The sequence below is a fragment of the Simochromis diagramma genome, unplaced genomic scaffold, assembly GCF_900408965.1.
Source record: "Simochromis diagramma unplaced genomic scaffold, fSimDia1.1 OVJJ01000205.1, whole genome shotgun sequence".
Lineage (NCBI taxonomy): Eukaryota > Metazoa > Chordata > Actinopteri > Cichliformes > Cichlidae > Simochromis > Simochromis diagramma.
In genome coordinates this window covers 18,155,781-18,283,190 of record NW_024386782.1, presented here as the reverse complement: position 1 = coordinate 18,283,190, position 127,410 = coordinate 18,155,781, and the positions used below count along the sequence as shown (strand labels likewise).

Sequence of the window (127,410 nt, the reverse complement as noted above, 5' to 3'; positions counted from 1 at the left end):
CATGTCCAGTTCAGCCAAAAGGTTGTGCCCACTGGTGATTTCGGGGATACAGACCTCTGACCAATTCCACGCCCCGGTTACTATTGCCAGTGTCTTCTAGTTTGAATCAAATTTACTTACCCGCTTCACTTTGTCATTTATTCCAGTGCCAAACGGAACTTAATCGACACCAGGCTGTTTAAACTAATAAACCTGCTGGTTATTCCCACTTGAATCACCCGTACCAGCCACTGCACTCAAATAGATTTTCACCTTAATCACTCACCAAAACAAACCTGTTTGCCTGGTCACCAGGTAATCACTGGCAGACTCTCTGGTTCTTCGCCTCCACAGATACGCCCTTAATCCTTGCCACCCATGGTTAAAGAAACACAATCCTCACCTCAGCTATACCCTCAGGAACTCAACAATCATAACCCACCGTCTCTCCACCACCAGATCTCTCTCCAGTTCCCACAGAATACCATGATCTGCAGGAGGTTTTCAGTAAGGACAAGGCGCTGTCTCTTCCACCTCACAGGCCCTATGACTGCGCTATTCACCTCCTTCCCTGAGCCCAGCTGCGCTGTAGCAGACTCTGCAACCTGTCACAGTCCAAGATGAGGCCATTGAGAAATACATCCGTAAGTCCAGGGCAGCTGTCATCATCCACTCGTCCTCCTCCCTGGTAGGTGCTGGTGTTTTCTTTGTTGTCAAAAAAGACGAGACACTCTGTCCCTGTAATAACTTTAGAGGTCTAAATTAAATCACAGTTAAAAACAAGTACCCACTACCCCTGATCAACTCTGCCTTTGCACTCATTCACGGGGCCACTATCTTCACAAAACTTGACTTATGCAACACCTACCATCTAGTTCGCATCTGGCAGTATGATGAATGGAACACAGCTTTCAACACACCCCTAGGACATTTTGAATATCTGGTTATGCCATTCGCCTCACCAATGCTCCAGCAGCTTTCCAGGCCTTAGTTAACAAAGTTTTAAGGGATTTTCTGAATATCTTTGTGTTCGTGTATCTAGACGATATCCTCACTTTCGCCAAGACTCTGGAGTAGCACTAAATTCATGTCCACACCGTCCTGCACCAACTCCTTGAGAACGAGTACATGTGAAAGCCGAGAAATGTGAGTTATACTCCTCATCTGTCACATTTCTCACTTATATTTTGGCAGGAGGACAGGTGAAGACCGACCCGACTAAGATACAAGCTGTGAAAAAATGGCCCACTCCCTTATCATGCAAACACCTTTAACGGTTCCTCTGTTTCATCAATCTCTACCGGAATTTTATTCGGAATTACAGCCAGGTATCCACACCACTTACTCGCCTCACCTCCACCAAGATTCCAATATGTCTGGTCCTTGAAGATGAAGCAGCTTTTGTTAAGTTTAAAACAGTTGTTCACCTCACACCTCATAGCCATTCATTGGAGAGATAAACACTTCTGATTCTGAAGTTGGAGCCATGCTCTTTCAGCATCCAGGGCCCCAACGTAAACCGCAACCCTGTGCCCTCTTCCTGCGTCACCTCACTCCTGCGGTGAGGAGTTATGATGTGGGTCAAGTTGGCCCTAGAAAAATGACGGCAACTGCTAAAAGGTGCTAAGCAACCTTTCATCATTTGGACAGACCACAAAAATTTAACCTATATAAGAATCGCTAAAAGACTTAATGCTCACCAAGCCCACTGGCCTCTCTTCTTTGGTCGCTTTAAATTCTCAATCTCATATTGTCCAGGTTCCAGGAATATCAAGCCTGATGCCTTGTCCCACCAGTTTTCCACCAACACTGATCAACCAGAGCCTGCAAATATCCTTCCTGCCACCTGCAAGGTGGAAGCCATCACCTGGGACATGGAAGACACCATGCATCAGGCTCATTAAGACGAGCTCGACCCAGGTACCGGTCCACCAAATCGCCACTGTGTTCCCACTTCCGCCCGTGCAGCTGTTATTCACTGGATACACTGGATACATAATTTGGTATGCTATTTGTTACCATGCTTTCATGTTACTCCGTTAAATAGCTGAATCACACTGTCTCATAATCACCATTTAACAATATAAACCTGAGGCTACAACCCCACACACAAACACAAATCCCTAATGAGGACACACATCTCTAATACAAAGCTGACCGCACAAGGCAAAGATGAAAACCAGCACAAAAAAGCGATTGCCACAGTGATTCTGCTTTAGAAACCTGGACAGGTAGAAAGGATGCTGCAGCCTGACTGCTTATCTGCTTGTTACCTGTTGATTTTACGGTCCTGTAAATGCTGGGGTCAGCATTCACTCAGCTCTCACTCTGGGTTCTTGACTAGCTTAGCGTTAACATGCTGTCTTGGCAGATGCTTGCAAAGAACCAAAGTTGTATTAGCAGCATAATGCAGTTCTTTCTGTCCTGGATGCAGTTATTTATCTTGTCCTTTTGTACAGTAAAAATAATGTCCATATCCATGCTGTAGACCCCAATTCTATTTCCTCTTCTGACACGGAAACTAAAATCAGCAAATTGTAGTGCGAATGCAAGAACCGATAAACAGGATCGATATCCACGGAAGACTACTGGGAATCAGTTTTCTACAAGAACCAGTTCTTGATCCCCATTCCTAGACATCTATTTGTTTTGCTTTTGTCAGGCTAAGCTAACTGCCTAGCTGAAGGTTCATATTTAATCGGCTAGTGTGAGGGATGTCTTTAGTCTTTTGTCACATTGATAGATTATAAAGCAAACAAATCCACAAACATCTCCATGTCTTGGAAGAAGCATTCTCCCAAATCATTCAAATCAAATGTAGCATTTTATTATTAAAGCTTGTTCAACAATCGTGTGAAAATGATAGTTAACTTAGCTTAACATGAAATAATAATAATAATAATAATCCAAAGGCATGTTTAGACATTTATTTTGAACATCTGTCACAACTTGGAAAAATATCACCTCCACTTATACAGGTCTGACAGATGTTCTGGATTGACCTCCACACTCATCAGTAACTACTTTGCTCATCCCTCCAATTTTGTATACACGGGCTAAACTTTTGATGAGTTTCAAACTGCAGCCACTCTTCTCTTGTTTAGTGTTTAGTGAGTCGCAACAGACATTACATCAGCTGACTTCCATGTTGTCAACTCAGCAGAGCCAGTCAGCACAACCACGCAGGACATGCTGGCACTGCATCAAGCCACCAGTAGGTGGAGATGTTGAGTGGCTGGAGGCCCAGTGGCAGTGCTGAGGTAATGGCTCTTTGGTCTATTGTTCCCTGTAATCATCTTCACCCTCCACCCTCTCCCTCTGCCTTCCAGTCCAAACTCCCCCTCATGGACTTCAAAGGAAAGGAAGGAACTAGAAAATAAGGTGAATTAATTTGCCCCTCTACCCCATGCCTACATGTTGCAGCGGATATGCTTTTTAATTGCTTGTGCTAAATACATAACCCATTTTTGTATCTTTTACAAAAGGCGAAATGATGATGTGAGTAGAATCTATGCAAATGCTAGAAGCCCTCATGAAACATTAAAATTACCTCATGTAAGCAAGGCACTTTAAAAAAACGAAAACAAAAAAAAACAAGTTACTGTAAAAGCTCAGCCCGGCCACCTCATGGTTTAATAAGGTCTGGCACCCTGTGCTGCACACTCTGACAGACATTCCTCTGCATCTTTTAACCCTCAACCCAGAAGCCTCAGTGCAGACTGAACTCTGTGAAGTAGATCAATGGGAGGATTATCGCAGGACCAAGATGCCAGTTATAGAGCAGCTCTGTGCTGCCTCAGTGAGGGGAGAAGATTGAGAGGCTTTCCTTTGATCTTGTGCTGGCGCATCTGAGAGGCCCGCTGCTGATGATAATGATGCTGAGGCCCATTGCAGAGAGCCTGGCTGGGGCTCGGCCCCGCTCTTGCTCCCATTCCTATACTGGTGATATAAAAGGCTGGTCTGCGGAGGTTTTGAATGGCACAAATGGATTTAGCCGGACGGATTGCAGATTCATGTGAATTTATCCCAACAAATGTTTTTTTTTTCTTTTTTTCCTGGAAAGGAATGTGATTGATGCAACAGTGGTGTGTGTGTGTGTGTGTGTATATACGTGAGCGAGTATGTATGTGCTCCAGTTGTTTCCTCACATTAGATCCAGCTGAACACCTCTGTCCTCTTTCAAGGACGCCCCTCCCTCCTGCATGTTTCCATTCCTCAGCTTCTCAGGCTGTCTCTCCCACACACACAAACACACAACACACACACACACACACACACACACACTGGCTTCACACACTCTCCCTGTATGTGACAGGCAGCGGTGCTGGAGATAGCTGCTGACATTCTGGACAGTAAAAGGCTTAAGGTGAAGAGCGTGTGTGTAAGTGTGTGTTTGTGTGTGTCCAAAAGGCAGACAGAGGAACCTCGTATTTCTTCCTCCGCTGTATCTCTGCTTCTTATCTGAGTGAGCGCTGTTGTCACACACACAATCTCTAACTCCACACCGATGTCTCATTCCTGACTGCTGCTGTCATTTTATTGACTCTGTTTTGCCACAGTCTGACTGTTTGCCAGAGCTCGATGATTATGATAATAGGATATGCGGTCAGTAATCTCTTAATTGGTGCTAAGTGGGAATTAGATTATGCTTTTGTTAATTTCACAAACCGCTCTAGTTAACCAGATTAGCACAGTGCGGATTAGGCCCAGGATAACGACCGAGCGGCAAAGGTTAGCGACTGGTGTCGGCCTCCGGTCACGTCCACGCTGACCGGGAACGCATTATCTGATTGGCTGTCAGTCAGATTTGGCAAAATCAAAGGTGCGAGGAGGGCCGATCGGCTGGCGAGCAGGGACAACCTAGTGTGACTAGCTGGAGGCGAGACAGTTTGATGAGTTTGTGAGGACAACTTTTAATTGCTTCTGTGTGTGTTATGATCTCAAACTAACTCCAGACTCCAGAGCCCATCTAACACCGCCTTCACACATAGTCGTGCTCTCCTCTCTCCAGCAGTGTTCTGTTATTTCTTTACTCTCCCGTCTCTCTCTCATCCCTTTGCTCCTAAAGAGCTTTTCTGTTCAACTGACCTCCTATCCACTTCATTTGATGGGCCCCCGCTAAGAGGACTCCATCCTCTCTCTCTCTCTCTCTCTCTCTCTCTCTCTCTCCCTCTCTTTTCTTTTTCCTCATCCCCCTCCCTCTTTTTCTCACCATCTTTGCTCTCTCTCTTTCTGTCTCTCATCATCGTCCTCCCCGCCTTGCTTCCCTCGCTACCCCCCGTTTATGCTGTGGCCCAGCGTGGGTGGCTGAGTTTAATGAATTCTCTTTTCTCTCTGCAGCCAGGCACTGATTTCTGATTGTGAAGAGGTGTGTGCATGGGAATGTGTGTGTGTGTGTGTGTGTGTGTGTGTGTGTGTGTGTGTGTGTGTGTGTGTGTGTGTGTGTGTGTGTGTGTGTGAGCAAGTAAAGCACTTATGCACATTTTTTTTCTCCACTGGCTTTCACTGATCATTTCATAAGTCTAAATAAATCTCGGCCTTTGTCCTGATCAAGGCTTCAGGTTGCACTTCCGCTGTCTTAAAGGAGAAAGTCGCCGGCTGTCAGCTTTAAAATAGATTTGCCCCGGGATGTGTCTGTTGTTGTGAACGCTACCTGCTGTCTCTTGCAGCCAGAAACATGAGTCAAGAGTCTGTTTTGTCCTCCGTCTGTGATGCCTAACTAATGCACAGGGGATCAAAGATGCAGTAAATGACTCCGAAAGGTATCTTAGACAAGACACAAATAATGAATTTTAGCTGACTGCGTTCAGTTTTTTTGCTGTACATACACTATACCCCCAGACTGAGTGCACCCCTGTGCAACATCATTCAAATGTGAGTATCACCTTACTAACTATATTTCTTAAGTTTAAGTGCGTGGTGTTTGATCTCAGATGTGATTAAAATTGAACAGGCCAGACAGACGACAGTGAACATACGCATTTAATGCAAGCAAGCACACCCCTGCAACCAGTGCAATGTAAATGATACACATGTAATTTCCAATTAAGGCAAACTGCCTGAAAGAGGCTATGAAAGAGCCTTTGAACACCACAGCTTTCTCAGTTTCGGCCCAGCTTGTGAATAATGCAACACGGCTCCACACGGTAAAGAAGCGTCTGAACAAGTAAGAAACTAGAACGTAAAACTTTATAAAGAAGAGAGAGCATCAGCAGGCTACTGAAAACGCAGCTGCTGCAGCGGTTAGGAGGTACAGGACGAGTCATGATGCAGAGGTCATCCTCGAAAAATGATGTCATGCAATTCATAGATTGTATGCATGTTTCGATATGAAATGATGACACCCAAGTTCACGACATAGTGACTGCAACCCCGCCCCCCCCAAAAAAAAAAAACCCCACGAGTTTTTAAGAAGTGAAAACGCTGACCTGCTCAAGTCTGCCGCTAAAATTGAAACCAAAGCAGCCTTTCCCCTCAAGCTAAGAGAAAAATATCAGGTTAGGAATCACTGAGCATCACTCGAGAGATTTCTGAGAATCATCCAAACCCAGGAGGATTGAATCTGACATCAAAAATGAAGACAGGAATATTAAATGCTACATAGTATGTATACAGTATAATGAACGATGTACTGACTTTTGTTGCATTTAGGCTGTACTTTGATCACAGTACAGGGCGTATCAAAAAGAATCATCCCATTTCAGTGTGTTTTAACTCCACAGCCTTTGACTGGTTTACGATACCTTTGTTCAGGATGATCAGCTTCAAACTCGTAGCCTCTTTTTTGATTTGTAAAACAAATGACACGATGAGTTCTGTAGGCTCATTTAGCCTCTTGTTAACACACCTTCTTCTCTGAGACTTTTCTGGAACAGGAGTCGGGTATGTCCCAGAAATAAGGAAAAGATCTATAAACCAAGATCTAGTGGAGATCAAAGCCTGGCTTTGATTAGTTAAACAAGTGACACTTTGTCAGTTACGCTGGGCTCATCACGTGTTTGCTAAGGGTCCATAGAGTGGATAAATGAATTGTGTTACTACTTACAGGGCAAATGTTGAATCTATTTTCTGTTGTGGCATTACTTCATGGTTCAGTAACTTTTCTGCCAAGTTTAGATCCCAAATTCAAAATTTGATTGAAAGGGCTGGAAGGATTTTTTGGATGCAACTTTTATTTTCCTTCCAGGACATATTTGAAGAGTTGGTGATAAAACAGGGTCTGAAAATCACTAAGGATATAATTCACCTCCTTTTAAAAGACGGTGAGTTGATGCCCTCAGGAAAAAGGGTACAGGGTACCAAACTACAGTAAAACCCATCCAAAACACCAAACTCACCTCAAGACAAGAAAACTGGAACTGTTTGATATTAACTCATGACAGCATTTCACACACTTAGCCAAGGTAAAATAATGAACTTCCCCATGACATACAGCCTCTTCTACATATTCACATTCCATATTTCACATTTGAGATACTGAATTGATGATACTAATCTTGGGTGTCCACCTACAGTTTCAGCATTAACACAGTATATCAGATTTCAGTTATTCCAAGAGTCCATGTTCAAAATGTAACCTCTGTTATTAACCGCATCAACACTGACACTAAAGTAATTATATTTGTGCTGTAATCATAATGTGAAGTCTGCATATTATGGGAAAAAATATGTTGCAATTAAAGTGGAATATGTGGCACATTCCTGTCTTTATATATCAAGATGTCTTGTCTTCCTCCACAGTTACATAATTGTACCAGGTAATTATATTGGGAGGCCATAGCTAAAGATAATTATATCATAACTTCGAACTTAAGTTTTATCTAAATTAATAAGTGTGCCCAAAAGCTGTAAGCAGTATCCATCCGTTAGGGTCGCAGGGACAACACTCCCAGCAAAGATGCCCAGACCTTCCTCTGCCTAGCCACCTACTCCAGAGGAGTTCCCAAGCCAGCTGACAGATATAATATGCTGCAGGGTGATTCCACCTCCTTTTGAAGTAGTAGAGTAGCAGCTCTAACCTGAAAGCCTCCTGAATGACCGGGCTCTTCAGCCTGTCTCTAAGCTAGAGTCCAGGCAGAGTGTCCATTGCTTTCAGCTTTATTTGAATGAATACTGAAGAAATTTGTTAGACCTCCAAAGACTGACTCTGGGGAGCCAAAAGTGCATGGATCGATTCGATGCACTGGTCTGGACAGATATCGAAGAAACACTACTTAAAACTATAAAGTAGCCCTGAATGTGGATATGGCACTACAGTACCACAGACTGAAAACAACGTATGAAAATGAGGCAAAACTTTGCCTCTCATGTAAGTGAAATTTTGTAAACTGGGTTGCATCCCCCTTTTTATGCCAAATGCGAGACTTCAAAAGGATGGAACAATCCTCCCCCAGAATCCACGCAGAGACTCTGAAAGTGGATCACCTCCGCATCTCCACATCTGTCTGAGGTGAGCAGGTGTTGCTGCCGCTGTCCTCCCTGCTGATTGGACAGATGGATTAGCTGCTTAACGAGGTGAATTTGTTTAATCTGATGATTGTCTCTGCAATGAAAACATATTCAGTAATTCTCTGTGGCCTCTGTTTTTCTGTCCTCCTGATTAAAGACACTTTCACTCTGGCACGCGCGAACAAATAATGGAACAGTTGTTGTTATGACCAGAAGACAATGCTCTGAGGTACACTGGCGCACACACACACAGACACTACACCATCACACACACACAGAAATACACAGTCCCCTGTGTGTAGCCCCCCTGTGGTATGGTAATGAGCTGCTAATCTCTCTGGTTTACACAGCCAGAATGTGTGTGTGTGTTTGTGTGTGTGTAATAAGGTGCAGTGTAGAAAAGCCGGAGGAATTCTCTTAGGCCGTCAACCTTCTGCTCTCACTTGGGCGCAGGCTGTCAACACATTAAATAGTGGAATCTAAGTGTGTGTGTGTGTGTGTGTGTGTGTGCGTGTGTGTGCGTGTGTGTGTGTGTGTGAGAGAGAGAGAGAGAGTGACCGAGTGAAAGAAATGCAAAGTGAAAACTCAACAATAACACACTGGAAAGGGGAAAGAGAGAGGAAAGGAAGAAATTAGGGGAGAGACAGAAAGCATCAGTGTGGATCAGGCAGCATCCACACATTTGTTTGTTCCCCTTGTAAATGTAGGCTTTCTTCATCTCATCTGTAAATCCCGACTCTAACGCTCTCTTCTGTGTTCCTTTTTTTATGTTTATTTTTTTCTTTTTTTTGCGTTTTGATGCCGTATTGGTGTGTGTGTGCTCGTGTGCGCGCGTGTTTATTTATCGTGCTGAAGTCACATCGTTAATTAGTCCCTGGGAGAAGCCCGAGGCCATTTGCAAAATCCCACTGATTAAAAACAAATCCAAATCCAACCTTGTGTCGCATATGCACTTACACACACACACACACGGGCAGATAGAGAGGCACGTATATAATTTGCACTTGCACGTCCACACAGGCATGTTTGCTGAGGAAAGCTACTTACTGTCACGGCTGGAACACGTGTGGGCGAGTGTTTGAGAAACAGAGCATGCATGTTGAACGGGTGTTAGAGAGCTGTCACTTGTTAAGGCCAGTTTAATATTTAAACTCGCCGTCTACAGTTATCATACTCCAGGGTGGCTCCTGTCACACTGGAAACACACACACACATTTGGACGCACACGCTCAAAGCCTTCAGGAGCCTCAACTTGTCACAAATCACACTCAAGATGTCAAGGGCATCGCGCATTAGCGATTGTGACAGACGGAGGCAGAGAGACAGACACTTTACAAGATGGAACAGAAAAGAGAGAGAGAGGGAGCGTCGCTGTGCAATATTTCTCTTTCCACGTTACACCTTGCACAACCTGCTTCAGCCAGCGAATTAAAACCATACCGATTAATCCCATTTGAATTTTAATTTGAGCAAAAGAGGAAGGAGCGAATGGATGTGATGGATGGAAACGGAGGGATGAGACTGGAAGGAGGAGGAGAAGAGAAGGAGGAGATAGTGACAGCATGGAGAGAAGGAGGAGGCAGTGAGGGATGATGGGAGAGGATGCGGTGAGGAGGAGGAGGAGGAGGGAGATGGTGATAAATTGCTTTGAACTTTAATGGACGTCTCAGATGCTCCTCTAGTGATGTGTTCGGACAATACACAACATTACTGGCACACGTGAGGGCTGATTGTAGCTGACAGCCAAAGAGGCCTGTCCCCATCGACCTAGAACACACGCACACACACACACATGCAGCAAGATGGCTCTCCAAAAAGTCAGCTAAAGGAAGGAGGCAGGGAGGCAACTTTGAAGCAGAAAAGCACAGATGAGATGGATTGAACAGATGAACTGTGGGTGAAGGAGGAGGAGGAGGAAGGGAAGAGGAATGTGTAAAGTCCAGAGGGAGAACCAGGGAAGGAGGCGATCTGAGAGGAGACGTGAAGGGGAGGAAAGAGAAGCGAGCAGGGGAAGGTGCAGCCATATGGTCAGGGTTGGGTTCAGACGAATAAAATGTTGCCTTCTCTCCACAATGGTTAACTACACACAAATGAATCACTAATGGAGCCCTCATTCACAGGGACAAACCCATAGACACACACACGAGCACATGCACACAGTGTCACACACACACACACACAATAGCTGACATGAGAATGAAACTCGAAGATATTCACACAGAAGGAGCAATAAATGTCGACGGAGGTGGGCGGGCAGGCGGACGGGGTGGGAAGTATGCAGGGTTGTTTGTGAGGCTGGAGCTGTGTGTGTCTGTGTCTGTGTGTGTGTGTGCGTGACAGTGTGTCGCTGGAACCGCCCTGCTTCCATTCCACCCGGCTGCCTCTCTGTGAGTGCGTTGCTGTGTGTGCGCAGGCCTGTCTTTGTGTGCCTTTGAATGGGGGGTTTGTCCCTCAATCTGTGCCCCTCTACTTCGCCAGATTTCTAATGATTTTCCAATGATGATTTAGTTTGTGTGTGTGAGAGAGAAAGTGTTTGCGAGTGTGTGTCCAAGGGCTAATTCAGCCCCTCTCTTTTCTCTCCATTCTCCGCCCGGCTATTCTTCACGGTACCGCTTTGTGCTTCTTTTCTGAGTGTGAGTGTCTTTACAACCGCTATACGATTTTAATCTGAACACAATAGTTTCTCCATTTTGAGCTCGCTATAAAGTGACAGCAGTCCACACTGGATCTTGAAAGCTTAAGACCACCAACTACAAATTGTGTATACAGCGCTTTGTGTTCCTGCTGATCGTTTCACAGAGTTTACCATACGATTTAAGTTTAATTTTGTAGCTTTGAGACAGCTGTTGTTTGCCATTCATTTCAGATCAAATTCCTCTCACCAAGGCTTACCTCTACAGATTGTAATAGGTAAGTCACCACAAACACAATGTTGTCAACCTTTTATTTCGGAATATTCTAAAAATGTTTTGTGAAGCATCTTCAAGGCTGTGCTGATATTCAGAATTCAAAATCTTCCAAACATTACAAAGCCTTGGCCCTTCTCACAGGTCAAACTGTTTGTTGAATTAAAGAGACGAGCAACTTTAACATGAGCAACTGTGTGTATAGGGATCCCAATATCAGAATGTTGGTCCACCATACTGAACTATAAGAGACATCTAGTGCACTTGAATTAAATTTTGATTCACGATGCCAAGAAGGCCATTGGTGGTGATCGTCATCATCAGCACGCCATCAGGAGGTGAGATTTTGAATATTTCTTCTTCAGTCACCTTTTGCACTTAATATGTGTTAAAAGAGCTCTCTTCACTGAATCATACTTGTTATTAACCTCTGTCTCTCTTCCACAGCATGTCTTTTATCCCGTCTTCCTTCTCTCACCCCAACCGGTCGCAGCAGATGGCCCCGCCCCTCTCTGAGCCTGGTTCTGCCAGAGGTTTCTTCCTGTTAAAAGGGAGTTTTTCCTTCCCACCGTCACCAAAGTGCTTGCTCATAGGGGGTCATGTGATTGTTGGGTTTTTCTCTTTATGTATTATTGTAGGGTCTACCTTACAATATAAAGTGTCTTGAGGCGACTGTTGCTGTGATTTGAGGCTTTATACATAAAATTGAATTGAATTGAATTGAATTGCATTTTTTGTAAGTTATGTTGTATTTGTATTTATAATATATCAGGGTGTGGAACAACATTTCAAGGATACTCAAGTTTCCCAAATGATTTCTATTAATGGCGTCATCCTCGACCAAACAACACCAAAACAACTTGGTTTCAAATTAAAATCTTTCCAAAATTGATGGAAATGACAACGGCAGTAATATGGGGAGCACTATGTCAGGGTCGACCAAGAAAAATCATCTTTGCTGTAAAATGGGTAAAATGGGTATTCCTCAAGGACTAATCCCTGGCCCACTGCTTTTCGGTGTGTTTGTCAATAGTCTGACTGCCAGTTGCCGATAGGCTGGCTGCCATCTTTGTGCAGATGTAGTTAAATATGTACCAGCTAAGTCTTCTACTAAGGCAGCAGCAACCCTAACAGCACATTTGAATGATGTCCATCAGTGGCTGAGATATAACAGAATTTGGGGGAAAAGGCTGTTTCTACGTGTGTCTCTTTTAGAAAACGTGATTCACTTGAAGAATTAAAACTTGAACTAGAGGAGGTTGGTTTTTGTTGTTGTTGTTGTTGTTTTTATGAATAATTCTAGATCCACAGTTCAAATCTTAACATTAACACATTTACACTGCATGCCCACTCAGGTAACATTGTATGATATTTTCCATTTTACTTAATAATACTATAATTTAATAGATATTAATAATGAATGCATCATGTTTTAATAAATATATCTTTTTATGTGTTTTATTTAGCTTTTTTCTCTTTTTTCTTCAACTTAATGGGTTTTTATTGTAGTTTTCTATCTTCTGTGTGTTGTGGTTTTATATAATGATGTAAAATTGTATTTGTGTATTGTGGATGCAAAAACCTTACTAGGGACAAGATTTGGAAATTAGCATTAGCTATAAACTGTCTGTGCAACACATCGGTTTCATGCTCTTTACTAAAACCATGTGAACTATGTAAACCTGCATTATCCCTGTTAAGTGAGAAAAGAAAGAAGACATGTTATCATTGTAAATGGAAACATGTTATGATTGCTGGCACTAGCACCATGCAAAGCACTGCACTGCTTTTGAGCCTCACAGAAATGCTAAGATGGATGTTGTTATTCTAATGAAATGAAGTCTCTAGTGCCCAGTGGGCTTGCAGTGTAACAATGCTGTGAGCCGAGCAGAAGCCTATGTCTGAAAAATATAGATGCACCAGACACTGCAGTTCTCCACATGCTCACTGTGGATGGCTGGAATATTTGGTCAGAAAACTTAAAGTCTCATTTGGATAAACGGTCAGCAGCGATGAAAGTTCCAAACATTTGCAGTTACCAAAATAAAACCACCAGTGCATCCCTTTACTTGGATGCATGGAGTGACAGCAGAAAGGTCTGCGAGTCTCTTATGTAGGTCAGAACACCAAGGTTTTTCACCTAAAAGCAGATGAGAGAAATTGGGGAACAAACAAGACATTTGTGTTGGAAGGTGGCAGACGAGCCCCCGGAGCGAATGTTTAGTCCATGTGAATAGTGGATGAGCATGGAGAGCATGTATCAGTCTGAAAAAGAACATAAATGTTTTATAGTAAGACAAGAGGGATGTATTTGTGTTAATGTTTCATAACTGTAAGGTTTAGCAAGGTGTGTGTCCCCCCCATGTGTGTCTCCGTGTTTCCGTGTGTGTGTTAATGCAGGTGTGAGCACACCCATTGTGAGTTTAATATTTGATGAAGGTTTGAGGAAGGAGGTGTTGTGTGGTTGTTTATGCCTCGATGCATCCTCTTTGGGTTTATTCACAGGAGGATGACCTGTGAGCTCTAACGTGTGGCATCTGTGTGTGTGTGTGTGTGTGTGTGCCACAGTGTATGTTAGTGGGCTTTTGAGCGGGTGGGAGGTGGTGGTGTATGGGTTTGGGGGGGGGGGCTAAGGGAGCCATAAAAGATTTAGCTCCTCTGGCTGTATTGTTGTGGAGATAACAAATGTTTCCATTTAGTGATCATGCATGAGTTATAACTCCCAGGACATAGCGTGTGTGTGTGTGTGTGTGTGTGTGTGTGTGTGTGTGTGTGTGTGTGTGTGTGCGTGCGTGCGTGCGTGCGTGCGCGTGCGTGTGTGTGTGTGTGTGTGTGTGCGCGTGTGTGCGTGTGTGTGTGTGTGTGTGTGTGTGTATGTTTGTCCTTTCACATTTTCAGCCTCCGTATGGCTAACGAGTGGTCAGACCCTGACGAAATGGGAGTTAAGGCATGGTGTAGCACGGGCACAGAAGGAGCCCTGCACGCCGTGATTCGATTTTGGCGCCTCAGGTAAACACAAAGACGAATTTCTGCCGGACACATCTGTACGATTCTTCATATTCAGCTCAATTCTTCGCACACAGATGGACACACGCACAGAAAGGCAGATAAAACACAGAAACACACACACGCATACACAGCAGCTCTATTATGCAGCGGACCTTTCCATAAAATTTATCATAGCCATGAATTTCAGAACAAAAGGGAAATATTCTACCTCAGAGAGCAGAGGATTTCTAACAGAATGCCTGAACGCAGCGCACTGCCCTCACCGTACACTTCTAAAGCCTTTGTAACACTGAATGACTTATAAAGATTGTGTGAAACTGTGTGTGTGTGTGTGTGTGTGTGTGTGTGTGTGTGTGTGTGTGTGTGTGTGTGTGTGTGTGTGTGTGTGTGTGTCACTGCATCCAGGGTAAGCTGCTGAGTACTTTAAACCAAGGGCCTAATCAGCAACCCATAGCCCACCCACACAGCCTCTCTCAGTATCTCCCTCTTCTGCTCATCTTATTTTCATTCCCTCTCCCCCACTCCCACAGACTACCTTATGCATACTTCCACTTTCCCCTCCTTCCGGCCCTCTTTTTATCCCCTTCCCCTCTATCTGCTCTTCCCCCGAGATGACAGCAGCAGTGGTGGCTGTGGGGGACTCCTGGGAATGCTGAGCATGATGGCAGGAGCTCATCCTCCGAGGTCAGCTGAGTGCTTTCCCCGTCCTGGTGGTGATTTTACAAGGTGAGGAGAAGCCGGCTGATCTAGGATCTGAGTCCCCAGGGAGCAGGCGGTGACAAGGCTGCTGGTGAACGCTATGACGCCGCTGAAATATTTACACTAATGGGATTGTGGCACTGCGTGCTTGTGTATGTGTGAACGCCGACATGCGTGTGTGTGCACGTGTGCGGCGTGACCGTGAGTTGCTCGTAAGCCGCAGCCACTTGAAGTGAAGTGGAGTGAACAAAGTGGAATGGAGATGGATAATGCATTACACTCTAAACAATGGCACGGATGAGAGATTTTTTTGGGCCGTAATAGAACAAAACCTGCTCTGAGTGTGAAAAATGGTGGAGGAGAGGAGACAAAGAGAAGAAGAGAGAGGAAAGAGAGGGGAAAGGGACAAAATGATGAGATGAGATACAGGGAGGGAAAGGGGGCATAGGAAGAGATGGGAAGAAAGGATGGGAAACAAGAGGCATGAAGAAAGTAAAACAGGAGAGTAGCATATAAAAATTAGAGAAAATAAGAGACTGTTAAGATCCCTCAGCTGCCAATAAGTAGGCACACGCACACACACATGCACAAACACAGCGGCTTGAAGCTATCATACACATCGCCTGGAGCACAATACAGCTCGTTAGTGGGTACATGCTCAAAATGAGTCCCTCTCCCTTTCGCAACCCCTCCATCTCTCAAGCAGTTGTCAATGTTATTATTTCCAAATGAATACACACAAATGCAGCACATTGTCTGACAGAATATGCTATAAATACTCTCATGGCAAAAACACAGAAAGAGAAAAGAAAGAGGGAGAGTGTCACGCTACAAAAACATCCAACTGTATGCTGCTATATGTTTGGGGGAGTGAAGAACGTGAACAACAATTAAAAATACAGTAGTAGGTTGAGCATGTTTGTATGTGTGTGTTAGGAAACACCCACAGCAGCTCTTGTTCATGTGAGACCTGAGAGGAATGTCTTGAAATCAGTGTTGCTGTGTGAAGCTCGTGGGCATTTGGTTAAATTATGGATTTCAGCCCTCAGTTTCTGTCACTCCCTCACACACACACACACACACACACTCAGAAGGCAGGAGGATGTGTGATTGGGTTGCTGTAAGATATAGACAGAGCGCTGTTTTATGATAACGACTGTGATGTTAATTAAATCCCGACATACACTCGCAAAGAAATAAGTTGAGCCCATTTCCATTTTGTCGGAGAGTGGGAAAGTAGGCCAGGCTTTGGAAGCACGCCACCTTCGCTGTCCTACGGATGAGAAATGACTGACAAGCCAGGAGAGGAGAAGTAGACGCCCCCCATCCCGCTTGTTTGTTATCCCCCCTGACAATCCACACAAACAGCAGACTGCCATGCCAGTGTGTCACGCACTTGGGTTGTCATCAAGTCCCCAAAGGAAAGAAGTGGGCCACAGACTTGACTGCTGCTAATTCTTCCCGGCGCACCTCATCCCCATGCTCAGCGGGGCCCTCTGTGTCGCCCCGCATGAAACCCGTGGACTTGTCTAGCTTGTGAACACCGCTCCTCAGCCCCTGATGGCGCGCCGTGCCTTGTTAGTCCTGGGTAAAACACTGGTAGAGCAGCGCATTAAAACTCCACATGAGACTGTCGCCTGTCCCATGAGTTGGTCACATGAGCTAATTTGCATAAGCTGCCTTTCATTTAAACCACACACACATACACACGTAACCACCTACAGCAAGCGTACATATGCACACGCAAGCCTCCCATCAGCCCTCAGGGAAACACAGACACACACAGAGACACCCACACCCACAAAACCTTCCCCTACATGCCTGGTAAGATGCAAGGATCTAAGGGAATTTGCCTGCCAAAGGGAACCGTGCTCGATTTCATCATTCAAAGATGTTATTCCTACGCCTTAGGATAATTTGCCCTGTATTAGTGAACATTGTTTCCTTTGCCAGAAACGAGATAGAAAAGTTTTCCACTCCCATGCATCGGTAAGTTCACACTGATGTAGGAAAATAAAGTGGAAGGTCACTCTGGCAATATGCAAGAGGAATTTTTCTTTTCTGCAGATAACAGAGTATTTTCTGCTTCACAAGTGATAGATGATGTAAATTTCATTCAGATGAAAAGATACTCCATTATTCCGCCAAGTCAGTATCTCCTGCGCCTCATCAAGGACGTGGCTTCAGGAGGTATGCTGCTCTATTATAATGTAGCAGAAGAACTGCTCCTGAAGTTTCAGGGTTTGGCAGAGAGTTGTACAGATTTAAAATTGATTGATGCTGAGGGCTAATGTGAATTTAGAGATTAAGGTCAAATGTTCCTATTGAGATGGATTTTTGTAGCCGTAACCAGGTTGGACAGCAAATATGAGTGCATATTGAATTATACTAAATAAAATGTGCCGATTTTAAGGTACCTGTGTTTGATTACATGCATTTTTTTTTCTTGTAAACTGACACCCAGTTAGTTTTATTTGTCTGTCGGTTTAACATTTTGGTGATATTTTTAAGTATAATCCAGTGTCATGATTAATCTACCCAAAAGTAGTCAAAGAATTTCAACATTTAAAAAATGATATTCTTCCTGAGAGTTCGGCTTTATGAGGAGACTGTCACTCTCATATCTACAGCCGGGAAACAGCTGGGTTAAGGCAGATTTATGGTCCCCAGTTGGTGTCTGTACAGAGAAAGAAAAGGATTATGGGAATTCCACCAATTCAAAGACTACGAGGATGCATTTTAAATCATGTGCAGCCCTCTCAAGGTCCCAGCATGGCGCTGGGACCTTAGTGCTACATCCTGCTGTTGACGGAGATCTGGCTTATCAAGTCAACAGTGCATCACCTTTGCGCTGTGCGTAGGCTGAATGCTGATGGGTTCAGACGTTGGCTTGAGTGGTAAAGGGAGCCACTATACCAAAGCTGTGAGAAATACAAAAAAAAATACAGCTAATGGCTGGGGAGAGCAGTCATCAGCTCCACAAAGAACCAACCCAGCACCAACGTGGAAGAACTACAGCTACAGACTGGCTTGATCTAAATAGATGGTTAACCTTTGAGGAAAAATTGGTTTCAAAAATGTAATATAAATCAAAAGTAGCTCCATGTTGGTCAGCTTGGTTTCCAGTGAAGTACACAAACTATTCCATATAATAGTGGGCTTTGTTTACAGCTCACAAGAGAACTTTTTCTGCTTTGGGAAACCTTACTTTTCAAACATTTGAGTGAAAGGTTACTGCAGTATGATGAGCCTGGAGCAAAACCTGACTCTTTAAATGATCTTGAATAGATGGAACAGCTGTTTTTTGTAAGATAACATAGTGTATTTTAAATATAAAGTCTATGAGATGGAATATAATGAAATGTAATGAAGTAGGCTATTGTGTCAAACGCCATATGCAGGAAGCCATACTTCTCACATCTTCATTTATTATTTAACTATTACCCCAGTATAGCTCCATACCGCTGTCCCCATCATGGCCTATAGACCCCCACATTATGCTGTGGCCAATAGTAGAGGGTTCATCTGTCTCGTTAGTAAAACTCATAGGACTTGGCTGGTGAGGTATCCTGGGGCAGTCCGCGGGGGTTTTGCGGCTACAATATAACTCCCGCTGTTTGCGCCCATTCTGCACCGTTTAGCGAGGAAAACTCTCTGATGGCTTTTGTCTAGTATGGACTAATGGCAGAATGGCTCAGCACGACGTGTCTTTGATGCTTTTGATGCGCCTCATTAACACTTTAAATTTACACCTGCCTCACGCATTCCTGCGGGATCCTTCCTCACGTGTGAGTGGGAATGTTTGCTTCGAGCATTTTCAGTCTCTGATGTCTTAATGAAGTCGCAGCTTATTGGTTTTTTCAACATTTTTTTGAATATCATATATATGTCGTCGCCGGCTGTCCATTTGGAACACTGTGAGCGCCTTAATAGGAAGACAGGCTGTAATATTCCAGATGTGCTGTGTGTGCTGTGGGTATTTAACAGCCTGCTTTTAGTGCGTTTTCTTTCTTCTTTTTATCCCCTTGACCTGCAGCATCCCCGTTATTATATTGTACGATAATAAGAATGAGCTTTGAAGAGGTAATTGGGTTTGATTGATGTAGATTAGGTCGGCCTGAAGTCTAAACTAATGCAGGAAACTGAAGGTAAATTCAAACTTGTGTAAGAGAAGCCAGCCCGAAGGGAAACCCACACGCAGGCTGCAGGCTCACGCTGGGAGCTATTGTCCTTAGTTAATAAATGCAAACATTTGTTCCTGATGGCTCACTTAACCTCTTAATTTATGTATGACCACCAGAATCCATTCAGGCAAGAGCCATCGGTCAAACAGGCCTTCACCAAAAGGCACTGCTTGGCCCCTCTCCCTCTTTCATCTAAGCTCTAATCGCTGCACCGAGCGCCGCTGCGCAGTCAGAAGTGGCGCTCGAATGCGCCTAATTGTCCCGGGTATTCACTAGTCTGTTCCGGTGTATTACTGATTTTCCACTGCTTCGTGACGGAGCTCTGGCTGGCTTTCGGGACATCTGTGGGGGGGTCAGGGGTGAGGGCGACCCCGGAGCTGCGTCCATCTGCCCAACAAATACCCACGTCTTCAGACACAAGCCTGCTAAACACCTCTAATAGCCTGTATCACATTTGCATTATAACGAGCGAGCCGACGCGGATAGAGGATATTCCTATAACGTTATCAATGAAACACCGCCTGGAATCGCTGCGGGCTGAGATGAAAATAATGACACAGTGCAAATTTCTCTCCATTATCTTGGCCCACAGCTCCACAGCCTGAGTGGCTTTCTGTGCGCAATCAAAGGATATCAAGTTGAATCTAGGACACAGACATGAAACAGCAACTTCGAGATGGTTTCCTAATCCTCTAATCTTTTTTAGAAGGACAACTCTGAGATGTGTCCTTAAACTAAGTAGGTTGTTTGTTTGTTTTTTAAATATACCAACACACAAACACACACAACCCACTTCCTTTAAACAATAAATGCATTTGAAAAATAAACGGATGTGCTGTATAGCCTCTTTTCAACTACACCAATCATGCATTGTTTGCATATAGTTACATTTGTGATTTTAAAGTGCTTAATGAAGGGAGGCTTATTCAAACCCAAGTATTCGACACTGTTTAATTAGAGCAACATGCATATGATGAGAGATCCTGTTATCACAGCCATCACAGATGTAAGATAATGATGCCAGGATAGGAATGCACACACTAACCACTTAATTAGGAAGACTCTCATGCTATCCATCACAACCACCCTGCAATAATTTCAAGTTTTACAAAGCTGCTGTTACATAGTGAGAATATGATTTTATTAGTGAGTGTAATGAGGTCAGAGTGGGTGTGATGACGTCCAGGAGAACATTTAAAATTCTCCCTGCTAATTTGTCTTCCCCATTAACATAAAGCAGGGGCAGAGCTTGGTTAAACTGGTACCACAGGTGTGATATGACGGGCAGTTTATTTGATGGTTAGCTTTAAACTTTGATTTCCTCTTTAACAGCTTTTGTTGTACTTAAGCATCACTGATCAGCTTACTGAGTTGGGTATCAATAACAACATGAAGCACTGTGACGTGTACTTCAGGAAATTTGTAGTGTAGTAAAAGCAAGTGCAAAGTGAGGGCTTTTGTTGACATTGAAGCAGAGGTCAGATGGCCAATGTGACACGATGTTTTAAATCTTTATACAGTGCTTCCTATATGTTGATGACACATACCTCAACTGTTAGAATGATAGTTTCTAAATCAAAAGGCTTTTTGTCTGTTTTTGATGAATAAATCATTAAGTTGACCTCGAAGACCTCAGTGGGTTGTAATGGAGCACTAACGTGACCCCACTTTATACCTGTACAACGTTTTATCAGGATTCATTCAAAACATTTTGAGCTATCGTGTTTACGGGACAGAAAGACAAAAACATGGTGATCATGGTGATCAGAAACAAACTGCAGCAGAAAGTTTGCAATCCTTATATAAGGCAGTTATCAAGCCTGCATTAACTGACTTTTTATAAGTAAACATATACAATGTGGCCAGTTTTCATCATGCAGCAAACAGTCCCCTACAAAGCCATGCTCACTGTTTTGCGCAGCTTCTGCAAATATTCCCTCTGAGGTCTGTTTTGGTCTCCACCTGCAGGAGATTTAAAAAAAATCAGTTGTTTAACGATTTGATATGTGCTGAGCAGCCAGCATGAGGCAGCACGAAGTTTTGCTAAAAATATCTCAGCGCTGCTATGACAGTTGCTAAAACATAAAGATGTCACATTTAAAAGCAAAAATGAGCTAAAAGGTGCCAAATGCGGTGCTCCATGGGAACTGTAGAAAAGGGTGCTAATTCAGTGTGGCCTCCTCACGGCAAGGATGGCTGTGATGCAGTTAACAAAGCTTGTTGTCTACTAAGTGCAGGGTTGGCAGTTTGATTCTCACCTCTTTCCATCAGTGCCAGAGTATCCTCAGGCAAGACACTAGACTCCAAGGGTGTCCCCTGATCCTCCAGTTTGGGAGTTGGAGTAGAATTTGTCACTATATTGCACAGCCATGTTAGTAGTGGAAGCATAAAAATATTAATTGTAGCCTCTTTTGGGTTTATTCGCCTGTTTTATTGATTATGACAAAATGTGCTCAGTAGTTAACTGCCGAGATTTGGAAATGTAGCAATTTGGCTTAACTAAAGAGCAATTTGGCAAGAAATGGGAGTGACTGGACGATCAGACGGATTGTAAACAAACCTCCAGAGTTAGCCGAATAACAGAGAAAGTAAAGCCACGCTGTAAAACGACTACACAAACTGTCTCGCACCCACCACGCTTTACAGACCTCCTGCTCGGCTTTGACAGCTTTTAATGTGCATGTGCGCAGATTTTCTGTCACAACTGACAGAAATAACAGCCCTCTTCATACAAATGAGACCAAATTGAAATAAATGAATGTCTGACCAGTGGACGCTGTTGTGGAGTGGAGTTTTCAAATCACAGCACCTGTGATAAAGACATTATTCATTCAGTCACAGCCAGCACTGTAATTCCTTTGTGGTGCAGTGTGGCAAAAATAACAATGTGACATCTGCATTTCATGCTAGATCAGCCCAGGTCTCTGCAGTGATGTAACCAGCTGGATTAGATCATTTAAGGATGAGCTGTGGAACCTGAAATCCTACAGGCTTTCCAATGTAGACCATTACATACGTTCACCTCCTAATACGTCTGCTCATTTATAAAGAAAATCCAGGTTTTGGAGGGCCGGCCCGGCCCCTGTACCCCAGCCAACCCCACCCACAGAAAGCAGACAAAAAAGGCCGTTGCTCTGGCGGAACGAACCAAGTTTGGCCCACTCATTGCGTTTGTTAGCCCCACAGAGACCCTGAATATAGAACAGCTATTCTATCTAATGAGGCAGAACTTCATGGCTGCCTCTATAAAACTTTGTCAGCCTTCTGTTCTCTGGCAACAAAGACTGAATTTTTTAAAGTTTCACCCCCCCTCTTTTTTTTCTTTCCCAGTGACACACAAACTGTTAAGATGAATCGAACGCGGGCTTTTTCCTCTCTGTGACGCGAGACAAGTGTTGCAAACAAAGATGACTATGTGGAGAAATAGGGCGCTTAGACGGGAGGAGCGATCAAGAATACCGCCTCCGCTGGGAGAGCTTTGACGACACGGGGTTGTAGTTTTATGAAATAGCCTACATTTGGCTTTGTGTCGAGGGCCTGTGAGGAATTGTGAGTGAGGATGTTTTCCCCTGCTTTTTATTTTCTAATCTATGAAGATACTTCCTAGACCCAGTACTCATTTGACTATTCCTCATTTATTGTGAGCAGAGATAATTGGGTGCTGCCTGCTGCGTGTGTTTGTGTGCCTGCAAAGATCTCAGTGTTTACTTTGCTTGGGTTTTTTTCTCCTCTTTGATGGCAGACCCAAAATGCGGCACGCGCTAATAGTGTTTCGTAACTTTATCACTCGAATTTAAAGTCCTGCAGCCATGAGACTTTATTTCAGCTTTTCATGCGTACAAAAATGGGGCTCTCTGAGTAGAGGGCAGATTTAGGAGCAAAGATTTAACAGTACAATTAGGAACCAAACAAAAACTACATTTAGTAGTGAGGCAAGCTTAATTCTGTGTTTTACTATTTAAAGAATCAGTGTAATAAATAAAGATGATGCTGAACTGTTTATTAGTGTGACAGCAGGACTGTAAAACTCAATTTTAATACTTTAAGATTTTTTCCTTGATACAAACCAAGTCCAGACCAATAGATGTACTGGGTGTCACACAAGCTTGATATACTCGTGCTGAGTGGATGTAAAACAATAAGCTCATTCAAATGTAGCTGTTGGCAGCGTTCGATATAAAGCTGCAAACTTATAGAATCAAGATTTGTTTTAGTTAAGTTTAATGGTTTGAAGCTCTTATACAGTAAGCAAAGTTCAACCAACTGTGGATGCTAATTGCACCACAAAAGTATCAAAAATAACACATGCTTTAGGAGTAACATCCACAGCCTAACACTTCAACTAGCAAGTGGAGATTGTACTGCTGCTCTGCTCCTTGAATGAATCTGACGAAGCCCCTGAGACACCCAAGCAGTCTGTGTGGGGCTGTTTGTCAGAAATGGAGAGAGCTAAGAGCAGAAAGAGCAGGTACCAGAACCAGAACAGGTTTAACAGCGAGAATCAGGCAGTCAGCAATGTGAAAACCCAAAGACTAATATGTGGCTCATTTTGGGAGGTTCTGGTGTATATAACCAGCACAAGACATAAATAAATCACCATTCTCAAGGTGCTTTAAATTGTAAATTTAAGACCTTGCTGCAGGGGCGTCAAGTATAACGCCTCAGGGGCCAGAATCGCCCCAGCAAGGACTCCAATCTGCTGAACATATTTGGGAAAACATAAAGGAGGGCATAAAATCTGGACTTTTAATTGTATTTTCATAAATCTTTATAGCTTGTCCTGCTGATAAAGATATCTACCACACCCATTCTTACTAGAGTAATAAAGTAATAGACAAGCAATTAAATGACAAAAAAATTCCTGTTTTTTATCATGTCTGTTTATTTGTTTATTTACAATGTATCCAGGGCAAAACAAACAAATAAATAAAACAGGACATTTGACAGGACATCAATGAAAGAAATCTGATTTCTTTCATTAACTACTGCAGCATTTATTTATCATGTGAAAAAAAGCTGATATGTACTGTTGAAACCATAGTTCTTTTTTTCATACTGAGATATCTCAGGGATCAGTTGTGTAGTTAAAGTTCTTTAAATTGACAGAAAGAGGAGTTTCACTGGTCTGACTCACTTAAGATCAAATTGGGCTGTATGTGGCCCCTGATTTAAAATGAGTTTGGAATCTCTGCTATGCTGTAATTAGAAACAAATAAACAATGATCAGATGATATCTTGTGAGAAGCACTTGGTGACAGTGGGAAGGAAAAACGCCCATAACAGGTAGAAACCTCCCACAGAACCAGGCTCATAGGTGAGCAGACATCTGCTGCGACGGGTTAGAGATGGATTGCAGGAGAATTTGGATCAACTGAAGGCGTATTAGGGAGATTTTAGAACAACCTAATAATAAAGAACCACACTAGTCCAGCCTAGAAGTAATGAATGCATGAACAAAGTGATGTTTTTCCACATCACTCTGAGACAGGATGTTTCTCATTTTAGAGATGTGAATGAAAGCAGTCATGCATATTTGTTTAATGTGTGTATTGAAGGACATATCCTGGTCAAAAATGACACCAAGATTCCTCACAGTGGTCCTAAAGGTGAAGGTGGGTCAAGGTGCCATCCACAGTAGACGCCTGGTTAGACACCATGTTTCTATTTGTTTTAGGGCCAAGTACAAAAATTTAATTTTTTGGGGGGGAATACCTGCTGTTTAACTAATTGATTAGTGTCATCAAGCTTAATAGAAGATAGTTAAAGGCAGCAAGATTGCATGTAACATGGTAGACTAATGTGCCTGTGTTAATTCAGCTCCATATTATTGTGTGAAGTTGCACTGGGCTGGGAGTGGTTTTGTGTGTGTCACATTTTTGGTGAGCCAATGGCTGGAATGGGGTTGGACTAATTAGAGGCAGGTGTACTTGATTGCACTGATACACTGGTCTACTTATAGCCCACACTACAAACACTGCTGTGTCGTTTTGTCTCTCTGTGCAGGCCAGGGCCTATTATATGCCACAGCCTAAAAGCAGCAAAGCAGCAAAGCAGCAGAGGCTGGAGTGACCATTGGTTATATGCTTGCAGGGTGGTGGGTCTCCAAGGACAACTTCTAACCCTGTTACAGGCAACACGTGGAGTGCAACTGGCCGTGTGGCATAGCTGGCTCTGTCCTTGGGACTATGTGTTTTGGGACACTGGACTGTTTTATCTTTTATCTCTTGATATTTTTTTTTGTCAATAAATTATCTTTTAGAATTTTATTGACTGTCATCTTTTTGCCCACGACTGAGACGGTTGGTCAGACCTAGAGTCTTTCTTTGGGTGTGTTACAACTGCATTTTGGGATTTTTCCCCCCTTTTTTTTGTCCTTAGATGGAACATTTACCTGCATGCTGTCAAAGTCTGCCCAGACATGATTGGTCAAAAGGACTCGGAGCAGATCAAAAACCACAAAACCCATCTGTTGCTAAACACGAGATCACAATGGTGCATATGGTTACCTTCTGCAGTCAGTGCATACTGCTCATAACTGGATTTGTACATGCCAGTGAAACTACTCAGCCATTCATTTCTGCCCCAAGCCACAATCACATCTTCGTGGCTAAAGTTAACCAAATCCATAACAGCTCTGTGTTTAGTCATAAAGCCATTTTTTAAAATGAGTTTTAATAGTTTTGAAAGTCTTTGACTGTCACCAAGGCGTGAAATCGGTAAATGCTTCTGTCACTCTGTAGGGTGTGGAAAATGTTTAATTTGGAACTTGTTCATCTTCTGCAAATGACACAGCTATGAATCACACAGCAAGTGACAGCTGTGCCTTTGATAGAACTCTAAATGTCACCGTTACCTAAAGAAAACACATTTAGGAATCTCAAACTGTGTTAGGAGAGCAGGTGAACGAGTTAGAGCACCCCGCAACAACAAATACATCACACTTTTCTTGTCGTCTAACCTTTTTTTTTTTTTTTTTTTTGCACGGCCCCTCACCAAAGCCCTTGTAGGTAATGTTCACATTGTCTTTTTTTTTTTTTTTTGTTTAAACATTCAACCTTGGTTATTTTCGTTCCATGGAGCATCATTTACAGGCACGCCACGTTTCCCATAAAAAAGTACAATTCAAAGTGCGCTGACAACAAACAGCATATGAGGTGTGAGGGCTTTGACACAGCAGATCAGAGTGAACCACATCTGTGCTCGCTCACTCACACAGATATGCCTGCTCATAAGCTGTCAGGCAAGCGCGGGGTCTCGAGTGGTTCACTTCAGTAGCATCTCACCCCAGGCAGAGCGCGAATGATCCCAGGGATCTGAAAGGTAATTTTGTCCTTTAGTAGATAGCCCACGTTGGTGAGCGCATTGTCTTTGCAGCTCTGCCTCATTAGCCCTCTCATGGCCTGCATGAACAATCAGGGCCGGGCTGCTGAAATATTGATTAGTTCTATACTGGGCAAAAAGATATGTCTTCTTCTTCTACTTCTTTTTTTGTGCGTGCATGGTGGGGAGGGGATTGCTGGTGCACAGAGACCATTTGTTGCATATAGTTATTTTTCTTGTGCGGTTGTTTACTCTCAAGGGAAAACAATGCCTTCCCTTCAAAGTTGTGCTGGCACATGCAGAGAGGACACACTGATCACACAACACTGTGGTTGTGTGCACATGCAGAGCAGCCTGCCTTCTTTGTGTGTGTGCGTGCCGTGCATTAGGAGTCTTTCCACTTTATGCGTGGGTGCGTGTTGGTGTCCCCTCATATTTTGTGGTGCTTTTATATGAGCCATGTGCTGTACTGTTCAAAGAGAATTATATAGTATTGTTTATGAAGGGCAACTCCATAAACAGGGGAGCTTTAATGCTCGGTGAGGAGCTGCATCGCTTGAGCGTAGCACCAGCTGGACTTGTGTGTTACCTGTACAATCCTCTTTAGTCACATTAATATAGCTCAGTGCCATGCTCTAAATAGCACTGTGGGGACTTGAAACACCAAGAAGAAGTGGAGGAACGGAGAGGGAGAACTAGGAATGGATAAGATGGAAGAGGAGTGGGAGAAAGGGATAAAAGAGAGGAATTACAATGTAAGTGTATGTGGGAGTTCTGTTGCCTATCAAACAGGCAAATTTAAGAAGCATTTCCACCTTGGCTGCTAATGCACTGCCTGATTGTCTTGTGTGACTCATAGTCCATAAAGTAGGTTAGTGGGTTATTGCTTAAAGTATAAGAGCTAATAAGCCTGAAAAAAATCATGTTATTCTTCATGATGAGAATCATTCTGCAGCAAAGTTAGTATATGATAATGAAAGGAATCATTAAAATTAAATGTTGGAAGTTCACAAATGACTTGTTTGTTAGACCGCGGGTGGAGTTCTTTGATCTCGTACAAAGTAACTGATAATCTGAGCATTTTATGTCTTGGATCAGTATGAAGAAGACACTGGAGCAGAGTGGCGCCCGTGTTATGACAAAAGTAGCAGGTCACAGTCTGTCATGATGAGGGAATCTAACGCATGGGCGGCAAAGCAAGGCGTGAACTCGGAAAACTACCAGCACTGTTATCACGCCAACCTGAGCCAGCTCCACTCCCTGAGCAGAGACTTTAAAATGCAGTTAAAAGCTGGAGGGGGGTACTTTATTTTACATAAAATGTGGCAAAGAAAGAACTTTCCCTCTGAAACACGCTGTTTTTCAAGAAATCTACAGGAACTGCCCGTGTAACACAGCTAAGTGATGCATCAAAACAGCCTCAGACTGCGTTTAAGGCAATATAGCAAGACTAAAGCACGAGCCTGTGTGGACAGCTGGATTGATTCAAATCTGTTCTGTCACACGGACGGCCAAAATCTTTTGTGCTGTGAGGGTGTGCTAAGATTGTGCTAAATGCTAACAAACGCACTCCCAGTGGCAATCCTGAGACACCCACGTTTAGGAAGTATTATTTGCCATACTCATAATCATACAAGAGCTTGTTAACATGCTAACATTGAAACTAAATAACCAAACTGAGTAATGTTAAAGATCTGCAGAGCTTTATAGGAAAGCAAAGGCATTATACTAATCAATCCAAATGTCAATTAGAGAAAAAGCCAACAGTGTTCATCCAAATGCACAGAAATGCAGGCAACTCTATCTTCATTAGATGTTTAAATAGAAAAAAAAACTTTTTCACAGAGGCTATTTTGGCATGAAATGCTCTGTAAACACGGGTGCTACTAATGACAGCATCTTGTAGCTATTATATCTAGCTACAGGATCTTCATCCATCTGATCAGTGTGTCAATGAATAGCTGCACTCTGGTGAGTCTCCCGCAGGAAATTTGAAGCCTCGGACATTTAATTTCCATTTCTGGTGAGTTGTTTTTTATGCACCAGTTTGTACCTCTACCAGCACCAGGCTGTTCTGGCAAGATCTTAGGGAAAACACCAAAGCTCGACCTAAACTTTACACATATCCTGCATTATAATGCACGAGGCTCTCAGGCACACTGCACTGCTTTCAAATAATCACTCACAACCTTTCTCTACAATATTGTTCCTGCTGAGTGAACACACATGCACACACGCAGCTCTTATGTGTTTGATGTGCACGTGAAACATGCTAGAAGGTTTTCTGTTCACATGTAAATAAGAAAACAAAATGTTTATTTTGACCTGGTTGAGACTAAATTTGTTCTCTCTGTCAAAACTTCCAAATAATCCATTCAGCAGTGGGTGAGGTGACGTTGCACATCAGTGTAGCCACGCTGCGTGGACAGAAAGCTGTGAATGCTGCACATTGTCACATGTTGATTTTGTTATTATTTTCAGTGGAGTCTCACACTTGTCAGCTCTAAATAAACACGTGCTGATCTGTCTCTGAAGCAGCTAAAAAAAACTTGTTTTTTCCTTCTTTTTTTCTTTTTCTTTTTTTTTTTTTGAAGCAGTGCTGCCATCCTACAAATATATTCTGCCTCCATAAATTCCAAAATCTCACTACCACTGCTATTTTTTTCGGTCAGCTCATCTGTGTTTTCAGCGCACGTGGACCACGCAATGAGGAGAGAGGTATAGGGGAGTCATAACTTCACTTGAGTGATATCCAGACGCCTGCCATTCCCTCCCTCCATGCTTCTCTTAACTCATCGGCTCCCATCTGTTCCTGTAAAGCACCGCGCAATCTGGCTCCGTGCAGCCATCAGGTGTGCACACACAGAGGCCTCGAGCTTTTCGCGAGCTCCCCCAATCTCTAACTTTTAGCTCCTGTTTGTCTTCAAACGAGACGGGAATGAGGCATTTGAAGAAGTTTTTATTAGCGAAGCGTCTTCAGAGGAGACACACAAACAAGCCTCTAATTCCCCCCACCCCCAGATTCTCCCGCTCTACTAGACTGAGTCAGGGGCCGACCTCGGTCCCATGTAGGCCCCCATATATCGTTCCTTTATTCGAGGCTGATGTGTGAATGTTTATGTGCGCTCCTCCTGACCTCCCCTGAATCCCCTGCCTCAGAATTGCAGAGTGATGGAAAACACTCCGAGACAAAAGCGGATGAAACTGAAAAGCAGTGAAAGGGAGAGGTGGGAGGAGTTTGGAATGGGGGGGGGGAAATTGTGGGGAGTGGTGTGAGCTTTTAAATCATCATTGGAAACTCATTAGAAAGCTGGCGGGACCGGGCGGAGACGGCCGCACAGATTGCGCGCTCCCGAGCACAATACCGGTAATGAAGTGGAAGCGAAGAGGGAGTGTTCGTGGACAGATTTCTTTACACTAGTTACTCCACTGGCCCTAACGTTTCCCCACAATCTGTGTGCGGGGTGTAAAAGCTGTATTCATGAGATGTTAACCGTTTTGTTTCGTCGGGAGGAATTTATTCAAAGTGTTGCAGCTATCAGCGACAGATGGGCTGGAAGGTGATGGATGTGCGCAGAAGTTAACTAAGAGGAAGAAAGAGGAAAGGAAGGGACGGAAAGGGCAGAAATAAGGTTTTATGATACTGGACGTTTTCAATCAGGTGGCGTTCTGGTGCCAGTCTATTACCGCAGCTGTAGTTACATGTAACTCACTGCCTTAACTGTGGCCTGTACAGAAGTTACCAGCGTGTCCATTTAACAGCCTACATTATCGATTATACTGAATCAATTAAGAAAAGGCACAGCCTGTGCGGTTTGTGCACTTAGATCTGACCATCATTAATTAACCATTCACTTAATAACAGGTCTATAAAGTTGGGGCATGGCGAGAAGGATTTTTATTGTCCTACTATTCCAGTGTAAGTGGCGCACACGAGAAGTCCCTTTAAGATCTTAAGGTTTAGATTAAAAAAGGTGGGTTGAGGGCAAAACACTGTTGTGTCATTCTTAATGAACCGGTGAGTCTAAGAGCCCAAAAGATTGGAGGTGCAACTCAATTTTTTTTTTTTTACCAAAAATACCTGTCTGAGCCCCAAACTAAAAACTTACACAGATAGCTCACAATTTCGGAACAAAGAAGCAGCAAAGACGAGCTGAAATACAACCCATTAAGGACCACAATGGCTCCAAATGAACCCGCACGCCCCTTTATCGTGAAAGCATTTCGATAACAGTTCGGGCATCACACATTCACTGGCGACATTTAACTAAAGTGCGCTCCTCAATTTAAGACCCTTCTGCAGGGCCGGTGACACAAGCTCCTCGAGTGCCGCAGACCGGAGCGTGATGGACGCATTCACTCTTAATCATTTTCATCAATAGACAGTGAGGCCATTACCCCGGAGAGCGCCTGGAGTGCGCTACTCTGGTGGAGAGGCGATAATTGGATAATTAGTGCTGGGAACCAATTAGGGCTCCGTGCTTGTGATGGCACGCGAGTTAAGCAAAGGTTAGCACTGAGAGAGGATGGGTGGAAGGGGGGGTCAGAGCTCTGATCGATTATCTCAGACCCCCTCTCCCTCCTGCACACAGGCACGCACATCTTTTCTTTCTCACCTCCTGCTCTCTCACTCTCTCTCTCCTTCCACCGCTTATCTGGTGGACAAAAGCGACCAAATCGCCTATTTCCATCTCAAAGAGTTAAGCCCCAACAAGAGGCACGGATCGGGCGACCGGATTCAGACCCCAAATACCCGGCGATCACTAGAGCAAATGGAAGCACAATGCCGAGGAGAAGAAAGAAGGGACACAGGCAGAGGGAGGGGGGAGGGGAGTGGTCCTCTAAAGACATATTTATATATGTTAAAGAAAATGCTAATGTGTCCCGTGAAGAATGGAGGGGATTTCGGAGACTCAATCTAATACTGCTATTGTTAAACTCGCGTGCAGACGTGTGAGATTGACACGGTGACCACGTGAGAGACTTCTTTGTTTTCATTTCTGTTTTTTTTTCTGGGGTGTGTGTGTGAATCGTTAGTGCGTGAGGATGCATGAGTCTGTCCAACATTGTTTAAAGCAACAACAAAAAAGTATGATGCACGCGCACGTGCAGAGACGTTTAATCCACGAGGCGAGACTCGACATCATTTGATTTCTCTGTCCTTCTGTGTGCGTGAGAAAGAGAGAGAAGTCCTGTGTACTCTAAACAGAGAGAAAGGAGAATAAACAGGACGGTTCCCACACACAGCCCAGCATTACTACGCCTCCCTGCCTTCGGTCTGGGCGGAGCAGACTGTTCACCAAGCTGCACAAAAATATAAATGTTTAAAAAATATATATTAACGCTGCAACATTATTAAAGCTGGGTTAATGCTGTTTTGTCCTACAGTAAATTATCACTAATCTTAATCCATTATCTTTTATCTACCATAATGCTTCTGTTACATTACTGTACAGTTCCCGTACGCTGTACAATCTAATTAGTTCCCGTAACTTAAAGAATTATGTAAGTTAAGCGAACTTAAGATGACCAAGGTTTGACATCTTACTCATTGTATGAACACAGTACTGAAAATAACTTGAGCAAATGTTTATACAAGTTCAACTACATTAAAAAAAATTATGGTCACTTACTGTTTTTAATTTTCCTAACAAATTAAATGCAGCTGAATCACAATATGCTTTATCATCCTTGAGCTTGAGAGATTTCTAATACAACACTTAATCAATATAAACACTGTATGTAAGTGTAATTAAAAAATAATAATTAACAACACTTCCTGCAATGGAGTTAAAATCAGACCAACTTTTATTTTCAAATGCAAAAAAGTACAACAAACAAATATACTGCCACTATTGCAGCTTGTGCTATTTAATAATATTTTTTAATATTATCACATTGAACCTGCAGGTGACCATCTTTACTGACCACACCATGTGTGACAGAGCACTCATCTCTCCTGGTGTCCTACAAAGAAAAACAGTCATATTCTTTGGATTCTTTATATTTGCCCTTCTTAAAACATTTTTTTTCTGCATTTGCTATAGAACAGACTTCAAAATAGACAATCAAGCTGCATTATTACACTGCTGCCCAAAAATATTGTAAATGTGACTTAAACAATTATACCATCCATCCATTTTCTTCCACTTATCTGCAGTTGGGTCACAGGGGTTAAAAGTTTCTAAGCATCTGAAATCTCGTTCTTTCAGTCACTACCCAACGCTCATGACCTCAGGTGAGGGTAGGGACGTAGATCAACTCAGCTCTCTCTTCACCATGATGTACCGGTAGAGCGTCCACATGACTGCAGCTTTGGCACCAATCATCTGTGGATCTCTTGCTCCGCTTCTCACTCACTCATGAACAAGACCCCAAGATACCTAAACTCCTCCAGGGCAGCAACTTGTTCCTGTCCCAGAGTAGGCACTACATCATTTTCCAGCTGAGGACCATGGCTATAGATTTTAAGGTGTTGATTCTCATTCCCACCGCTTCAAACTCGGCTGTGAACTTCTCCATTGCGAGCTGGAGGCCAACACCTGATGGCTAACCAAGCCCAATAAGACTTCTTCAGATTTCAGATTGATGGCTCTCTTCTGGGCTTACCATCACAACAGGCACCAACCACCTTGCACCCGGAGCTCCTTGCAGCAGCCTCAGCCATGGAGGTGCAGACCATTGTCCATTCTAACTCAGTGTCCCATTCCTCAAACTGGGAGTTGAAGATCTCCTGAACTGGGGCCGCCCCAGTCCACCCTCACTATATCTTTAGGTGTGCCAGGAATATCCAGCCAGCCCGTTCTCATCCAGCATGCTCCCCCACCACCTCATCCAACCCACCACAATGTAGTGATCAGCTGATAGCTCAGCTCCTCTCTTCCGCCAGGTTTCCAGAACATACAGCTGCACATACCCAAACTGTTTATTGAGGTCAAACACACTAACACAGGCTCCCTCCCCAATATCCCCCGAGGTAACATTCAATGTCCTGCTCGTCAGCCTTGATAACCCTGATCGCCACCAAACACACAATAATGCCATGAAAGCAAATTTTAAAAACTATGCAAACATGGCCACTAACTTTTCATTCTGAAAGCCTTCACTCTAGATGTAAAACGAAGTCAGTGTTTTATTTTAATTACATGGTATCTGTATACCTTTCATCTCCAGAATAATTTGGGCAGAAAATAAATTTCACTTCAACTTCTAAACTAAGTTTGTGGGATATGATCTTTCAAGAAATGCAGACTAAACTGTTGTTGTTTGTATTTACTTACACAGCATGTCTTGTAGAATTTACTGGAGTCAACACCAAGTACTGCTGGAATTCCTTTGAGGACAACAGCATAGTGCAGTCATATTTCAAGTCTACATGTCCTATGTGTTATGCATAAATGTACATGAGGGAGTTATCGCTGTTCGAAAACCCACAGAAGTTCTTTTAATAAGTTCTCGAGCATCCCTGTGTTCCCTGCAACTAACAGAGGAAAATATGGGAATCTTATCTGAATGTCCCACATGTGCTCTGTGTAATGCTGCAGTGTAAGCGTGACATAACCAAACTGGAACATCTTCATAAAGGGCTCCTTATCACGTGACAAACTTAAACTCATATACCGGCATTCTTATTACTTCCTCAACATAATATTCTTATCAGTGAAGATGTTACCTATTCCACCGTAACTACAAAATAAAACAAAACGGATTGTCCTACAACAAAAATAGACTCATATGATCTTGATAGTGTCATTAATGGGAAAGTTTACTAGATGGCATAAATGTCCTCTTCATAATGTTTTTATGTAACTTCAAAGTAACATACCTGTAATGCCTTCTTAAAATTGCATAGGGAACTAATAGGGAAGTAATTTGCAAAACGTCCCTAATGTTCTGTGAAGGTTCAGGATGTTTGTCATCTATAAAGAACCTTTACAATATAGAAACTGGAACAATATGAGTTATAAAGCTTTGAATAAAACCTTTTTATGGTAGTTAGAAAGGTTGATTATGCACTTATTACACAAAAAAGCGAATGCCTAATTTTGTCCAGACCTTGTATAGAGTCTGATCTGTCCCAGAGGGTTCATGCAGTCAAAGGAATTTAGCACATCCTGGGTGTTGTTGGTGCCTGATTGGAAAGTGTTACCAATATTTCTGTAACAGCCATGTAGCTTTGCAGTAATTCATCAATCACAGAGTGATGTGCGCTTATCTTTTAGGACAGGCCTGACTGTGTCTAACTCTGCAAGCTGCTTGACTGGATGTTGTCCATTCAGGTGTCTTCTATTTGACTTTCTGTGGCAGATGGGTTCTTTATAGAACATGCCAAGTGATATTAGCTTCCACTGCAAGGCAAGTGTTGCCACTGAAAAGGCGTGAGGGGGAGAGGAGGAGGAGTAGGAGGGTGAATGAGGAGAAAAGAGAGCGAGAGAGAGGGAAAGTGAGTCCAGTGGGCGAGAATGAGAAAATCCCCTTAAAGATCCGTGACGGGGCCCGGTCCCTCTCTCTAAATGTATTTTAATAGAAGGGACCCTGATGTCCAGGGCAATTCATCTCCCATCTCCATGTAATGAAAGGAGTCGTGGGGAAAGGGGGGTGGAGGGGAGGGTACAAAGGCTACATGTGGCTTTGCCTCATTATGCTGCAGTTAGGCGAGGGCTGTGTGGAGGTTGCAGGGGGTTAGGGTCCCCACAACCGGCTCAGGGGGCCACAATACCGGCATGGACGCCTGCAAAAGGGAGGCCCTGCCATGCCATTATCCCACCGCTACTAACGAGGGCTTCATGGACCTTTGATATAATCTCACTATTGAAATCCTGATAAATCCCCCCCGCGTTTACAGCCAAATCCCATTTGTAACGGGTGTGTGTGTGTGTGTGTGTGTGTGTGTGTGTGTGTGTGTGTGTGTGTGTGTGTGTGTGTGTGTGTGTGTGTGTCGTCCTCACCTGCGCCTCTCTGTTCTGGCAGCCGAGGCCAAAGAGAGTCGTATATTAAATCGGGACGTTACACTGGCTTTAATTAAAAAAAATCCCCCGCTCTCTCGTACAAGACATCTCGTGAGAAGATCCGAGCTGAGACAGATTTAGAATAAAAATCGATGCTTCAGTGGATATAGTCCGTTTCCCGCCTCAGATATGATCTGATAGGAAAACAATTACTGGATTACAACACACAGGGGGGGATGAGTGAACATAGGGCAGAGGAAATTTAAGGAATTTATTAACCTTAGAACACTATCGCTATAAATAGTAACACGATCACTAATGCCGGGTGATTTTTACCCGATATAATATAACCAATGAAAAGTAATCAAATATATCAAAATATGACAACACATGACAAATTAGAGTGGTCGTCTTTTACTTTCAACTGTGCCATGTCTAACAAAATGAAAAAAAAAAACTCCTAAAACAAAATAATGACTCTGGAAAGCTGGTCTTTGGTCCACCCATTCCTGGGACATTTGAGACTTCCCTGGTGATCGCACAGGCTCCTCGACACGCAAACAGCTGCAGGAGAGAGAAATCATGTAAATGTATTTTCTCGGGTGTAAATCACCCAGCGATAGTGTTCTAGGGTTAATGAGAATTTTTTTTTTTTTAAAAAGAGCCCAAAAAAGGAAAAAAAAAACCCGAGTCTCTTACTTTCAGTTAAGCCACATTTATTTTTGAGTCATTCGGCACGCTGAGCTGTGTCAGCATAATGAGTCTATCAAAAGTAAACTACGTGAAATCCTCTCTATCCATCTGAGCCCCTCAGTGCCAACACAGAACAAACGGTGTCATGTTCCCTGCATGTGTTAAGTTATTGTACTGTATCAGAGATGGAGAGGTCACTGGGGCAGTTCCCCCTCCCCACCACCACCACCAGTGGCTGCTTCCACACTGACACAGGACACGCGTGCCTGATGATCCGAGCAAACAGCGTTTGAACATAAATCCGTTCATACTGAAATAAGGCTTGTAGAGGTAAAGCATCCCGAGCAGACACTCCTATTCAAATGCTTTGTCCTCTAGCTCAGGGACACTGCGCATCTCCGTGGCCCCCCTCCCCGCGTGTCGGTGCGCAGACTCATTTAACAGCCCCAGGAATATAAACAAGCAAAGGAAACTATAGCAGTATTAAATCAAGCCCCGCGTTTAGCCCACATATTGGGAGCCAAGTTTCTCCGCACAGTTCAGGAATCTCTAAACAGGGTATAGAGGTCTTTCTGAAGTCCCCCCTCTCTTTTCCCCCTCTATCTCAAAGCCCGGATTGGTCACAGTGAGGCTCATTTGCATGCCTCGCCGTATAAACCCTCCTGCAGACACTGCAGCCCTCTTGCGCTGAGAGAGCAGCACACCTCCAGTCGAGAGAGAGAGCGGAGCGCATCCAGAGTGCGCATTGAAAGACATATGGAATATTTATTGTGGGCTTTATCTGAACAAAAAACAACCCCGGAGAGTTGATTAGAGGGCGGGAAGAACTCTTGTTTTTGTTTTTTTCTCAGGTGCGTTTGGTTTAAACTTTGAATTGGACTGAGTGAGGACGCTCTGCTGAATTTCAGAATATTTAGGAGAGAAGGTGCGAAGATGGGAGAAACAGGGTGGAACGGGCTGTTGGTGCTAGTGTGCGCCTCTCTGATAAGCCTGGCTGCTGTCACGCACGGAAAGACGGTGAAATATCAGACATTTGAGGAAGACGCACCGGGGACGGTGATTGGAAACTTAGCCAAGGACACTTCCTCCTCTGCCTCTTCTTCCAGGAACAGTTTCAGGATGATGAAACAGTTCAACTCGTCTTTCATCCGTCTGAGAGAGAGCGACGGGCAGCTGACCATCGGAGAGAGGATAGACAGAGAACGGATCTGCAAACACACCCTGCACTGCCTCATCGCTTTCGACGTGGTCAGCTTCTCCAAAGAGCAGTTCAAGCTCATTCACGTCGAGGTGGAGGTCAAGGACATCAACGACAACTCTCCCGAGTTTCCCCGGAAAGAGTCGAGTCTGGAGATCTCCGAGAACACAGCGGTGGGCACCCGGATCCCCCTGGACTTTGCCGTGGATGAGGATGTTGGGACAAACTACATCCAAAGCTACCAGATCTCTGTTAACAGCCACTTTTCGATCGACGTGCTCAGCAGGGCCGACGGGGTTAAATATGCGGAGCTGGTGCTCATGAAGGAGCTGGACCGGGAGACGCAGGCTTCTTACGCGCTGGAGCTGGTCGCCATGGACGGCGGCAACCCGTCCCGCAGCGGAACGACGCGCATAAACATCAAGGTGAAAGACTACAACGACAACAGCCCGGTGTTCGACAGGAGCAGCTTCTCCGTGGACCTGCCCGAGGACGCGCCTGTGGGCACCCTCTTGCTGGACTTGAACGCCGAGGACCCGGACGAAGGGCTGAATGGTGAGGTGGTGTACGGGTTCGGTCACCAGGTGCCCCCGGAAATACGACAACTCTTCAGAGTGGACAGAAAAAGCGGGCGGCTCACTCTGGAGAGCCCGGTTGACTTTGAAAGTAAGACCACGTACGAGTTTGACGTCCAGGCCACTGACCTGGGTCCGAACCCGAGCCCGGCCATCTGCAAAATTGTCGTGCAGGTGCAAGACGTTAACGACAACGCGCCGGAGATCTCAATCACCCCGATGACGTCCATCACGGCGGGAATAGCGTACATAACTGAGGCGGCAGCCAGAGAGAGTTTCGTGGCTCTGGTCAGCACCTCGGACAGAGACTCGGGCGCTAACGGGCAGGTGCACTGCACGCTGTACGGACACGATCACTTCCGACTGCAGCAGGCGTACGAGGACAGCTTCATGATTGTGAGCACCAGCCCGCTGGACCGTGAGAAAATCCCCGAGTATAACCTCACAGTGGTGGCGGAGGATTTGGGCTCCCCTCCCTTCAGGACCATCACTCAGTACACCATCAGACTGACGGATGAGAACGACAACGCGCCGGTGTTCAGCAAGCCTGTGTACGAAGTGTCGGTCGTGGAGAACAACGCGCCCGGCGCGTACATCACCACAGTAGTGGCGCGGGACGTCGACATGGGGTCAAACGGGAAGGTCACTTATAAACTGGCGGACACTTATTTCATGGGCTCCCCCATTTCCACCTTTGTGTCTCTAGACCCTGCCAGCGGTTCGCTTTACGCGCTCCGGAGCTTCAACTATGAAGTTATGAAGCAGCTGGAGCTCCGAATCACGGCCAGCGACGCCGGCTCCCCGCCGCTGTCCGGCAGCGCGAGCGTGTACGTTAGGATAGTGGACCAGAACGATAACGCGCCGTATATCACTCAGCCGGCGCTCAACAACGGCTCCGCTGAAGTCCTCCTGCCCCGGGACTCACCGAGCGGCTACGTCATCACCCGCGTGGAGGCTCGGGACGCAGACGAGGGCGTGAACGCGGAGCTGTCCTACGGACTGGCCACCGGCGAGCCCTCTGTGTTCTCCGTTAACAAAGCCACAGGGGAGATCTACCTGAACCAGGTGCTGAGCCAAAACGTGGACGAAACCCTGAGCGTGACCGTCACGGTGAGTGACAACGGGAGGCCCGCACTCACCTCCACAGCCACGCTCCACTTCCTCATCATCGCGGGCTCCCCGCCGAGCGACAGAACCGTGTACCAGCCGGGCGGCGGGGAGGAGGTGCACGCGCAGTGGGACCTGTCGGTGGTGATTATCGTTGTCCTCGCGGGGAGCTGCACTCTCCTGCTGCTCGCCATCATCCTCATCGCCACCACCTGCAACCGGCGTAAGCGGGACAAGAGCGGAGATGACAGCGACTCGTACGGGGAGAAGGGCGCTCTGGAGCGGGGTAGGAGCCACGTGGTGGACAACCCGCTCCTGCCTCTCCACGGAGCCGGGGGAGAGGCGGGTTTTGACGGACAGTCGTACAGCAGCCAGCCAGGGGCGTTCACCTCGGCTCACCCTGGGGGCAGCGACATGTGCTCGGCCTCGGAGGACGGCAGCGAAGTGCCCTGCGTGTATGACTCAGACAACAACAGCAAGCTCCGGGGGAATAAACACGAGGTGAGATGCACCTTTGGGACAAGCGTGCTGGGGGAGGGTGGGGAGGAGGAGGAGGTTGCACACAACAAGCAGGCACTAACCTCTGTTTTTCTATCCCCCCCTCTCCTGCAGGGCTACTCTACTCTACCCGGGTATGGGAATGGCAAAGAGGCGGTGAGGCCCATCACCATCTGGAAGGGCAACTCTTACACCACCATCTCTGCCAGGGACCCAGCCTTCAGTGGCAAAGACAGTGGCAAAGGGGACAGTGACTTCAATGACAGTGACAGTGATGTGAGTGGAGACACTGGCCTGAAGAAAGAAGGGGCAGCAGTTCCTCCCATGGGTGGCCAAAATGGTAAGAGCAACAAAATTAACTCAAGCTCAAATTATCAGCAGATGAGATGTGAGCTAGGTGGTGTGCACCTAATCTAACCCCACCTTCTTACCCTCCTCTCTTCCAGCTCTGTGGGCTTGCACCAATGAGTGTAAAGTCCTGGGTCACTCAGATCGCTGCTGGAGCCCCTCAGCAGTGAGAACCAACGCAGCCCCATCTCCGGCCCCGACCCTCTCTTCCTTTAGCAGTCTCTCCAAAACGGCCTCTCTGCCCCGGGATCCTCACCGCAGGGATAACTACTACCAGGCCCACATCCCCAAAACTGTGGGTCTGCAGAGCGTGTACGAGAAGGTGCTGCATAGGGAGTACGACTATGTTCTGGTCACTCCACCCAGACCTGTGAGGGTGCAAGAGATCAGCGATATAAGCATCCCCGTTTACACCCCGACCCCAACACACTGTCCCAACAATGATGACTAAAATAGACACACACAGCCCTAAGCTCACTTGCAAGGAACTGTATAGTGTGTTCAGACTTTTAATTTATGATTAACTGACAATGAGAACAATGTAACTATTTGCTGTGGAGAGTGCGCACACGTTGATGTCCCAAAATTTCATTTGTTTTAATGTAAAAGCCACCTTTGAAGTCCATCCAATCACTTTGTGACAACTTGCTGGACTGGATGTGTATAATATGCAAGATTTGTACATTGAGAGATTTTTATTTTTATAATGAAAGTATAATGAAGCAAAAGATGTGTACATATGAATTGTAATTATCAATCTTTATGCATGCTTGCTATTTAAAACGAAATGCCCCCAATATCTGGTTTCGTGGAGGGCTGGTGACCAATAATGTATCAAGTTGACAACCACATAAGGAAACGGACTTGAATGCAATAATTAAATAACTGTAAAGTCTTTTTTATCATCACAATACGCTGAAAGGAAATAAACTTTAAATTGTTCTGAAAAGTGTGAGTTGATTGGTAATGAGGGCAAGCAGGATCATTGTTTTTTGGTGGGGGGAAGCGTTGGGTTTTGTTTTTTTGCAGGAGCGTCAGTCTTGCAAAAACCAACAGGTGTCGCTGTTATTGCGGTAGTGAGCCTCTGTCCTTGCAGCCCGCTGAAGAAGGTCAGTTAAGTTTTTCCCCCCTCTGTGAATACGATTTTCGCTGGTGAGATGCCAGAACAGACGCCAAGGTTTTTTTTTTTTCTTTTTGAGCAAATCACTCTCATGCATATCGAGCAAAGACCTCCATCGTTAGTCTGTGCACTCTTTCAGGCACTTAATAACTACATTTATTTTCACGGGACCTGCATGCTGATAGCACACATGAATTAAAGATATGTTCAGGTTTCCTTTATATAAATCATTAAAACCTGGAGAGCGCGCTTATGTGTGAGGCTCATACTGACAAGGGCTACGCGTAAAAGCGCGTCTGCTGTTTGTCTTCTGAGCTTCCATACATCAGAGGAGCCTAAGAATAAGTTTGACGGTGCACACAGGAATCCAAGAGCACCTGTGCTTTTTCCTTTCTTTTCTTTTTTTGTCAAAGTACATGAAGTCCTTGTGGGGGAAAGCTTTCCTGTTATCCTGTCACGATGTTTTTTGTCGATCTGCCAAATGAGCACCGTGCGCCCCTTACGTAATCCCATCATTATCATTCATGGATTCGGGGCTTTTTCTTTCTTTTTCCTTTTTTTTCTTTTTTAATAACAGCAACCACAGCCCTGGACGCAGACAGGGGAAAATGCGGTGGGAATCTGTCCAACAAGCTGCTGCCTTTGCACAGTGCCATGTAAATATACCGTCTCCAGGGTGGGAAAGAAAAAAAATCCATGCGACATTCCGCCAGAGTCACCTTTGACCCCGAAACAGTCGGTAGAGCTTTGAAAAGCAGCGAGAGGGAGGAGGGTACGGTGATACGGGGAGACAACCCTATGCTTCCCTCGTCCTGCCGAATAGATTTCACGGTCTGAGGTTGTCACAAAGTCATATCAAACTCATGCAAGTTGCATGAGCAGCCTATACGAACTTCAAAGAGGGGGGGGGGAATCATTAATTTTTTTTTTTTTTTTGACAGAAGGTATAAAACAACTGGCTCATAAGAGGTTACTGCATGTGATGGTCATCAGCTGGAAGTTTTAGTTTTATCTGTAAAGTCAGGAAACCTTCAGCACGACAGCAACAGAAAAGAGTGCCTGCGTGACTGAGGAGTGTCTATCCTCCCCCTCCCCTGAGAGAGAGAGGAGAGAGAGAGAGAGTGGACTGGGGTCTCCTCAGGTGTTTGGCTTCAGTCATGGCTGAGAACTCAGAGAAAGTACCGATTGCCTTGGCGGGACCAGAGGACCTGCATCAGTTCATGCCTCCGGTGAGTTGTACAGTCCAGTCCGCCACTCTGCTCCATGATGCAGGCTGTCTTACGTGTGTTTGTGTGTGTACGGGTTCTTACTATGTTGGTGGGGACCAAAATCTGAAATCTATTATATTGGTGGGGACCAACAGCTGTGGTGGGGACGAAAATCCAGGTTTTCATGGGGTTGAAGGCATTTTTCACACTCAAAATGTGGTTTAAGTGTCAGGGTTACGATTAGGTTATGTTTAGGTTTAGGGTAAGGGTTAGGGTTAGGCATTCATTTTTAATGGTTAGGATTAGGGCAAGCAGCTAGGGAAAGCATTATGTCAATGGGATGTCCCCACAAACATAGCAAACCAGACATGTGTGTGTGTGTTCAAGACCAAAAGCTGGATAGATAACTTTGAATCCCATAACTGCTGCACAGCCGTAACGCTGTGTTATCAAGAGTTAGCTGTGCTGTTGTGCTCTCATTTTTAGAGGGTTGCTTGTTTTTTCACCTTAGGCGTACTCCGCCTTGGCGGTCAAACCCGCTGCCACCGGCCGCCTACTGAAGGCCGGGGTCGCGGTGCTCATAACCGGAGCCCTCCTGCTTCTGCTGGGAGCCGTCGGAGCCTTCTACTTCTGGAACAACAATGAAAACCATGTAAGAGTGATACTTCACTGCTGTTATATATATATATCATATCAACTTTTAAACTGTATGAAAATATGATCTTAAACTACCTAAAAGTTATTTTTCAAATGTAGTTAACATGCAAGTGAATATATGAAGCATTCCAGCTCAGAATCTACTTTTTTTATTTGCATATTCCAAGATCTATTTAGGTATTCATCAGAAATTTATATATTACTAGGGACTGGGTGCAGCACAGGCTCCAAAGACCATTCCCTCTTTTATCCATGCACAGCCACCAAACACCCATTTAGTCCCTGCTACCAAAGAAAAAAAACAGCTCCCACACTCTATAAAACTAACATCCCTTAACTGAAGACATTGTTGAAACAAGCTGTTTGAAATTAGGAACAAGTGAAACGTAGTCATCACTGGTAGTTTTTTCTCCTTCTTCTTCTTCTTTTTAAACTTGTTTAAATTAAAAAAGTCTCTGCAGACTAAAGCACTTCTTCAAGATGGGTTATTTTTGCAGTGTAGGCAAACAGTAAAAATGTAAATGAAACACTCCCATTTCATGGTACAGTCTGAGGCAGAGCTTGGTGAATGGAGGCGTTGTGTGCCTGTGTGTGTGCGGGTGGTGTATATAGAGGACCCTTAGCTGGGTTGGAATGAGGGGTGGGGTTGTGGGAGAGTTTTCAGGGTCCAGCTGATGCTCCGGGGGCAAGAGGTGTAAGAAATGAGAGGCCAAATTTTGCTTTCTGAGTGTGTTTTTCTCCCAGTAAGAAGTTAGAAAATGTTATTAACGCATGATGGAGAGGCTCTGTAGGCGGGTAATTACATTACTGGGGAGCTGTGAGGGTACTATTCTTCTGATGAGCATTTGAGAAGGAAAAAAATGAGGTGGTATGTGCGAGGAGAAGTCACAGGGTAAGATTAGAGATGGAGGGAGAGTGAAAGAGCGAATGCCTGGGGTGGGGTGAGTCTCAGGACTTTCATACCTTACATGCCAGTCAGAAAAGCTTGTGTGTGTGTGTGTGTGTGTGTAGGTCTACAATGTCCACTACAGCATGAGCATCAATGGCAAAGTGGAAGAAGGTTCAATGGAGATCGACACTGCCAATAACATGGAGAGATTCAGCACCGGCAGCGGAGCAGACGAGGCCGTGGAGGTCCATGACTTCGAGATTGTGAGTTCAGGTCAACGTAACCAGATGAAAAAAAAAAAAATATATATATATATATATATGTTAATGTGTATCAGGAGGCTGTTTAAAGCATCAGAGGAAAAGTCGATCAGACTGGTCGAAGCCATCAGCTCATTATCACAGAGCAGAAATTAAGAACAAGCAGGCGAGTTATCCCCTCAGGGGCAATCAGTGTCGAGATGCACTGTCCCTCCAATTTTCATTACGTTCAGACTGGTGGTTTTTGACCTTTAATTAAAGTGCCCCAACCAGGCCAATCAGACTAGTGAAGCAGCAGTTTTAGCCTTTTATGTATTAAAATTTTGACCTTTTTAATCACAGTGTCCCCTGTGATTGTATTTTCTCAATCTGAGAGAGTGCTCACATTTATGACTGCCCTAAATTCAATCAAAACCTGACAGATTTTATTTGTGATATGTTTGTGATGGAAACCTTCAGACTGTCAAGGGGGGAAATAGGTTAATGTCCCCAGAAGTTAAGTGAGGTGTAGTGTACATCTTTTAATTTGTGTCCCCCATTCCCTGGTTTTTCAAATTCTTTATCCAGGGAATCACAGGGATCCGGTTTTCAGCAGGAGAGAAGTGTTACATCAAGACACAGGTGAAAGCTCATCTACCAGACGTGGAGGCTCTGAACAAGGAATCGATGACGTTTGAGCTGGTGGGTTGATTTCATGCTGTATGTTTTGTTACCAACAGCAGTTTTTTTCTCAGTACAGGCCTACATTTAACTGAAACGCTCAAGAATTTGTGTTTAGTTATGCCTCCATATTTTCCAGATGTCAGCAGTCACTTTGGACTTGCTTCTTTGGGCTTTTTTTTTTTTTTTTCAAATAATAATTTAGAGTGAATTATTTTTCCTTTACAAACAAAAACTCCTCTCTCTTCCTTCATTCGAATAGTGAGCACAATGTCGTGTGCTGGTCCATCACATTGGTCCATGCTACTGTATTGCAACTCCAGTTTTCCCATGAAATTATGGCCACACCTTTATGACCTTCAGTAATCTCCAAGTTTTTCTTTGGAGTACCAGCTGTTGCAAATTTTAAATCATGCCATGAGATGGGTGAGGTTTCAAGTTCTCAAAGAGTGGTCTTGACCCATATCTAAAGGGTGTTCGATATAATCTGAAATATCATAAAATTAGCCTGAATCATTGACAAAAAACCAACCAAACAAAAACTGCATATATAAACAACAACACAACATATTGTGTTGCTCTCACTTCATCCTTGAGCCATCACAGTTGTGACATATCATGCTAGTTTGTGATAAAACAATGTGTCTAGTTTAATCACAGATACATCATGCTGTGGTGTGTAGCTTAGCCAGTTAGCAGGCAAGCTAGTGGACAGGTATGGAGAAATATTTGAATCAGCTGTTACAGTCAACTGAGCAAAAAGCCAAAGCAGTGAAAGCTAGTGTAAACATTACGAGGGCTTTCTTTGCTCCTTGTAAATTTGAGAGCTCCTCTGTTATATGAGCAACCACAAAATACAGCAGCAATCCTGAGGTCCCCCACAGGGTCAGCAGTTATAGCTTTTTTGCTCACTTCTCCAAAAAACACCGTCACTGAGTCTGAATTTCAGTGTAACCAACATTTGTGTAAAAATGTTGTTAAATTAATAGCATTGCTTAGTTATAGGAAAGTAATTAGCATACAAAACAGTACACTAATTAGTAAATGATAGATGGGGAAAATGTTAAGCTAACGCTACTAATATTAAAGTTGCAAAACTTTACTGTGTCAAGCGTTTTAGCATTTAACTTAAAGTAGCATTGCTCGAGCAGACTTACAGTTAGCACACTGTTTTATCAGACAGGAGCAAACAAATTTGCCCCTTTGGTTCTTGAAATGATCTGCATTATTTTTATTTACTTAAAACATGACAGCTAAAAAGAGAAACATTTTGAGGGATAATATGCTAAAGCAATATTTCAAATTACTCAAAGCACTTTTTACTACAAGCAACATTTCCCTTTTCACACATACTCATACAACACTTTATTCTCAAGCGCTTTAACTGCCTTCTCACTCAGCCTGCTTTGAATCAGTTCAAATCAGGCAAAGCAAAGATTATTACTGATGTCACCAGTTACACTATAAAAAGCTCTCATAAAGTATCTCTGTTTAGCACGCTGTGTTCATTTGATCTGATGCTAAAATCGTGAAGCGCTCTCCAAGCCACATATGCGACTTTTGTGTGTGGCTTCCCATCATACAACTTGGACTCTATTAAGATTTAGAAATAAACCCAGCAGGTCTTCACTCAATATGAGGATTGTAATCACCAGTGCCACAGCTTGTGATTGTTCAATTGAGGCTGTCTGATAATTAAAATCATTTAGTTCTGCATAAGCCTCACATCCACATAAATCCACATCAACCAAATCGCTCTCGTGAGCACGCGGCTCATACACGCTCGCCTGTGCATGTGCACACTGGCGTGCACAAACACAATTAATTATCACGCAGGGCTGCTCTTATTGCCTCTATCTGCCTCATAAACGATCATTTATTTCACGTTTGCGCTTTTGTGCGCGTTTGCGTTATTGCCTCTCTTTGCCTCATAAATGATTATTTGGACGTTGTGTATGTGTGTGTGTGTGCGTGTGTGTGTGCGTGTTTGTGTGCATGCATTTGGAGACATGGAGACGTTGTTATAATGGTTGCCGTGGGCTGGTCATTTGCTATAATTTAGAGTGATGGCAAATATGGGTTAGATAAGCACACACACACACACACACACACACATCTCCTTCCAGAGAGAGAGAGAGAGTGGGTCAGATAAACTCTTATCAGTCAGTCGAACAGTGAAGAAGGACCCCCGCTTTTATTTGTCCCTCCAGCAAATCATTTGAGCTGAGAGAGAAAACACACACACACACACACACACACACACACACACACACACACACACACACACACACACACACACACACACACACACACACATACAGAGCAGCGCTTCTAAAAGGTTGGAGGATAACAGTCCATAAACATGTCTGTGGCTAGTGCAGCGCAGCCCTCAGGAACAAACGCCTCTGGGCAAATTCATCCCCACAGAGCCGCCTCCACCCCACCCCCACCTGTGCCTCACCTGCCCCTCCTTACCTGCAGGCTGTGGATACAGAGTATGTATGTTTATTCAGTGTCTCCTCTGCAAACCTCATTAGTTTATCTGCAGAAACCTGCAAATTTAGGACATCCAGTCTCTCCTCTTCAGAAGCTGATGAGTTCTGACACTGTGTGTACAGCGAGACGTCAGCGCAAAAGGGAAATGTGTACACTAAAGCCTCAAGGGCTCCCTTTTTACTACTCTGTTTTATGTTCACATAAAAGCACTAACAGCGCAGCATTAATTCAGATTAGACTTGGGCAGGATGCAGAGAGTGTGGACTGTTTAAAGCATAACAAGATACAAGAAGTGTGATGTTACACCTTTGGCAGCCGTGTGTGTGTGTTTTGAAAGATTTTTACTTGCATATCAGTCTCATCTGCTTTTCCCACCCACAAAAGGAGGATGAAGTAATCCCGGCCAAGTTCGACGATGATTTGATCTGGGTAGCAGCTGAAACACCCCTCTCGGACTCTGGTTTCCTCAGCAACAAGATCAAGGACTTGTGCGGCGACCTGCCAATCTTCTGGCTCCGTCCCACCTTCTCGAGTAGTAAGCAAACAGATTTTTCAGTGGTATGGATTTTTTTTAAAAAAAGACAAGAAAACAGTCATTTTTTCTTGTTTTTACAAAAAACAAAGAGAATATGGGTCAAACAGTCTCAAGCATTCTCATTTAACATCGCAGCTGTTTAAGCTACAGAGAGAGAGAGAGAGAGAGAGAGAAAAACAGGCTATAAAGAAAGAAAGGCAGAAATCCTTTTGAAGTTTCTGAGCTGCTGAGTGTAGAATTCTTAGCGTGCTGAGAGGTCAAAAGTTCTCAAAACACAATTTTCCTTCTGCTTCAGCTGCGGACTTCAAAATGCTGCCTGAGAAACGGCTGTGTGCCACATTAGTGCCATTCTGCTCCTAGATTTGGTCTGCTGTCAGATACTGAGAGTGTGATGTGTGCAGGCGGCCAGAGGAAGAGGAGGGCTGCCCCCCGTCAGCGTCGCCAGGCAGCCGGAGCCGCAGGTCAGGAGGTGGAGGAGGACGTGGAAGCGGAGTTCAACCCTGAGAACCCCTATCAGGTGAGTCACACACACAAACGTGACTCACACGGTTCCTCTTTTTCTTCTTCTCTTGTGTTTACGTTGGGCCGCGGCGTCGCAGCTGTCCGATCAGATCTGAGGCCTACCTGAGACGGCTTTTCCCAGCGAGGGATTCTCACAGCTGTGCGAGCGGCAGCAGATGCCGGGGTCACGGTGGAGGGGCCCGGATTGTCACTGCAAATCTGAGTGTATGCGTGGGCGTGTAGTCTGTGCGTGCGGTTTTCTGTGTGTGGCTGTCCAAAGCATTCCTTTCAGCATTGAGGCTGTATGAATAATTCCACAACATCCCACCACCTCCTCCTCTTCAGCAGCCCCTTTGCCCCTGCTAAGCACACACAGAGTCCCATGCATACACACATGCATCCTCATCCCTTCATTACAGGCCCCACTTTCTTTTTTCCCTAATCCTCCACCCCAACCCCACCAAACTCACTCCTGACAACCACAGAACGGGGTAAACAGCAAGCGCCGTTTCTGAAAAAAGAAAATATTTGACAACAAAAACCCACATCTGACAACATCCCCTCCTCCCCCATCACAGCCTGTCGGAAATCCATTTTTAATTGGTTTAAAACAAGCTTTTGCCACCCTGCCGAAGAACGCCTCACTCTGACCGCTCTCCTCTCTTCTCCCTCTTCGCAGAGAGGCCTCGAGGGCGAGCAGGACATGAACATCGACCCCAGGCTGGACCACGAGGGCGTGTGCTGCAGAGAGTGCCGCCGCGGCTACACCCACTGTCAGAGGATCTGCGAGCCTCTCCAAGGCTTCCACCCGTGGCCCTACCACTACAGGGGCTGTAGGGTGGCCTGCCGAGTTATCATGCCCTGCAACTGGTGGGTGGCACGCATCCTGGGTCTGGTGTGAGCCTCCCCGCCCACGTGAGAGATGGTAGAGTGCAGGAGGGATGGGGGAGGAGAGATAGGAGAAGGATAAAGTTTAGAAAAGGAAGATGGTGGCTTCTCATCCTCAGCAGGTTGCTGTGACCACACATTATCAATGCATGGTAAAGAATCTAGGGCAGTCATGATCTCACACACACACACACACACACACACCATACTCTTGATTTCCATCAAGATCACACAGCTTATGATGTGCAGCTCTACTCCACATAAAAAGGAAGCATGTAAAACTACCCGCATTTAGGAAAAGCAAGGTGAGCTTGTATTTTTAGCGCTGATAAGCAGCCTTTTTCATTCATTTTTTGCTTTCTGTAAATAAATGTGCCTTCAGCCAATAATAGCAGTCTTAACTTGCATCTTAAACGCATGTTTTCCAGCCCTTTATCTCTCTTTCGCCTTCATGAGAAGCTCTCATTAAAACAATGTACTGCACGTATCGTCTCAGAAACTTTCATCTCCATGTAAAGCATTGAAGAAGTGATCTCAAAGTGCAATATCACTGAATAAACTTTTTTTTTTTTTTTAAGTAAACATTAAAGGCGTCCTTCTCTCTTCCTTCTCTAATTGACCAAATGACTTTGTAGCCCGTTTGTAAATACACGGCGTTCACATCGGCGAGTTTACTCGGGATCACCCTCTCTTCTCAAAAACCGCTCAAAAACAGTTTTGAGAAGTGTCACGTCTGGCAGCTGCTCCAAAGGGATGAGCAGAAAGAAGTTTCCAGAGTTCTTTAATGTGAGAGTTGCAGCTCTAGAACTCTTTAATGAGACTAAAGACTCTGTAGCCGTCACGCTCCCAGATCTTACCCACGATGCAAAGCGCTTAGCTCCTTTTGATGTCACGGAGCTGCCTCGGGCGGGGGTAGGGGGTAAGGATGGGGGCGGTGTATTTGTGTGTGTGTCAGGGATAGCGAAGGAATGTGTTAGTGTGAGTGTGTGTGTGTAAAAAAGTGTTACAAAGCTAAGAGTTCCATCCAGAGTCACAAATGGGCGTTTGATCGTCACGAGAGATGAAACGATGTGTGATGAATTTAACACTTAACTCAGTGTGAGAGGCTTGATGATGTGGTTAGGAGGCTGATCCATATTAATGCTCTCTTGCCTCGGCAGGACGCCCCCTCACAGTTTCGGCTGCCGCATATATGCGATAGGAGGACAGGGGAGGCGCCCGCTCCCCTCACATCTCCCCTCTGTAAATCACCGCTCCACCTCAGGGCCGCATCCTCACCTGCAGCTCCGAGCTCCTCCACTCGATACCAATCGAAACCCGCAATACATAAACCATATCCTCAAGCTGTCAACCGTATCTCAACTGCCTGAGCTCATATCAGTAATACCACATTTCATCGCTCCCAGCACATAATCACAGAGCACGGATCCCTGTTGTAATGTATTGCCGTTTTTGTGTTTGAGCGAGACTTTTCCGAGCTGCTCGAAAACGGTTTCCGGGAGACAAGAAACCATAAAACACGGGGCAAAGTTTGTGAGCCAAATCTTTTATTTACACCGAAGCTTGAATCCCACAGAGAGAGAGAGACCGGTGGCGAGCCAGACATGTCGCACACTTTCCAGATAAGTTGTTTTGCAGAGGACTGCTGTTTTTACAGAGTGCAAAAAAGAGGAGGAAAACAAAAAAAGCATGATCTGTGAAACACAATCAGTTGGTTTAAAGGTAGTGTTCACAAATGTTTTAGCAACTTTTTTATACAAGTACTAATATTGCAAAGTCATAGAAGGCTCCCAAATATAAAGGCTGTGAGTGATTAGGAGGGGCGGGGGGAAGTTGAAGTGAAGCGCGTCAATTTTAAGCCCGATCTCAGTTCCCTTTTGAGTTCATTGGCCTTTAAAAGAAATCAGGTAATGTTGATCATTCCTTTCAACAGATCATCTTAATTAACCGAACATATATTGCAGAGAAGAGGCCATATGTAGTTTGCTTGGGTGATGGTGGGAATGCTTGGCTCCCTGCACTTAGTGACAAACACGAAGAAGAGGCGAAGCAGTGGCCAGCCATGCAGGCTGCAGGGCGGCGACGACGTATCCCGCTGTAGCTCAGGTGGACAGATGTCAAGAAAGATGATGAACTGAGGTGGGGGAGGGGGAGTGATGGAGAAGTAGGGGACGCTCAGAACTTCTTATACTCTGCATCATCGGGCGGTTTCACTTCCACTTTCTTGTTGGCTACATCTCCCCAGTTGGTGGTCAGGACCGTACCAGCTGACTCCATCTGCACAAAGAGGAGAAGTCACAGGTTTTCAGTAGCAGTTATGCAACACTTTCTCTCTGCTAGTGAGCCTCAGGTAAGTCCACCGCAGCAGAGCTGAAGTACAAGGTGATTGGTAACCGTTTAGCTTTTCATTGTCCTGATGTTTTGTAACAAGAACTCGTGTTTAAGATGTTTAAGCTAAATGCAGAAATGACAACTGATCACACCGAAGCACGGCTGGCTTCAGGCTGTATGCTGGAAATGACAGTAAATACTTTTTTCTCCAGCATCATGAGATCATATCGTTAATGAATGCCCATCCGTGCCTTCATCCATCAACATTTGGCTGCAATCATACACACTTCCTTCATTACACTTTAATACACGCTCATTAACGAGACAATCTGTTCCTGCTGCATCAATCAACCCAGTGTGTGTGTGTGTTCACTCAATATAATGAGAATTGTGTAAATAATTACTGATGGAGCTTTGCATTTTCATAGCACCGCTAAAGCTTTAACTAAAGAAAATGAGAGCATTTTTTTTAAAATCTGGAACTTATTCTGATAATTGTTGCTGCAATTAGATGTTTGTGTAAGTCTGTGGGTTGCTGTCAATTAGGCATGCTAGAAAACTAACAGTCAACAACAAAAGTTTATTTGAGGGGCCAAAAGTCAAATTTATAATTGTCTTGGTCAGTTCCAATTAATGATTTTGCTTTTTTTTGGGGCCAAACATCTGACCTGCCAATTACAATTTTGGGCCATTGTCTTTCCAAAACCTAACAGAGCTGAGCGAGTCTATACACGGACTGGAGGAACCAATGAGGTAGATCACTGGCATTCTTTAAAAACAGAAACAATACCCCAGTAATGCAAATGATCTGTTGAGGATCTACAGCAACAACATTGAAATATTCAACCGATTTTTTCTTCTTCAAAAGACCTGATATGTTATTTGCTAATTGGCCAACTTTACATCTAGTCTGGGTTAGTTAAGCCGTCCCAGAGCTGTCAGCTAGCATAAACTCTTAATTTCCTTCAACTGCTTCCAGAGACCAGAGCTCTGTGTTGTTGTCGGTCAGTGAAAAGTGTTTAAAATAAGATTTTTTTTAATTAAAAGAAAGAAAAGTGCAAAAAAAAAGAAATGTTTTTCTGTTCTCTTCATGACTTTAATTCTGATTCAAAATAATAAATTATCATTAAATTATGCAAATAACAGCACACATTAAAACAGGTTTTTACCTGTATTAATGTGTGCAAACGAAACACATTAGACTGCAAAAGCCTGTAAATATGATGTCCTGTGGCAGCAGCTAACAGATTGGATCGATTTAAGTTAAAAGTGTAACTGATTTAAAAATGAAACAGGAAGGGCCAGACGTGGGCTGCTCAGGTTACAAAGATTGAACTTATTGACCTCTGTTATGCGTCTCAGAGTCCACTTCAAATAAAAGGTGGCCATCTAGGCAGACACCAATACACCGATTCTATGATGGAGGCGGTGAGGAAGGAAAATTAAACCTTTCCTTTTAGAACTGAGAAGAGATCGTTTTTGCGAACGTGCACGTGTACGACTGTTTTCAGTGTGAAACACGCGTAACGCAAGTTAAACATAATACTCACAAAGGATTTGTTCATGGCTCGTTTGACCTCGTCTGAACCGTCCGAGTAGATCTGCTGGAAGAGCTTGTTGAGTGCCGCGTCTCCCTCCACCTGCTCATTTTTCTCCTCCTCGTTTATCTCCACCACCAACTTGTCCCACTTGCAGGTGTAGTGGGACGATGTGGGGTACTGGTCTGATGAAGAAAGAAATCTTTAAATTCCATCAGAGCCCAAAATAAAAAGAGCTCACTGCTTTTGTGAAAACACTTCAAATGTTCATTAACGTTTTTAATTAAATACGCTGACTTTTATCATCCAATCACAGCGCACAGACTCAACTGTCAGCTCGTAACCAATTTCACTCTCCTTGCCACCGAATCGTCCGACTTAGATGGCGAAGAATCCCATTGTGATTGGATTTCTATATTTTTCTGGATGCAATACACCCACCATAATCCCAACAAGAGATGGCGGGATGGGGGGGAGAGCAGGAAATGTAATCCAGACGCAGATTTACATAAATACAGCAGCAAAATGCACAGCAGACAGATTCAGGCCAAGTGTGGACAAACTGAGATGCCGTGCCATAAAAATAAAATGTCAAATATGATGTTTAAATGAAACCGCAGTCCAATTTAAAAGCAAGCGCTAATAAACAAGATGTCCAAGAGAATGAGCTGGAGGGAAAAAAAACAACATAGTTTGGCTCCCCACTTAACTTTTACTCCCCTTCAAACACACACTTACATAAGTAATTAATCCTGTCAGTAATAGGAATGTGTGGGTTAAAATACTGAGTCATATTCCGCTGTCATACCTTTCCCTCTCACTGCCTACTTTCGCCGTCAGACTAATGAAAGACTCTAGCAGGGCTCGACTGCCCACTCTCATTTTAGTGCAGAACAGACAAACACAGGAGCTTATATTGATCTTTGCAGAGAGAGGGAGAAATAAGAAGGGAGAAAAGGAGAGAGACAGGAGAACAGTCTGGTGGTGGTGGTGGTGGGAGGTGGGGTGGAAGAGGGCAAATGTCGAAGCTGCGGACTGACTTGGATTGAAGTGTTTGACGCTGGACTCGTGTCCTTCTCCCTCCAGCTTCTCCCATCTGACGGCTTCCGTCTTCTTCATCTTGATCTCCACCTGACGGAGGAGAAGAGGAGGAAGACACGAGAGGAGAAAAAGGGAGTTAACGATTCTTAAAAAGAAGCAAAAAGAAAGGAAAAAAAATGTTGTCTTTGGTGCGTAGCACGAAAATAACTCTTCCACTAAAGTGGCAGCTTAAAAGTTCGGGACATCAGATCATTATTGAGGCCGGAGAGACCGGCTTGTTCAGCGCCGCCGTCAACTTTGTGTGTGTGTGTGTGAGCGGGAGAGAGAGACACATCAGGGATATGCGGGGGCACAGCTCAATCTCAAACCTCACTGACAGACATACTGCACTAACGAGATGCCTGTCAGCCAGAGGGGCCAGTGTGAGAGACGGAGCGTGAGGGGGGAGGAGGGCGGGAGATCCTAATTCCACACAGCAGCATCTGATCCGAATCATTACACCGGGAGAACATGGTAGAGGAAGAAAACAATGAGGGGAGAGAGGACATGGACACATGCTTTTAACACTGAGCCACACTGACAGGGCACATAGCAGCAAGACACGCGAGCAGCAGCTCCATGCGTCCCCCCGCCTCCCACAAACCTTCCACACACACACACAGAGTCCACTTTCACCCATTAATGGCGCGTGTGTTTGATATGTGTGCATGTGAAAGACAGAGCTGGTGATGTCGGCGCAATTAAGGAACATTTCTGCTCTGCTAGGCGATGTGATTATTCATTTATGAGGGTGCCAAGAGAGGAGGTTAGGGATGGGGAGGCAGGGAGGCTGACTGACACGGACTGAGGTGTGAGCGAGGGGAGCAGATTGAGGGAAATGAGACAGTATGACCGCTGCTAGCTTCTCCGCCGAGGTGATGAGCTAGTGCGAGTGGCTTTACACTGATAGATCGCTTTGGTGTGTGTCAGCGCTTTCTGCTCCACAAAGGGCCTCGTGCACACGGCGAGGCATCTGTGCAGTGTCCGAAATTAACTTTTGGGCTCAGCTGCAAAGGGCTGAACAGCTTAAAAAAACAAACAAACCCCAAACACAAGGTGTCCCCTGAGAATACAGGTTACTGCTGGAATAATTCATTGCCGTTTTAAGCAGACCAGCCGGATTGTGCGAAAAGGGAGAATTCTTAATTTCTAGTACACCGTCTACTCACCCCCAGGTACTCGCACACACACAAAAGCTGGCATGCTTCAAAAGAAGTGGCTGTCAGAAAGTTTCTAAGAATTAAAAAGAGGCTCGCATCCCACAATTTCTTTTGGAAAAAAATGTCAATTTAATATTGACGCACAATTCAAGCGCCGATTCTGTTTTGTTGCTTTCTTCACTTTTTGTCACTGCAAAGAATTGCAACAGTTTGAACATCTTCCAAGTGAAGTGAGGCAGCCTGAAAACGTGCATTGTTTTCGGCATATGCAAATTGCTCATTGTGTCTCGCCCCTCATCTCGCGCATGTTACGCAACCATCTGTGGAGCAGCTTAATCCTCGGGTTGGCATGTAACTCTTAATCAACTTATCAGTAGGAACATGAAGAGCTGTGCTGGGAGATATCTGATTCTCTCAAAAATCACAGCCGCTGTGATGCTGTGTGAAATAGAAAATAAAGACAGAATGAAGGCATTTGGTAATTATTTAAAAGCCCAAGTTTAATTAAAAACCGCACACAGAAAACATCTTAAAAGATCAAAAACGAGAAACTGTGTCATATTTTGAATTGTCTACTGCCTTAATAATACATGTAAAATGTATTTTGTCATTGCATTGCTTAAATAAGCAAGACCTCCACAGAAAAGGACTTTCAACGTGGCTCCACACATGTTTGAGCCAACACGCAGTTTTGGCATTTTTGCTTCTGTACACCAATCACAGATTTTCAGCTTTAACAAATAAAGGGACTGTCATCAATTTTCTGAGCATCCAAAAAGGTTTGCTTTTAGAAAGCATAGCTACAGTTATCCAGTGTGCATTTTTGTTTAAAAACTTCAATTTAGCGAGCTTCACTTCCAACACCGAGCGGAAACTTCACGCACTGTAAAAGCTGGATGATGTACTCATCAAATTAGCTTGTGTTTGCATTCTAGATCATTCTCGGATGGAGAACCGCGAACTTTCCCTCCACACTGCAAAACTAAAGCATGCTGAGTGCTACAGCTTTTCGTCTGCAAAAGGCTGCACACACACATGCACACTGAGACATCAGCTCCAGTTCACTGGAAATGCAGTAATTTAAGATCTACCAGTCATACATAATTTCCTCAAAAACACGAACATATGGCCAAAATGCAACGTAAAGAATTTTTAAATGATCCTGGAGACGTTTCTACGGTTATTTATTGAAGCTTGCCGATCAGTTAGGTTTTGCAAAAGCTGCCCACGGCATATTAAACACTTGTTTTTGACAGATCCACCTGCAGTCTGGGGCGTAGATGCCTTTTGAGCTCCGTTAGTGGTCTCGTGATGCTTTGAAGACTCGTGCGCACATCAGACCGTTAGTTCAAATTACCAATAACTGGTGTTCAGCCTGACACCGCTTTTGTAGCAGCACTAGTGACTCAAAACGACTTGTAGTCTATTTAGAGACGTCTTCATCTTTTTTTTTTTTTTTTTTTTTTTTTTAAATCATGTGATGTTTTTTGTGCAATCCAATGAAGGAGCAGTGCCAAAAATACAGTAATCAAATTCTATCTGTCATTAAATTAGAAACCTATAAAGTTCTAAGTTTTCCTAAAAAACAGTGAAAGCAAAGGATCAAAGGCTGAGAGAATTAAATGTATTAACTTGGAATTACCAGACATAATATTTTTGTAGCGATGTGCATCGAATTGACAGTGTGTGTTTCCGTGTGTGCTCCTAGGACATACAACATTAATCTGCTGCCACATCTGCGTTTCCTAGCTTTTAAGGGACATGGCAGGCCAGGCGCAGTGTGTGTGTTTCTCTGTGTGTGTTTCTGTGTGTATGACAGGCTTGTAAAGGGATGTGACAGCAGAGCCACAATCAGGGGCCACCACCCACAGGACCCCAGAGGCTGGACTATACAATCCTGTGCTACACAGACGCACACATGCTATTTACAGAGGGGCACTGAGGTCCCATGTCGCTTGTCACATGTGTTTGTAGCCATCGTCGCTCCCCCCCCCCCCTCCTGCTAGGGGGCCGGCATCTTCTCCCTCTTTTTCCCCAGATGCCTGCGGATTTTGAAACAAGCTCGGCTAAAAAGGACACAAATGAAATACACATAAACGTTTTTCGACGTTGACAGGCGTGCAAATTAAAGAGGGGAGACGCCACTTTAGCCGTTCGCCCAAAAGAGATGAGTTTCGAGCTGAACGAAGGAGCGAGCGCTCATTCCGATACCGCTCGGCGTGTTTGCGTGCACGCCCACGTGTGCGCGTTAGCCGTCTGTTCTGATCAAACACACTGGTGTGTAATTGGCTCCCCGTTGTCGCGGTGACCCCTGCGGTTGGAATGTTTGCCGTGATGGAGGACAGGACGAGGTCGCACTGACGATAATGTGCTAGAGATGACACGCGCGCACACGTGCACACTTCAAATAGTTCCTTTAAATGGCACAAGTGTGTTGAAAGATTACTGTTCAGCCTCTGTCATTGTACCAGAGAGAGAGAGAGAGAGAGAGAGAGAGAGAGAGAGAGAGAGAGAGAGAGAGAGAGAGAGAGAGAGAGAGAGTGTGTGTGTGTGTGTGTGTGTGTGTGTGTGTGTGTGTGTGTGTGTGTGTGTGTGTACGTACGCGTGCACACCCAGCTTAGCTTCCCCCTGCTAAGTTGTCTTTAAAGACAGCGGGGAGATGAAGCGTAAACACTGTGGAGCACAGAGTGCAGGGCAGCCTGTTACAGACACAGACAGACCGACCAACATTGGTTGTGAGTCAACAGCTCTGAGGGAAATGCAGTTCTTTTTTCTTCTTTTTTTAAACGCTCATTAGGGATGCATGCCAATCTGGAGAAACTTGATTTGCTGATGCCGTTGTTCATTTGAATGTTTTTATCCCCCCAGTGGCTTCCTGGCTTCAAAAGACGAAACGGCTCCAAAATATTTAAATGAGACATGCATCGAGAAAGCTGCTCAGTATTTCAGGGGTTTCTCACGCTGTCATGCGCATGGGCTCGCACACATCCAGTTTATAAAGAGTTAGGAGTTCGTATGCCATTTTAAACGTTTGAATCGCCAATGAGGGCTTATACTGTTGGAGTGATGTGTGCATGGGGAAGGGGGCCGTGTGTGCCCGAGGAGCCTACTGGACCAGGGAACAGTTGGGTCTTTGTGGGACAGGAGGAAGGTTTGAGAACACCCTCTCTTGTTATCCTGAAGGGCGGTGTTTGTGTTTCTATCCACACACACACGCACATACGCATGCACACACACGCACGCACGCGCACACACACACACACACACACGGAGAGAACGACAGAAGGTGTGTTTGTCTGTGAGAGAGCCATAAAGAAATTAGCAAAAGAAAAAGGAGGTAAATGAGGATAAAGGGAAAAAAGGCCTGAAAATAAAAAAAAGACAGTAACAGTGGGTGGAGAGGGAGTCTAAGACCATCTTCAGCTGCGGTGTCTCTAAGACTGAGCCCTTGTTTAAGCTGCAACCCACGTGCACCTCTGGTATGCAGTGTCTGCTGTTGCCATGGAAAAGTGAGAAAGCGAGTAAGAGGAAATGTGGCTTTTTTTTTTTGAAAGGGGGCAGTTTCTGTGCAGGTCAGCTTCTATTCGACACAGTGGAGCCAGTGGATAGAATGCTCACAATACAGACATCACATATATATAGAGAGACATACAGGTTATGCAGTGCTCCATTTCTATGCTTTTTGCTTCTTTGACACCATACAGTATGTAATTCCAGCACCCACCGTCGTCTACTGCCCTTTCATTCCCCCTGTGGCCTTGCTGCAAAGTAAACTTAAATAACTCCCCTCATTGCTTTCAGGTGCGCTCTGGCTCAGCTTGCTTAAAGATTTTTGAGATGTTTATATAATACTATATCTTGTGAGACAAACCTTTTTTTTGATTCGTTTTTGCTAGTGAGATATATATATATTTATATATAAGTATTGATCTAACAGACAAAAACAGGCTTAATTCGATCAATCAACTGGGGGCTGAAGAAATGAGCTGTGTGCATCAAGTTGATCTGTTTAAAAGATTCACTTGAACACATTAGAAGACGCCGCCTCTGTATATGCTGGAGAACGTCTCCAAGCCTCCTCCACAAGATACCTGGATGCTCACAGCACTCTGGGTATACGCTGATCAGGCATAACATTATGACCACTGACAGCTCAAGTGAATAACACAGATTATCTCTTCATCGTGGCACCTGTTAGTGATGGGCTATATTAGGGAGCAAGTGAACATTTAATAGCCAGAGTTGATGTGTTCGAAGCAGGAAAAATGGGTGAGGATTTGACAGAGTTTGAGACAAACCGACGCTGGTCAGACGCCTGGGTCAGAGCGTCTCTTGAACATTTCACACTTTCCGAACATTACCGATCTAATTCTGAGTTGCTCCTTTTCCAGTGATTTTGTTTGAGTTTGTTTGCTGGGTTTTATTTTTTGTTTTTCATTTTCTGGGCCTCTAAAATGGAAAATTTATAACTGTAGTTGTGTCACTTATACCAGAATTGCTTTGCAGCTTAGTCCTGTTCACAGAGAACAGGATTATACATCATGGGAGTGAGGTAGGTTCATCTCAATGGGTGACACCTTTTTACCAGGTAAAGTCAGACTTTTACCTTCTTGGGTGTATATCACAAACGTTCCAATCCTATACTTGGATCGGCTATCTGTCCGACGCTGGACCAAAAACCAATATCAGACATTCTAAGAACAAGCTGATGTGTTCAGTGCGCTGGTTTTCAAACAGCCGAGCTAACACAGCGTCGAGGAAGCTAACAGCACAGGGTTTGACAGTGTGGATGTATTTCGCGCCTGCAATGCAAACAGTTTCTTTGTTTTTCCTTTTCTCTTTGAACAGGACAAAAAAAAATGTGTGTTATTTTCTTCTTATTTATTTTTCATCTTGTTTATCGTCGATGTGTTTTCATCAACTTGATTAATATTTCATTTTACCTTTCTGTTGTGGGCTTCACTGCACGAGTGTATGTGAGAGCAGGAAAGTGAGGCCAACACACCCATAAATGACTCACTAAAAGTATAGACGCATCACCAAGGTCACAGACTTGATTTTCATTAGAGAAGGTCTTAAAAAGCAGGCTTTTTAAGTATGCAAACTCCATTTAAGAAAAGGCTGTTAAATGACATCTTAACGCAGGTTTACACGTCTCTTAGCGTTCACTTTGTTCAGGTCATGCAATTTGCAACAGACATGTTTGCGTTCAAAATCCTCAAAGTTAGCTGACGTAGCTAAACATAGCACAGAGGCAAGACCAAGACCTGAGCAAAGCCCAGTAATTTGCATCAAACAAACAAGAGGCGGGGTTGTTGTGGAGTGTGTTCATCAAGCCTGAATGCAAACTTAATGATAATTGTATTTGGGGGAAGAAAAAATAAATAAATCACAACACGCTTCATCAGTGCTGTTCTGTCTGCTGATAAGACATTTATATAACGCCGATGAGTAGACTCATCTTTAGTATTCTAATCATCTGCATAAATACCATTTTCATTCCATCGCTCTCTGCTTCTGTAGGTGGCTTCGGTACATTTTGTTCATCTCTTTTTCATTTCCCATAAAGGTCAGCTACCTGCAGATGGAATACTTCGGAAGATTATAATTTTATCAACTATAAGCGATAAACTTTTTCTCCATGTCGAGTCTAACTTTGGTAAGTAAACGATGAGAGTCATTTCAATATCAAGTATTTACCCACTTTTCAAATATGTAAGACTCACACGTTAAATCTAAAAGTCAGGAAAACTGATCAAAAAATGAGAAACTCAACTCTAACTGGCTGGGTAAAAAAAAACAAACACTCAAACTGTTGAGGTTCAATATTCAGGCCAGAAATTTGTATAGTTCTATAATTTCTTTAGTATAAATTACATTCTGAGGAGCTGATTTCTTTAAACCAAATAACTTGAAAAAGGCAGCATCTACAGATGCTTCTTAAACAAGAGTCAAGAGAAAGAGCAAAGCTTGATGGAGTTCTGTATTGACAAGACCGGAATGATCAATGCCCTAAAAAAAAAAAAAACAAATCCCCCCGTTAATGATGAAGAAAAAAAGAAAACACAACCAACCAATCAAAACAAGTCACACAGAAGGCTGTCTTTTGATCTGCAGGCTAGAACCTGACAGGGGTCTAAACCCTGATTCAGCACACACTCAGCCAGCACACTCATTAACCCACATCTTCTATAATATACACTAATTAGTCTATAGTAAAAAGTGCCCTTCCTACTCATTAGGTCCATAATCACCTTAAAAAGGGTTGAGGAACTCCGCGCGTACAGCCGTGTGTGTGTGTAGGAGTGAGGATTTGTGCATATGTGTGAATCTCCTGTTAGCTGCACAGATGAACCGCAGGAGCCGCACTGTATACAGCCAGAGTGGATTTTCTCATTTCTGCTCCAGCTGCAGTGAGCTTTACCAGCATTAAGGAATTATAGGTAGCGACAGTCTACTTTATACTGCTTTAAATCACTGGAGAGATTAAGATGTTGATCTCAGAGTGGTAACCAAAGTAATGATCGGTCACAATTTCACTAAGCTGCTTAAACTCGCATTAGCACGCTTTTCCACGTTGCCTTTTTACTGCCATCTGACACCCGCTTCATTATCTTTTCTTTTTAATAAAGAAAAGTCTGAATCCACAGAAACCAACACGCCATCCGATGCATCTGCACTTCAGAGCAATAACAACATTTCTACAGCGTGCAGCATTACTACGTCCTATTCCCTTTACAGCGGCATAAAACGCGTCCCCCGACATGTTTGATAGTCTGCTGCTTTATTGTTGAGAGGAACTATTGGCGTGGCAGGGATAAACACAGTGCTCCCAATGATTCCGAGTAAAATTCAATGACTTTTCGTTGACTTTCAAAAACTCAGTGGAAGTGTTTCTATGACCTAAAAATGTTGTTTCTTCCTCGTTTGTTTGTGTTTTTGCTACTAAAAAAAATTTGTAAAGTGGCACACAGACTTATTTTCTGCCAAAGTCGAGTCTGCTGTGTACAGAAAGCATCTCAAAGTATTTCCTGGATTCTCCGTGGCTTGAATACACCTTTTTAAAAATTCAAAAAGATTCCAGAAATGACCTGGCAATGATAAACTGTATTCTGGCAAGCACATCATCACCCCGTATGAGGCCATTTATCATCTCAGCTGTTTGAGTGTTGGTCAGCCGGGGTCACTGTGACCCCAGACTGGACAAAAAGCAAGCAGAATACACACGTCTCAATATTTTCAAAGTACATTTTACAGAACAATGGACCCTTAACACAACTGCAGGTCTGATACGTGTGGTCTGGTTCTGCTTCATGAATCGGTCTTGATTAAAAAAAAAGAACATTTAAAAAGTCTTTTAAACCTGTCAAAACACTAAAATCATGCTCAATGTAACTATGCACAGCTGCTACTGTTAAAAACAATGGTGGGAATTTTAAGTGTTTCCCCCACAAAGATGATATTTGACCCTTGACGACTGTTCTCGAACCCTTAATGACGGGTTTTGCCACCTCATTAAATTTCAACAAAGACATGGTTTGTTGACCATTGGGTTTTCCCAAGGGTAGCCCTAGTTAGAGATCACCCTCACCAAATTCTGATCACACGCAATCAATGTATGTTCTGAAGTCAGGCTTGAAATGTGACAGAAACCACTCAGGGGGTAAATCTGTTTGTATTTTCCAAACTAAGTAGGTGTCCAAGGGGGAAACAGTTAAAGATTTTTTTACAGCACATTAACTCCGCTAGCTAAAGTTAAAGTGATACCTTAGTGGTGAGGATCTTGAAGCTGCTCTGTTGGGGGACAACAGGGTGTAGGAGGTGGAGGTTGAGGTTGTAGTTATCCCCTGATGGCAGCTGTATTGTGGCAGACATCTGAAGGCATCACACACAAAAGATATAAGTTATTTCCCTTTATATACTGGCATTAGCTTTGGTAGTAAACAATTTGTGAAATATACACATATGACATGGTTGTAAAGGTAGGACCATGTCCACGAAGTATAAATAATAAATAAATATGGAACCATCTGCAAGTTGGAATTGTTGCATCAGTATACAGATTTTATGGCACAGCGATCCTTAGAAAAAAGAGATAAGGGGGGGGGGGGGGGGGGGGGGGGGGTCGAAGGTGTCAGAGTGTCCATGAGAATGATCATCTGATGTGGCTGGTGTGACGGCCAGTAGTATCCTCAACCTGTCCCCCTCAGCCACACAGTGACCAGTGACGAGGGGGCATCAGACAGCTCCTAACGGCCTGTCACTCACTCGGGCAGGGTAGGTGGGCGGCTTGTTGTTTTAGAGGGACAGGGCTTCAGCTACGGCCCAAACCCTCACACTTCTAACATGCTCATCACTTGGCAAATGTGACACTCATGCAGTCTTGTACTTCATTCCTTTCGAATCAACAGCACACTGCCCCAGCAGTGTATTCAACTGTAATCTGCAACCTAACGCTTCACTAAAAGTGGACTTTTCTGATTTTGGACCCATAATGAATGAGGAAAAAAAAAAAAAAAAAAAAAAAATAGTTCACTGAGGATAAAAGCTTCGAAAGTTAGCTCAAGTTGCTTTTGGGCAATTCCACAAAACTATCAAAGCCTTAATATTCATTTCAAGTTGAATTCCTGCGCTGTCTGTAGGTATACAGCTTCTGCAAACGCAGTCACCAGGGAAAATAAATGGAACCGCCGCCTTTCATCTTTAATTTCTTTTGTATATACTGACCTAGTAAAAAATATATGAACTTATCTGTAGTTTGCACCACGGAAGGAGCTTAACAAGTGACTGTGTGATTCGAAGCGAGTGAACAATTTCTTTTGAAATGGGGTAAATTCAGTTTGTTATTCTATTAGGAAAGACAAAGCTGTTCCCTGGGGTGCCCCACAGTTACCCCTCGGAGAGAGGGAAAGAAGGCAAAAGGCAGAAAGGAAAAGAGTAAGAAAGAGTAAGAAAGGGAGGTTGTCCCTAGAGGGTTCTGCAGCTGATCCTAGATCAGTTATGCCTTCCATCTATAGACAATTAGGAGGTTGGAGAAGCTGGGGAGGGTAAATTGTTCTTAGATCTGTACTTTGGGGGCAATGTTAACAAGGCACCACTGGAGGCATAGTTGGGTCCATGGGGAGTGTGTGTGTGTGTGTGTGTGTGTGTGTGTGTGTGTGTGTGTGTGTGTGTGTGTGTGTGTGAGAGAGAGTGAGAGAGACCCATCTAATGGGCCCCCCTGAGGAAACACCCAAGAGCTAACCCATCTCTGCTCCACACACAGAGCAAACAGAGACTCAACACAGCATTCAAGTGTGTGTTTATACCTCCTTTTCCATGAAGCTGACATGCACGCCATCCTTGGGTACATTTTTCACCATCACTGTGACAATGACTTGCGATTCTGTTTGGTACCAGTCGTGCCTGAAAGACAAACGATTAAAAACACAAGAATTAACGGCACAGGAAGACTTATTTGAATTTGACCCCTTAATCCACTTATTGCGACAAAAATGGAGATTTCATGCATAATAATAATTTTAAAAAGCAGCCATCTTCATTAACATATATTTTCTGTGTACATGGGATTTACATTTTTATAAAGAAAGGGGCTGCTTTGAAGCACTGAGGCTCGGTTGAATATTAACTCTGTATAATAAATAAACAGCAATACCAGATAGGGCGTATTTACATTTGTGCACTTACTTCACAGGTGGAGCCGCTGGTGTCTGCTGGGTCATTCAGCCCACGAGATGAGATGACAATTAGAGAGGAGGACGTGGTGGGAAAGCAAATGGATGAGACAGAAAAGCACAGGAATGAGGAGGGGGGGTGAAAAAAAAGCCATAACAACAACAAAAGAAGCTTAGTATGGCTTCCTTGTTTGAAGCCAAAGCGTGGACAAAGCCGTGCTGATGCTGAGAGCAACAATGCCCCCAGGTGGCCTCAAAGAGAAACTCACCGTGTTGACGTTGTTGTTTTGTGTCTTATCTGCAGGGGAAAAAAGGAAAAAAGGTGGGCTTTCAGCTCGAAACATATAATACACCCATAACCGGCTTCACTGATCTCTGTTAAAACATGACTATTAGATTACTGGATAAGAGCAGAGGTTCCAGCGCCAATTTTAAATGTATCTATAGGTGAATAACGGACAATAGGCACAACACAACATAAACAGACACACACATACACTCTCTGAGCCTCTCCACCAGTTTGTTTACTAGTCCAGCCACGCCCATTAAAAGCCCTGTGAGCCCGAGCGAGCCCAAACACCGTTTACCAGCATGCTGTCATACATTATTCACAGACTTCATTACATAGATAGATGAGATGATAGGAGGCGTGTTAATGTTGTCTTAATGAGGTTGAGCTTGAAGTGACAAGGAAGGGGGAGCTGCTTGTGTGCGACTGTGTGTTCTGATGCATGCGGGGTTCCACATGTGATGGAATAACCAGGTGCTGTGTGTGTGTGTTTGCTCGCAGTAAACACAGTCACCAGGAAAAAAAAGAAGAAAAAAAAAGAGGCTGTTCCCGGTGTGAGCAGTAAGAGTGTGTGTGTATGCTGTCTGCAAGCCGGCTTATCAAAGAGGCTGGGTCTCATCGGGGGCTTTCAAACATCAGTAACGTTAACTCTGATGAATCACGCGCTCCTGGGAGTACGTATGCACGCGGGTGTGAAGCGTGTTTGTCAAAACTCATGCTCTTGTTTACTTGAGATGATCCAGAGGGCCCAGGCATCAGCAGCAAACAGAAACACACCACGCAGACATGGCATGCATCTTTTATTGGACTAAGCAGCTCAGCCTCCACCACTGTGAGCGCATACTGTAGATCCATGGACGTGTGCGTGCTCATTTGTTTGATCAGATGGGCTGATCTGCTCCCTGACTGTGCCATTTAGCTGCGCGTTTGATGGCAGGCAGTAAATAGGATATACTGCACAAGTTAAAGTTTGCAAGTCTGAAGCTTGTTTGAACTAAAAGTACCCCAGGCAATTTTGTTTACTTACATTTAGGGTGTTACAACACAGATTCCCCCCCACAACTTCAGATGCATTATTACTGGTCAAAGTTCCATAAAACTACAGTGTTGTGCAAAAGTCTTGAGCCCCCTATAATTTCTTTATATTTTGCTACAAATAGGTCCAGTCGTTCACTGAAACGTGGAAACCTTCACTGAAAAATGCAGCTTTATTCTTCAGCACAGCCTGAACTCGTGTTTTTTGTCATTTCTGTAAGTCAGTAATGTTGAGGTTTGGGCTCTGGGGAGGCCAATCCATGACTGACAGTGTTCCACTCTGTGTTTTTCTATCCAGCCATGCTTTTACTGCATTGACAGTGTGTCCTGCTATACAATGAAGCTGTTGTCAATCAAATGCTTTCCAGATGTTACTGCATGGGGGCTCGACATCAAATAGTAATTTTCTGTGTTCATAATTATATGAATATTAAGCAGATTTCCAGATATTCAACATGACTCCAGTTCTGCAGCACTGACTGCTGTACATACTGACAATGATTTGAATCATTTGATTCAAAAAAATTTGAAAAATTTGATTTGAATCAAAAATTCTAATCAGTCCACCGATTTCCACATCTCTCAGGTCCTGTGTCAGGTCTTTTCCTATTTCTTTGGAACAGCACATTTTGATACTTTTTATCTTAACTGTTTTTAATCAAACACACAAAACACACAAAACACACTGTGCACACGATGACAAGTTTTCTGACAACAGCTCTTCAGGATTCACCTTGTTAGTGTGAAAATGTCAGACTGTGTTATCATTGGCATTTTCTGAAGATTCAACTAAAGAAATGGAAATAAAATGTGTTTTTGTTACAGAGTCCTAATGGCAAAGTGCGTACAGACTAAGGCTGCCACAGATGATTATTTTGATAGTCGACTAGTCACCAATTATTTTTGCGATTAGTCGACTAATCAGATCATGCATCCATTGGACGTAAAACGTACAGCTTATTGCACCAGCACGCATCTGCTCTTATATAACTATCATTAGCTTACAGCTTTAAGTGTTTAAGGTATGTGCTAACTAAAAATAAAGTTTCGGTGAAGTTTAATAAGTTAGGGAGAGTTTAATAAACTCCTTGCTATCTAAAATATAACAGGACACCGGAGTATATTCTCGAGCATCTCACACTTCTGATAATCAGCTGTCTGCTTGACGTTTATTCAGCTGTGTAAAAACTATAACTTTAATCTCAGCCAAACCGATTTACTCAGGAACAACTAAAATACTAAAAAAAAGCCAACAATGACATTTTTAAGTTATCTAAGTGACCTATATATGTTTAACCTGAGTAGCGAAAGACAGCGGTGGGTTTGAAAACGATTTGGCGGGAGTCCGGTGTTCTCACGGGTTCTAGTGAGCCTTGCCCCCGGCTAGCTATCGAGCTAGTGGGTAACAGACGTCTCTGAAAACGTCGGAACGCTTTTGAAAATATGTGGTGTCCTGATAAACTGAGCAGATATTTGAGGTTTACACAGCTACATTCTCGCCTGAAAATATGGTAAACGTTTATTGTGACCCAGAAAGAATAATAAGAGTAATATTAAAACTAACTAGCTGCCGCCATTGTTGGAAACTGAGCTGGGCTGCGCTATGAATTCTGGGACACAGCTTCTTCTTCAGGGTTTAACGGCAGCTGGCATCCTTGTACATGCAGTGCTGCCATCTTCTGTTTCAGTCCGTTATCACACTCTTAAATCCTACTACTTATTCCTGCGTCTTTTGTGATCTTACAAAGCTTCAAACGACGCGTCGACAATTAAATCAGTCGTCGACGATTTTGATAGTCGACGTAATCGTGACTACTCGACTAATCATGGCAGCCCTACTACAGACAATTAAAAATACTTGCAGTGACCAGTGCTATCCCTCAGCCTCTTAGACGATGCACCTATAATATCAATTTGAAAATCCTATATTGCCTCGTTCTCGAGTTATTGTGTTCACAATCTTGGGTGCTCATGCCACCAGCCCACCGGGGTGACGACAAACCCCATCAGCCTTTTTTGGCTGTGGGGTTAAAATTGCTCTTTGCCAAGTTGTCTGTTATGTGTAGATATGTCACTGCTTCATCCCTTGATTTAGATGCATTTTGCATGTGTAAAAGATTCACTGGTCAAGTGTTAGCTTGAAAGAATAAAACCTGATTCTTCTGAAAATTGTTAGGTACAAGGAGTGGACTGAAAATGAGTGAAAAAGTAGCCAATGTCCAAAGAGAAACTTTGAAAGACTTTCAGAAAGCCTGATGAGCCATTGCAAACAATGGCTGGATTAAGACTTTTGCACAGTACAGAGAGAGCTACTTACTTTCCATCATCTCCTCACACCGCTTGATCCAGACCTCAAAGGTTTTGTCAGAATCTGCAAAAAAAGAATAAACACTCTTACATGTTTAACACTAAGTAAACACTGCAACACAAAAAGTCATTACGAAAACACATAACTGCATCAGTAGCTGGTTACTCAAGTCTCAAGTGCTTTAAAGAGGACATGAAACACAACACATACAAAGGCTAATTTATATCACAGTCCTCATTCATAAAGTGCTTTACAAAACTGAACATTACAGCTAACAGGTGGACTTTCCCGATCACTTTTGTGCTATCCGCCCTTGGTGCTGTATGTGCTGTATGTAATCCCTTAAAATGATTTTTATTGTTAGTGTCCTTATTTTCCTCCGAGCCATCAATTCCGTCACCTGTTAGTTAACATAAACTAAGTCTATTAGCCGCACCAAACCAACCACGTGACGTAACGTTTCGTACTGACTGAGGATGGCGCTACACGTGTTCTCAAAACTTTAACTTTAAGGACTTATTTCTTAAATCCAGCTTCACAGACAGAGTTACATCTATGTCAGTTTTTGAGAGCAGGGCTCCGTGAGTTAAATTAGCCTTTATGTGTGTAGCATTTCATGTCCCCTTGAAGTAAAGGCCAGTCAAGGTTGAAGGTATTCGTTTCAAGGCATTTCATCTAAATCAGGAAATCACTCATAATCTGACCTGGTAAGCAGATGTCCAAAAACACTGTACATGCCCGAAGAAGGTAGTTGGAAAATAAAGTTCTTGCATCACAGCAATGTTTGTTTGTTTTTAACTGTGCATTATTTTAAGTCTTTCTTCATCTCCCACTGATTTACTTCTAAAAACAAATTCACTAACTGCTCCTTGAAGACACTCGGGCAACTTGCCAAACTGCCACTAAAGCCCTAATCAGTCAATGCTCCATAATTTCACCTGTGAGAAGCACAATGACAGCTTGTACTGCAAGGAAATATTTGTGTACAATGTGCTTATCAAACACTACTGAAGCCTAACTAACATTAATGCTTTAGTATCACTTTATTCACACTATGCAGGCCAGCTATACTTAACTGACTGTATGCTGGAGAAGTTTAATTATTCTGGAACATTCCTTCCCATGTAAAGACTTTACTTGCGTGGGGTGACCAGCTAAATCAATAGTGGCCGACTGGCGACTGAGTTTAGCATAATTTAATTTTTTTTTTCATATGAAGTCCAACTGAAGGCATCGAGTTCATTCATAAAATGAGAGACAGCTAAATATATAGTCCTGTTATACATTTGTCACCAAGTACTAGGAAAATACTTGTAAAATAATGTGCAGCCGATCCAATTCCCAAAATGTTCAAGCACTCTTTTGGAACAGTGTTAGTGGGATTATTGCAATACTGGAATTTGGAAGAAAAAAAAAATACACCTCAACTCTGAGGACATGTTAGATTTAGATTTAAAAAAGACAAACCTGAGACAGTGAAGTACACTTGCTTTAAGACTTCTAAAGGAGGATCCAAACAGGAAATGTTTGGCCTGTGAAGTATGCCTTGTAGCTGACGTTTGGTCACTAGCAGTCATTCCAGGTGCTGGTCGTCAAGGTAACCCCTAAATATATTACTAATCTATCATATGTCCATCAACGGGATCCTTTGTTATTCGATCTGTTGCCTTAAAGTTGAGAATAGTTTAACACAGGACAAGCCACCTCATGTTGCCAGCAGTTATTTCACCAGCCATGGCTTTAAGTTACTGGATGTCACTGACACTGACTGTCTGTGGTCTGTGTAGTCAGTCACCTCCTGTATGTACACCTCTTTAAGATGGTGTATTGGTCTAGAAGCCCCTGAGACTGAAAAAAGAAAAAAAGAAGGAAAAAAAAAGCCCAGTACTGTGTGTTAAGGACAACCATCAGACGCCATTCACAGCACTAATACGTAGCACTAATACAGTTCTCATGGTGGGTTTTCATTTGATTTACTGCGTTGGGCAAGCACAGGTGATACCACTGTAATGCCTGTTAATGCTAATGGTTTCCAACTATTCCACTGCTCTCCATGTGGTAACGACATGCAAAGATTTGGAGCAATGCATCTGCAAATATGTTGAACTACCCAAGCACCAACTACACACATGTGAAGAACACACAGGCTTTTCTAATGTAAAAACTGAATGGAGAGCGGGGAGTTTGACCACATCAGTGAAACAGTCTACATCCAAGTCTACTCAGACTTGACCATTTGAATACAGAATGTCATCACTTTGTTATTTTATCTGTATGAAACTGTCACAGTTTCATAACTGTCTGTCACAAACCGCAAAATAATGCTGCTGTTATGGTAAGATTACAGTAACCTTGACCTCAGATGACCAAAACCTATGCAGTTCATCCATAAGACCAAGTGAACATCTTGGTCTTAACACCAAATACGAGAGAAAAAAAAAGGGAAAAAAAAAAAGAGAGGTTTGTTCTCCAGAATGTGACGCATGGATGTGAGATGTCCAAAAACATAATGCCTTTGGCTAAGGTGGTCGTCACTAGTGTAAGTCATAAAAAAAAAAAAAGCCCTAAAGATAAGGCCCAAAATTTAGCCATGAAAACAATGAGGAGAGCAAAGTGGACAGGACACTGCTGCGAACAGTAGTTGGTACACAGTGGAATTAAGGAACCTGCACTTGAGGCCAAAATGAGCTGCACTCACCGTCCAGTTGGTGTCCCTGAGTGAAGGCTGCATGCGCTGACTCATAGTTGTTCAGGTGATATTCGGCTATTCTGCAGTTGGGCGAGAAAAACATGCCACATGAACTTAGATCAGACAATCTTGGAAAAATAAACGCAGCTTTATCTGACAAACAACATCTGTATGATTTACCGTGTTAAAGCAAAATGTTTTGGTAGTTTTTGTGGATTAACTTCTGAGGAAGCGCAGAAATCAGACTTTTTACTAGTATAACTTTAAAAGTTTCCGACAACTCTTACATTGCAAGGCGTAAAACGTTAAGTTTTACATAATGCAACCACACCAAACTTATATTGTGACCACGTAATAAGAACAATAAAGAAAAAAATATAAAACATAGTTACAAATTGCTCTACAAAACATGATAAATATATAAAAACAAAGAGGCAACAAATTAAAACGAGGCATAAAATCTGAACATGCTGTGTGAATAACAGGTGAATAAACACAACAAAAAGAAATAATAAAGGGGCAGTAAAAATAGATTTTCTATGAAAACACTCAAACACCTATGTAATGAGGGTATTGTGGGAACCGTTAGAATTGTCTGACCCGACAAACGCAGCCAGTCGCTCAATTAATACCAACCAACTAAATCGACAGTGCGGGTAGGATGAGCCCATGCATGGTTTTAAAGTAACAACAAATACAACTTTAATAAAAGCTTCAAATCAGCTCAACTCTAAATCACTTTGTCTTGTCTCTGTGAATTTGTTTTGAATGAGATGAAGGCGGGTGACTGAATTTTGTCTGAGACCCGAGTAGAGTGGATTACAATAGTTCAAACATGATGAGACGAAGGCCAGGATGACTCCTCCAAGGCCCGCTTGACATGAAGAATATGAAAAAGCATGACAGTACGACCTTGGTGATTTGTGTGTCAAAACAAAGCTTTAACTGAAGTTTGTTTGATGGACGAGGACAGGTTTTCAAAATTTTCCTTTAAGTTAGAGGTCAGGTTTGGGGTGTGGGGGGAGCACTGAACAAAAGGCCTTCAGAATTGAAATCACTGAGCTGAAAGACGTTTTGTGACTACCGTCAGATAACATCAGAAACATGAGCCATACACAGCATGTTTCATCCCATCTTGTCAATAAAGCTGGCTGTGCGTTTGTGTCAGAAGGGATAATTTTTTAATCAATTAAACTATATGTTTTAATTATTATTTTTGTTAATTTACCTTTTTTTTTTTTTTTTTAAGTGGTGAGATGAACATATCAAACGGTGAATGAAGTGCAGTCTAAACTGAGCTAAACATCTGCATGCCAGGGTGGACCCCTGTGAGTTAGGTTGGTTATTCTGAATAGGCCATGGATGTGAGGAAGGCCGACAGTGTTTTTTAAGCTTTTCTTGTAGTGTAAAGTATATTTGTACATTGCTTTTAAAACTAACCACACCTGCAAGCACTATTTGGGGATTGTCCTCACTTGCCATTTTGCCCCTTTTAGAAAATTTGACCCTATGGCTGGTCAGTCAGGCTAGAAAACTGCTATGTAAAGGCGTGCATTTCACAGTCCATACCCTGTGCGCATGAAAGCAAGGGAGAGGCTGGGTTTTAGCTGTTGTGCTTTCTTGGCGTCATCAGCAGCACCTGTGGACACAAAACAAAAATAAAAAAATTACTATGTTTCTTTATGCATTGCATATATCCAGGCTAAGTCACATGCAATGTAAAACCTCAAAAGCTAAACAACAGGTATTTGTAATGCTCACATAATGTTCATGCACTTCATAATACATCAAAAATGCTATTAGTGTGGTCTGTTTCCACATGTGCTGTGCAGACTTACAGCTGTAGTTCTTGAGCAGTATGTGGGCATAGGCACGCTGACAAAACCACTCAGCGTTGTCTGAGTCTCCTTGTAAGGCCTCGTTAAGCTCCTGAAAATAATAACGAGGTTGCTATTATTGTATAAAGGGCTTAAAATCGTGTTTTCAGCTTCAAGAATTGTGGCAAGAAAGAAACTTCTAGAAAAATGCTTAAATCGAAAGTAGCGCTGTTATGCATCTGCAACTTTCACTTTCGCAGTCGGATATCTTTACAGAACAAGCAGTTCTCCGTAAATCTATTCGAATCTGTGTTATTCCTGCAAACCAAACTGTAATGATTTTCATAATACTGCCCCGGTTAGTCACATAAATAACCGTAGATTCACCAGAGGCTTTTAAAACAGCAGAAATAAACTTCACTGGTTTAGTCTGTTCACAGTTGACACCAACTTCATGTCAGGATGACAGGGCTAGTATCCAGCAAGCAGACTATTTCGAGCTAACGTTATGTAGTAATACCTCCTCACGCATGAGACATATTTAATTCTTAATGGTATTAAAGAAACAGGTGACCGTTTGATATGATAACGAAGCGATTCTGGGATTACTTTTATTCATAACTAAATAGGGCTAGCAAACATGTTGGCTAACTTCGCTAGCTTGTTGGTAATATCAGAAACACAAACACCACGGGTATTACTCAATTTCCTTTCTAGAGTAAGTCCACTGAATTTAACGTTAAATGGACATCCTGCAAGAGCCACCGTGCATCGCGCAAACTTGTTTGTGGCTAACTGAGACTAGTGTTTTACCTGCAGAGCTTTCTGTGGATCTTCGTCAATGAAGCTATCGGGGAAGCTGCTAAAAGCAACAAAAAAGCAAGTTAGCGTTAAATAACCAAAAGAAAAGAAATGTCTGCTGCTATAAGAACAGTTCATTGATAGATTTCGATGAACTTACCGTTCGGTTGCCATCTGCTTCTGTGGATGTGCACTGTTTCTGGAGTGACAGGAAAGTTCTAGATGTGGAGACTGCGAGAAACGTGATAGCGGTAACAGTTACAGCTCAAACACAGCAGAGAGCCTGTCAACATCCGGCTGCGCACAGCTATACTGCCTCTACTCCCCCTAACGGCCCGGAGGAGTTATTGCAAAATAGCGATAACTTTTTTTTGTTTTTGTTTTTTTAAGGAGACGATTTTCTGGACAGCGAATTAGGCGGCAGATCTGTCAAAGAATAGAAACGTTTAAATTGAAACTGGGTACGGTCAGCCACCAACAAATTTATAATACCATTAATGAAAATAAAAATGGGGTTAATATAATATAAACACAAAAGACTAAGACTTTCTCAGACTGTCAGGAAACATAAAACTCAGTCAGACTTCAGTCAGACTTCCTGTGAGAGCTGTGGTACAATGAACCTATTATGTTAGCACAAAAATGTCCAGTGATTCATTGGGAGGATGAAATGCTCCAACATCAGCTGGATCTGTAATCAGACAGAGAACAACGGAAATAAGACAGAGAATCGGCTGTGGGTTGTAATGTTGACAAATTTGTGTTGCACGTCTCTTTAAGGAAATAATGCGAGACTGTAAAAGACATCCATTCTAGGTAGTCGTGTGCATTATTAACGTTCACATCTGGAAAACAAGGGGTAAAGTAGCTATTTGATCAAAAGATAACTACCAGTTACACTGCATGTGTTTAAAAATATTGTTGCTGATCTCAGGAGGAGGAAAACATTTGGACTGAAGAATACTCCTCTTCCCTGGGACATTTTAAGTATTTAGTGTTATCTATCCTTGTACATGCTTTATGTATGTGTAACATGTAACATCCTGTTGCGTATGTCCACAAAGACCAGCAGGTCAACTGATCACAGCCGGTACACTAAGAAAATCTGCTGGAGCTCACAGAAGAAATTATTGTGAGTTCTCATTCTTTTCCCCACACTAAACCTCTACAGTGGATTTTGGGGTTTCCCCATGTGCAGAATCCACTTTAACCCTCTCGAGGCAGGCGGTGCCAATTTGAAACAGTTAAAAACTAACAACCCGATTACCCCACATACATATTTTATGAGTTTTTTTTACTCAGAAGTACCACTGCAGGACTTGGTTGTGCATTAGCAACAAAAAGTTTAATTTGAGCCTGAGAGGGTTAACCCCTGACTGTACACATTTTCTTGTTTAGAGGAAAAGTCACCCTCTACATTGCAGGCAACACAAAATAAACTTCTTCTTTTTCTATGTTCATGTTCTGCATACTTGATTCAAGTTGAATACATTCATTAGAAATAAAATTTAGATCAGGAATTATATAATAAAGACTGCATTGCCATGTACTACTGTCACTTTATTATATTACTATAGCTCAGTTAGCTTTGCACAAAAATAGCTGGTATAGAAATGTCCTCCAAAGAGCTACTTTACTTTGAGTACATTTCAGAGCATGTACTTTTCACTTCTACTTGAGTAAAGAAGTCAAATCAGTACTTTAACTTTTACCAGAGCACTTTTTAACAGAGGTATCTGCACTTCTGCCACCTCAGATTAGCACCATTGGTATGTTAAAAAGACTGGTGGTCGCCATTGCTACCCCTAAGCCCCCTACAATCTCCTCAATGGTATCAATTTGAAAAGCCTATGTGACATTTTTCTTCAGTTACTATATTCACAAGATTTTCACAGAGCTTGACCTCTGACAAGGTAACAGAGATGCAAACTATGGTATCAGTTGGGAAAACCTACATCAGCTTGTTCAGTGTTAATGTGTTAAGCCAAAAAACAACTTCGCCAAATCAAAAATAGAATTAACACCTTTCTGACAACACCAAAAAAAAAAAGAAAAACAAACTGATTGTGTCAGAATTCTGTAGAAGTAGCTCTGGCAGATCTGTATCATTGCATTAGGCCTTTACTAATAAAGCAGCAGTCGAACGCACTGCTCAAATGTGACATATACACTCATCATGTCTACTGATGCTCCGAGTCTTTCAAAGGAACAATTATGGATTTCACACAATGACAAATGTAAATTTATTTCATATAATAGACGATTAGCTTTAACATCACTGGACTGCATGAAAGCAAACACAATACAGCATAAAAAAAAACAAAAAACAAAAAAACAAGCTCCACGGAGGGAGCTTGTAGCAGAGTGAGCTCTGCTACAAGCTTACAAATCTATTAAGGTAAGACATTACCAGGACACACACTGAAAAGCAAGGGGCAAAAAACCCCAAAACAAACATGGTTTAACAAAGTGAAAATAGTTCTGCATAAGAGTTCCCTGCAGGCACAGTTACTTTATAAGCATCTCTTTGCCAAGTTTAGCCTCTCAAAAAGCCAGCCTAACTTTCAGTCGCTTTTTTTAAAAATTTGGAGTGAGGTGAAGTTTGTAAGCCAGCTTCGTGAGCCTACGCTAAGACCGGCCAAAGAGAAAATAATAAACTAACAATTTCACTTTTACTTCTTGCATAGAGTACATAATATGTGCAGCACAAAAATGCTTTATAAACCTGAGGGAAGGAAAAAAAATGGCATCAAAAGAACAAGTCAGGCGCTTTCACAGGTATACAGTACACAAAGATCAGCCAAAACATTAAAACCACCAGCCTGGTAATATGTAGGTCTGCTTTGTGCAGAGATGCCGCTGCTGGCGCCTTCTGCAACGCTGAGCTCGATGCTAAACCCACGTGAATGCCAGCCAAACATTGCACTGTAACGAAATGACCAATGTTCACTTCAGCCAGCACAGTGGTTTTAATGTTGAGGCCCTACAGTGCGTAATAGACGCATACAGATAGAGGATTCTGAGTTTAATATATGCACTCATATATGGATAGCTAGTGCACAAGGGAAAAGCTAAATAGTAGCACTGTCATTTTACAGGAGGCAGGGTGGCTACAAGGCCACTTCACTGGTGATTGTCATGAAGAAAATAGAAAAAAAAGAGTCCAATGGTGTCGATAAACAAATAATAAACAGCGCAAGTGCTAAAGTACTACTTTGAAAAAAATAACAGTGATCCCTTGTTTTCAACATTTCACAATGCAGACAAAAAAATGCAGCAATCTTAAAAAACAACAACAATAATAATAACAATAACAATATGGAATGTTTTCCCTTATGATTACCAGGAATAGGATGGACTGACATCTTCAGGCACTTCAGAAGAAATATACAGCAGAGGTAAACATTAGTGCAAAGCCACTTTTAAGGCAAAGGAATGCTTCAGCACGTGACAGCATAAAGACACAAAACTAAACAACGTAGGAGAAAGTGAGAGCAAAAGGCAGAGACGAAGGGCACAGTGTGGTGATAAGATAATTGCTTCCAGGACACTGGAGCTGAAGTGCAAGCAGAGAAAGTGTCTGCAGGCAGTGCAGAGAGGCCAGAGATTCCAGTGCATGTCTGTCTTTGGTGTTGGTTTAACAAAGGGCTACACAGAATGACAATAAGGCGAAATGATCAGATTTCAAAGCTGAGAAGGTAAACTGCTGTGAGATTTTGGTTCCTGTCAGCGCTGCGAGAAAGCACTGATCTGTACTTATGATCTAAAATAATATTCTACATCAAAAGTCCCTTTGTTTTTAAATCAGCATTGTCATAGCAAAGTGCAGCCCTGTAAGTGGTCCTGAGTCAGTGGAGTGTACAGGCATCTGTGTGTTCAATAGAAAGTGGGCACCTGTTATTTGTATTGGTCAGAGCTAATCAGAGGCATAAGCTGTGGAGGTTTTGGTCCTGGGTGCGACTTTTTCTCGGGCATCTCCGGCGCACCTTTTCTCCCTATGGCCACCTCGGCAGAGGCGGCGGCCTGCCGCTCGCACAGACTCCCCAGCAGCTGAGCCGTTTTGAAGACTGACGCATGACCGGCGGGTTTGAGAGACTGGACCTTTTGCAGGTTCTGGAGCGTGCGTAGCATCTCAGCCGACACGATAGGCAGATGCTGTTCCTGGATCAAACTGGAGCTGGTGGGGCGCAGGACGGTGTCGCGCTGAGCTGAGGGCCTGGGAGCGGGCCTGGTGCGCTGTGAAGCGGGAGTGCGGCCGGAGACGGGGGACGATTTCTTTGGCGGTGGCTGAGAATCTTCCTGCTCCTCCGCTGAATGGTCACTAGACGATACGGTACTGTCAGAGTCGTCGCTCAAGCCTTCGTCGTTGACGCTGTTGTCATCGTGGTCCTCGTCGTCTTCCTCTTTGATGCCATCTCCATCGGTGATGTAAATCATGTCTTTGGGGAGAGAGGTGAACTGGTAAACGAGGCGCTGGCCTTCAACCTTATTCAGTATGCCTCTCTGGTAGTAGTACCTGCATGGAAAAAACAGAAACCGACAGCTTTCAAATCTGCTACAGTTTTTAATTATTCACGTCTCATTTGTAAAATCTCAAATTAAAATGACAAAAAAAACCTTTTGTTTTTTGTCAAAAATATATTTTTGACTCTTTATCGATGCATTTTAATCCTGTCTTACTGAATACAGAATACCGTTTTCTTGGTGTACTGTGATTAGGTTCCATACCTGCCCCTTTCTTACTAGCCTAGATTGGATAAACAGTTGCATTTACATGCATAAATTAAAAGTTAAATGAGTTAAACTGGTTTAAAAATGAAAAAAGGTTAAATTAGTACTGACAAGCAGGATCAAACTCAAGTAGACTGTACAATAAGCTTCCATTTGATTTTATTAAGCACTACTATTTATTAGACCTGTCATAAAAACAAGAAAACACAAATATTTTGAAATCTGCCAAAAGTTTGTTTAAAACTACAAATTATATTGTTACGTGTTAGACAAACAGCAAACTCAATTCACCTTTTTATACCCAAATTTGGGGCAACACACCGGACTTTTCTGAGAAGCCGGGAGCGAATCAGGCATATTGCTCAAGCACTAAAACTATTTTTTATGTTCAGGAATGTAAGTAAATAAGCATTATTTGGCATCTTAATCAAAAAGTAACAACATTGTGCTCTGTTGAAAATTCATGACTAACAACAATTATTGTATTTCAGCATTAAAAATATCATTTTTAATGCTTTAATGCTTGTGTGTGCTCATAGACTAACATTAAAACACAAACATTAAAAAATAATTTTGCTAATTAACAATACTGCTAATTTAGTGGTATTCTAATAAATTTGTTAAACATTGTAAACTGAATGATTACTTCACACTCTTAAATGTGCCATTACTTGTACAAAGCCAAAGCTAGGAAACGTGTTAATGGCTGTTTATGTCTTTGCTTTCAAGTTGTGCTTAATAAAACCCCCGAGTTAAAATGTAGGAAAATTAGCATAAATGACCTTAAAAGGCACTTTTGACATCTATGATTGTTCATTATTATTATTATTTATTTATTTTTTCAAATTACAGAGAGAGAAATTTCAAAGAACATTACAATTCTATCTGGGAGCTGCCGTGTTGTACCTGAGTGCTCTGCCCATTGTCTCATAATTCATATCTGGTTTGTTTTTGTGTTTGCCCCACAGCCTGGCCACTGCTTTTGAGTTGACCAGCTTGAAGATCCCCGCTTGAGGATTAGTCCATTTGATGTAACGAGGGCAGACTTGTCTATCTTGCAGCAACTCCATCAGGAACTGCCACAGGTAAAGGGTGTTTCCGCCTAAAGCGCATGAACGAAAAAGAAAAACAGCAGATGAGATTTGGGTTAAATCACTTTGGTGAAGACCTACTTTCATAGCACGCTTCCCCAAAACAAGCACAGTTGCATAATTTTACTTGCAGAACTTGGTAGGGGTGAGGTGCACACACATTTATATCATTTCAGGTGCAGTCAGGTGACTTGTGCTGTGGCTTTATAGGGAACAAGGTCTTGCTCTGTTTGACAATACCTTTGTTGTATTTGTCCTTCTTTACTGTAATTTCTGGCGTGGGAGACTCTGCTCTTCGATGTCGAGGTTTCCTGCCTGCACACACAGGCAGTCCAAAGTCAGTCACAAACATTTTACCCTCGAAATTCTACCCGTACAAGAAGCTGTGCAGGAAAGTTACTGACTTTTCTTTTTGGACCGCAGCTGCGACGCAGGCTTGTTTCTGTGCAACGACGACCACTCTGACTGATTGACAGTTCCCACAAGCTCCTCCCCCACAACAGGAGTAGTGATGACATCGCCAAGCGATGGTAAGAAGGTCTGCGCTGCAGGGGTTCAGAAACAGATTTGCTAAAAAAAAACAGCAGCACTGTAATGCCTAAAAATAAAATCTTGCACCAAAATAATCAGGAAACAGCATGCTCGAGGTGAACACAGCTGTGCTTACAGTAGTGTTCCAGGGAGAGGGTGTCAGCGCACTCCATGTTGAGTAACGAGTCAGGAGAGACAAGCGTCTCCATGGTCTCTTCCTCCCCACTTTCACATGGCTCCACTACAAAAAATAACAACCACAAAGAATTATCAAAGAGTAAAACTTGTTTTTGTTGATGTAAAATTGGAGTGTGTCCAATGCAAATAGTTACAACTATATAACAGTGAGCTACTAAACAACGTTTCCAGGTTCTCCTTAGTAACTGCAGATGTAGTTTCTATTTACAAACTATTAGGGTTTTTTTTTTCTTATTGTTGGGCGAGGCATCAAAAACGTTATTGAGATAAAACTAAACAGGCAAAGTTTAGCAACAATTATAACGTTTAGAAATTTGGCATAAATGAATATGAACATCACGGCATTAAAAACAGACTGGACAGTTCTGTGGTAGAAGTCGAAACATGTGCTTTTGGACACTTGAAACTGTTGTCAGTAAACTCAACTGCTTTCTAGCCACAAAGGTTAAAACCACCATGCATATATATATATATATATTTATATATAAAAACCCTCAACATATTAGCAAATTTTAGAAAGGCTTCCGCTCTCTGGTTCGAGCTTACTCTTATATAGGGCTTTTTTACTCTAGTAGAGCACTTTATACATACATGTCTCATTCACACAAGTATTTTTTTCTATGGCGAAGTGCATTCTGTCTAACATTCACACGCATTCATACTTAGCTGGACAGACAACAACTTCAGGTTCAGTATCTTGCACAAGGGTACTTTGGCAACCAGACTGGAGCAGCCAGGAATCAAACTGTCAACCTTCCAATTAGTGGAAAACTACCTTCTGAGCTACAGTCACCTCTGTGACATGACAACAAAAACCAGCACATCTGCAAGGGCATCACTAACGCTGAGTCAGATAAACAGGTTTTGAAGGACAACATGATGACTAACAATTTTTGTTTCACCGAGACAATCCAGACAATGTTCTTCACATGTTACAACAGCGTGGATCACTAGTAAAAGAGGGTGGCTGTTAAACAGGCCCGTCTGCAGTCCAGACCCACCATCCATTAAAACATCTGAATACATTTTAAAATACAACACAGGCATCAAACTGATGAAATCCTTTATCAAATTTCATTTTCCAAACAAATTAAAAAAACGACAATAATATTTAGAGTGAATTCTAAACACTCGCAGAATGTTTACAGAGATTTTTAATGCATGAGTGATGCTTATATATACTATATATAATAGATGTATATCTAATTTTGAGGGTAAATTATGAAAGACAACATTTCGAACTGCGTAATTCGCATTTGGTAATCCAAATATAAGCTATTTTTTGAGCTGTACTGATGTGAATAATTTTGATGATGTTTATATGTATTTATTCATTTGCTTCCTTTTGTAGGGTAAAATATATTTAATGAGCAGAATGCAGCATGGGTACATATAAGTACTGCTTATGCTCAAGCCAAGTCATGACTTATAAACTATAAACTTTGTGTACTATGTGCTGCTTATGTGTGATGGCTGGATAAAAACAAACATCTGGCTTGTTTTTGCTATGCTGATTTCAGTTAAATAAAAAAAGGCTTACGTGACAGCAAATAATTGCACTCTGTTTTACACTTCCCTTCTTTTGGGAATGAAAAAAAAAGAAGAAAAACACAAATACATTTAATTATTATGCAGATGCTACAAGCTCTTCCAGCATTAGTTCACTTTCATTAATGTTCACATCAGTAGCAAATGAAGCCAATTCTATAATTAATTAAAAAAACAAAACTAGAATAGAAGTCCAAAGAATATTTGCCTCCAAAACACAGCCGGATGGAAGAGCACAGAGTAAGCTGGAATTCTTACAGACAACAAAGAGCTTAGTGAAGTGCAGCTCTTGAGTAAACTCAATGACACAGAGTCTCGGTCACCGACTCCAAGCAGTTTGACCTCAAGTGCTTTCCGTCCAGGTAAATAACACTGACAGACTCATATTCGGGTGGTTGTTAGCTTCACAACGACGCTGTGCTGTCTAACAGCTTACATCTCCCCACGTGCATGTCCTCGAGGCTAAACATGATCAAAAGGGAATCTGCGTGTGTGTGTGTTTTTTTATGAGCATCTTGTTTGTGTGTGTTTGTGTGTGTGATGAGCTGCCCGTGAAGAAGCAGTGAGCTAGAAAACATCTGCTAGCTAACAGCTGTTTTGTCGTGGACTCGAAAACACTTTCTGCCGTCGGGAGAAGCAAACCCACCGCCTGTCACAACAAACCGCCACGTTTAGAGAAACATACGAGATGGGCTGCTGTCCCAAAACGGTTGTAACGTTCAAGTAAAGTGTCTGTAAATTATCCACAAGTGCTGCTGTTACTGTGAGCTAAAGTTAACCGAGCCTCCTCCTCGCCATGCGTCGATTCAGCTGCTCCCTCCAACCTGAACACTGACGGAAATATAACCCGACACGGCGATATCACTTACTTTTCAAATGTTCGTGTGAGGAACAAGCTATAGCATGTGTGCTGTAGCTCGCTTTGACCACGTCTACATCCTAATATGATTCATTTAACTGTTGTTTCCCCCCCAGGAACAAGCCAGGAATGTTTTCTTTTTTTACTTCCTGAATTTCAGCGGAGGGTGGTCCATGTGCGCGAGGGGCAGAATACGCATGTGCAAAGCAAGGCTGTTTTTTTTTTTTCGAAACCGCGAATTACTTTTAATTTTTTTTAAATAAAATTTGAATAGAAACTTTCGTTTTCTTTTTGTAAAGAAAAAAAAAAGAATTGCACCGTGTCGCAGACGACAGGGGATCTTCTATCATGAAATGTGAGCCTGACAGGTAAAGAAAGGCTGAAGTGAGTGCGTATGTCTTCGTGTGTGTGTGTGTGTGTGTGTGTGTGCTGACCTTTGACCAGCTGCTGGTGATCCTGTGACTGTTCACACGCTAGACCTGTATATGAAAACAGGTGTGAATGTGGAACCTGCTCTACAATCACTGCAGGGCAATCTGTGAAACCCCCCAGCTGCAGGACACAAAAACAGCATGAAATTAGACGACATCAGAAGTTTGCCAGCAATTCCACACAAAGAAGTTCATCACTGTCTAGCTCTGACTCACCTGTGACATGTTAAAGTGGTCACTGGCAAAGTCAAAGATGAGCTCTGACTGTTGCAGCATGGCTGAATGTCCCAAAGCACACGTACAAACTCTTAACTGGGCGAGGATAGCATCACAGCGTCCCCTTGAAGTCTGGTAAGAAGTGAAGAGGTCTGATGTGTTGTCGAATCACGGCAGGTCCCGTTTCTGGAGACAATCCTTCCGATGAACACGCAGATAACTTGTCAGAGAACTTCCCCCTGGATGGGATGCAGCCTGCGTCCTTCCATGCAGCGAGGCTTGGTAGTAGTAGAGTGATGTGAGTGTAATTATTGACCAGAGATGCAGAGGCGTCACAGGAAGCGCTCACCCGCTCACTCTGCACTGGCTCTCAATGAGGAAGTGCTAAACTGTCCTGTGGTCTGACTGAACCTGCCAGAGAAGAACAGAGAGGCACACACAAAAATATGTGGGTGAGGTGGGGGAGTTGAAGAGCTGTTAGAGTCAAAAACAAACACCATGACCACACCTGCAGACGCTAAAATTAGGCTGTGAACAATTTTACTTTTTTGGGCATTGCCGAACATTTATTTATTTATGTGTTTGAAATGTCTCTGGTCTCAGATGCAGAGAAATGAACATCGTAATTTGCTTCCCCCCTCTGTCACACGTCTCATTCTTTTGCTCTTATCTGTCTTCTAAACTGGGCTAAACCAGCAACAGGAAGGAAGCGTTTGCAGTGAAATGTGTGTCTGGGCTGTGTGTGCGGTGTGAGTCGAGGGGGTTGGTTGGGTGGGTGACAACATCATGTCTTTGCACAATGTTCAGCTTTTGGCTTTCAGGGCCATTTTGTGCACATTCCTCACGACATGACCGTGAAGGGGACGTTTAGCACAAAATTGCAACCCCCCACTCAACTCCTTTGCATTACTCCCTCTCATTCTCTCCCGGTTGCTTGTTTTTCTGTCCCTCCTCTTGTATCTGACCATCACAACATTGTTAATTCCCTTGAATTCCTTTGTCTTCCCTTTGCTTCTAATGCCAGCCCTTCTCTTCAGTACTCGCTGTTTAATAATTCCCAAGTTTCGGTTAACCTTTAAGCGAATTTAGCAGTACAGCTGCCTCCTCCTGCAAAATTCTACCGTGGGCTCCGAGCACTGTTGCCACTCCGTCACTTACCTTCAGCATCATTGTTCTGAAGATCATCCCAACATTTAGGTTTTGTGGCACTGTGGCCAAATGGCTTCAAAGATAATCCATTCTAAACATTATAACCCTGTAAATCCTCTGTAACCTAAATAGTATCGCAGGTCCTTTTTTTTTCTTTTTCCTTTTTAAATAGATGGAGAACGTGTGGGTTTTCTTTGTCTTGGTGTATGCGTGTGAGAGATAGAGGCAAAATATGTTTGGGTCAGTTATCACGCAGTTATCACGCAGGAAGCACAGCTCAGTTAGGAGGCACCGCTTCCTGAGTTCCTGCGCCAAACCACTGCCAGCATGTCTTTGCCAGCAGTGGTCCTCTCATTTTCGATTTCCTGTGATGTTTGCAGCCACTTGGCACTCAATGATTTAGGTGGGACATTAGCGAACTGGGGGATAGTTTACTCCCAAAACCAAGAGAAGTTCAAGAAGAAGTCAGCAAGGAAAAGTAGTCCTTTTTTGTTCATATGTAATATGCATCACTTGATGTTAGGGCTGGAACCAGCAGTTTAGTAACAAAAAATTAATATCACCAGTATCACTCTGTGAATTGTAAAACATTTTTAGTACTGTGTTTTTCCTACAGTAAATCATACATGGTATGTTGTTGTGGCTTTTTAATGACTGTGCCTGAGTTCATTTCAGTTCAATTCAATCCAAGTTTATTCATATAGGACCAAATTACAACAACAGTCACCTCAAGGCACTCTGTCCTGTAATTTAAGGACCCTACAGCATTAGAAAGAAATCCCAGCAATCATACAACCCCCTAGTAGCAAGCACTTGGCAACACTGGAAACAAAAAACTCCCTTTTGACAGGAAGAAACCTCCGGCAATGAAGGGCAGCCATCTGGAACAACTGGATGAGGGGAAAGAGAAAAGAGAGCGCAAGAGACAGACTATGGTGGAAAGTGCCAGAGTTTAATAATATTTTAATTATTTGAATGCGTTAATTTTAGATTAAATGCACTCATCTCAGGGTGAGGAAAGAGGTGAGTGAAGAAGAAATGCTCATTACATCAAACCTGTAGGAACCACAAGTAAGCCTGCAGTGTGAGAACAGCAATAATATGATACTTTGAGGTCTGGATTTGACTGCGGTATCCTGTTTTATTATAGTGTTACGTCTTGGCAAAGTTACCAATACAAATTTTGTTATCAGATAGTTTTTTATGCAAACACAATTGCAATAGCATTAAGCCTCATTTCAATATTATCTTAGAAGCTTGCTGTGTCTTTGATCACTAAGCCATCTAATGGTTGCATAGCATGTGCTGTTGACTTGTAAGATGACTAAATTAACAATTACTTTGAACAGACATTTGTAGCACTCGGTGCTATAATTTTATACTGTAAATTAGCAGAATAACAGAGTAACAGTCTAAAATAATGCCATTTATAAATAACATTTCCATCGTGTTTAATATCATTTTAAGCAGAATAAATAGAGTTTAATGTCCTATTATGACATATATTAGTAATATAGTTGATGTAAGTTAATGTTTTTTTGATAATGGACATTTTAGTATGCAATGTAGTTAATGGCGAGTTGAATTAGTCATTCTCTAACATATTTCAAGATGGTTTTATTTTCAAATTATTATTACTATGATTAGTTTTTTAAACTTTTTTTTTGCCTTTTGTAGCCAAGATAAACTGCATAATGAACATAACTAATAGCTTTTTTGTACGTCCTAACCTGCAAGTCTGCTCTGGTTATACAGCATGGCAAGTTGCCATGCTTGTGTAGTTCCAGTGAATACAAGTGCAAAGTACAAAACATGAAGACTGCAGCTTGCATTTTCTGTTCTATTGAAGTAAACAAGGCGGTGAAGTTTCACTCGTCACACCCCAACAGAACACATTAATAGAAACATTTGTCCCTTCCTCTCTTTATTTTTTTTTTAGTAGTAGCCACCAGGGCCTTGCCTTTGTGCTGCCACATGTATACGTTCATTGTTACCGTGCCCTGCAGCCTGCAGTCTCTCACAGTATGTTGTGTTCATCAGCACTCTGGTCACATAGGTTTGTCTCTGTGGCCTCTGCACTGGGATCTGAGTCTGTGAAGTGGCTGCCAGGCCCCTAAGGACACTGATAAGCCCCCCATAACATTCATTCCCCAGTTTACGTGTGTGTGCGCATGAGAGAGAGTCAGAGACTGAGATAGAAAGCGTGCGGGTGTGTTTGACAGAAAGGAGCAGTGTTATATATATATATGTGTGTGCGTGAACTAGGCCAGGCTGATAACAGCATGGTAAGAGAGGCAGCGGCTGATAAGCCCCTCTTGTTGCTTGGGGTAACCAGGCCTTGTTAAATGAACGCAGTAAAATATGGTCTGCCAGAGAACAGCAGAGGTGGTCGCAATACTGTTTTTACAACCTCCCTCGCGTGCACACGTGAGTGGTTTAGCCGTCACTGAAAGTAAATCATTGGAAAGGTATTTCTTTCTTTCTTTCTTCTTTCTTTCTTTCTTTCTTTCTTTCTTTCTTTCTTTCTTTTAATCTACATTTTCTGGCACAGCATTTATAGAGAGTCAAACAGCCGCGCTCAAAACCCTACACTCTCTGAAAAGTACTTTCACTTTCTCTTCAGCACATGTCATGCAGCATACAGTCATACACCCAAACGTCTTCTAACATTTTCTTTTGTTATATTTAGTTCTTTTTTTCTTTTGGTCTTTTTTCTGTGTCTCCTTTCTATACTATACAGAGTAGTAGGCCTGTTGTATGGAATAAGAAGCAGTCTGCTTACCTTTGTGTTTACAGCTTGTGCCTGTATGTGACAGAGCAGCAGCTGCCTGCAAGATCCAAGAGGGAAACGGAAATTGTTCTCATTACTTTTGGCAAACACAGAACCTTCATCTGCTTACAGGCGTGGGATCAGTTCCCTCCTGTCAGTGTCTAGCCACCAGAGAGAGTGCGTCACGCAGACGTGAGATCACAGATCAGCGTAGATCATGGTGATTTTTTTTCTTCTTCTTTTTCTAGTCGTTGTCAGTTCACGCTTCCTCTTTTCTTTTTTCCAGAGAACTGAGCACCCTCCCCCCCCCACCCCCCCCACACCCCCACCCCAAACACACGCACCCCTCCCTCCCCTCCCATGCTGCGAGATCTCATTGGTTACCTGTGTTGTGAGTCAAGGTAACCCATAGTGACCATTGTCAGTGCAGAGCAAATGTAAACACGGGTGTATTTGCAATGTAAAGCAGCAGAGAGCCAAGCAACCAATCTGCAACAGCTGTGTGGACGCAGAGGGCATATGTGTGTGCTGATGATATCACTAAATTTGACCTCAGATTATTATTAGCGGACCTGTTGCTTTGTGCAGTTAATAATAACATCCCAGTGAAAAGTAGTCTGAATAATAGAGTTTAAACAAGGGGGTTGTTATAGCTACTCTGACTTTATCCAGTCCCAGACGCTCCCCAGTGGTTAAACTCAGCATCAGCAGCCTTCAAAATAAAAAACCCATCTGATCCACATTTTCATTTCCTTCCCGCCCTTTCTTTTTGTTAATACACAACAACGGCAACAGAGACAGCTTGTAGCCTATAAATCTGCGAGTGAGGCTCACCATTGCTGGCAGTGTGTTTTCTCTTGAGGATGGCGGCCTTCTGCACCCAGTCCCACTGCCTGTGCCACTGCTTTCAAGATTGGAGAATGACCCCCCCCACCCCACCCCATTTTACACAGTACAGCTGCCTTCTTTAAATTAATTATTTTTTTTCACATGTCAGGACATTTTATACCTTTCACAGGGCTGGGTTTGGTTGGACTGATAAGATGGAATAAATCAGGCCTCTCTTTCATTCCATTATTTCTTCACTCAGTTTCCCAACTTCTGCAACGGCGGGCAGCTTCGTGAGGAATGTGCTGGTTTGGCTGAAAAACGAGGTTCACTCCCATAATGTTTTTGTAAAGTAGTAGAGCACACAATTTGATTATTACAATATGGGTTTGTGTTTATCTGTGTGAAAGACCGAGGAGAGGAGGGGTCATTGTTATTGTCACTGACAGTTAATGCACTGAATCTCAAATATTGGGTTCAAGAAATGTTTCCATTGTTTTTGCTTCATTTTTTTGTTTGTTTTTAGGGGTGATGCACATTAGATTTTTAGGATTTTAAACGAGCACGACACCGACTGATTAAAAAAAGAACATTTTGACATTTTTAACTTAAGGAAAAATTAGCAAGAAAACCACGGACACATGAGCATGTGTGCAGGAATGCAGCCTAAACATGGATATCCTCTGTTTTATTTCAAGCATTGCTCTTAAAATGCAGTGTATATATTACCCACAGTCCAGCTAGACTGCCAATAGTTCATTTAGAGTTTAATGGACATTTTAAGAGGGCTGGATAAGAGGCCGTGTATTCCTTTTATTTAAAAGGAAGGTTATTTGATCCTCTTGTGGATCATATCAACATTAAATAACAAATGGAGACAGTCATTCACACCTATGGTCCATTTAGAAAAAACAATTAAACTAACATGATTGTTTTTGAGAGGGCGCCGGAGTACTCGGAGAGAAATGTACGGTGACCTTACAAACTTGAAACGGAAACAACCCAGCAGATCTGAACCCAGGGGCGTTTTGCCGTGAGGTGACAGTGCTAACCACACTGTATAGACTCAATTATGGTTTATAAATTGTAGCCCAGTGACCCCAGTATACTATATTTGCAGATTTATCTGATGTGAGCTGCGCACTGACAACTTTCACTTTTCCAGCATTTGGAATCCAACCTGCTCGCCATATGCGTATCTGTGACTGATGAATCGTTCTTTATCATGTACTCTAGCCCCATGGATTTGTCATCACATTGTCAGACAAGCAAAAAAAAAAAAAAAAAAGAGGGGGGTAAGTGTGCTAACAGTGAGAGACTGTGACACAATGCTTGAATGTCCCCTGATGTAGAACTGAGGAGGAAATAGAAGGAAAGAAAAGCTCCAGAGTCCATGGAACGTCAGTCTGATGAATTCCTTCTGCTGGCCACGTCTGCTCACCTTCTGCCGCGTCTTCTGTTGCTCGGCGTGCTTGTGTTGTCTATGCATGTGCTCAAGTGTGTGACATGTGAAAGTGACTGATGAGTTGCGTTTTTGTGTCATTTATCAGCCATTCCTTGAAGTGCAAAGTCAGTGGTGTGCGACCAAAAGAGATATCAAATGTAAAAAAAGTGCAGAAAGCATTTTTGTTTTGTTTTTATGCACGTGCTTACTCACATATCTTCGTTTTGTGTTCTCGCAGCCAGCACGGGGGTCTCGGTTTGCACTTGGTTTAACATTTTTCCCTTGAAGTACTTCCATGGCTCCAACTGCACACACGTTTTCACACTCACAACAAAAGCATATTTTCTTTGTTCTGCCCAAATGTTTGCAGAATCTGTACCAGACTGAAAGCTCTCCTCCCTGTGCTATAAATCCTGAATAAATATTAGATGACTAAGAAGGAGGCCAGCAAGACATATACATCAAGAAGTGTGAATACACCTTTAAATTATTAGACATCTGTCAGAAGCTGTGTATGACAGCTCTGGATGAAAATATGGGTTCAAATGCTTGAAAAGTGCCAAGCAGTGATGTTTGCCATACTCTCAGGCCAGAATTTGCCAAAAAGCTTCTCTTCTCAAACATTTGAAAGTGAAGTCAAAACATCATGATCATATAAATGCTCCTAATTGTTTCTGAATGCAGTTCGCTGGCGCAGTCTTGCTGAACATGCTGTGTAAATATGCACAACGGCGAATGGAATTGGGTAGAAAAATGCAAAAGAATGTTTGGAGGGGAAAAAAACAACAGAGACGGACCAGATCAGATTTATTCACACCCCAGCCCTTGAGAGCCAGACTCGAAACAATAAAGTCTGCAATCCAACACACTGTGGAGAGAAAAGGACAAACTGCACTGGTATGTGTAGGTTTGATTATGATTATTTGGTGTCCACATTTACTCTGTATATGTGTGAACGTATTTCATGAAGCTGTCTTTCTTGGAAATAAAGATGTTTAAGAATCTGCACGGAGGAACAACCACCTTGGCTTTATCTAATGGTTAAAAACAATCTGTCTTACAAACAAACACAACCACATTTATGTTGTCTGAGCAACCTGAATATTATAAAACCTCTGGATCTGAAAAGTGAAACCACTATTTTAAAGCAGTCTTTCTCATAGCCAGTTGACGCAACTCAGTGTATAAAGAAAATGACCCCAATTCTTACTTTAGAACAGTAAACACATTTTCCTCAAGCTATTGGGTGATGGACTCAATAGCTTGTTTTAATTTGTAAGGGCTTTATCTTACAATGTACAGTAGCAATTCTTATTGCAAATTATGCACACATTTAGAGTGAAGAACATGATAAATCCTGATACACCTTAAAGCCACTGTTTATGATGTAGTCCCTGTGACATCATCTATCTACGGCTAATGATGTCATCTTTAAGTCTGAGGTCATTAGCCGTTTCCGGGTCCAAACTTCGCTTCAGGTCCCAAAGTCAAACGAACACTGTGGCATCACTGAGAGCTACAAACTGTCTAAATTATTTTATCATTAATAAAATGATCAGCGTTGCTGCTCTACCAGGTGTAACAATTAAGTTTTCAGGCATCCATGAAAACAGAATTTATGAAATTTAGTTAGCAAGAAGTTAGCTCGCTAGTTTCTACCTAAACATGATATACCATGTTCTGACTGAGGGATTTCTGAAAAAATTAAAACGTACAGCTCTGCTATCACTTCCAACATAAATAAAGACAGGAAACTAAATAGCAGTGACATTTGTGGGGTTACTGATGTTGGGCTATGATGATGTGCTATGTGGTGGCTAGCTACACAGCTATGGTTAGCATAATAAAACACATTAGCACAGTGAAGCTGGAGGATGAACGCTTTTTTCCACTCGATAAAAGTTAACATGAGGGTTAGGGACAAATGCAATTGCATTTTAGGATGCTGTAAACAGATCAAACTTCAGTCAGGATAAGAACTGAGATAAACCATCCACAATACAAGGTTAGCCATTAATTTACTGCTGCATGGCCTGGACTGTAGTTACATCGTAAGGTTTTAAAACTGAGCTTTAAAATGAATAGTGATAATAAAAACTGAAAGAGCTGACAGTGATCACTGCCTTTTTTTTAGGAGCGTGTTCAGATTAAATAAAACAAGATACAATGCAACATGTTAAAAACACAACACCTTAATAAAGGTAGAGTGGTTTGGACCTGGAAGCAGAGTTCATACGTCATCACTTAAAGACTGGATTGGTTGTAGAGTATGTCAGGTTTGTTATTTTGACTGCCCCCTACTTGTAAAACGTTATACCTGTTAGTCCTTTAAAATAGCCAGGTCTTAGATTACATATAACTTAGGGCTCCAGTTAAACAATTTACCTCTCTGTAATATATATATATGTATATATGTATATATATATATATATATATATATATATATATATATATATATATGTATAATAATATATCTATATAATATACACACACACACACACACACACACACACACACACATAAGACATTATGGTACAAGGTAAGGAATATTAGAACTATATTTATGGCACTTCCATAGTAGCTTCATTCCCCCATCCACCCCCAGAAGCTGGAAGAATTTGTAAAAAGCCAACCAGCTAAAAAAGAAAAGCAATACATTACATTAAGCTATAGCTCACCAGGGGATATTCATATAGGCTTTTGTAAAGCTACACCCTTTTAGAACCCTTTTTGTACAAATGTAAAAAAAAATGTGTGGAAAGGATTCTTTTACCACTGGGCAGTACCAGACTACTTCTAATTTGACACATAAATCTACATTTACAGCTTTTCTTACAGCTTCTTGAACTACCAAAATAAACTTGCCTGGGTCAATAAATGAGTTGATTTTAAACAGTACTTTTGTGGTTTGATTATAGAATATTGGATAAGTAGCTCACTGAACAAAATTCGCTCTGTTATCCAAGTTGTGTAGCAGATTATTTAATTATTTATTTTTTATGTAGCACTGATCTAGGAGGTGATCAATCACACCAGTAAGAGGGCCAGCATTATCCAAAACCAGATAAATCAGTTTACCCTCTGTTTGAAACAGATAAAAAAGTAATTCAGAGAGGAATGTACTGAATGTGATTATGTTCAGTTAGGGCTAGTTACAGGAGTGGTGGGTTTGATTTGATGTCAAACCACACTGGATTGTTTGAAGACTTGCTGGAGGAACAAAGGCAGAAAGGTTATGGCAGAGAGACGAAACAGGAATGTGCAGAGATAAGGAAGTAAAAAGTAAGGGAGAGGACAAAGAAGTAGTAAAAAAGATGAGAAAAACAGACATAAAAAAGACAGTGATGGCAAGGAGAGTGGATAAAGAAATGAAACAAGGAAGGGTGGTGAGAGATCAGAGGACAGAGAGCTTCTTTGACAGCTAATGTGACATGCGTGACACTGGTTTAGCCTCAAGCAACATTCCCAGGTCAGAAATGTGTGTGTGTGTTTGTATGTGTGTGTTTGGGGCAAAGAAGTGGGGAGAAAAACAGAGAGATCACAGTAATGTTCTGTGTTGGCACTCGCCATCACATGATGCTGCCTGCTGTCACACTTAAATCGAGGCCACATGCTCAAACACCCTCCCACACACACTAACACACACACACTCCCACAAACACAGAATACACCATACACTTAAGCCAACAGCAGACAGACCTAAAAAGAAATCTTTAAAAATTAATATAAAAATAATTTACTGTTTTCTTTTTGTAATATAGTCATGATTTTATGTGTTATATTTATTGAAAAAAGAAACCCTACATCAAAGGTAAGGAGTCAAATTAAGATAATCAGGCACTAATATAATGACAAAATGCATAAAGCCTCAGGAACAGGCCAAGTATGGAACAATATGATACAATAGCTGACGGTATCACAGCTGAAGTCACACAGCGTCAGTAGTTTTGTTGCTAGTGAGAATACACAAAGAAAATAAATTTCAAAGCATTAACAAGTATGCAAAAGCATGTAAAATGCTCATGTACATTCATTTTTTTACAGAAAAAACATGCAAAATCCCCAAATGGCTGTTTTACAAGATGCTGAAGTATGTAACAAATACACTACAATGCATACACTATCCAGGCTGCAAGCCTGGCAAGCTGTCTTAGCTTATCAACCCTTAACCCCCAATTTTACACAACATAGTTGAACTTTGCTCCTGTTCAGTTCTCCATTTTTAATGTTATTCATGCCTGTATAAATTTGATACTTCCTATCCAAGAGTGCAGCTTTGGAGGCGTGCTGACACTTCATTCTTGGACAGAATGAGTGTGGCACTCCATGATAAGTGCTAAAAGTTTCAGGTTAGATTGAGTTGCAGTGAGAGCTGATTTCCGGCGGTATGTAATAGATCTTAAGAGTTTAAGGACATTTCATATTATGCTGTAGATAAAAACAAATGGGTCCCTGTCCTCATTTACGCAGGCATACTTCGATGTTTTTTGGTTGTTTCTCACTTCTGGGCCTCTCCTCAGGCTGTCGAGGACTTGTTGGTCATGCGAGAGTTGCTCTGTTCGGAGCCTCGGTCGCTGACTTTAAGCTTCATGCACGACTGCTTTTCGTCCATTAACATCTCTGTCGTTACGCACCAGGAGCACAGACAGGACTAAAGAAGAAAAGAAACTGTGAGGCTTAGGCTGCGAGAAAAGAGGAAGAGTGTGAACACTGTTCGCACTTTGACAAAATAGTGACTGATTCTTACAGCCTTTTTTTGTTGCAGCCTTAGAAATATTTCATCACTGTAAGAAATAAGCTTATTCTCTTTTTGTTGTATCACTACTACTTTCTTTATGGTAGAGCTAAAGCCAGCAGCTAGTTAGCTTGGCACAGAAATGTAAGCCTTGTCTAGAAATAGTCCAAGTTAGTAAAAGTTAAGAAAAATTTCTGGGACCAAACACTGAGGCGTCACTGAGAGTTAAAATCACTAAATGCTCTTTCATCTCCAATAAAATGATCAGTGTAGCCATCCTTCTAGCGGAAGGTTAGGCAGAGCAGGTTTCCACTTAAATATGAAATAACATTTTCTGAATGAATTTTTTTCTGAAAAAACAAAAAATTAAAACGCACACCTGTATAACATTGGAAGTAAACAAAAGCAGAAAAATAAACATGAACATCATTCAGAGGGTTTGTGAAGTTGGGTTAGTTGATATATAATAGTGTGCTATCTGGTGGCTAGCCTTAGAGCTATGGTTAAGCTAAAATAAATACAATACTACTGTAAAGATGTAGCATGAGGATTAAACTATTTTCAGTAAAAGTTCATACTGAGGATATCTGGTGGGCTGAGACAAACAGCATCATATGGCAGTAAGAAGAGGCCAAAAATGACTATGAGTGATATGTCATCACTTAACTAAGGCTACGTTCCCACTGCAGGTCTTAATGCTCAATTCCGATTTTTTGATCAAATCCGATTTTTTGTCTGCTTTTTCACACTACAAATAAAATGCGACAGCAAACGCGCTCTGGTGTGAACCCTCAAAGCGGCCCGCATGTGCAAAAGAAAACGTCACACACAACGCGCTCTGTTTAGACCCAGACCAAACAGTATTGTTTGACTGATGGCCCTTAATATAAAGACTTCGGACTTTACGTTTCCCAATTTTTGCTTTAAGTTATTTTGTTATTTACATAATAATGTAAAAATAACCTAATAATTATCCTTATTGTTGTTTTAGAGAGGAGCGGTGCTTCAAAGGATAGTTGCAGATTTCTGTCAGAATCTGCAGATTATACAGTATAAATAAAATATTCACGTTTCTCCAACGTTGTCTTCCCAACAGTTTCACTAACATCTACGCTGGATGGCCAGGAAGCGTTTGCGATGTCTTATCGGGCGCTTCTCGGGAGCTGATAATTGGCGTCTGTCTCGTGTCAGTGACGTAAAAGACGGATTTAATGCGACTTGACCATTCAAACAGCAGTCGTTTTCTAAAACATCGGATATGTATCGGGTTCAGTACCACATACGAAAGTGACCCAGATCGGATTTGAAAATATCGGATTTGTGCCGTTCACACTGTCATACCATGATCGGATATGGATATAGGGTCAAAAAAAATTGGATTTGATGCGCTTTCGCCTGCAGTGTGAACGTAGCCTAACAGATGGCTTATTTTGTGTTGTAAAGACAAAAACCTGTGTCCACACGGGGAGCGATTAGTTCATTGTGCATTGCTTTCGAGCTGATGGTCGATTGGCTATGATGTAGTGATCACTGGTATCCTAAGCTCCTTTTCCATTTGTACCTACTCAGATCAGGTTTTTTCAGGGTTTTCCAGTAAGTGATAGTACCTGGTATCAGGTACTAAAATGGTACCTGCTCAGATGGAGTTCAAAGCAATCTGACCATGTACTAAAATGTGACATCGTCAGACTGCATGCCACCGAATGGCTGGTCAGTTCTGAGAGAGTCTCGTTCACAGAAATCAAAACTGCCATTTTTGATATCCGACATCGAGGGAATTGGTTACAGAAAGCAACTCCCACGAGTCTGACGAAAAGCCACAGATCGAGCAGCAGGTATATTGTTGTCTCGGTGTCCGCCTTTGTTGTAGCGTTCGTGTTATGGGAGGCTCGGCCGCGTTGCTATAATGATGACCATGGTACTAGATTGTAATGGAAAACCAGGTGTTCCAAGTTGAGTCCATCTGAGTAGGTACTATTGGAAAAGGGGCTCTGCACACTCATTGGTAGTTGCTTTAGTTGCTTGTCTCTATGTTGAGAATATTTTATTTCGGGACCTGCCTACTTTGAGGTACCAGAATCTTTTTTGCCTTTAGTCACTTCACATTTCGGAAGTCAATGTGAATCACTTCCTGTGTGGATGCAGTTTAACACCAATAAACAAAATACATTAGCACAATAACCAAAAAGTAAAGCCTTTTTTGAGTGAGTTACACTTTACCCTGAAGCAGTTCTTGAAGCGCTTGCTGACCATGTAGAGGGCGATGGGGTTGATACAGGAGTTGACAGATGCCATGTTGATGCCAATGTAGTCCAACACCAAAAAGAAACTAAAATATGTCACAGTGGTATATTAGTCTTCCACTTCACACTGTCTTTGAGGCAAGTTTTTTATCTACTAAATTATCATGACTTCCCCTCCATACCTGAGCAATTCACACCGGTTTGGATCCTTTTCATCATAGATGGTGAGCTTCAGGATACGGCTGAGGTGGAGAGGCAGCCAGCACAGAGCAAAGACTAAAACCAGACAAAACACTGTCTTCGCCACCTCCCTCCGCTGAACACACACAAAAACACATAAATTACAGTTTGGCACTGAAGTAGCTGTGGTGAAACTTAAGCCTTAAAGGAATTAGGCATCATTGGAAACATGTTTTCCCCTCAAAATGTAAAACATTTGTTATCAGGAATCAAATTGAATTCAGTAGGAAATGGGAGTTGCAAATTAGGCAGAAAACAGTGCAGAACATTACTTCATCGTTTATCGTCCTATTACATTAGGAAAAATATCACTTTAACTCAACTAAATATGTCGTCAGCAGTCAACAAACAGGCCTAATAAAGTGAGTTTTCACCATCTTACCTGTTTTAAATGGTCGCTGAGCGCAATCTGCACGCCATTCTTCTTCCTCAGCATCTCACAGGTCATCAGGGTGTAGAAAATGGCAGTGCAGGCCAACGGCAGGCAGAAATACACACTGAACAGCCACCAGTCCTTTGCTGATTTATAAAACTGCACAGAGAACATAGCAGGACTGCACTGGATTAGGCACAAACATCTGTGCTGGAAATCTTTAGTTAAAGGTGAAGTATGTCAGAAGCAGATGGATTTTAATGGTGTGTAACCACGGTCTGACCTGGTTGACTCTAGGGTGTGTTTCAAGTTGCTGTTGACATGGTTTTACAAATCAATTTATCATAAGGCCCCAGTGGGAATAAATGTATTATTCTTTTTACATGAAGATAGACGAATGTAATGGCAAATACATTATATTAATCCATTAGCTATTACGCTACACATAATCAACCGCTGTAGTGTTTTCTGTCACCTAAGTGGGGGATGTTCTAATTCTTATGATCCATGACTTTTTTTCTTTTTGACAGTGTTTCATTTCTGGGAACTCTTCCTAACCCCGATCTAGCGGGGAAGCTGTCACAGTCTGATTACGAGTGCTTATGGTTTTAAGTGTACGTATAAGCGTATGCACACACATGTACACATTCACCTCTGCGTCTGTCCATATAAGTATGTGTTATACGACATACAGCTAAGTCAACACGTACTATTTTTCTGCACAGCGAACCACAGGCCTTTAAAAGTCGGTGTGTTACAGCTCACCCTCATGAATTCGGTTTTCTGCACGGGGTGCAGCAAGCAGATCCTCAAATGTTCTCCTTTGTAGTTCATGGTGATCATGTCGAAGGCTATCGCCTCTGGCACAGCCAGGATGATGGATATTATCCAGATGAGCGCTATCTCGATAGCCATCCATTTTGGAACTCCGATCCCTTTGATACGGCTCCATGAGGCCACGGCACGATACCTGGAAGATGCGTGACATGTGGAGTCAGTTAGTTAAAGGAAGAGTTTGATGGCTCGGGAAATGTACTTAGTTGCATTTTTATTGAGAGGCAGCTCATAAGATGGCTATTTACATGGTGACTACATTGTACAATAAAGCAATTATAAAAAATATATATAACTCATCTGTTTAAAATGTATTTATTCTTAAAGTTTTGCATTAGAAGTGCATGAGTCATGCAGCTAGAGCCACTTGCTACCTGTTAGCCTTACCTCAGGTAGGTCCACCACTAAACTGGGTCTTTCAACCACATTTTTAGTGTTGGCATTTTTAACAGAAATACAGTGGCTTCCTGTGTAGTTAAGTGATCTACCCATTAGGTCTGTGCTTAGCACTGTCTGTATCTGTATGACACACAAATATGTTTGCAGCTTGCTCACATGAACTTGCTTACTTGTAATGGCAAAAATGCTAAACCTGAGGCTTCCAAACAGTAGTCCAGAAACCATCGCCATGGTGACTGCGATACAGTGTGACATAAGTTACTGTTTTAATTCCTTTGTTTTTGCAATTTAAAAGAAAAATTGTGGATTTATCACCAAGGTGTCTTTCATACACTTTTTTTTTTGTTTTGGTTTATTTGAGCCCTTTTTATGTTCACCGTTCAATAATGGCATTAACAAAATGTCAGTTTACTAATGCATCAAAGTTGACAGCAGCCAGTGGGAACAAGAGCAAAAGTGAGGATAAAAAGTCACTGCTTTTTAATTGCAGTTGCAGCATTGAAAAAAAAAAACCAAAACAAGCAAAGATTGTTGTTCATTTGCCATGGCTTCATGCTTACCTGTCAATACTCAACGCACACAGACTCAGCACTGTAATCCCCACTGAGGATTTCTGCACAAATGGCACCAGCTTGCACAGAGTCACCCCGAATGGCCAATCCTCCGCTAGGAGCTGTATAGAGAGAGAAAGAGTTGATGACAGACTTAAACCATGGTAGGAAAGGAAGCAAATTTACTATCCCCCATTTTTACTCAGCCTCAGGCATCCAGTGCAGGCCAGGCATGTGTGAACCTGAACTTATCGTTCTTTTCTTGCCAGGTTTAACATTTTGGTCTTTTCCTTAAAACCACGAGTCCTGTTTGCCTCGGTTTAAACTCCAGGCACTGTGACCTAGTGAGAACACTCGCAGAGAAGAAGAAAACTCTGCTAAGCATGAAAGATATGGAACCTTTCATGCTGTCTTTGGATGGGTGTCTGGAATGTGATTGAAAACCTATTAAAATCAGATGTGGACATGTTTCTCTCCGTACCACCCCGTCTGTCCTGTCTTTGCTATGGTATGCGGCTGTGACCAGTTGTTTTAACATGCTTGCCCCCTTACCCAAATATACAGACGCTCTTGGTTCTGTCTCTCTCACTCACTCACACAAAAGGAGCCCAACAGATTAAAACATACCAGAGACATAAGGGGATATGGAAGGGCTCAGAATCCAGTAAGGTAATAACATTTTGAAAATTATGTGGAAGCCTGCTTTTACAAGCATGTGTGTGTATGTGTGCTCATGAGTTTAATAGGAATATTTGAGTACTTGTCTGGGATGTAGCTAAATATTTGTGCATGACCTCACAAAGTTACAGTTAAGTAAAACTAATGTTAAGCAGCTCATGCTTTCCTATGACTTAAGTACTGTTCCTATGCTATTCTGCAGTTTTTCTCACCTTATAAACATTAATGGGAATGGCGATGATGATATGCAGCAGGTCTCCAAGTGCCAGGCTGCCGATCAGTATATTTGGCCCGTTATGCATACACTTATTCTTATAGATGATCCTCAGAAGAGTGGAATTCCCAATAATACCGACAACGAAAACCAGGCAGGACACCACTGTGTTGATGTACTTGAAAGTGTCTCGGATTTCTGTGGGTCCGGTGCACATGGGTGGCAGGCGGCGGCGGGGCATGGTGCTGTTGGGCCGCACCGCACCCTGCACATCTCGTTCCACGAGCCCTTGTTTCTGGGTAACGGTGAGAGGCTCCTGGGGCACTTGTTTCTTTGGCTCCAGCTGTCCACTGGCCACAAGTATGTGGACTGCCAAAGCGAGTAACTCCAAGCAGAGGAGATGAGTCCTCATCCTTTGATTTTGACTGTGGCTGTTATCCAAGAAACGGCCTGCAGCTGATCTTCTTTAGAGCTCCTGGAACACAGATTAGAAACACTGTGAACAGGCCTGGTGTTGAACTACAGCAGCAGTTCTTAGACTTTTTCTGGCATTCAGAAGCTGAAAACAGTTTGCACTCCACACCCCTCAAGTTTTTCTTTGATCAGAAATTAATTTTAAAAAATTTGTGTGTGTGTGTGTGTGTTTTTTTAAATTCCCCCTAAAAAAAAAACCCTTAATGAATTAATAATTCAAATCATTTTTACTTCATATTTTTCATCTGGCACCCCAACTTCAGGGGCTCTGCACCCTACCAGTGGGGCCACACCACATTTTAACTTTGGCTAAAGGATCATTTTTATTTCCATTTTTTTTTTTTTTGAGAGAGAGAGAGAGAGAGAGCGAGAATAAGGCAGAGTGTTTTTATTTCAGCTTACCTTTGTATCTAATGTAGAAGGATGTCAAAGTCCTCTTAGATTCAAAAATGCCTTTTGGTTAGTTTCACTTCTCGTGGATGTTTGTGCATCATTGTACTAAATGTTCAGGGGTAAATTACAAGGCTGTTTTTAGAATTCCTACCCTGAACAAGGAAAATACAACTGTTAGATTATTCAATTAACAACGGATGAGTGAAAGAAGACATAAATACACTAAGGCTGTAGGTTTCCCCCTTTTTATCGATTAAACAGTTAATTTAACACAGTCCCTAAATGAGTCAGTTAATGCTCTCCAGTTGCTCTTGTTAAAGTTCTTACTTACCAAACTCTGAAGTGGGAATTCTCCGATATCTGCGTCTCTTAGTTTAAAGTTCCTCAGTAACTCTCAGGCTCTCAGAACAGAGAACATTTCCTAAAGCAGAGGAATATTGTTCCAACAGTGACAGTTCAGTCATCTCCAACAGCAGCAGACCTCTCTGTCACTGGGGCCAAAGTTAATGAAAAAACTTACAGTTGTGTGACTCAGTGGCTCCAGTCAGCAGTTCTACTTGTGCTCTCCTCTCCAGTACTGGCTGCTGAGTCTGGGTGTACACTCAAGAGTCTGCAGGGTTGATCCCTGCCCCCCTCCTCCACACCCCGCAACCCCCAACCCCTCCTCTTTTTATTTAGAGGAGGGAGTGAGGGAAGATAGGAAGGATGTTCACGTTATTCATCAAAGTGCACCAGCATTAATGAAAGAAACGTGGTAAAATCAGTTCACAGGAGTGAACTGTTCACGCTGTGGTTTTGTGGTAGTTTATGTCTCACAATAAAAAATACATTTATTAGGATTCCTACAGAGGTTCACCATCACAGTTTTATCTGGCCTGTTTAAACGATTTCTCCTCTAACTGTGCAAGTTATCAATATCTGACATGAAGGTATTTCATTTAATATATGTCCCCAACAGTTATATTCCTGTCATACTATCAGACAGCTAAGAGTCTGCACACAAACTCCAAAAAATGGTTCCATGAGTCTCAAACTTTCACCAGTGAAATTTGTTGAGAACTGCCACACACGTTTACACATAATAAAGTAATTTAGTGTCCAAAACAAAGTATTTTAATATCAGTTTGAACTATAAGATCAGTAGTTCTATGTTTTAAATTTAAATTTTGTCACATTTAAACACCATCCTGATGGGTTGAGGGTAAAGATGAGATAAAGATGTTGCTAGTAGTCTTATAAAACCACTGTCTGTATGACACCTTTTGATACCAGTCTTGATATTGCCACCATGGGCCAACTTCCATCTGTGAAAAATTCCCAGAGTTCCTGGAGTGGCCACATGAGACCTAAAGCAAGTTGTTCCACATTGACATGTACAAATGTACAAAAAGTATTTAGTTCTGATATTGTACCCCTTTCATAATTTTTTGTGGCTCAGCCGTTTGGATTTTTTTAAAGGATAAAGTTGAAGGTGTGGCTGCTTTGATTGACATGTTTTTGTTGATAGACATACTAGGCCTTACTTCCACTTACACGAGTCACTCAACATGACTTCTTGACCTTGTTTATGGTGTTTGTGGCTTTCGGAGCATTTTCATGTAATTACATGTAATTATATGGTAAGTAATGTGACTTGCTGTAAGGCACAGACCGTGTGAGAAGCTTGTGCTCCAGTTTTAGTGGTTGAACCTATTATTTTTTAAATTTGTCTGTTTAAGTAGCTACTTATCAGTTATGTGCATCTGTGTGTCGCTCCCACCCAAACCCTCCATCCTATGCTGATATCAGCCCATTTGCACCGGCTGTTTTTGCTTTTTCTCTTTAACAAGGATAAACATGTTATGTCACTCCTCCACTTCTTTATTAATTTCTAAAAAAAAAAAAAAAAAAAAAAAAGGTTAAATATTGATTGAGTGATACCCTGTGTGAAGTGAACACGGTAACTGACAATTATTGGATAAGTCTCAATTTTTAAGATGTTAGAGGGACCATGGTAAATAGAAAATACACTCACTTTCACATATCCTTAGTTGGTATGCTGAATGTTAAAGTTCATGACAAAATTCTTGTTTGGAAAGGTTGCAGAGAGAAAGCCTCTAAAAAAGTGTTACATTTGAATAAAAACACAAAACTTGTAGAACAATTTACTTTGGACAGAAGAGGCCAAAGTGGATATTTGGCCACAATGCACAGTGGCATGTTTTGTGAAAACCAAACATAGCATATCAGCACAAGCACCTCATACCATCTGTCAAGCACGGTGGTGGAGGGCTGATGATTTGGGTTTCTTTTGCAGCTAGAGAACTTGGACATCTTGCAGTCACTGAGTCGACCATGAACTGCTCGGTATGCCAAAGTGTTCTAGGGTCAAATGTGAGGCCGTCTGTTTAACAGCTTAGCCCAATTTTAGTCTTGCCACAGTTAATGAGTTTGAAAACAGCTGTAAATCTAGAACAGAATGACTGGAAAAGACTCATGAATTGTGTTTTTTACACACTAATGTTGCATTTTGGCTTAGTTTTTGTTCAAACGGGCAGAAAAAAAAATCATTTGTTTGGGGTTTTTTTTTTTACCGTGACTGGACTTTAGACTTCCCTTCCTTTCCCAGCTCTTGGGCCGAAGTTAAATTAGCCATTAAAAAACAATGAACCATAAAATACAATTTAAACCCATTACAGGAGAAACATATACAAAGGGAATATTTCTACACTGTATCACACATGTTAGGCTTTATCACTTTTAAGTCATTGAACACTCCGTTTTGTTTCTTTGTGACCTTCTCATGTTGAGCCAAACACAATAAATAAAGGAGTTCTTGTTCTTGCTGTCAGGAGGTTGCCAGCTTATTTTCTAATGGGCATGTGAGGAGGGTTTTCGCATATGCAGTCCCCTGATCACAGTTGGTTAGATACCACAAAGAACACACTCCTGCTCATTTCCAAATTGACTTAGATGAATGTTGTGCTTACTTGGCTTGCTTTCACAGTTTACCCCACGGTACCACTACCAGGACTCACACAGATTGAGGTTGAGGGAAGGAACTGACAGTTAGGAGGTGGCAGAGCTTGGGTGGTGATAATAAATTAAATGATAAGTGGCATGACTTGTTAACTCTACCTTTGAATAATTAGGGAAACAATGAAATTACTTGTTTAAGTAATATCACAATCTCACAAGTAATGGTAAATGGACTGGTTCTTATATAGCGCTTTTCTACTCTGAGCACTCAAAGCGCTTTATAAATTATAAATAATGTCAAGTGAAAAATATTGCATAAATCAGGGGATGCAACAAGTAAACAGGATAAAAAAAACCAAACGGAGATCACCATAAGTAGATGAAAATAGTACATTTTCTGCACAGTTGTTTTCATATTCTTCCAAGTCAGGCTGTAAGTGCTGCATAAACAGATCTCTCTGCACTCCATACATTTGTACTTTTGTAAAAATAATTTAGCGGTTTAAAAAAAAATAAAGGTTTGATAGGTAACATCAGAAAACTTTCCTATTGATTAATATTATTTAAAATGCTTTCAATTATCCTGGTTATTAGTTTAAATATGCAAATTAGATGCTATTTTGTCATTTTTCTTTTACAGATATTTCAAGTAATGTGAAATAAAGAGTCATAGCTGTATTTTTGAGATTTTTTTTCAAGAGTCTTTAAAAAAAATAGCCCTAAAACTCCAACTCAACTGCCTCTTATCTTAAGTAGTCTCCTTAAATACTTCTTTATAGCCTTTTACCCTCAAGCTCATGTTTTATTGTCTCTTATAGGCTATTAGTAAGAGGTTCTCACCCTCCTTGTCTAACTGTGACTCATGTCCCAATAAACAGATTTACAATTTAAAGCAAAGAGCATCTGAATCCTTCCTTTCAGCATTGTCCATTTTTTTTACGAGAGCGTTCGGCATGTGCTGGTTAGTGTGTGGAGAACTCCTCTCATCTCTCAAAGTGGGTGTCTTTATTTATCCTCAGGTCCTGTGAGGACAAAGGGCCGGGTTGTTTTTGAACAAGCAAAGATTCAGTGTCAACGTGAGGCCAGCTCACTGAGAACACAACACGACCTCTGAGCATGCTCTGTTAGATGCAGGACCAACTGATTACCAGCTGAAATATGTTTGTATGTGTCTCAGTGTGTCCTTATCCAAGAGGGTGTGATGGGTTTATAAAGAGTAATTATTTGCTACTTTATTAGAGCTATATTTCAAGCTCGATTCATCCACCAATTGTTTGTTTGTATTGAATATGCACTAATGCAGAAGCTGCGATGTTGGACGTGTTTTACCTGCACTGCATTATTTGGGTTACTTCATACTCTCTTGACCTCATCTATTCATATAAAAAGATGCTCTGTGTAAGAGAAACAGTGATTAATAATAACTAATGATTAAATATAGTGGTGTATAAACATTTGAAACGTTTACAAGGGAATGCTTTAAAATTAGGAGCTTCACTGGAAGCTGTTAAGAGTTCAACAAGGACGTGACGTTGTTCAAAATTAAATCCAGTATGTTTTTTTAATTTTCGTGGTCATAGTCATGCCACCTTTTGGTTCCACACTCTAGATTTTGATTTGTCGCATTAGAGGAGATAACAAAGCTAACATACCGGACAACTCAAAGATAATAAAGAGAAAACAAACTTCAGTGAGCCTGATCTGCTCAGCCAGTTTCTTTCTGGCTTGTGGGCTCTGATGGCAAAAGCACGATCACCTTTAAAATTAGCCAATGAATTTCTAAAAGCCAAAAGGATTCCAGCTGAGGAACTGAGGCTGCAAATGTGCTCATATGGGTTCCACATTTCTGCTATGTAGGTCGGGGCCAGACCCAAATATGCTTTAAAAATATTCAGCAGAATCCTAAAATCATTTCTAAAACTTACAGGAATGAATGAACCAATTGGGGTGATTAGGTGCCCTCTGCTAAATCTGCAAACAAGCCTATTGGTATTCTTATGGACTGTCATTGGATTCTATAGAGTGACCTTTCTGTATTTCAGAAGAGACAAGTCTTGAGAAAATAACTTTTTCCAGTGTGGTTTTTAAGTTAAAGAAATTTAAGAACATTGGCAAATCATCTAGTTAACAGAGATTGTCAACTTCTTACCACCAGATGTAATACTAGTTATTGATTTGGACATGTCCTCACCATTCCTAGTAAATTCTACATGCTTGTGCAATGGTGCACATTTTCACACAGTCTATCCTTGGACACATTCATGAAGTGGTACTCAATTGGACAAACAAAATAGTGGCAAATATAAAGACAAAAATACAGTGGGAACTCAAGACCAGACTCAAGACTGAGTATTAAACAGGAAGTTGCAGATTTTTTTTTGTGTATTCCTAATACAGCTATTAGGTATAGGGTTAGGGTTTTAAGACACTACTTGACCATTTAACATGCATTTGTAATGCTTATGATGATATTATCCTCAGTGTTTCCCTACAATTCCATACCTCTGTCTTGTTTTTGTGTTGGTTTCACTTCCTGTTTTATTTTGATAATCACTTTTTCTTGTGGATCTATTGGACTTTTACTTGGGTTTGTTCACTTCTTAATTCCCTGTGTTTACCCTATATGTATTCCTGGCTGTTGCTCAAATAGTAAAGCGGGATGTTCAGTAGATTGATCCCCAGCTCCTGTGGACCACATGATAAAGTATCCTTGGTCCATGGATACAGTAGAGTTGAGTTGCCCAGAGTTGCCTCCGATGCAACCACTCCAGTATTAGTGTGCATGTGAATATTAAAAAAATGCTTAGGCATAGGTCTGTATGAAGGTTTTTGTGCATGAGTGAATGAGACTTCTAGTAAGAAAGCACTTTTAGTGCTCAGTTGAGTAGGAAAGCGCTTTTCGATGCTAGTGCATTTGACATTTACCCTTTCTCCTTTGTCCATTAACCGTGCTCATATTTTCTGGTTCACTCGTCTTGCTTGTTTCAGATCCCTGTTTTGTGCTTTCTTTGTTTCTTTTACTGGACTTTTGAAACAGCCCAAAAAAGGATCTCTGTTTTTGTTCGTTTTTTGTCAGCCTCCATGTCCTGCTTTTATGTCCTCCTCTCTATGCTGACAGTTCACTTTAGTTGGAGCATACAAACACATTTTATGGCTAAGCTGTCATAGGAACTGTCACCCAATGTTTGGCACATTTTATCACGTATACTAAAAAATACATCAGTTACAACACCCTCCCTGTCTCTCAGAGGGATCCGGCTTGAAAAGGCCAGCACATATATTGCAATTTGAAGGTTCTCCCACATTGATAGGACTCAGCACAGTTATTTCTCTCATTAGAGAATCGCCTGTTACAAAATGTCTCCCATGTTTCCTTTCTCTCTTTGTCCTGCTTGTATTTTATCTGATGCATCTTTTCTCTCTCTCACTGCTCTGTCTTCTCTCCAGGCTTTTTCTCTGTGCTTCACGCCCTCTAACCATCTCCAGGGTTTGATTTTCCCCTCTGTACTGAAACATAAAGGAGACACTGTGCCCCTCTAACACTCCTCACATCAACTAGGCACCAGTGAAATGACTAAACTGCTGCCCTCAGGCTAGCCAGGATGCAGTGCATTTGCACATCTGTATATTTATGTTATTGCATCTGCATGTGTGCGTATTTAGTCTCCTTAAGGCCATCTTCCTCTCTGCCTTTCTCTCTTTAATGATCCTCTTAGACATCAGCACAACACCTATGTATGTGTCTGTTGTCTAAAGGTCTTAATCATGAGCAGCAGAACACACCGCTAACAGAGAGAAAACCCATTCGTTTTCTACAAGCACCACACACACATAGATGAATAGAGGATTCACTGGGGAGAGACTGTGACAGAAAAAGGCTTATAAGGTTCATGGATCCATTTTTGTTATCCACTCTGGATAGTGATTAACAATAATCAACAATTCTGAGATTAACAATGACTGGACCAGTACGGTTAGGATGAACAAGGATTGGATCTGAACTGAATATATTTTTTTTAACAGTGGAATAAATTCTGACAGTAGTTACTAGAGTTAACGGTGTAATTCCTGAGATTCCTCAGGTAGAATTGAGCGTACTCCCAAAACTGAGATGTTATTAACTGGCGTGCTGCAGCCCCTTAACAGCTGCTTTCACCTTCCCTTAGTCAGCTTTTACCTGCCCACGCTTGATGATATAACCCATTAAGCTCACAAAGACACATGAAACTCGCACTTCTCTGCTTTTACAAATAATTTGTGCTTTAAAAGTTTCCGTGGTGCCTGTTTTACAGAAAAAAACAGGATGTCAGCTATATCTGTCCAGATATACATAAACAAACCAGCTTAGCCATCACGGAGAACTGACAACAGAAACACAGCAAGGTGCATTAGTTAATCCGAAGGGAATTACCAGATAATCAAAGTGTCTGAATGATTTGTTGATGGAATTTTTCTATTTGTTGTTCTCTCTGATTCCTACCAGGCATTGTGCAGATTCAACTTGGAGAAGACAGTGGCATCCTGCGCAGGTTCAGAAGCAGAATTAATGGCAAGCAAAGGGGATTTACTTTTGATAGTGATGCTATTTAACTCATGGTAGTCAATGTATTGGTAAAGTGTCTTGTCTTTCCTTAAACCCTGGGAAAAGATGGCCGAATGATTCTAAATGAATGATATTCTAAGGAGCTCGGAAAGAAAAGCGTCTGGACTCCTTTAAGTTTCTTGAAGATGTTTCACCTCTCATCCGAGAAGCTTCTTCAGTCTTCAAGAAACTTAAAGTCCAGACGCTTTTCTTTCCAGGCTGCTTATACTATGATGACCTGGATGACTGAGAATCTTCACAGACGATTCCTAGATATATTTATACATCACCTCATATTCAGGACATGACAGGTTAGAGCAACCTATGGGAAATGTGGATTGTGGGATCATGCACAGTCATAGGTTGATGTGATGGCAAGAAGAGACCTCAGTCTTTATGCAAAATCTTAGCTAGATTGCAATTTTTTTTTAGGGGAACAGAGGTGTGTGTGACAAAGTGTACTCCAACCAGTTATATTCCCTTCACCCAATCAATATCAGAGTTATGTTTTATGAGCCATAGGTGACCTAGAACTATCCATGACGCTTCCGAAACAAATAAATATGTTTTCCTATTGGTTAGACAGGATAAGATGGATGGGTTTGGTTTGATGGGTAATAAAGGAAGTTATTTTTCCATTCAAAGCTAATGCATGTAGTGGAATTGGAAGGCTTTCAAGTGAGATTTTTATCTGTGACATGAGATTTGAATCTAGAAAACTTTGCCCATAATCAGTCGAACTCTGTAGCACTATGGTTTCTTAGCTTTGCAGGAATCAGTAGTCTAGGGGATTTGGCTCAGTGGAACCCGCTAGTGCTCATACAGAAACTGGCAAGCATGCACCTTTGGGCAAAGCACTCACTGGTAACCCAAAAGATTGATTCTGTTCATCTGGACGTATCGTTTTCAGTGGGAGAAACATTTCGTCACTCATCCAAGTGACTTCTTCAGTCTCAGCTGACTGCAGGTTTCCCCAACCTTATAAACAGTACATTTGCACAATACTTGAACCTAGCCCACTGAATGAACAATGGGCTGTGAGGTCAGTTCCTTGATCATTAATATGCAAACTGTCATGACCATTGATTAGCAACCACTGATCAAAGCCCACTGATCAAAGACCACTGATTAATGGCCATGAGTCCCATTCACAGAGAGTTGGGGAATGGCTACAATCACAGCATTGTAAGATGGCAAAAGATGTACCCTTAGGCCCCCTCCTCGATTCAGAGATGGTCTTTCCCTTTTCACGTAAATGGCCTCCTTGACTCCGCGCTCAAACCAGCGTTCCTCCCCTGTCCAGGATGTGTACATCCTCATCACTGAAAGAGTGTCCACTGGCCTGTAGGTGTAAACTGGACTAGTCATTTGAGCGCCTAGTTCTCTCCCATCTCAAGACCCTCACGGCCCCCCTCCTGGACCCTCTGCAGTTTGCATACAGAGCCAACAGGTCTGTAGATGACGCCATCAACATGGCCCTACACTTCATCCTGCAGCATCTGGACTCCCCAGGAACCTACGCCAGGATCCTGTTTGTGGACTTCAGCTCTGCCTTCAACACCATCCTTCCAGACCATCTCCAAGGCAAGCTTTCCCAGATGAATGTGCCTGATCCCATCTGCCGGTGGATCACTGACTTCCTGACGGACAGGAAGCAGCATGTGAGGCTGGGAAAGAATGTCTCGGACTCTCGGACCATCAGCACCGGCTCCCCTCAGGGCTGTGTTCTTTCTCCTCTGCTCTTCTCCCTGTACACCAACTGCTGCACCTCCACCCACCAGTCTGTCAAGCTAATCAAGTTTGCAGATGACACCACCGTTATTGGGCTCATCTCGGATGGGGATGAGTCTGCCTACAGGAGGGAGGTTGAACGTCTGGTGTCCTGGTGCAGCCACAACAACCTGGTGCTGAATGCCCAGAAGACAGTGGAGATTATTGTGGACTTCAGAAAGCACACAGCCCCCACTCCCCCCCATCATCCTGACTGACACCCCTCATCACCTCTGTGGACTCATTCCGCTTCCTGGGTACCATCATCACTCAGGACCTGAAGTGGGAGCCCACCATCACCTCCGTCATTAAGAAAGCCCAGCAGAGGATGTACTTCCTGAGGCAGCTGAAGAAATTCAACCTGCCAACACGGACGATGATGCAATTCTACACCGCAATCATCGAGTCCATCCTCACCTCCTCCATCACCGTGTGGTACGCTGGAGCCACTATCAGGGACAAACACAGACTGCAGCGTGTTGTGCGCTCTGCTGAGAAGGTGATTGGCTGTAGACTCCCATCTCTGCAGGACCTGTACACCTCCAGGACACTGCGGCGTGCAGCTCGGATCTCAGCTGACCCTTCTCACCCTGGATACAGTCTGTTTGACCTGCTCCCCTCAGGCAGGAGGCTCCGGTCCATTCGCACCAGAACCTCTCGCCATAAGAACAGTTTCTTCCCCTCTGCTGTTGGACACATGAACAATAAACGTACGACTGTCCCCACCACTAACTCATGACCCTACGCTGTGTTCACTGCATGATTCCATGTTTTGGCACTGATCACCACCTGCACTCATGTATATATCTTTCTACGTAGCACTTTTAATTCTTATTCTTACTTTTATTTTTTCATGTCTATTTAAGCGCAATTTATGACAGCATGTTTGCACTGAAGCACCGCAGCAATTTCCTAATGTTGTAAACCTGCTCAACATTTGGCAATAAAACCCATTCTGATTCTGATTCTGATTCTGAAATAGACTGCAGAGTCCTGGCCTGACGAGGTAGCTCTTCTGTGTTGTGCCATCCGCTTCGCCAGAGGTTGTTTGGTTTCCCCGATGTATAAATCCTGGCAATCCTCCTGGCACTTAACAGCGTACACTATGTTACTCTGTTTGTGTCGGGGGACCCGATCCTTGGGGTGGACCAGTTTTTGGTGCAGCGTGTTTTGGGGTTTAAAAGCCACAGAGACCCGGTGTTTAGAAAAAATGCGTCTCAACTGTTCTGATACTTCTGACACATATGGCATCACTAAGGATTTTTGCTTAGGCAGCGGTTGTCCTTCTCTCCTCGATCAGCTGGCACTTTAGGTGCCTTCCCAGCTTTGACAAATGCCCAGCTGGGATAACCACTTTTACTCAGGGCCTTCCACTCACCAGTATGTCTTCTTTGCTGCTACTTTGCATCTGAACGCATTCCTCTGCTGATCTGAATTGGGTTGGTCTGATGTTCCAGGTGGAATGTGTTTACTTTCTGGTGAAGTTACTCCCAGCCTGCTTCGCCAGGAAGCGGAAGCTGGGAGCTTGCTACATGGCATACTGGGAACTGGGAACCATTTTGATCTGAGTCTGAGCCCAGCTTGAAGGGATGAATCTGTGTCATCCCTAGAAACTAGCTTGTCCTTCATTTTCTTCAGAGCCACACATCACAGAGCTTTATCTTCCCATCCAATCTCTGCCACCCCTTTGAGAAAATGCAGAGTAGTGCTGTCTCTGCCACAGCCTCAGAAGATTTTTAGGTGCATCATTGGCATTTTAAGAACGATCAAGAAGTCAATCAAATTCTTTCTCAAGCAAAAAGTGCAGTTAGTGTTCTTTTATGAATTATGGCCTGTGCCCACTTCAGAGCCCTAAGTCATAATAATTTAACCATGCAAGGCAAGGCAAGGCAAGTTTATTTGTATAGCACAATTCAACAACAAGGTGATTCAAAGTGCTTTACAGAGACATTAGAAACAAAAACAAATAAAAAGCATGATTTAAAATTGATTAAAACAAGCAAACAAACAAACTAATTAACAAACAAACAAAACAGTATATAAAATCAAAACAGATAAAATCAGAACAATAGATAAAATCAGTAGTTAAATGTTCGTTTTGAAATTTAAGCTTAAAAGTGTGGATTTGGTGTTTTATTCAAATGCAGCTGAGAATAGGTGAGTCTTCAACCTGGATTTAAATAAACTGAGTGTTTCAGCTGATCTGAGGCTTGCTGGGAGTTTGTTCCAGATATAAGGAGCATAAAAGCTGAATGCAGCTTCTCCGTGTCTGGTTCTGACTCTGGGAACTGATAAAAGACCAGATCCAGATGACCTGAGGGATCTGGAAGGTTCATACTGGGTCAGGAGGTCACTGATGTATTTTGGTCCTAAACCATTCAGAGCTTTATAGACCAGCATCAGAAGTTTAAAGTCTATCCTCTGACGGACAGGCAGCCAGTGTAAAGACCTCAGAGCTGGACTGATGTGGTCCACTTTTTTGGTCTTAGTGAGGACTCGAGCAGCAGAGTTCTGAATGAGCTGTAGTTGTCTGACTGATTTTTTAGGTAGACCTGTAAAGATGCTGTTACAGTAATCAAGCCTACTAAAGATGAATGCATGGACTAGTTTTTCCAGGTCCTGTTGAGACATCAGATCTTTTATCCTTGAAATATTCTTGAGGTGATAGTAAGCTGATTTTGTTATTGTCTTAATGTGTTTTTCTAAGTTTAGGTCTGCATCCATCACTACACCCAAATTTCTCACCTGGTTTGTGGTTTTTAGGTGTATAGATTGAAGTTCTCTGGTGACCTGTAATCGTTTTTCTTTGGCGCCAAAGACTATTACTTCAGTTTTGTTTTTGTTTAGCTGGAGAAAATTGTGGCACAGCCAGTCATTAATTTCCTCAATGCATTTACCAAGAGCCTGTACAGGGCCTCGGTCTCCTGGTGACATTGTGATATATATTTGTGTGTCATCTGCATAGCTGTGATAGTTTATTTTGTTGTTGTTTATAATCTGTGCCAGTGGGAGCATGTAGATGTTAAACAGAAGGGGTCCCAAGATGGAACCTTGGGGAACTCCACATATGATACTTGTCTGCTCAGATGTGAAGTTACCTATTAATACAAAGTATTTCCTGTTTTCTAAGTATGTTTTGAACCAGTTTAGTACAGTTCCTGAAAGACCTGCCCAGTTCTCCAGTCGTTTGAGTAATATGTTGTGGTCAACTGTATCAAATGCTGCACTGAGATCCAGTAAAACTAAGACTGACATTTTTCCACTGTCTGTATTCAGACATATGTCATTAAACACTTTGGTCAGAGCGGTTTCAGTGCTGTGGTTCTGTCTAAAACCTGACTGGAAGGCATCGTAGCAATTATTCTGTGTTAAGAAGTAATTGAGCTGTTGAGAAACTGCTTTTTCAATGATCTTACTTAAAAATGGGAGATTTGAGATCGGCCTGTAGTTGTTCATTTGTGTCTTGTCAAGATTGTCCTTTTTCAGTATAGGTTTTATTACAGCAGTTTTTAGTGGTTCTGGAAACACGCCTGATATTAAAGAAAAGTTGACGATCTGTAACAGGTCTGACTCCAAAGTCTTTGAGACCTTTTTGAAAAAACTTGTTGGCAGGACATCTAAACAGTAGGAGGAGGAGTTCAGTTGACCTAAGATGTCCTCCAGGTCTTTGCTGTTAATAGGGTGAAACTGTTTCATGGTGTTTAAACAGTTTTTCGGTGGACACAGTACATATTCTGGATCTGCTGTTGATGTACCAATTGCTTGTCTAATTTTTTGGATTTTTTCTGTGAAGAATTTGGCAAAGTCATTGCAGGCCATGGTTGAATGAAGTTCAGCTGCCACTGGCACAGGAGGGTTTGTTAGCCTGTCAACTGTAGAAAATAAGACCCGAGCATTATGGCTGTTTTTAGTGATGATGTCAGAGAAGTAGGACCTCCTTGCACTCCTCAGTTGTAAATTATAATTGTGAAGTTTCTCTTTATAGATGTCATAATGAACCTGGAGGTTTGTTTTTCTCCATCTGCGCTCAGCTTTCCTACACTCTCTTTTTTCATTTTTCACTAGTGTGGAGTTTCTCCATGGAGACTTTTTCCTTCCAGAGATAACCTTCACCTTAATGGGAGCAATAGTGTCCATTACATTTAACATTTTAGCATTGAAGCTATTGACGAGCTCATTGACTGACCCTCTGGACAGGTCAGGTGTTAATGGGAAGACCTGGTTAAAAATTGCACTACTGTGTTCAGTTATACACCGTTTTGTGATCACTGTTGTTGATATATTTATGTGGGCTGAGATTTTACTTTCAAAGAAAACACAGTAATGATCAGACACGCCCACATCAGACACAGTAACCTTTGAGATGCTCAGGCCCTTGGAGATCAGTAGGTCAAGAGTGTGTCCTCTATTATGTGTGGCCTCTGTTACATGCTGAGTCAGCCCAAAGTTGCCCAGAGTGTTACTCAGGTCTTTACTCCCTTTGTCCTGAGGGTTGTCCACATGGATGTTAAAATCCCCAACAATAATTACACATTCAAAATCAACACAGATCACAGACAGCAGTTCACTGAGGTCATTAAAAAAGTCTGTGCAAACGATTTCGACTTAGTCTGAGGAGTCTGACGACCAAAAACCACGCTAGCAACAGGAACCCCTAACAACATCCATAAGTTACACTCAAAATTGGACAAACAAGAAATGAAAGATGAATGAAAGATCAGTTTGTTATAGGGTACCCAGCTGATGACTGAGTTAAACTCTGGTGATTTATGACCTGAACATTTGCATCAGTACCAGATAGCAAAGTCCAAAATGTTTGCTTCTATCCCAATCCTGCTATCAGAAAGTGCTCATGTGCTTATATGGTTTTTGGCTTCCTTCCTTGTGAATATTTGCCCCCTCTTGATGGCCTCTTCCTACCTGGACTACATTGCATAATCATCCCTGTGTCTATGTATTGTCTTTCCATTTGTTCTTTGTCAGGCTGTCTTTTTGTGCTTTGTGCATTCCTGTGTTATGTTTCCTTTCAGACTTTGTTTATTGGAGTTTTGCAACAGCCAAGTAAAGGCTCTGCTCCTTTTGTTCATTTTGTCAGCCTCCTTGTCCTGCTTTTTTGGCCACTGTAAAGGCACCAGTACACCCTATGCGCTGGCCGATTAGTTTTTCCACAAAATCTAATGTTTCAACATCTCCCGATGTATAATCTGTGACTTGGAGCTCCTGCGCCGGCATATTGTTAAAATGACAATAAAATCACGATCGTACACCTGTGACTCCAACACAGCTGTGGCAGCAGCGCAACACATCAGGTTGCAGAAATCAAGAGGTGTATAACTGGCTGAAGCAACACCAAAATAGCAGCGCATACCAGTGAGCATAAAAGCAGCCATGCACTTTAGCTGGAGCACCTGTATACCTTTACGGCTAGGCTTCCACAGGAATTTTTAATCAACTTTTTGGCATATTTTGTAATTTTCACAAAAAAAGCACATCACTGTTTGTTTGTTTTTTGTTACAGTTACAACACCCTCCCTGTCTCTCAGAGGGATCCGGCTTGAAAAGGCCAGCACATATATTGCAATTTGAAGGTTCTCCCACATTGATAGGACTCAGCACAGTTATATCTCTCATTAGAGAATCGCCTGTTACAAAATGTCTCCCATGTTTCCTTTCTCTCTTTGTCCTGCTTGTATTTTATCTGATGCATCTTTTCTCTCTCTCACTGCTCTGTCTTCTCTCCAGGCTTTTTCTCTGTGCTTCACGCCCTCTAACCATCTCCAGGGTTTGATTTTCCCCTCTGTACTGAAACAAAAAGGAGACACTGTGCCCCTCTAACACTCCTCACATCAACTAGGCACCAGTGAAATGACTAAACTGCTGCCCTCAGGCTAGCCAGGATGCAGTGCATTTGCACATCTGTGTATCTGTGCTATTGCATCTGCATGTGTGCGTGTTTAGTCTCCTTAAGGCCATCTTCCTCTCTGCCTTTCCCTCTTTAATGATCCTCTTAGAGGTCAGCACAATCTCTTATGTATGTTGTCTGTTGTCTAAAGGTCTGAAGCACGAGCAGTAGAACACGCCGCTAACAGAGAGAAAACCCGCTAGTTTTCTACAAGCACCACACACAGAGAAGAACAGAGGGCTCACTGAATGGCATGCTGCTGAAAAACCTCTCTGATGGAATAACAGTTTCTGCTGTTCTGCTGCTGTTCTTGGAAATATGACAGATTTTCTCCAGCTGATATTAAGGTGCCAAGCAGGAATATTCCACATACAGTGGGGCAAAAAAGTATTTAGTCAGCCACCGATTGTGCAAGATCCCCCACTTAAAATGATGACAGAGGTCAGTAATTTGCACCAGAGGTACACTTCAACTGTGAGAGACAGAATGTGAAAAAAAAATCCATGAATTCACATGGTAGGATTTGTAAAGAATTTATTCGTAAATCAGGGTGGAAAATAAGTATTTGGTCACCTCAAACATGGAAAATCTCTGGCTCTCACAGACCTGTAACGTCTTCTGTAAGACGCTTTTCTGTCCCCCACTCGTTACCTGTATGAATGGCACCTGTTTGAACTCATCATCTGTATAAAAGACACCTGTCCACAGCCTCAAACAGTCAGACTCCAAACTCCGCCATGGCCAAGACCAAAGAGCTTTCGAAGGACACCAGGAAAAGTATTGTAGACCTGCACCAGACTGGGAAGAGTGAATCTACAATAGGCAAGCAGCTTGGTATGAAAAAATCAACTGTGGGAGCAATCATCAGAAAATGGAAGACATACAAGACCACTGATAATCTCCCACGATCTGGGGCTCCACGCAAGATCTCATCCCGTGGGGTCAAAATGATCATGAGAACGGTGAGCAAAGATCCCAGAACCACACGGGGGGACCTGGTGAATGACCTGCAGAGAGCTGGGACCAAAGTAACAAAGGTCACCATCAGTACCACACTACAACGGCAGGGAATCAAATCCCACAGTGCCAGACGTGTTCCACTGCTGAAGCCAGTGCATGTCCAGGCCCGTCTGAAGTTTGCCAGAGAGCACATGGATGATACAGCAGAGGATTGGGAGAATGTCATGTGGTCAGATGAAACCAAAGTAGAACTTTTTGGTATAAACTCAACTCGTCGTGTTTGGAGGAAGAAGAATACTGAGTTGCATCCCAAGAACACCATACCTACTGTGTAGCATGGGGGTGGGAACATCATGCTATGGGGCTGTTTTTCTGCCAAGGGGACAGGACGACTGATCCATGTTAAGGACAGAATGAATGGGGCCATGTATCGTGAGATTTTGAGCCAAAACCTCCTTCCATCAGTGAGAACTTTGAAGATGAAACGAGGCTGGGTCTTCCAACATGACAATGATCCAAAACACACCGCCCGGGCAACAAAGGAGTGGCTCCGTAAGAAGCATTTGAAAGTCCTGGAGTGGCCTAGCCAGTCTCCAGACCTCAACCCCATAGAAAATCTGTGGCGGGAGTTGAAAGTCCGTGTTGCTCGGCGACAGCCCCAAAACATCACTGCTCTCGAGAAGATCTGCATGGAGGAATGGGCCAAAATACCAGCTACTGTGTGTGCAAACCTGGTAAAGACCTATAGTAAACGTTTGACCTCTGTTATTGCCAACAAAGGTTATGTTACAAAGTATTGAGTTTTATTTTTGTTATTGACCAAATACTTATTTTCCACCCTGATTTACGAATAAATTCTTTACAAATCCTACCATGTGAATTCATGGATTTTTCTTTCACATTCTGTCTCTCACAGTTGAAGTGTACCTCTGGTGCAAATTACTGACCTCTGTCATCATTTTAGGTGGGGGAACTTGCACAATCGGTGGCTGACTAAATACTTTTTTGCCCCACTGTATTGCATATGAAAGGGTGCTGCTGGTTGACATCCACGGCTGCTGTGGGTGAACACACGGCACAAAAGCAGAAAAACACAAGAATTAAGGCTTCGAATAAAAACAGAACATGGTCTACGATAGAAAACACGCCCTCCGCTTTCACATGTGTGCATTGTGCTCGTGTGTGTAGCTGTTTGCGCTTTGGATAACATTTAACAGATGTTAAATATCTACATCTGCATTGATTTATGCTGTCTGGAAGACTTATTCTTTCCACAGCGGTGCTCCTTCTTTCCCCACTTGCATCTCTCCTCCACACATGAACTCCCGCACTTTATGTTTCTAGAGCCACCCTCTGGGGATTTTCACCATGAAGACATCACATCACCTGCCTTCCTTAGGTGTATATCTTGTTTTCCATTCCCTTTTTTATGTAAAAAAAAAAAGAGAGATTAATCTTCACCATCTCTGCTACTCTCCATTCTTTCAGCTTTCCCATTCACCTCCTGGGAAAGCTGCTGTGTTTATTTGACGTGTGGCGTCAGACTTATCTGTACACAGCAGCAGCAGCTCGAGTGTTTCAGTCTGTTTGGACTTTCACCTTCGATAGAAACACAGTTGCAGCCAGAGCCCTGCAAAAGACAATAATGTATCGTGTGTCGGAGAGTGATAAAGAAGTGAATTAACACATGTGGACCTTACAGCGGGTTAGGTACAAAGGATTCACTGTGAGAGAACATGACTCAGTAGATCCTCCATCTCACTCTGTCTCGTGCCCTCACAGCAGTTAAACCAGTTTAAGAATAATTATTACAGTACTAGTTAGTTGTTTGTCGACATGCTAACTGATGTAGCCTTTAGACTACATCAGTTAGCTAGGTTTGAAGAAAGAAAACCATCTTGCATAACTGTTGACAACACACTCTGACCCCTTGTCTTGCTAATAACTGAGCAAGGCTATAGTGATTAATTGAGCTTGAGTCAGTGTTGCCAACTCCTCAGTAAGGAAAATCGCGATTGGTTGTCCTAAAAGTCGCTAGAAGTCGCTAAATGACGTCATTGCCTAATTTGCATAATTGGTCATGCTAATCTAATTGTAACCTACGTTGTTGGAGAGAGAAATAACATCGTGGAAGAGACATAAAGTGAGTAAAAAACGTCCTAAATGCATTTAGGGTTTATTTAGAACTACAAATTAAATTTATTTTAGCAATTATTGTTTTTTTTAATGTCACAATTCCAACCCTGCTCCTTTACCCGGGCTTGGACCGGCAAAAGTGACCCGAAATAGGCACTCTGGTGGAGTTACTTTGTGTGTGTTTATAAGTAGTTTTAAACCCTGTGATCCACAAAACAGCATAAGAGTAAAAGAGTAAAAGAAGAACTGACTGCGTTACAGCACCCGCTGCTTGTTGAGAGTAAAAGCGATAAGCGCTTTCACGTCTCTTTTTTAGCGACTTTTTTCAGAAAAAAAGTCGCTAAGGTGTCTGAAAACTCGCTAAATATAGCGACAAAGTCGCTAAGTTGGCAACACTGGCTTGAGTAAGCTTTAACTTAAACTGTACCTTATACCAGCGGTCCCCAACCCCCGGGCCTCGGACCGGTGCCGGTCCGTGAGCCGTTTGGTACCGGGCCGCGAGAGTTGAGGCTCAGGTGTGAAATGTATGGTTTTCAGGGTTTTTATTGGTTTTCAGCGTTATTTTGTTATCGTTTTTATCGTTTACTCTGTTTTCCTGGGTCTTTTCGCGTGTGTTATGAATAAATTTTCTTTTTTTCGGTACCGGTACTAGTTTTATTTTGTTGTATTTATCCGCGACACCTTAAAGGCCGGTCCGTGAAAATATTGTCGGGCATAAACCGGTCCGTGGCGCAAAAAAGGTTGGGGACCGCTGCCTTATACGTTACAGTATGCCTGCATAGTCTCTCATTCATCCAGGTCATGGTAGACTTACCTGGGATTCATCACTTTTTCTTTGCAGAACTGAAGAAGAACTTGGATGAGAACTAAAATGTCTTTACATGTTCCTTTTTTTCGCCTTCCTTTTTTTGAGCTCTTAAGATCACACGTTACCAATTGATCAGTCTTATCTTGTCCGGCTATCAAGGAGGAGTTTAGAATGGGAGGAGGACCCAAAGAGCTTTTGGAGGAACCCCATACAGGGCTAACTCAGAGAGATAGACAACCTTTCACACCCACAGCCAATTTAGATTCACCAGTTAAACCAGCAAGCATGTTTTTGGACTGCGGATGAGTATCTGGAGAGCAGTCACAGAGGTACAGAGAGAACGTGCGATTCCACACAGAAGGGCCTCTCCCTCTGGCTCAAGGATTCAAAGCCTGAATCTTCTTGATGTGAACCCACGGTGCTAAACATTGCAACCACTGTGCCAGCCCTGTCTGTTCTCAGTTTTATTTCATTTGTCAGTGTTATTCTTACACATTGCATCCTTAATAATGTTCACGTTCAGCTGGCTAGTTCTTAGTCTGTTAATTCTCAACAATGGAGCGACACTGACATGGCAAAAAAAGAAGAAGAATACGCTGCAGGCAGAAATATATACTGTATTCCTCCACATATCTGTCGGTGCTATCCTGACACTCCTCAGGATTCAACTTCACGCCTGGATGAAGAGGAGAGATGGTGAGACTGAGACAGCCTCACAGATGGTAATCTTATGGGACCAAAGAAATACAAACCAAATGTTCGTACATTTTCTGCATTCCTTCTGGGAGAGTTTATTATGCCGAATGCATAAAGTATCAGGAACAGCCTTCTGATATTGATTTTCCTGTGCAAAACCAGCAGTCTCTGCGGTTTAAAAATCTGTTTTTGACCAGTGTTGTTCTCTTCATTTTAGCATCTCGTCCTTTGGGGCAGGTTTAGATTTAAAAAGAGAAATTAGAACAAAAGATGAACTTGGGTGATCTAATCAGTCAAGCGTGTGTATCTCATAATATTGAATATTTTGTTAAAATCACTGATATGTAGGGGGACTCAGCAGCAACTGCTTTCCCAAGAATTAGCTAATTAGCTTGTCTCTGCATTATTGTCAGTATAGCATTGTTTGTATTTCGACCTGTGTTGGACTCTGTTCATTGCCCACACTGCTGACATTCAAGAAAAAATGAGAAAGTATGTAAGAATTTATAATTATGCATGAGCGGTGTCATAGTACAATTCATTTTAAAACCAGTCTTTTAAATACAGATTGTGCTTTGGCCCTACTTCTTGGTCATGTTTTTGTTACCTAGCTGAGAGATTTGGAACGAGTAAAAAAAGAGATTCAGGAGGATATTTATGATGAAGGCTGGAGGCAGAGAGCGGGGAGAGTGGCCAAGGGGAGGCTACACGTTTGTGGATCTTGGACTGGCTTTTGCTCACTGCGGAGACCTTTGCAAGGTCAGGGGTTGTTGTACATAAGCCAGGCCAGCCTTCATTCTTGGTGTGCAGTGTTAGCTGGCTTGCTGTGACCTATATTGTTACACTTTCCTAATGTTTTGGACCCAACTGACATATAGCAAGAACAACTTAGTATATTTGCATTAAATTTCATACACATTCCCCCTCAGGATATATTGTAACAATGCTTAAACAATTCATTCACTGCTATCATCACATCAATCGTGGATCTGTCCAGAACTTTCAAATCTGACCAGATTACTTTAAAACTAATTGTATTCCCTCCACTCTTAGCTCTATTTTGTGTTTAGTAGTGATCACAAAATATAAGTATGCTAAGGTCTAAGGTTTAATAAAGCAGGACAGATTAAAAAAAATAATCTGGTCATTCCAGATTTCTTTACAACTTCAGTTCATTGAGGTTTGGGGTACATTTACGCACATCTTTTATAAAGCCTAAAACTGGAAGAGGCAATTGTAGGACCTTGATTATTTTCTCTTTGTATATTTTCTGCTGTTCTTGGGATTATAGCCCCATTCACCCTGATTTTAGCTGCCAGACAGGAGGCGTCATATTTGACGCTGTGCAAAAGCAAGGTATCCAGCTTCTGTGGCTGCAAAACAAGTCCAAATTATAACCCCTCTACCTCCGTGCTTGACGACTAGTGTGAGGCATTTGTGCTGATATTCTGTGTTTGGTTTTCTCTAAACCTGGCACTGTGCATTATGGTCAAACATGTCCACTTTGGTGTTGTCTGTCCGCAGGGCATTGTTTAAAAAGTCTTTTGCTTAGCTTAGAAGAAGCTTTCCAACCCTAAACTGTGCTGACATGTTCACTTTAGTGAGAAGGGGCAATCACAAACAAGCTATACCTGTTAAGTCTCTTTCTGGATCTTTTCTGGTCTGGATCTGGGGTAAGATTGCTGTGACATCCACTCCTGCGACTGTCTTGAATGTTTTCAATTTGTGAATAATCTTTGTCATTGTAGAATGATGGACTTCAAATTGTTTGAAAATGGCCCTATAATGCTTCCCAACAGCTGCTTCTCTAAGATCATTGCTAATATCACTCCTTCTTGGCATTGTGTTAACACATCTGAATGCTTTTATAGAGGATCGATTAATCAAGTGTATGTGATTTGCAGCGACTTGGTAATTTACTGTCTTAATTTCTATGGAAACAGGTTTTACTTAGTTTTTCACACACTGCTTCTGCATTTTGACTTAATTTGTATGTTGTTGTTGTTTTTACCTGATGTTGTATTTAAATAATACAGATGATATTTTATCAATCATGATATGCAAAACCTGCACTGTCAGCACACTAACATTTATATTTAGCTCACTGTGTTTAAAACAACATGCTCTCTAACCCAGAAAAACAAAATGGGTAAAAAAAAAGAATCTTTTTTTGCTTTTACCAGATTTCACCTTTTTTTAGTTATAACTTGGATTACAGATCTGGGTGGGGTTGGTTGCAACGTGTTACCAACCTGACTCAAACAGATTTGGATAAACTAAGTCTTGTGTACACAACAGCTAAAAACAACAACAAAAAAAGGTATCGGGAAACTACTCCATGTGGACTCTGCCGACTGAGAGAGAGAAAGAGTTTTAAGGAGGGTAAAACTTTGTGAGATGCCCATAATTGGTCAGTTGATTTTTGACTACATTTCCTCAAAAAGCAACTAGAGCAGGCAAGTAAACAGAGATATCAGTGAAAGCTTGGGAATGGTCATGGTTAAAAGAGAGGTTATCAGTTTGATGCTGGAAATAGCCTCCATTGCTACAGTCCAGTGTTTTGTTGACTCGACGATCCACCCTAGCGTCCTCCAAGCTGCTACTTTCTGGCTTCCTGAGTTCATCACCTTAAACCTCACCATGGTGTAATAAGTTACTCGTACAAACTGGAGGACAGTATTAGGTGATGACTGGTTTTGATTTAAATCTTGCTACACACTGGATATCATTTAACCACATATGATGTCTTATTAGCTGATCACTTGTTTTTATGTACTTTTTATTTATGTCTGTAGGTTACCATCATCTTTTGATACACGGTCACAAAGCACATCCTGCTTTTCTGAAAATAAGATGAATTATGAATTATTATTGCAGACTGCCAATTTAATACCAACACAGGCAATTTTTTTATTTTTTTATTTTTAGCGTGTCTTTGACTGCATGTCTGTGGATTCTGTCTTTTGCATGTTAAGAGAACTGGAAATGAAAGTGGGAGAGAAAAAACCCCACTTTGAACTCTGGAATGGCGTCTTAATACCGAGATTAGTGATGCATGCCTCCTATTACAGCTCGTCTGTGTGAGGAGAAAAAAATCCACCATGGAAGTGCGTGCTTGCGTGTCTGTGTGTGTGCCTCAGGTATGATTCATGTTGTTGGGACCTAATTCTGTTAATGCTGTCACAGTACGGGGACACACTGTATCTTCCTTACGAGGGTTAAAAGCATTTCTACTTTTATAAACAGCCTCACTTTAAGGTAAAGACATTTAGCGAGTAGTGATTATGGATGGGGAGTATCGTAATGTCCTCTAAAGTTATGGTACACACTTGTGTGTACGTGTGGTGGTGGAAGGGGGTTGAGCTTTACTGCAAATTAACAAGAAGATCATCAACTGTAAAAACATAGATGGGTTTTTAGCTGTGTGTGCTGAATACAAAGCAATAGTAGAAAGGGGGAAAATAGGATAAAAGCCGCCCATTATCATACAGTTACATGCCTTAAAGCACTGTTGTTGTTGTTGTTGTTGTTGTGGTTGTTGTTGTTTTTTTGTTTTTTTTTAATGAAGTCTCTTTTCTTAATGACGTTTTTGGGGCATGTGAACGTGGAGACGCATTATATCAATCCAGGGGGTTCATATAGATTGAAAAAGTACAAGATCATTTCCAAGCATGCTTAGGATTAAATGATGAAATATTAATGTGAATCACCCAGCCTTGTTTTAACCTCCCTGTTCTTAATAGCATCCTTACCAGCAGTAGCAGACAGCTTTAAGGACCTGTTTATGTATTATAGCATAGACGCTCCGAGCTGGCAAACACAGTAAAGCAATTAGCTGCTTAATATCCAGATGCCCCCCAAAACACCCCTCCACCACCTCCAAATTGTTAACCGCCAAAAACTAAAGCTACAAGAAGAAGCGGTATTGGGTTTAGATTTATGAGACGGCCAGAAATACACAATTGCTTGCTGACATGTGGTCAAGTTGCTAAAATAGAAATGTCAGTTTAGTGAGATTTATTGAAGGAGGGCCTATGGATGATTTTTATGCACCAAAAGAAAGAAAAAAAATCTTGTGCAGAAATACACTCACAAACCCCGCTAACTAGCCGAAGCAGTCCTTCATGTGGCTTCAGCACCCAACCCCTTAAATGTTAACACATCACACACACCATTCATGACAGATGGAACTTTATACGTGTGTGTGTGAGAGAGAGAGAGAGAGAGACAGAGAACAAGCGCGCAACCTCTTTATAATACACTGGCCCCTCTGTGTGAGCGGAGGTCAGAAGACTAAGCTTGCAAACGAGATGCACTCCTTGTGTGACTTTAATTGGTGTTGTGACCTTATTGGCAAACAGTTTCAATAAATCCACTCGGTGTGTGTGTGTCTGTGTCTGTGAATGGAGGATTTTAGAGCTGTGCAGTACTTGAGGATGTAAGTTTGTGTCCTTCTGTCTTCTGTCTGCCTTTCTATAGCCCACCGTTTTACAAAGGCAATAAGAACGACTGGTTCTTATCGCCTCTTGTTAATCAACACAAATGAGATCTTTTCTTCGATTATCACATGATTGTTCATGTTTTTGGGTTTGTTTTTTTTTTGTTTTTTTTTTAAGTGCCACATGACTGCTGCCTTTTTACACCAGCGTAACGCATAACGCACATAAGTAGGTTATCAGGGATGCGATCAGAAAACCCTTCCCCGAGATCACACTGTGGCATGTTCTTTGAAACGCAAGCTTCCTGCCAGACATTGTGTCAGACTGCACCTGTGGAGCTGAAAGAGAGAGGAAGAGAGGGCGTGATGGGCCTCTCACCTCAAACAGTCAAACAGTTGCAGCGGCAACAGTGGCGTGATTGTTCCCTCTGCAGATTACTGTGTGATGCGAAGCCTTATGCCTCCAGAAGACATGTGACTCTTATTTGGTTAAGATAGGAGAAGAGTTACATGCCTGATTCTCCTCCTTTTTTTTTTTTCTTCACTGTGTGTGTGTGTGTGTGTGTGTGTGTGTGTGTGTGTGTGTGTGTGTGTGTGCGCGCGCCATGATTGATCTGTGATCCCCTACAGTGCCTGGCCTACTTCACTCATATGACACAGGGAGGGGAACTCACAATGAGACCAATACAAAGTCAATCATTTTAAAAAATATCTCAGAGAAGGCAGGGAGACGCGTGAAAGTGGCACAAATTTTCCCACTTTTGCAATAAAACTAGAGTAAATGGTTTCTTGAGAGTATGCTCTGCTTTATGCACCTTTTCTTGAGAGCCATGTTAATTCATTTGGTGGCTGCTTCTCCACACAGCAGAGATGAGTTTGCACATTTGCTTTCTCTCTCTTTTTCTCTTTTTGCTCCCAAATGGCATCAGACAGATTTAGACTGAAATCCTTAAACGCATTAAGCAGTGCAAGATTTGACTCACTTCAGGTATTAAGGCTGTACAAGCATTAGCACACCGATGAAGACTTTACCTTTGGCTCTTTGCAATCAGCCACAAATATGAGTCAGAAGATACTTCAGCTCATCCGTCTATGCTGGGCTACCTGAGTTCATTTAAGTATCCTAAAAGCCTGCTGGAGGAAAAAACACTATTCCCTCATCTGGTGTTTTGGGTGATGTGGCCAGCACACTGTTGCCAAATCTCAGTTGCTGACTTGGATTGAGATCTGGCAGCCATGAAGGGAAGCGCTCGTGATTCAAATTGTTTAATACCCCAAAACTAGAACATTTGATCAGCCCGCATGTCAAAAGATGCTGTTTCGTGCCAACTAACCAAAACTCTCTTGATGAGAATCTTCACTATCTTCACTAAATCTTAAATAATATGAAACCGCAGTGTGCTAGATACAGATATTTAAGGGGGAATATCAGGGTAGTATGTGTTCCCTGGACACTACAGCAGCATAAATATCCCACAACGCTATTGCAGGAGCTGTGAACATAGCTCGATGGCGATCAAGCCAGCCGAGCTCTCACTTCAGTAACAATTCAGCTTAGGTGTTTGATGTGACTTTGCTATAGATAACATACTTTTTACATTTTGGAATCATTACTTGGGGGATCTCTCAAACAAAGTCAGGTCATCGCAGTAATCCATCTCCAATTACAGATGCATTTCTGTGGAAGTGACGCCAAGAGCATCTGAAAAGCTACAGTACATAGTACTGCTTATTTTATTATCTCTGCCCAAGAGGCCGTGCTTTTGGTTTGCCATTGTGCGAACACAACAGATCAGAAACTTTTACTTTTCACAAAACTTTGTAGGGGTGTAGAGTGGGGGTCATGTTAGCAACCCATTACAAATTGACTCACATCCACCAAAGTCTTCAAGAACAACGTAATGATTCATTGGTCGAAAATTAACTTAAAAAAAAAAAAGCCTTAGAAACTATGATTCTTACAAGTATGGTGTGCATTGTTAACATAAAGAAAGTACCATAAAAAGATTTCAAATATCATGTCACCTTTGACCTTTGAACTCTTCTTCAAAGTCAATAAACAATCAGAAGGTGAAAGTGATAAAAATGCTAAATAGAATTGTTTCTCACTGCCATTGTTTGTACTGACAAGCTAGAGGCATATAGGGAATGATTTATGGGGGTTCCAAATAGCACGTTACTTTGGACTTCTGACCTCTTCCTTAAGGTCAAATAAGGTCAAACTTTCATGGATGTCATGAAATTCAAAAAATGTCTATTATCTTTAAATCTTTGCTTAAAATACTGCTGCCTTTGTTTGTACTGGCAACATTTAGGAAATGATCCTGTATACGGGGATTCTAAATATCACATTATAGTTTGCACCCAAATATCATGTCACAT

The 127,410-nt window shown here is 42.4% G+C and overlaps 5 protein-coding genes across 13 annotated transcripts; 2 read left to right on the top strand and 3 right to left on the bottom strand.

Moving 5' to 3' along the window:
- Positions 1 to 36,757: 36,757 nt before the first annotated feature.
- LOC120727884 (protocadherin-8-like) lies at positions 36,758 to 41,603 on the top strand. The gene is made up of 3 exons (XM_040022484.1): positions 36,758 to 39,567; positions 39,679 to 39,904; positions 40,011 to 41,603. Exons 1-3 carry the CDS (start codon positions 37,120 to 37,122, stop codon positions 40,361 to 40,363), a joined length of 3,027 nt encoding a protein of 1,008 aa, XP_039878418.1. The 5' UTR covers positions 36,758 to 37,119; the 3' UTR covers positions 40,364 to 41,603.
- A 248-nt stretch (positions 41,604 to 41,851) lies between these two features.
- Positions 41,852 to 49,708, top strand: LOC120727887 (leukocyte cell-derived chemotaxin 1-like). The gene is made up of 7 exons (XM_040022491.1): positions 41,852 to 42,261; positions 42,752 to 42,892; positions 43,909 to 44,049; positions 44,614 to 44,727; positions 47,587 to 47,737; positions 48,139 to 48,254; positions 48,918 to 49,708. The coding sequence occupies exons 1-7, from the start codon at positions 42,190 to 42,192 to the stop codon at positions 49,137 to 49,139; spliced, it is 957 nt and encodes a 318-aa protein (XP_039878425.1). The 5' UTR covers positions 41,852 to 42,189; the 3' UTR covers positions 49,140 to 49,708.
- Positions 49,709 to 50,652: 944 nt separating this feature from the next.
- On the bottom strand, positions 50,653 to 74,144 carry sugt1 (SGT1 homolog, MIS12 kinetochore complex assembly cochaperone). 2 transcript variants are annotated; one of them, XM_040022488.1, is made up of 13 exons: positions 74,009 to 74,144; positions 73,861 to 73,909; positions 73,069 to 73,159; positions 72,800 to 72,869; positions 71,240 to 71,310; positions 68,551 to 68,604; positions 65,179 to 65,207; positions 64,923 to 64,945; positions 64,544 to 64,640; positions 63,003 to 63,110; positions 54,036 to 54,126; positions 53,008 to 53,180; positions 50,653 to 51,403 (listed from the first exon to the last, which is right to left on the bottom strand). In XM_040022488.1, the coding sequence occupies exons 1-13, from the start codon at positions 74,020 to 74,022 to the stop codon at positions 51,302 to 51,304; spliced, it is 972 nt and encodes a 323-aa protein (XP_039878422.1). In that variant the 5' UTR covers positions 74,023 to 74,144; the 3' UTR covers positions 50,653 to 51,301. The 2 variants fall into 2 exon arrangements, with proteins under 2 accessions (XP_039878422.1, XP_039878424.1); XM_040022490.1 differs by having other exon boundaries at positions 73,861 to 73,906; positions 74,009 to 74,137.
- Positions 74,145 to 76,428: 2,284 nt separating this feature from the next.
- LOC120727885 (ETS-related transcription factor Elf-1-like) lies at positions 76,429 to 87,647 on the bottom strand. 3 transcript variants are annotated; one of them, XM_040022485.1, is made up of 8 exons: positions 87,385 to 87,647; positions 83,454 to 83,864; positions 83,241 to 83,358; positions 80,338 to 80,442; positions 80,075 to 80,215; positions 79,911 to 79,985; positions 79,486 to 79,681; positions 76,429 to 78,364 (listed from the first exon to the last, which is right to left on the bottom strand). In XM_040022485.1, exons 2-8 carry the CDS (start codon positions 83,511 to 83,513, stop codon positions 77,746 to 77,748), a joined length of 1,314 nt encoding a protein of 437 aa, XP_039878419.1. In that variant the 5' UTR covers positions 83,514 to 83,864; positions 87,385 to 87,647; the 3' UTR covers positions 76,429 to 77,745. The 3 variants fall into 3 exon arrangements, with proteins under 3 accessions (XP_039878419.1, XP_039878420.1, XP_039878421.1); XM_040022486.1 differs by lacking the exon at positions 87,385 to 87,647 and adding an exon at positions 84,612 to 85,973; XM_040022487.1 differs by lacking the exons at positions 83,241 to 83,358; positions 83,454 to 83,864; positions 87,385 to 87,647 and adding an exon at positions 82,817 to 83,163.
- A 5,753-nt stretch (positions 87,648 to 93,400) lies between these two features.
- On the bottom strand, positions 93,401 to 101,415 carry ednrba (endothelin receptor Ba). 6 transcript variants are annotated; one of them, XM_040022477.1, is made up of 10 exons: positions 101,299 to 101,415; positions 101,110 to 101,199; positions 100,788 to 100,930; positions 99,910 to 100,386; positions 99,029 to 99,141; positions 98,001 to 98,205; positions 97,245 to 97,394; positions 96,805 to 96,938; positions 96,600 to 96,708; positions 93,401 to 94,295 (listed from the first exon to the last, which is right to left on the bottom strand). In XM_040022477.1, the coding sequence occupies exons 4-10, from the start codon at positions 100,321 to 100,323 to the stop codon at positions 94,161 to 94,163; spliced, it is 1,260 nt and encodes a 419-aa protein (XP_039878411.1). In that variant the 5' UTR covers positions 100,324 to 100,386; positions 100,788 to 100,930; positions 101,110 to 101,199; positions 101,299 to 101,415; the 3' UTR covers positions 93,401 to 94,160. The 6 variants fall into 6 exon arrangements, with proteins under 6 accessions (XP_039878411.1, XP_039878413.1, XP_039878416.1 ...); XM_040022479.1 differs by having other exon boundaries at positions 100,788 to 100,883; XM_040022482.1 differs by having other exon boundaries at positions 100,788 to 100,821.
- Between the last annotated feature and the right edge of the window lie 25,995 nt (positions 101,416 to 127,410).

What these genes read in the sequence shown, in the direction of transcription:
- LOC120727884 (XM_040022484.1), top strand. Translation starts at nt 37,120, where the DNA reads ATGGGAGAAACAGGGTGGAACGGGCTGTTGGTGCTAGTGTGCGCCTCT. An exon ending in TCCGGGGGAATAAACACGAG is followed by an intron (nt 39,568 to 39,678) that starts GTGAGATGCACC and finishes CCTCTCCTGCAG; the next exon opens with GGCTACTCTACTCTACCCGG. An exon ending in TCCCATGGGTGGCCAAAATG is followed by an intron (nt 39,905 to 40,010) that starts GTAAGAGCAACA and finishes CCTCTCTTCCAG; the next exon opens with CTCTGTGGGCTTGCACCAAT.
- LOC120727887 (XM_040022491.1), top strand. Translation starts at nt 42,190, where the DNA reads ATGGCTGAGAACTCAGAGAAAGTACCGATTGCCTTGGCGGGACCAGAG. An exon ending in TGCATCAGTTCATGCCTCCG is followed by an intron (nt 42,262 to 42,751) that starts GTGAGTTGTACA and finishes TTTTCACCTTAG; the next exon opens with GCGTACTCCGCCTTGGCGGT. An exon ending in CCGTCCCACCTTCTCGAGTA is followed by an intron (nt 47,738 to 48,138) that starts GTAAGCAAACAG and finishes TGATGTGTGCAG; the next exon opens with GCGGCCAGAGGAAGAGGAGG.
- sugt1 (XM_040022488.1), bottom strand. An exon ending in TCAGGGACACCAACTGGACG is followed by an intron (nt 68,605 to 71,239) that starts GTGAGTGCAGCT and finishes CTTTTTTTGCAG; the next exon opens with ATTCTGACAAAACCTTTGAG. An exon ending in GTGTGAGGAGATGATGGAAA is followed by an intron (nt 65,208 to 68,550) that starts GTAAGTAGCTCT and finishes TTTCCCCTGCAG; the next exon opens with ATAAGACACAAAACAACAAC.
- LOC120727885 (XM_040022485.1), bottom strand. Translation starts at nt 83,513, where the DNA reads ATGCTGCAACAGTCAGAGCTCATCTTTGACTTTGCCAGTGACCACTTT. An exon ending in TCACCAGCAGCTGGTCAAAG is followed by an intron (nt 80,443 to 83,240) that starts GTCAGCACACAC and finishes TATTTTTTGTAG; the next exon opens with TGGAGCCATGTGAAAGTGGG. An exon ending in GCTGCGGTCCAAAAAGAAAA is followed by an intron (nt 79,986 to 80,074) that starts GTCAGTAACTTT and finishes CTGTGTGTGCAG; the next exon opens with GCAGGAAACCTCGACATCGA.
- ednrba (XM_040022477.1), bottom strand. Translation starts at nt 100,323, where the DNA reads ATGAGGACTCATCTCCTCTGCTTGGAGTTACTCGCTTTGGCAGTCCAC. An exon ending in TGTGCGTTGAGTATTGACAG is followed by an intron (nt 98,206 to 99,028) that starts GTAAGCATGAAG and finishes CGCATCTTCCAG; the next exon opens with GTATCGTGCCGTGGCCTCAT. An exon ending in GCTTCAAGAACTGCTTCAGG is followed by an intron (nt 94,296 to 96,599) that starts GTAAAGTGTAAC and finishes TTTCTTCTTTAG; the next exon opens with TCCTGTCTGTGCTCCTGGTG.